Here is a 143357-nt window from a genome sequence, read left to right as displayed (position 1 = left end):
TATATAAGGCTCACACTTACAAGGTGTGGGGATACGTGCTTTTCTTAAAGCTTAAATTAGGAGCTCCCAATTTAGGAGCTGAGAATATCCATCGCTTGTTGGAGTGGGCATGATGGGCCATGTTCGCATGCCTGAATCCCACTGAGGTCTCCATGCTAAGTCAGGTACCGAGATAAGTGTCCTTGAACGTTTCTGAAGAGTAACTCAGTGGGTTTGAAGCAATGTTGTTGATGGGTAAACACCCACACTCAGCCATAGGAAATCTGAGGCAAGCAGAAATGGAAGAATTTAAGCTGTTTCCTAATTTAGGCTGTTTCCACCCTATCTGCTGTGTGCTTGGTCGCACACCGTTGTGGTGGCTCTGCTCTGTTTTCCTCCAGCTGATGCCAATGCCACCCTCTGGGTGCAACTTCTCAGTTCTTATGACTATGTTGAACTTAGTGGAAACCATATTTTATAATTTAACAAGCTACAATTAAACTTTTGACTGTCTCCATAGCTTTTTTTAAAAAAAAGAAAAAGCGAGCATCAGGGCCAGCAGGTGCTCAACTCTCATTAAAGCAAGGTGACTTTTAACAAAGTCCCAGCTCTGCATGTACTAATTTTCCCTTAGCCAGACAATTGCACTAAGAGCAGAAATCCCTTCTCCGTGGGGTCTAGGAGAGGCTGTGTGTCTCTGTTTTTCGGTGTTCTTATTGTTTTGGTTTTCTTGAAAATGTGCTTCGGAAATTATTAATCCTGTGCTAATGTCACACGGTAACTTCACATTTTCTCCATTTCTACAGCACCGACAAGAGGTACCTGCAGCTATTTTAAATTTTACCCTCAAAAGAGCTTCTCTTCCCAGTGAAGCAACTCAAACATGAGAGTCTGTAAAGAAAATGATATGGGAATGGTAAAGAAAATACATGAAATTTCAGCCCTGTTTGCCATATTTGAAATTCAGAAATCAGAGCAAGGCAAAGGTGTTTTATTATCCTGGCATCTCCAGAAACACCAGCGAGAACCTGCTGATTGTATGTCATTATACATCTATACAAAAGTGCTTTGTCTCTGTTCTGTGATTTTCATCCAGACAACCCAATGAACTTATAAAGCTGAATACCATTTCTCTTGATTTAACAGAGATGGAAACCGAGGCAAGGAGGTAAAAGATGACATGGTCCCATAGCAGGTCAGTGGCAGAGGTGGGAGCAGCAGCAGCTCTGCTGGAGGAATTGCTTCTAGCACCCAAACCTGCCTTGTAGTATTTGGCAAAGCCATCAAGGCAACATCTGCTTTCCAGGGAGTTTTCTTGTGGTCAGCATTTACACAGAGAGCCATTTCACTGTGCAAGCGCTCTTCTGCATGTGGCTATGGAAAGAATCCAAATATTACCTTCCAAAAGAGAACACCAAAACCGCGTGTTCTTTAGAGAAGAAGTCATGAGATCCCTATAATAGATTTCTTAATCAGCTGTGACTGGTTGCACAAGTCATCTTTGCTGGCACTGGTGAATGCCTGCTCTTTCCTCACTGCTTTTTTTTTTTTGTGAAAGAAGGAAAGAATCACACAGAATGATTCAGGTTGGAAGGCACCTTAAAGACCATCTAGTTCCAACTCCCCTGCCCTGGGCAGGGACACCTCCCACTAGACCAGGCTGCTCAAAGCCTCAAGAAGGGACACGCAGGGATGATTTTAAGTTGCAGCAGGAGCAATTTGAGCTTGTTCAGACCCGGGTTGGCATTTTGGGCTTGGTCCCTGCTGCTGCAGAGAGCAGATGGCTGAGGTGTTGGTAAGCAAGGATGAAAGGCATGGGAAGCCAACCTTCTGGAGTTCAGGGCTCTTAGAACCAGTCCCGTAGGAGGTGACCGCTAGAACTGCAACTACAACTTTCCACTGGGGATTTCCCAAGCATCGGGGAAATTTCTGCATCTCTAAGCAAAGTCTGGTGCATTACAGAGCTTCGTCGAGGAACAGAGAGGGAAAAGCTAGTCCCAGCGTAGGAGTTGTCTGCAGATCTGTTTAATTGATAGTCTTGTCTCCTAAATACGAAGCAAACCACGAACTAGTCAGTTTGCCCCCAAATTTATTATGCAGCTTTGTGAATATGGCAAAAGGATGGAATCTCATGCATCTTTCAACTAAATGTTTACACGAGTTCATTTATGACTGCAGATGCATGACATTTTATAGGTGTTTACGTTTCCCCGTGTATGACAGAAAGCTAAAATATCATGCATTGCCTAAAGACGGTACTACCGTTTCAGCTTCTGGTTACAATAGGTTTTTCTTATTTCTTTTGTGATTGTGTGCTGGTAGTGAAATACATGACATTTCAGATCTTTTTGTCATGTGCGGTAAAGGGAAGGCATGGCAAGCTGATGAAATATCATGTGTTTGTAACATTGGCCAACAATAAGGTAACTGTGAAAAACAGACACAAATTTTCATCGTGACTTGTCAGGAGGAACATCAGTTCTGGAAGTGGCAGGACCCATATTCTTCCCCAAAAGATGCATTTATTTAGGCCAGGAGGTTTAGCCAAGGTAGTAGTGTTTGGGTCCAGGAGGGACTGGAACGAATCCTCCTTTGCATTTTCTGTCTGCCAGTTTGGGGGACGGTAACACCTCCCTGCCAGTGCCGGAGGTGGTGGATGGGTGCTGACAAAACGCGGCTCAGTCCAGGCAAAATCCTGCTTAAAAACCCCGCTCAGAAACTCTCCAGATCCCCACCTGCCATCCTGCACCAGCTACAGCTCAGCCAGAAGCTAAAAGCCCTACCACAAATAAGCTTCTTTCCATAGACTCCATCACGGGCACATGGGTGGACACCAAGGGATTGCTTGGTGGCATTTTGGCAGCGGCTGAGACCTTTCCTACAGGCACAAGCTTCTTCTCCATGGTCCAATGCTGACCAGACAGCGCTGACACTCCATAGCGTTTTATTTCTCCTAGCTCATGTGCTTTCCACCACGCAGGGGCAGAGGTAGGAAAGGACCAGTTGCGAAACTCAGCTGCCAGCTCATTCACAGTGTTTAGTAGCAAATTTATTTGTTTGTTGTTAGTACAAAGGAATCCACTTTTCTGTGTCAGGCTTACCTAGTCCAGCTTGTGACAACCGCAATAAATATTCATGGGGAGAGTTTTCCTTTAAAAAAGAAAAAAAAAAAAAAAAGCAGCAGCTACAGCAATCTGAAAGAAAGATGAAATAATTGGTAGGTGACAGCCGGCTTCTAACTGCGTTTGAGGAATTTTTGAATCTTTATTTCCTGTGCTGAATGCCTTTAATTGGCAGTCCCTTCTACCTGGCCTTGGGTTGCTATACAGAGCTTTTCCTGTTCCTAATGCCAACAAATACACACGAATTGCAGAGTACGTACGTGATGGTCTTTAGATGATGTTAATGTTTGTAGCTCTAGTACGGCTGAGCCTTACCGAGTTGCAGAAGATCTGATTTTGTTGTTTAACTGCTCTGGAATACATAAACAAATACAGGGAAGCAAGGTTGTTTGCTCTGAATGGTTAATATAATAAGTTAGAAACTGCTGGAAAGTTGGTATAGAAGGGGCTGTTGAGGCTAGGAAGGAAACAAACCCCAAGTGCAGTGGAGGAAGACTTCTTGCATCACTGCTGAAGCTCTTCTTCACAGATGAGTTGCAATACTTTTCCTTTAATGACACGGGTTGTTTCCTATTTTAAAGCTGCTTATGTGTCTAACCATACTCTGATTTATGCCTGTACAAATCTGCAGCACTTACACCGCACTCTGAAGACTTAATGATCCGGGGCAGCGTTAAGTGATGGCACACTTTGGAGTCTGTATTAGCTTCTGAAAAAGAAATAAAGTGGGAAATTTCTTCTCTCTCTTACTCCAGGGCGTATTGGCTAGCCTGTGTTTAGCATTTCAGGAACAAAACCACCTGAGAGGGTGCTTAGGCAGCGGTGTTGGGCAAGATAAAGGGAAGAGCTGGTAGAACTGGTGTATGTATAAATTATAATCCACCTGCAGCTACGCATGTAACAGCTGGCGGTACCAACGACAAGGAAGGTCAAGCCTTAGAGGGAGAAACAGCAATTTACTCCAAACAGGCAGACTTCTAAGGGAATTCAGCTTCTAGACCAGATCCCTGCTGATAATTGCCAGCAGCGTTTTTCCGACTGTAAAACCTGGCCAGTTTTCCCATGGGATGAGTATAAGGTGCCTTCCTGGAACAAACTCAACATTTCTGCCTTGCTTAAAATACCTTTCTGCCAAAAACCCTTTCTGCCCCTACCCCCAGTTTGTTACTCTCAGTCTTAAAAAGGTCTGAGCTCATTCTCATTAAAATTTTCAAAAAATATTTCTCCACGGGACTGGGGTAGAAATTTTCAGCGAAGTAAAATTTGCCCCCAGATTTTGGCAAAGCGGATGCAATTCAAAATGTAATTTAATACTGGGAAATGCTGAGCAACCTTTGCACCGTTATCAACGGCACTATCTGGTTATCTGTACTGGCTGTTGGTAGAAAAAGAAAATAATGTCCTTGATACAGACACATCTGCAGTCGCTGTGCTTTTCGGCTGGTTTCTTTTCCATCTGGAGTATTTCTGGATGTGCGCTGCCTTATGGGGTATTTCCAGCCGCCCGCCGACTGATGTTGTCAGCTTCATGACAACAGTCTTGGCAAAATATTTGCAGACCGTACTCCCTGGAGTATTTGCTGCTCCAAGAAGGATGTTAACGATGCTGCTATTGGAGCTCCATGTTAAGAGTAAATATGTTTGAACATACGTTTTTTATATTTTTTTTTTGCAGTTTGGCTGTCCCTAAATCCATCCAGGCCAGTGTTCTCTCTCCAGAAGTGATCCATAGTGGATGTGTAGGAAGAAACATTTTTCCAATATCTTTTTTGCATCTTGTGGCAAGCCGCCGTCACAGCCAGAAGGCTGATAACACAGATTCACCCAGCCCATAATGTATATTGGATAATCTGAGGATGAGCAAAGCTGTTTGTACTTTCAAGCCAGGAGAACAATAGGGATAGACCAGTGCTCATCCCTGACACCTCTATATGTCAAAACTATGGTGTCCACCCCTAGTCCATTAGAAACTGGCCTCCCATGAGATAGCAGGTGATTCAAACAGCGTTATTTTTTTCCCTGGAGAGTGACAGGCTGTAGGACGGTCTTTGCTGTGCGACCTTCTGAAATGGCCCCTGGTGCCCAACTCCTGCTACACATCCATGGCAGAAGCAGGTAGACGAGGAGAGATGGCAGGGAGATGCCACCAAGAACCGACTCTTCCTGATGATTTAACGGAGCATCTTTAAAATTTTTAATGATCATTAATGCAGTGACTCAAAGCGAAATCGGTTCAGGTTATTCCGTCACTGCTAAAGTTATTATTTTTATGCCTCTGCTGTCATCAGCACCCAGGTTTCCCCTCTCTTTCTAAGAGCTCAGCTCTGGAAAGGGTGCTGTTAGCTGATCAGAAGCGAAGATTATTTTCTACAAATATTCAAAATTTCCATTTAAAATGTGACTTTCATTTAGGTGGTGGGATTAGCTCTTGTTAATTCCCCTTTATTAAAAAAAAAAAAAGTTATTTACTAGTGAAGATGTTTATTTTATGTACTTTTGCGTTTAAAACTGCATCATTGATAGTTTCTTGTTGTCAACGCACCAAGTAGTAGTGAAACTCTCATGGCACTGGCTCTGTTCTCTGCGCCAGTGTCCTACAGAAGAGATACACGCAGGGATGTATAAATACTATGCTCGAATATGCACCAGTTCTTGTGGTGTTTTTTAGCAACATGACTTACCCAACTAGGGGACACAGTGCTCTAAATCACTGTACATCTGTGTTACGAGCACTGCAACCTGCAGGCAATCATTCAACCGAAAGAATCTGAAAACAGCTTCACATACAAAAAAAATCTGAGAATATCATATACTAATCTTTGGTGAAGTTCCTTGGAGGTTTCTTAAAAAGCAATTGGGTAAAATACCACAACGGACTATAAAAAATAGAGCTGCCAAAGCCAATTAAAGATGTGAAATACAAAAGCTGATTCAAATCTGTTTCTGAAGTGACTCTAGCCTGATATCCCAGCTGAAAGACAGAGCTCCAAGTGAAATTCTGCTGATCTTTAGACCAAACTTATGGCTATCCATGCCCAGTCCCTGGGTCTGAATCCAGTCAAGCCTGAGCATTAGAAATTTACTGCTGCAATTTCCAAGTCAGATTTTTCCCTGCTTTATTTGTCACCGGAGCTGTGCAAGCCAGCGTGCCGCATTGTTCAGGGTAACGAGTTCCTTATGGTAATCAGGCTGTGAATTTCTTACCCCAGCCCCAGCCTGGACCAGATTCTGACAAAGCCCAGCTGTAATTTATTCATCTCTCTCTCTCTTTCTTTCTTTTTTTTTTTTGGATAAAGTTCAGTGTAGACATTCACTGTGGGATATTCCCTCACTTTCCCTGTTTCCTTGTAATTGGAGAAGCTAGAACAATGCTAGAAGGAAGGATTATATTTTTCCTTAAAACATTCCCCTTTTTTGCGCTGTCAATGCTGCATATCCACCTCAAGGGAAGAGACTCAAGTTCTTCCTACCTTTCAACAGCAAGACTTCCCCTGTTTTTGACTCCTGGACCTCAGTCACGTTTCCCAATGCTTCCCCAAGCTCTTTCAAGATGCACGAAGCATCTGCTCGACAGGCACTTTGGGATGCCCACTTGGTGCCCCTCCAACAGCAGGTTTCCTCCCCGTCTCTCTCAAACCAAACCAGCCCCGCAGAGTGGTGGGACTGCCGTAAACCAGCAGCCACTGGGACTGGTGCACAGAAAGCTTTTGGGCTAATTAGTCTCACTTAATACTTTTGTGCCATCTCCGTAGCAGTCTGCAGCACTGCATCCATCTCTGGAGCCAATGCGAGGAGAAGCTGCTGTCATTACGATGCTCTCTCAAGCCTGACAAACTAATTGCCTGGCGCTCGCTGACTGTTTTCTCTCCGACAGCCAGGTTGGGGGAGGCTGGGCTGGAGTTGTCTCTTGTCTTCACGGCAAGGTTAACCATTTTAGCCTTTTCGTATAGCGGCGATGCTCCTGGCACGACATCTGGAATGGCAGGACGCAGGGGGAGGGCTGCGCGTGCATTTGCAGAACACACAAAATAACCTTTAAACAGAGGTGCGCGCAGATCCTTCAATGGCATGGAGAAGAGAGCCGAGAAAACTGAACCCCCTTGCTCGATTATTAATATTCATTAACTTTCTGAGTACAAGCTGCTTGTCACTGGGGCTTTATGCTGCTGAAGTGCTGTGGTTTCTCGTTCACTTTAATATGACTTCTGGATTTTGCTGTGTTTAGGCATCATCACCCCCCAGGTGAAATGGGGGCCGCTCAGGGAGGGCAGGTGGGACAGGCTGTGTCTCCAGAGCAAGGATGGGTTTTGCCTTGATGTTATTCATAGCGTTTTTGTGGAAAAAACAAGCTCAAAAAGGATGGAGGTGCTTGCCAAAGATCACACTGCAGCCTAGAGCCAGAACTGGGAATTAAATTCTACGTGCCCTGACCTGGGCCAGTATTGCCTTCCACTCACACCTGTGAAATGCAAACCATACATTTAACATTTCACAAAAAAAAAATCAAACTAGTCCCTGTCCTACAGTCATTGTGCTTTGAGTGAGATACAAATCGTAGGAGAAAGCTGCAAAGGAAGTTTCAGTGATCATTAAAAAAATGTTGGAAGATGGGCATGGAGAAAAACCTTTGATACGGTTGGATGCTTTTATCTCTGGCTGAACTCTGGGCAGATCTGTGGCTCCTCAGGGAACTTGCTGGGCTATGGAGCCCCTTCGCTCCATCACCAAGGGTGGGTCCACGCAATGCCTGGGAGGTAGGATGGCAGGAGAGGGCACGTCTGGGAGCGGGAAAGGGACGAAAAGCATATTGAGGCCCTGTAAAGCAACTGAGGTGGACATGCAGGGGCCCAGATTCACCAGGGTCTTCCACAGTAGTTGGCTGGTTGATAAGGGTGAAACAAAGCTCTGACTTGACGCTACAAATGAGCACTTTCCAGCCACCCTGGAGGGAAGCAGCTGAAAACATCCCCGTGTCTTTTGCTGTTACCTCTATGTTTTAGCAACCGATGGGTGGGCTAGCAGAGTTGAGGAACCACAGATGAGGTGTTACCAAAGAGTTGGAGTTCTTCATGAAATTTTTGCTTCATTGGCGCTGCCTTGAAATATCTTAGCTGAAGATTATTTTTAGACACCACTGAAAGCCACTCGCTGATAGGAAAGTCTTACACGCTGCCCCAGCTCTTACCTCTATGGGTGATTTAGTTGAGGATTTTGAAAAACCTTTGTCATGTTTAATTCTTGGAGGCGATATGGAATGTGATCCAAGGTTTGCATCTGCTTGGGCCAGCATTGCATTTCCCCCAAAGCTTCCGTCTCAGCTTCTGGAAGGATTCTTAGACCTCAAGAAGGGAAAAAGTCTCTTAAATGTCAGTACTTAGAGCACCTGAAACTTATCACAGGAAAGTGGGCATTGAAAAATAGGTCTTTCCAGTGCTAGGAATGACATTTCTTCATCCTTCCTTAAACACTAGCGCTCTGTCAGGCCACCACGCGTGCTTGCTGACAAGGTTGCTGTTTTTTTACCATAGCTTTTGATGCGTGTGTATTACAGGAGCAGCACGGCCTTTGAGAGGAGCAAAACAGATGTGTTCCGAGTAAAAACCAACAACGTCGGACAAATAAAGAAAATCAGGTACCCGCACAATGTTACTACCACAATGTTACTACCACAACTGGCTCCGCGAGGTGCTAATCGAACGACAGGCTGTAGAGGTTTTAGCGTTGCTATGTTTTATTCATTATTCGTTAACGTGCTCTTATCAAGGTGAAGTTAAGGGGTGGTAAAAGCTTGTTTACTGACTAAGATTTGAACTGAAGCATGAAATCACCTACGGTATTGCTTATAACTATCCACATTCCCCACCAAGAATTGTATTTCTGTCACATGCAATCATGGAGTAAGGCGTTTAGGACTGTTTTTATGTTCCAATGGAGGTTTGCTATCCTCTTTTGCTAAATTAGTGTAATGTAAATGATAATTATTATGTTTAACCACCATCTGACTGACCTATATAAAATTAAAAATTAGTAAGCAGTACAAAGGAAGCTGGGAAAATGGGAAGAGGTGGATAAAAGAAAGTAAGAAGAAAAAAGAGCAGGAGGGATACAGGGCAGGAGGAGAGTCACTTATGTTTTGGATATGCAGGGTAAGGTGAATGAATGCATATGTTGTATGAACATATGTGTACATCTGTGTGCATCCCCTTGCAGACAATAGCCCACATATGCATCTATGATATCAGTGTACATATATATATATATATATGTAGGAATGTTGTTATTTACAAAATACTCTGTAAAAACCCAGAAATCCTACAAACCACTTTGGATAGCCAGGCATTTTGTGTATAGTTGCTCTAGCCTTGCCTAATATAACATATTCCACAAAATTACAGTGCTATTGGCCAGTCTTAATCAAAATATCAAGTTTAGCGTTGTTCTTCCTCTAGGATTGAGCACGATAACACCGGGCTGAACGCGGGCTGGTTCCTCGACCGCGTGATCGTGACTGACATGAACAGGCCTCACCTCCGGTTTTACTTCCCCTGCAACAACTGGCTGAGCAAGGAGGACGGGGACGGACTGTACGTCAGAGACCTCATCGGCAGCCTGAATCCCATGGACGTGCCCAAAAGTAAGGGTTTTCCAAAAAGCTCGGTTCTCTGGTGTCTGGTGCCTTGTCAGAAAGGAGAGGGTTGCTTTCAGATGACTTCAGGCACATAAAATGTAATCGCATAGTCTACGCTAATTTGAGAGGGTTTTTTTGTAGTCAGTGGAGAGGAAGATGCAAGATACCTCCAGAGGGTAATTCCTTCTTCTGGTGTTAGACCTGACATCTTAGGGTGGGATAAATTACTCTTTGGAGAAGCTCTGCTCATTGGTTGAGTACTGAAGGTTCCACGATTACTACTTAAAATTAGATTAAATGGCTACGTGTAGATGAGAGGCATCCTACCCCAGAAGATGTAGCCGGTATCGTTGTGTGCTATCCGAAGAGGCAGCGTGGTTGCAGTCCTGTGTATAAAGTGTTTCCAGCCTCTGGTGGTGACCTGCAGGAAATTTCCATAAACAAGCCAACCCTCTCGCTGTAATTCTACGCCGGTTTACTGGATGCGTATGATATCCATATTGAACCGGTGCCTATTTTTCAGAGTGGTTTTAAGCTAATGATGTTGAAACGAAGCCAGGACAGCTTGCAAACCAGACATGTACTCCCAAATTGATATCGGTGTGTAGGCCATGTGGTGATGTATAGTGCATGTAACGTGAGTGGGAAGACGATCGAGATGTGAAAGTGGAGCCAGCAAACCAGCCTCAGGTGGTATGTCTGCAGTTTATCTGCAAGTGCTAATGAGGAAACCGAATTGTGTTTTCATGATGACCTCACCAATGCACCACTCCTTTCTGGGAGCTTAATTTTGGGCAAGGAAAGTGAAGTATACCCGCCTCTAGCCACAGGCTTGAGGGAAAGGACAGGTATAGTTCGGTGCACAAGAGGGAGAACTTGTGTTTTTAATTAGTATCACATCTTTTTGAAAATAAGTAGTAGATTTCGCAGAATCGTACAATTGTAGGGGTTGGAAGGGACCTTCAGAGATCATCTAGTCCAACCCCCACTGCCACCCAGCCCCTTGAGTCTTGCACTAGGGTTGTTGATGTTAACCCTTAGGAGCAGGTTCTTTTTTTGGTAAAAACAGTTTATTGCCAGCCTTAATACAATGCTTTGAGCATTGATAGATGCTCTAGAAGGGCAAAGTATTGTTGTTTTCATTGAGATGCTGTTTGAAGTGAAACAGTACATCGTGACACTGTTTGTTCCTGAATTGTTAAATAATTATGCTCTATTGAGATGTGACGTCCTAAAACCGTTTCAGTACGTTGACGATATAAGTATTAAGGGATACTGTGTGTGAGTTAGCATGCACAAATAATAGCCATTGACAAGAAATGTGTGTGGGAGCATTTTATAAATGCAGACCTCTCCAGGGTGGATGCCACAGGGGAATGAGATAACGTCTGGAGATGCTCTGCCAAAAACCCACCCAGTTACTGCTGGGGCTGCGTGTGCCAAAGTCCTTTGCTGCTCTTTTATCTGTTCAGTTTGTAAAATGGAAGAGTTAAGGACACTTGAGGGGGCAGGAGGTGACTGAAGAAGGTAGTGGATGAGTCAAAGCAATACACAATTAACGAGAGAAAGTCAGCCATTCAATCTTAATAGATCTTTAAATGACACAACAGTTTCCCTGAATCTATTATTGCCCCTGCCTGGGAAAGCTGTTTCATAGGAATGTATGTGATTTTCTCCATCCTGTTCCACACCTGCCTCTCAGCAGGAAAAGATTTGTGGGCTAAACCTTCAGCTGGTAAAAATCAGTGCAGCTCCAATGAAATTGCTGCAGCAACTTTGCATTTCACCAGACGAAAAGCTAGTCCCGAGCGCTCGCTCTCCCGGAGAAGTGGTTTTGGGTTATAGATCAACTGCTCACCATGTGCTTGGTCCAGGACAAGTACAAATAAGGTTGTCTCCTGCCTTAAGAATATGAAAGAAGAGCTTTAACCAGGCGTTTGTCAGAAATGCATCTGCTCTCATCACCATTATCAGATAGAAAAGCCCACTTTTGAGTGGCACAGGCTGGATGCTCTGTGGCCGTCCGTATAAATGCAGGGAGCTGGGCTGAGGCCAGAAGCACGGGTGAAGGGTTGGATGCCTTCCAGGCGGCAGGTCTGAATCTGTAAGAGGAGAGGGTTAGCTCAGCTATCTCAGGTTGCAGTTCCCCTTGAACCATAATTAATGCAAGATAAACATTCCCAGGCTGCTGAGGTGAACTGTCAACTGAAAACGTAAATTTACCCGAATTCATTTGGCTCCCTCTGGATCAGTAAAGGTCTGAAACGAGATTGTGATATGATTTTCTTTGTACAAACCAGTCATTTGCCCTAAATTTGGGTGCGTTTTTTTTTTTTTCTTTCAAATGGATTAAACAGTGGGGTTTACTCTTTGAATATTAACATTTTCTAGGCTACTAGGCAAATGAATAATTATGTGGTTTGGTGATTTTATGTGCCTTGAAAGAAACATTAGTTGCTCCCTCTTAAAGTCCACGTTCCCATCATTAGCAGTGTTCAGTGCCATTCTCTTCTCCTTGTTGGTCATGTCTCTTCAATCCCTGTTCCCTTTTTTCCTTTAGTTCTTCTTTGTAAAACACCTGGGCACTGTTGTTACAGACCTTAGACTTGTGCTTTGCTTTCATGCTCCTTTTGCTGCCACAGTCAGGTATGTTTTTGGAGGTAACCAAACAAGTTTCCACCATGTTCCCTCTCCTGCAACATCTTCAGCTTTTGATCTTCTCCTGTAGAGCTTTCCCACCTTTGTCATGAGGATTCACCTTCCTCTCTTGAACTGCTGGGGCCTTCATCTTCTCTGTGATACGTGTGGTATGTGGACTGGAGAAAAATTAAATGATTTTTTGGTCATATTTTTGCTCTGTTGAAGCTCTCTAGAGGCATTTGAAGCATATCTGAAGGGGACTGTTGGTGCTTGGACCAAAACCTACCAAGTCATGGGGAGACTCAGCCTCTTTCTTGGTGCAAAGCACAGGCCAGCGAGAGAATCCCTGCAGGCCTGAGAGCTTTAAAGGGAAAAAAAACCCCTAAAGGCATTATTAAAAAATGTAGAAAAGAGTATGTTCCAAAAAATAGTCAACATATAATTGAAATGTTGGACATGCACAGAAAACAAAAGTAGAGTTCTTTTCATGATCCAAACAGAGTTTCCGAGGATGGCAGGAATACTTAGTGATTGCAGATGCCTGAGTAATTGCATTTACTTATCTGAATAAAATGGCTCCTGTCAGGTTCTCTGTTGAATGTCACACATTTCTCAAGGAGAACAGGTTACGCTTTAAGTGTTCCTGCTTGAATGATCCTCTGTTCCCTGTATTCACATCCACAGCATCATATGGCCATGACCCTTTGACAGTGATAGTGCCACAGATTCTTATTTACCCAACAGCCACTATTGGCAGCCTGGATTAATTTACATTACAGGTATTAATTACAAGGAAGGTCTATTGTTCGGTCTTACGCTGCTTCACTTGAGTTTATGAAGCCTTAGAATTGTATGACTGTGGCTGAGCCTTTATGCAAGGGACGGGCTCAAAGCTGAACTCGGGTGCTGGTTTTCCTTTGAGTGTTGTGGGTTTTGGATCACTCTGAGGGTGTCTGATGTCCTACCAACGCGGTGGAGGAGGAGACCATATCTTGTAGCTACACTAATTAGAACTACTGACTCAATGGAGATGCAAAAGTAAATGAAATTTTGGAGCTTGTTCCGAGCCCATTGTCTGATATCTACCGACTGGTAATGAATCACTCATGCCACTCTGTGGACAGGCCCTTGTGTCTTCCACCCCATGGGGACCTTCATTTAGTTGGATTTACTCCCCTTTCCCTGGGGGTTTGCAGCCCCAGAGCTGCTCTGCACCCGCCGCAGGTCCCCGGTGGCACACCAGGGCCGTGTCTTTCTCCACACCTGTGATGGGTACAGCTCTTATCACCCAGCCGGAAAGCAGGGAGTCCTGAGATTTGGTCTTCAGGTGGATTGAAGGGTGTCTCAAGACGTAATACTGGAATACTTTTTGCAAGGCTACATTTTGTCTTAATTCATAAAGGAAGCTGAAGTTCGGTAGGGTTAGATGATATATTAATTATCCATGAGTCGCCTTCTCCCTGGGGTAACAACAGGCTGTTGTCACTGTTTAGTTGGTCGAGGTTAGTCTAGGCTCTCCACAGTGTGACCTCCAGTTTTCCTAAGAACGAGGGAAACAAGTGTGGTTAGGTACCACTGACACGTATTGGCTGTTCTTGATTACTCTTGAAATCTCTCCCGAATCAAAACAATTATCTGTACTTGCTCTTTTACTGAGAGAAAGCAGGAACATTCATTTGAAAGGGGAGCATTTACTCACTTGGTCCTTAAAACCATGTTCAACAGCACATATACCCGAAAAATAATTCAGTCTTCTGTGTGATCGCAATTTATGCTAACCTGACAAATTTTGGTCAAGTCTTGCCAACCTGCCTGTTGCAAATGAGACTGAGAGCCAAGGACTGATTTCCAGCTGGCCATCAGTACTCCAAAATTGTTTAGGATTGGACACAATGGGCTCCAGATGTGGATGGGAACAGCAGCTTGTGTCACACTGTTTCAAGGTTCCATATTCATGGTAGGACAGAACTGCGTGGGTGATCTCAAACTGTAAAACTCCTCCATTCTCTGCCTTTTCTGGGTAAAGTTGAGTCTTATTTGGTCTATTAGTAATGAACGTGTTTATAATGGGTGCATTACACAGCTCAGCACTGAGGAGCAGGGCAGTCCCAACGCAAGACACACCTTGAGGATGGGAGCATCCAACAGTTGCGTTGCATTTATTTTTTCCATACATACAACTGCTGGGCATTCATCACTTATTGCTTTTTTTTATTAATATTATGTCAAAAATGGATCGCAAGACTGGATCAGGTGCAGCTGTGCTGTATCTCGGGCTAAGTCTGCATGGTCTTTTGCAGGCAGACATGAGTTTTCTGCCTCGCTGTGACAAGAATCAGCTTTGAAATGGAAGGTCAGTGGTTGTGTCAATTCTGTTGTGATTTGGGTGGTGCATCTGGGAGTTTGCATGGATACGCCCTGAAGGATAATGGCTGTGAGGTCACACTGAGTGATTGGCAACTGGATTGCTGTAAAGGCAGATGAGTGGTGAAATGTGTCCATGTGCTTGTGCATGCAGAGGGTACTCTGGCCTTTAAAAAAGGAGAGCAATATTTATTATAGTTACAAATGAGAGAAGTTCAGCCGAGCAAGTTGCAGGTCAGCCCCAATCCATTAGTCTTTCACAACTTTCTTTGAATCATTGGTCTGTCCTCGTCTGGGGCAGAGTTAATGAGGTCACCTGAGGAGACTTGGACAGTTTGTGTTCATGGTGGGTCAGAGGAGAACACTGTGGGCGGAGAGAGCTACAGAAGACTTTCCTTCGAAGGCAGGACAGGCAGTCGGTGCTGGTATTATGAAGGCAGCCTGTGCACAGGAATCATAGAATCATAGAATCTTCATGGTTGGAAAGGACCTTTGAGATCATCGAGTCCAACCATACACACACAAAAAAACCCCTACCATCTCTGTCACTAGAGCATGCCCTGAAGTGCCAAATCTAGACATTTCTTAAACACCTCTAGGGATGGTGACTCAACCCCCTCCCTGGGCAGGCTGTTCCAGGGCCCGACCACTCTTTCAGTAAAGTAATTCTTCCTGACATCTAATCTAAACCTCCCCTGCCGCAGCTTCAGACCATTTCCTCTGGTCCTGTCATTATTCACCTGGGAGAAGAGGCCAGCACCCACCTCTGTACAACCTCCTTTTAGGTAGTTGTAGAGGGCAATGAGGTCTCCCCTCGGCCTCCTCTTCTCCAAGCTAAACATGCCCAGCTCCCTCAGCCTCTCCTCATATGCCCTGGTCTCCAGACCCCTCACCAGCCTGGTAGCTCTGCTCTGGACACGCTCCAGCACCTCAATGTCCCTCTTGTACAGAGGGGCCCAGAACTGAACACAGCACTCGAGGTGAGGCCTCACCAGTGCCCAGTACAGAGGCACCATCAATTCCCTGCTCCTGCTGGCCACGCTATTCCTGATACAAGCCAGAATGCTCTTGGCCTTCTGGGCCACCTGGGCACACTGCTGGCTCATGTTAAGCTGGCCAACCACCAGCACCCCCAGGTCCTTTTCTGCTGGGCAGCTTTCCAGCCACTCTTCCCCAAGCCTGTAGCGTTGCTTGGGGCTGTTGTGACTGAAATGCAGGACCTGGCACTTGGCCTTGGTGAACCTCACGCCATTCATAGAATCATAGAATTGTTGAGGTTGGAAGGGACCTTTAAGATCATCGAGTCCAACCTTTAGCCTACCCTGACAAGAGCCACTTCTAAACCATGTCCCTCAGTGCCCCATCTACCCTTTTTTTAAACACCTCCAGGGATGGTGAATCCACCACCTCCCTGGGCAGCCTATTCCAATGTTTAATAACCCTTTCAGTGAAAAAATGTCTCCTAATATCTAATCTAAACCTCCCCTGACGTAACTTGAACCCGTTTCCCCTCGTCCTATCACTTGTCACCAGGGAGAAGAGGTCAGCCCCCATCGTTGTAGAGGGTGATAAGGTCTCCCCTCAGCCTCCTCTTCTCCAGGCTAAACAACCCCAGCTCCCTCAGTCGTTCCTCGTAAGGTTTGTCCTCCAGGCCCCTCACCAGCTTTGTAGCCCTTCTCTGGACACGCTCCAACACCTCAATGTCCCTCCTGTAGCGAGGGGCCCAAAACTGAACGCAGTACTCGAGGTGGGGCCTCACCAGTGCCGAGTACAGGGGGATGATCACTTCCCTAGTCCGGCTCACCACACTATTCCTGATACAGGCTAGGATGCTGTTGGCCTTCTTGGCCACCTGGGCACACTGCTGGCCCATTGACCCAGCCTGTCCAGGTCCCTCTGCAGAGCCTTCCTTCCCTCAAGCAGATCAACACTCCCACCTAGTTTGGCGTCGTCTGCAAACTTACTGAGGGTGCACTCAATCCCCTCATCCAAATCATTGATAAAGATATTATACAAAACTGGCCCCAAAACTGAGCCCTGAGGGACACCGCTGGTGACCAGCTGCCAAGAAGATTTCACCCCATTAATCACAAGTCTCTGGGCACGGCCATCCAGCCAGTTTTTTACCCAGAAGCACCCTGTGCTGGACTTCCCTGCCTGGTGTGCCTTTGATGGCATCTGTGCAAGTACACGTAAAGTGCCCTAGGTACTCTCTGAGGTCTTTAGATTTAAATCCGCCTGGAAGCCTTCCTGTGCAACCTGCCCTAGGGGACCCTGCTATGGCAGGGGGTTGGAGTTGATGATCTCCAGAGGTCCCTTCCAACCCTATGATTCTATGATCGATTCTATGATCCACTAGGACCTAAAACTCATATATTTGAGCTGGGAATGTAAGCTGTGTTATTTCTTTCCTCTGCGAGAGAAGCTTCTGTTAAGACTTCACAGTCCGTTGTCCAGAGTTTTAATGTTGGCTGACTTAAGGCTTATCAGGCACTGGCATGGCTGTGGCTCGAGCAAACACTTGGGGCAGCAGGTGTTGATGCACTTGCTTGGCTTTGAGTCGGTAGCTAAATTCTTCCTGTCCCAGCGGGATACGCGTGTCCCTCAGGGCTGGACTGGATCCGAACTGAAGCTGTGGCCAATATTTCTCAATAATGTACCGGCGCTGGAAGCTCTGATAAGGAGCAGCATTTTGGACGTGAGGCACCGGTCGATGATGCCCTGTGGGCTTTGCAGCCTCATTTTATAAAGCGCCAGGTCTGGAGAGTGGGACTGGTCTCTCTCCTGTCTCCCCTGGGTCATGATTCAAAAGGAGGTGTCACATTTTGGAAACTTCCATGGTCAAAAAAACTAAAAAAAAAAAAAATATTTCTGAGGATGTAGAATGGGTGGGGGAATGAAATATTAATAGATATTACCTGCTCATCAAAACTCATCTTTATTTACATTGAGAACTGGAAGTGTATAATCAGCACAGGAAAATGCAGCTAAATATATTTATGAAGTAAATATGAGTTGTTCACTTTTGAATAATGGTGAATACCCTGTATTAAGGATGAGGCCTTGCTGCATGCTGAGATATTCAATAAACAAGGTTTGTGGCAGGAGTAATATCTTTTACTACCCAGCTGATGTCACTGGAAAAAAACTGTCAGGCTATCTGGCACGCTGAATATCCAAAAATGTCTTTTTTTTTCCCAAAACACTTGAGTTGGTCTAATACAGATTTTATTCTCCCTGCAGACTTTGCCCATCTTATATCACCACGTCTAAAACAAGTCAGCTGTGGGCATTTTACTTACAGCACATTTTTTGCCTGTTGTTTTGTTTCTGAAGATGGGCAGTGAGAAACTGAAATGTAGACATAAAAAGAAACACTGGTGAATTGTAAACCACAAGGAAGACAAGATGCACAGACCTCAGAAATGGGATGGAAATAAGAGATTTGTAATTTATATAAAGGGCCTCGTGTTTCAAGAGAAAACGTTTTGGAGAGGCATGAGACATCGCTGTGTGTGGCTGGTACACAGATCTACGTACATCCAACACAAAACAGTGTAGCGTGTTTGTGAAGATGGGGGATAATTTTCACCAATTATGTCTGGGTATTTTAATTAAGTCAACAATCAGTTTTGAAATAAAAGTAACTTTATTTAAATATCTTATTTATACAAAGCGGGACTGATGTACAGTGATAAGAATATGGTTATAAACAACACTGTAAAATTATTTCACTCTTTGTTCAGAGCAGAGATGTTTTACCCAAGAGGTTATTTTCAGTTATTTCTTCAATTTTGATAATAGCAGGTCTGGGGAAAGCAGGAAGCGGATATTTCTTTTGTGAAATGTCTGCCTTTCTTTTTTTTTCTTTTTTTTTTTTTTTTTTTTTTTTTTGTGGGCTCCCACCTTGGGGCTGAACTAATGAAAAATAATGAGAAATCTTGGAGAATTAGATGAACAAGGATTTCCGTGCCGCTGTCACAAGGTGAGTTGCTCTGTGCTAAGCTCCCTGCTTCTGCAACTAAACCGCTATTGTCTCTTGGGCAAGGTCGTTTAAAGCTCACTTCAAAATGTCATCATCACTTTGAAGTCACAGTAGGAACATCAGTTTAGCATATCCTACAAGCAAAGACTCCTGCATGTGGTAGATTGCCTCTCACAGGCTTTGCAGAGGGACAATCTGGGCTGAATCCTAATATATTAACTGTTTTGATGCGTACTTTGATTTCACGTAAAACCCACCCAAAAATGGGCTGAACCTCGTGGTCCCTGGGCTGGATCCCCATCCAAGGGGTCGAGTTCATTACAGGAGGAGTGAGGCAGCAGTTGAGGATAATGCAATATTCAGCAGAGCAAACATAATTGTTTCCTTTTTCCATGCGTTATGCCTCCTTGGGCGGTAGCAATAATATCTCTTTCTTAAGCACGCACTTTTAGAGAGGTCTTCCGAGACTGACGAAATGCTGATCCGGGATCGCACCAGCCTTGCATCCTTGGTGCTGCCTCTGATGACGCACACCCCAAAGCCATGCAAAGGTTTTTCTGTGTTTTTGGCTGAAGGCAATGTGAAGTTCTTTCTTCGTCACCATCCCCTGCACTCCAAGCATGCTTATAATCTGCATTTCCAGTTTGAACCCTTGGTTTAAGGAGGTGTTCACCCCTCTGAAGGGGCAGCTGATTAAGAAAGATAGTTGTCAACTACTCTTGACAGAGATTAATCATTCTCAAGCTCTAAACCAGCCCTTTGAACTCAACCCTTTCCTGGACGGGGAGAAAAAATGTCTTCCTTAACTGTGCAGTTCTTTGTGCAAGAACAGGCCATGCTTTTGAGACAGAGCTATCTCCTGATGAACTCAGCAGGGCTCCTCCGCTTTTACAGGAGTTGCTTTAGGTTCTCATTATGTTTTGCTCTGCGTAGCTATCTCCAGGGTCCCTGATACTGCAGTAGAGAGAGGCGTAATGATTAGGGCTGGGCGAGTTTTCTTCTCTGCAGTGTTTGCAGAGACTCCAGAGATAGAATCACAGAATTACCTAGGTTGGAAGGACCTTTCAGATCATCAAGTCCAATCATCAACCTGACACTGACAAAACCACCACTAAACCATGTCCCTCAGCACCACGTCTGCCCGGCTTTTAAATCCCTCCAGGGATGGTGATTCCACCACTTCCCTGGGCAGCCTCTTCCAACGCTTGATAACCCTTTCAGTGAAGAACTTTTTCCTAATATCCATCCTAAACCTCCCCTGGTGCAACCTGAGGCTGTTTCCTCTTGTCCTATCGCCTGTTCCTTGGGAGCAGAGACCGACCCCCCCTGGCTACCCCCTCCTTTCAGGGAGCTGCAGAGAGCGAGAAGGTCTCCCCTCAGCCTCCTTTTCTCCAGGCTGAACACCCCCAGCTCCCTCAGCCGCTCCTCACCAGACTTGTGCTCCAGACCCCTCACCAGTGCTGTTGCCCTTCTCTGGACACGCTCCAGCACCTCAGTGTGTTTCTTGTCGTGAGGGGCCCAAAACTGAACACAGTATTTGAGGTAGGGCTGCGTATGAAAATGCAGTAAGGCATCTCCACCAGAAGGTCGGGAGAAGCTGATCTAGGAAGAGGTGGTAGCCTGGTGGGATGAGCTCTTTCCCAGGACAGACAAGAACTAAATTCAGACGCTTGCTCTGAATCAAGCATGTTGGGATGCCAGATCCCAGCTTCATGCCCTAACCATCGGCTGTCTGACATTTTAAGGTTGCTCTGACCAAGAAGTCTAGCTGTCACTGAGGAATATGCTTGTCAGAAGTGGCATAAAGGAGCTTCCATTTTGACAAGCCAGTGCTTTCCATCAAGAAGAGGTTTTGTCAGACAATTTCTGGTGGGCTGGAATGCCTGACTCGTTCTGACAGCGAGGAACCGAGGCATATGGACGTGGAACCACCTTCCTGAGCGCCTGCAAAAAGGCTGTGGCAGACTCGGGTTGAAACCGCACCTTGCCTGCAGATCCAGCCCTCTGCCTCCGGCAACAGTTCTTTTCACTTCTCGTGCTTACCACAAATGTATTTCTTTGCCAGCAGCGATTCAGAGACAGTAGGGTTGCCTCCACTGCTGAGCAGAACAGGATGGATCTTAAACATTGCCACCCTTGGGAGCACTGTGAAAACAGAAGGATAATTGCTAAAAGGTGCCTCATGAGAAGAATCCATCGCTGCCTACGACTTAGCTCCCTGCTTCTAACCCAGCGTGTTTTGCTTCTGAAGGCTGTGACATTTGTTAGTTGTTGGACGCTGTGCCGCTGCCCTGCACCACCACGGGTCACGCACAAGGCAGGGATGTCTAGCAGGGAATCCAAAGTGCCCTGGTAAATCTAGGTAAAGAAATAGGGTTGACTTTGTTTCTCTGCCTAAATCCGGTGCTCCTGCTGCTACGAACTCAGCAGCTTGAGCTTAAACACCCTATCCATTGCCCCAAATAATATTAGCTACAAGATTTCCTTAGGCAATTCCACCCTATGGCATTTCAGGTGACCATATTGCTAAATAAATGGCACTAACAGGTGCATATTGCATGTCTGAGCAGCCAGCTGCAGGTTGCAGGTGGAAGGATTTGGCTGGGATGTGTCCATGTGTTTTCCATGGTTGGAGGCAGGGAGAGAGGTTGCACGAGAGCACCCAGGGGTGCTGGGGCTGGATGGAAAAATGCGGGGCAAGGTGTTGGGCTAGTGCTGGCTCCTTGGGATGGAGGTGGCAGCGGGGCCAGCCTCGAAGGGCTACATGGGGGGTAGGAGGGCTCCATCCCCATGCCCACCATCCCCTGGGATCAGTGCTGGCAGTGCCCATGGCTTCACAGCCCGTCACCAAAATAAACCCCTGGGCTCTCAGTGGAAAGAGCCTGGCGCTGACGCTGCAGTATTAATCTTCCCTTTCAGCTGTTGAAAGCTCGGGCTGAGTTGACTCAGTAACAGACAAGCTGCCTGACTCTCACACCTCCGCTGAATTAATGTTGTGGGGGGGGGCAGGGTCATATCAGTTAGTGCCACCCCGCTGCTGCCCTGGGATGGCATCTTGGCAACATCTCCGAATGCCTTCCTGGGACAGCTTTGTGTGTGTCGGCGTGTTGGGTGAGGAGCTGGACCGCCTCTAACAGAGCTGTAAGGAAAAGGAAGGTGCTGTAACCGTACGTGACATTTGCACTCCTGTGTTGCAACGGGGAGAGGAAAGAAAGCAGAAAATAGTCACCGCACTTGCTACTAAATTTTTGTTCGCTCTTGGCATCGTGCAGTTCGTGCCTCTGAAGCTGCTAATTTCGCCTCTAGGAAAGCTCCCCTCTCCCTGCCTGCGCTGCTAGATGGAGTCACAGCTTTTACCAGCCGTACATTAGCATCTTGCATGTTCCCGGTGCTAGAAGCAGCATTCGGGGGGGGAAAAAAAAAAAAGGAAAAAAAAAGAAAAAAAAAGAAAAGAAAAAAAAGGAAAGGAAAAAAAAGAAAAAAGGGAAAAAAAAGAAAAAAGAAAAAAAAGAAAAAAAAGAAAAAAAAAAATCTAGGCAACATCTTGCTCTGCTTTGCAGATGAATTCAGAGCCATGTATTGAGATTAAAAAATAGCCGAGTGGGTATTTTTGAAAAGATGATGTTACTGCTTTAAATAATGCATGATTAAGGGCTTACAGAACAGGGCACAACATCCACCCATGCCTAAAATGAAGGGTGCTTGACTTCAGCCAGATCTCTGCCTGGCTGCAGTGAGAGCCTTTCCCTGCATGCTTCTCGCAGCTGAATCCTCGATGACTTTTTGAGATGCAGCCTCCCTTTCTATCTAAATTTGCACATCCCCCCATGTAATTTTGTAAGATGTGCTGATGTGTGAAGCACAGAAGGACCCCTGAGCGGAATGAAGAGCTACTCTCTCTGCTGCAGCTGAGTGTTGAATTGCTCAGAGAGGGAGAGGGCACTGGCAAAAACTCAGCGTGGGTCAGGATTGATCCCGTTTGTTCCCTGGAGATGCAGGAACTAAAATTGTCCTGTAGGCAGAGATGAGTGGGGCAGGTATAGGGACTGGCTTGGGCGCACACAGCTTCACAGTTGGGAACATACCAAAAAAATTAATGGGAAAACCTGGTGAGCACAAACTCGTCATGTGCCTGTGGTCCATGAAGCAAAGATGTGCTGTGAGCTTGAGCCAAGGACCTCTAACGTTCTTGGAGCAGCTTTGCCTGTGGAAACACATCTGCAAGGAGCACGGAGAAGGGACACGCAAGTACATACCACGCACGCCAGCTTTGCTTATATTTTAGGGGACAACATAAAAGCCTTGCCGCCAGCCCACAGCGGTTACCCCACGCACCGCTCATCTCCGCGGGCTCAGGAACCAGCTCCGTCAATGGGGTCTGACACGGCCAGCGATGGCGTGTGCGTAAAGAGCCCTTGGGAGCACTTGGCGTCCTGAGCAGGTTGTCAAATTATGTCATTATATACCTTAGATTTGAAATATAGTGATGTTGAAAAATCTTTCAAGGCGTTAGATCTGGTAAATAACGTTACCAGGGTTTTTCTTGCTGGCCAGATGTATTTCTGCAGAACTTCAACAAGATGCCCTTCCTGCCCTGTTTTTGGTCACTGCTGCTGGTTGCTCTTCATTGACTTGTTCTCTACCTGTCCTTCTCGGTGCTCTGCATGTGTTCAGGCATCCTTCTGGTCTATACCTAAGAAGCATAAAGCCTGATCCTACAAGGGTAATCTAACTTCAGCTGCTGATGCTTGTCCTTTTGTGGATCCTCTTATCCCACCAGGTCCTTCTGGCCCCTGAAAAGTGGAGTGGAAAATTAATCACTGACATCAGAATAAATGTTCTAGAGGAGGTGCAAGGAGCAAAGCTTCTTGAAAAATGTGGGCTGTGATTAAAGACGTACAATGGGTCACTTTTAGTTAGCGCAGCTTAGTGGCCAAATGGGAGCTGTAAATTGCACCACCTCCATCCTTGGCTAGTGCAAATGAAATCCTTTGGTGTCGGCATTATCGCTAGCAGGTTGCAAGTTCTCTACGAACTGAAGCAAAAGAGTTAAAGAGAGACATTAAAGCATTTTCTCCCTAGTCTGAGCCCGGTTCTGCCCTCTTTCTTGTTATTTAGTGTTTATTGCACTTTTATCATTATTATTTTATTTGTAGTGGCATGTTTTGTGACGGGGCGCCAAGACCGTCAGCCTGATTTTTAGCCTTTTCAGAGCACGTTCATTAAACCGTGACAGGTGATTTTCCCTTCTGTTTGGGCTCTGCCCTTGTAATCCTCATCCTGGGAGCTGAGCGCATCTTTATAATTCAGGGGATGGACCGACAACTGCTTCTCATACGCTTGCTCTCACATCCTCTGCCTCAGGGGGAGCATGTGCACCAAAGTGTCTGCTGTCTTTTAGAATAATTTTTAATACACCCTGATTATCGTGGAGGACGCAGGTGACCCAGGGTTTGTGACAGTCTGTAGCTCCTGAGGGAATTTATTTCTGCTGTTGGCTGGAAAGCCCAGACGAGCTTCTCCACTAACTTTGCGCCTGGCAAAGGGGAAAAAGTTGCTCACCATGGATCATGGTGCAAAAAATGTTATTTTTGCAAGGGAGGTACGTGCGATGTGGCCTGTGCAGTTGTCCCTTTTGCCTGCCCAGGAGTCAGGAATAAAGAGGTGATGTAGCACAGGGCTTGGACTATCAGGTAGCCAGGGCCCAGCGATACAGGGTATAACAGATACTTTGTTGAGCGCATATATGACATCACATACTGTTCGGTAGTAGATTTTGCATTAATCTTGATCGGTTTTGTTTTGTGTCTTGCTGTCTGTCTCCAGCACTGGTTCTGCGCAGAGGATACGGTACTAGAAGTCTGTCCTGGTTGAGTTCGCTTGGAGGTACTCAGGTAGACTTCAGCAGCAGTTTTTGAAAGTTGCTCACGTTTGCCCCAAATGTAGTCACACCGAACGCCATGGGAATTTTCTCATTGGTTTCAGAAGATGCTGAGCTCACCCTTTGCTGCCCTTTGGAGACAAGTTAGAACCACTCTGATCCCTTTGAAGAACTTGCTTCTCAAACTCACTGATACAACACACGCAAAACATCTGTGGTGTGGCTCACCCACGCGATTTTTGCATTTCTTGGTGCCACACATGATGTAGCTTCACAGTGGCACAGCTCGAGGGCTTTACTCCTGTTTCTCCATTAAATAGGAAGGACTGGATTTTATTTTTTCTTAAACTGGGCAAAGTAGCAGGGTGGTCACCTTCAAATTTTTGTGCCTGTGTAGTGTGACTGACCTTTCCTCAAAATACTTGTCACCAGCTAGGTTTAATATGAGCTAAGCTGCAAAAATAGCTCTAGGATAGCACTTGGACCCGAGGGGTCAGATCTGAGCTTGGGCGGATGGCTGGCTCTGTAACTCATGGATGTTTTGAAAAAGCAAGGCAGCTATGTAGGTCTGCGTTCATTTAATGGCCGTCTATCAACATCAAAATTTGTGCTTTCCTCTCATCTATTTCAACTTTTAATGTCAAGGCTGGGACCTGAGCGATCTGTTCCTCTTGCCCCGGGCAGTGAATGCCCAGGGTCGGAGCCCTGCCTATGGATTTTATTCCTCTTATGGAGAAGAGGGTCAGTGTACCAGGAGCCATGGTTCAGACATGCTTTCAAGGTAGCATCAGCAAAGGCTAAATTGGTTTGTACTATCATGTTTTTTGTCAAACCACTGAGTTACTAACGAATTGGGATTTCTGCCTCTCTCCTTGCAGTCAACAAATACGTGGTCCGAGTTTTTACGGGTGAAGTTAGCGGCAGTGGAACAGATGCGGATGTCTTCATTAATATCTTCGGTGAGAAAGGAGACACAGGTATTCAAATGCAAATCATTTCCTAAAATATTTCTTCCAGCTCTGCGGGCCTGCGATCTGAACAACACACAGCCGCAATCTGGCAAATGCAGGATAATTTGGCTGAGCGAAAGGCACAACAAATGGTGGCGTTAGCTCTGGGGTTTCTCGCATCCACTGCTTCTGGAAGCCACGTCTGCAGAGCAGCAGTCGTAGCTGGGCTGTGAGCGTGACCCAAGTCACCTACCACCAAAAAACCCAAACCCTGGGAAAATGCAGCATAAACCACCAGCGTAAACCAGTGCAGTAAGTGGCAGCCCGGTGAGGGATCCAACACCAATGTGTATCTGCGGGCATCATGCAGTGGGAGCTGCATGTCCCACCTTTCTGTGGCCCCGGACGGGTAATGCTGTCCTCTCAGTGTGGCACAGGTCGTGGCTGAGCCTTCCTGGCCTTTTAGAAAGATATTCTAACCAAGGTTTGTATCAGCTGGCTTTGAATTAATGGTGGTAGCTTTTTTCAATGCAGATTGTACCACAACAGTGGTCTAGCAAGTTTATTTTATTTTTTTTTAATATTTTTAATGGAATAATAATAAAAGGTGTCCCCGGACCACTATGTCACGCCACGGAGAGGAGTGGGCAGAAATTCCTGGAGACCCAAAGAGCAAATATTCTCTCTCTTCTATACTGCACCTATCCTGTCAAATTCAAGAAATAATGACATGATGTCTGCCAAGTGTCCTTGAACAGATTACGAAACCTAGTGGATGGGTCTCATCCTTGATTAATTCTCCAGACTTTTACAAGGGGATTCATCTGATCTCACTGGAGACATCTGAAAGTGGGAGTCTAAATCTAAGCTGGTTGCCCGGGCACTCTGTCATATCTGCACAGAGAAATAACACCTCTGGAAAACGATTCATCCCCTTCTCCGGTAAATGGGATGAATTGCCCTCTGAGACCTTTCCCTGCGCTGGTATCTCGGGCAGGTTCAGTCCCACCGGCACAGGAACAGCCTTGGTTGCAACCGGGGTCAGTGCTTTAATACTTTTCATAAAGGCAAGTTCCTGTGAGATCAGGAAAAGGCAATATACCCTTGGTTGGGTCCTAATTTGAAAATAAATCCTTCCTGTGTGATGCAGCAAAGAATCCTATGCCCTGAAATGTCAAAATTTGCAGTTTGTGACTGAAGGCTTTTTTTAAACAGTTTGGAGGTTTTTAAAGACATTAAAAATAAAAGGGAAATGTGGTGGTATGAAAAAAAAAAAAAGATGCAAAAGCCATCTGGATATATATTTCTGAAAACTCTGGAAGCTCTAAGTAACTGTGACATTAGAGTGAAAATCCTGGTCTTTTGTGTGCTCAAGAAAAGGTACCGGTTTTATTAGAATATAAAGTCCTCTGCCTTGACTTTGAATCCTGGTTGCAGAGAGCTGGTACCTGGAGAATATTTGATTCAGTCAGTGGTGACATTCCTAAATATTTCTTCACTTAAAAACACGCGTATGCCAGTAACCCTTTCCTCCCTGCTTTTTCTTCTCTATTTTTTTTTTCTCAGGTGTGAGGAAACTTGACAATGACAAAGACAACTTTGAAAAGGGAGCAGAGGACAAATTCACACTCGATGCTCCAAATTTGGGAAGGTTAAGGAAAATTAATATAGGGCATAATAACAAGGGTGGATCTGCTGGCTGGTTCCTCGCAAAGGTTAGTTGCTCCTGAGATGTTTAACATAAGCATGGTGCAGGATCAAAATGTCTCGCTTTTTACCCTCTCGGCGGTCTGATGCCAAGAAATGCAAAGATGTTTGCTGGTGGTACAGGTCCTGCTTACTAAGAGAGGCACAAATCAAGTTTTTGCCTTTCCAGAAGTGTCTTCTCCAGCACTTGCTTTTTCTGCGGAGCAAAGGGGGGCTGATGAAGCGCTGGCAGCCGCCCGGTGAATGCCAGTGTGGGGCATCTAAAATCAGCTGCAGCAGCTTCAGGTTGGGTGGGTAGACAATGAGGGACACTCTGGGTTTAGGTAAATTGTTGGGCATCTCAGGGAGCTTTGTGGCAGTGAGAAAATCCAGTTGTTAAGACTTGAGTTTGCCTGCTCTAACAGGATTTCTTCTGCCTCAGTCCCTGTGGTTTCTTTGACAGATGAGAGGGAATTCTCTCAGCTGGGGCTTCCAACCCCCCGCCCCAACTCGCTTGACTTAACTCATTACCAAGATGGTAAAGATACCACAGTCTAAGAAATACCTGTGGGGTCTGTTCATACTGGAAATTTGCAAAGACTTATAGCTTGGCCAAATTTAAGTGATTTATCATGGGTAGAGCAAAAGAGATATACCTGCCACAAAGATCCTTTTCTTCCACTTCCACTTTTCTCCTCGGTTTAATCTCCTGCTCTAAGGCGTGAAGGTGTTGCAGCTTTTAGTGAAATGGTTGAAGGAATATTTTAAGAGGAGAAATCCATGACTCTTTCCTCTAATCTGATTTTCTTTCCTCTGCTGGTGTAGTTTAACACAGCTGGCTTTAATCCACTGAAGAGCTGACCCCAAATTTGTAAATCCTAGATAACAGGGTGGTTTGACATATTACAAATGCAAATATTAGCACATTCCTTTCCGCCATCACCATACGCTGCACTAAAAGTTATTATGTCGGTTGTCCTTGAATAATGCAGAAGATGAAAAACAGAGCTGTTGTGCTGCCTGTAATAATTAGGGGGGGAAAAGCCCACGGAAAAGGAACATCATTCTCACACTGCAGATGTGCATGACGGGAGTTTTGATGTTGGTTGGGTTGCTTTAGTCTCAAAGCCCAAAGTAGTGACTAGTTGCATCCAACACACTAATCCCATGTTCTGCGACAGGAACCTCCGAGATGTTTGTGATTAAGTAGTAAAAGGCAACTTTTGCCTTCCAAGTTCAACTGGAAGCTTGGAGGAATAAGCTAAAACATGGCCCAGTTATCTTCTGCTGTTGGTAGATGTTTTTCTCTAATTTGCTCCAATATCTGGGGACTCTAGCATTGTCACTCCTGGATGAACTTCCTAAACATCATTAGAGGTTCTTCTTGTGTTTCCTAGTTTTCCGTGTGCCTTATACTCAGAGCTGGTTTTCTCTACCCCTAGATCTATGAATAAAGATATTAACAGGAACCCAAAGAGAATCAGCTGGTAGAGGGGAAGCTGAGTGTTGATATTTCTCCTGAACCTCATATATTTTAGTTGGACATTCCAGCACTGCTCTCTCATGGTGACAATCCCAGCCCTGGAAGACACTGCTGTCCGTGTCTACAGAGGTACAACGAGAATCGGTAATGCTGGAGGCAACAGCACAGTGTGGGATGAGTGACAGGAGAGGAAGCTCTGGTTCCCGAAGAACGGTTTCACAAATCTATCAGAAAGGACAGATTTCAGATTCTTCTTGTTTGCTGAGAAGGCAGAGAAAAGTGGCAATGCCTTTCTATCCCTAACAGTGATTTTCTTTCTCTGAGATATAAGCCATGCAGGCGAGTAGAGACTTTGATTTCTTCTCTTCTGTCCGAAACTCTTCTGTACTCTTCACTGCTTGTTTAAAACGTTGCAGTAACTCTATCGCACGCTTCAGGAACCCAGAAGAAGATGTTGGTAAAAAATGCCTCATCAGGAGGTAAAGGCAAAAGATTTATACGATCTGAAGAGAAACCAGAGAAACCACCTGCTTTAGGTGACCCTGCTCTGGCAGGGGGGTTGGACTAGATGATCTCCACAGGTCCCTTCCAACCCCGACCATTCTGTGATTCTGTGAGGTGCAAGAAACTCCAAGTGGGTAACATTGGCTTAATCTACTATTAAAGGCAAGACTGTTCCCTGGCTTGTTTCAGTAAAAGATGTATGTAATAGGTCCAAGAGTCAAATCCTTCCAAATTAGAAATTATTCATACCACATGGTTTCATGGCTGTATTTGCAACGGTTCCATCCTGGAGTAACTGAGTGGGATAACACGATATTACTAGGTCGCACAAGCTGATGCGATGGTCTTGATTTGTCCTGAAACTCCTTAGTATTATTTTATAAAAAGGCTCTAAAACTGAGAGAGAAAGAAGACAGCCTGTTCCCAGAGCAGAACAAAGAGCTGCCATTCAGCTGATGGAGAAGAGTAGCCAGCAGAGGGGCTCTGGAGAGAAGGAAGACAGGCCAGCCAGCTGGTCTTGCTAGCAGAGACATCTGGTCTCATACGCGGCGAGAGATGCAGATTGAGTTCACTGGAGAAAAAAAGAAAAGAAAAAAGCCTGGGTTTTTACTCACTGATTGTCTGAGATTCTATCAGTACTAATTAGGGAGCGGAGAGGGATCTGCTCGAGTATTGAATGTATTAAATACCAGGTGAGAGTGTGTACATTAAGCTTCTGGTCCTCTGTCACCCCCTGTGTAACACCTTTGCTTTTTCCACATTATTTTGCAAAGTGCCGTTTCTTTTCTCTTAGGTGATCATTGAAGACATTGGCAATAAATGTGTGTACCAATTCCCAGTTGGACGCTGGTTTGCTTTAGATGAAGATGATGGAAAAATCCAGAGGGACATTCTTGTTGGGGGCACTGAAGCCACAGGTAAAGTCATGGGCTGAATCCATGGTGGGAAATGTGATGATACAAAGGCCTAATTAATGCTTCTAGCTGTGTTTTCTTTAAAGATTGAACACCTTATGCTTAGGGAGACCTGCAGTGGAGCATCTGCTGGTCAGAGGCTGTTTTGTGTGAGGGTCCCTCAACAACCATTGCATTTCCTACCTCCATATCTCACTGGCGAAGCTGCGCTGGACCTACGTGCTCATTTATCACCTGATGCACCTGGATGAGGGGCTGAGGATGAAAGATCCAGCTTGTACTTCAGCAAGTCCCTCACCAGCTTTCTGAAAGTGGTTTGCAATTTCCACAGTGCATATTGTACTTCAGGTTCTTGCCTAGGGAACTACACATCCTTTTACAAAACAAGAAAGGCAGTGCCGAGCCCTAAAACTGTTTTGTTTTCCTTTTTTTTTTTTTTTTTTATTTATTATCCAGCATGGCTAGAGACAAAAATGAAAGGTTTTTTTTAACAATCGAAAGTTATGCCTCTGTCAAAAGAAAGGTGGATAAAAGAACTTACCAAGAGGCAGAAGATTATTTGGATCGCGTTCTGCCTGTATTTATTTGTTAGCATAAAGGCAACACTTTGACTATGCACATAACAGCTGGTCTTCACTTCATTGTATGGTTTTCAACATCTGCAGTCCTTGTACGCCCCCCTGCATGTGCAGGAGGAGAGTGGTCTGCATGCAGAGTCCTGACTGCAGGAAATCTGGAAAAAAATCAATTCATTTACTAAAAGGTTCCTTTATTTTTTACCATTCATGACTGTGCATTTTTTCCCCTTCTCTCATGAGTTTTTTTTAAAGACGTACGCACAGTCAACCATGCTTGAATACCATTTTTAACATAAACTTCAAAGAGAGGATTGTTTAAAGAGAGCAAGTCCTGATGTTTCTACTTCATCCAAAGTCCCTATTGAAATTTTGTGGGTGATTTAAGCAAAGGAAGAACTTAGCTTGGGCTCCAATTGTTTTATTCAGGCTCCCCAAAACACTGTTATAGTTATAGAAGTGTCTCTTTATTTGGTGCCATGACACAGGTCTGAGAGATGCAAGTGAGCAAGAAGGGCTTGCAGAAAGAAGTGTTATCTTTCTTAGACCAACAGTCGGAGCTTGGAAAAAAAAAATATATATGTAAACTTTCATGCATATTGACTTCTTTTCAGAAATATTTTCCTTTCTTCCAGCTGGGCTAATACCTCTCCCAAGCCTTATTTCACTGAGATCTTTGGGATCTCACAGTTACAGTGAAGGTCCTGCTGGCTTCAGCAGCATTAGAAGCTGCTGATCCCGAGTTTTCAGAGTTCTGTGGTGCCACAGATCTTGCCGCCACAGCTTAAAGTGACACTTCTCCATCCTCTCAGCATCCTCGGACGTGTTTAGTGCTTGGTACCTCTCAAAACCAAGCAACTTAGTTGCCAATTCAATATTTTTGCTTTTCTTCACGTAATTATCACCACATGGTGATAAAAACCCCATTGGGCCATGCGACAGGAAGTTTGTCGTCACAAAATTCCGACAGTCTGAAGGTAGCTGTGCATTTCTCAGAGGTATGTGTGGGACAAAAACAAATGAAGCATTGCACTGTGTAAGTCGAAAGCTTAAAAAGGCCGGTGGGAAACCAGTAGAGCCCAATGTACATCCAATCAAAAATATTACTCTCAGCCTTTTTTCCTCCCTTCTTTTCTTTCTAACCAAATTCCTGATTCCTTCAGGTATTGTGTACAACGTTGCTGTAGTGACAGGCGACATCAGAGGGGCTGGCACAAACTCCAAGATCCACGTAATTCTCCACGGCTCCAAAGGCTTAAAGAACAGTGGGAAGATTTTTTTGGAAGGAGGTGAATTTGAGCGTGCCAGGACAGATCTCTTTAACGTGGAGATAGCGGCTCTTCTCAGCCCTCTCAGCAGGGTCACCATTGGGCATGATAACTGCGGTGTCAGCTCTGGCTGGTTTTGTGAGAAGGTGAGACCAAGTTGTTTGTCTGTAGGTAGCTCTCAGACTGTTTCCCTATTCATAATCTGACCCCAACAACCAAATGCAGTTTAAAAAAAATAATAAACCCCCCCTGCTTTTATTTGGATGACAATATCTCCGGTTTAACAAGTCAATATTATACATAATGCATGGTAGTAGCTGATTGCCTCAAAGGCACATTAGATGCATAAGTCAATCACTCGCTAATTGGGTTGATTGCCCCTTTGCAGTCACAAAGATAGAGATTATTTTTTGCTCAGCGCCAAAAGCACCTTCAGATATTCGCCCAAGGGGCCGGACAGAAATAGTCTCGGTTTGTGCTGAGCATTTTGAAGTTATCATCTACAAAGTGGCTGACCACCGCTGTCACTGGGAGGTAGTGGAGAAATATGTGATGTGAGATCATGTACAAGATCAGCAGGAGCTAATGGGAGGGTGGAGGAGGCAGCAGCTGCCTAACCTGAAACTGGGAGGAAATGCAGTTTTCCTGGAAAGTAAAATCAGCTTAGGATGTGTTTGAGGGCTTTTTGTATCTTGTGTTTCTTGCAAAACCCTACTGTGCCCTGGTGTGTGGTGCAGGACATGTGGGCTACATCCCCAGCAGCGTGGGCAGCAGGGCGAGAGGGGGGATTCTGCCCCTCTGCTCCGCTCGGGGGAGACCCCCCTGCAGCACTGCCTCCAGCTCTGGGGCCACCAACAGCAGAAGGACACGGAGCTGTTGGAGCGGGGCCAGAGGAGGCCCCGGAGATGCTGGGAGGGCTGGAGCCCCTCTGCTGGGAGGACAGGCTGAGAGAGCTGGGGGGGTTCAGCCTGGAGAAGAGAAGGCTCCGCGGAGACCTTATACCAGCCTTTCAGTCCTTAAAGGGGGCGTACAGGAAAGATGGGAGAAAAGTTTTTAGTAGGGCCTGTAGTGATAGGACAAAGGGTAATGGCTTTAAAGTAAAAGAGGGGAGATTTAGATGAGGTGTAACGAAGAAATTGTTTACATTGAGGGTGGTGAGCCCCTGGCGCAGGCTGCCCAGAGAGGTGGCAGATGCCCCATCCCTGGAGGGGTTCAAGGCCAGGTTGGACGAGGCTCTGAGCAACCTGATCTAGTGGGAGGTGTCCCTGCCCAGGGCAGGGGGGTTGGACTAGATGACCTTTAAAGGTCCCTTCCAACCCAAACCATCCTATGGTTCTACAATTCTATTATGTGCCACACACTGACACAACGCTGACTCCTGCAGCCACACTGCCTGTTCCCATTCCCTTGCCCTGATGGTGTTTTATCTCCTCTTGGTTGACTCATTTTGATGTACTTCTGGAAAAGTGGGAATAAAAGGACAGAAGGGTCCTAGGTATACTCCAAAATGGGAATTGTGCGACCCATCCCATTCATGTTGGTCCAGAAAACCTGCTTTTGAGAGCAGTACTAAGATCTCCAGCTCTGTCTTTGCTTCAGCTACTTAAGTTTTCAGTATCAAGGCCCTGTGGGCTTGCAGTAACAGAATATTCGAACTCACCTTCCCAGTCTCTTTTCCTAGGTGGTGGTTTACTGCCCATTCACTGGTATTGAGCAAACCTTCCCGTGTGGGAAATGGCTGGATGAAGATGAAGGAGATGGTCTCATAGAGAGGGAGCTCTACGAAATGGTTTCCCTGCGCCAGAGAAGACTGAAAAGTAGGTACAAGTGTCCAGGAGCCTCCTGTGACCCCCCCACCCCACCCCGCTATGCAACAGCACCCTGAGTGTCACCCATGCAATACAACATGGGTAGGCCCATAGAACGGTTTGGGTGGGAAGGGGCCTTAAAGACCATCCAGTTCCAACCGCCTGCCCTGGGCAGGGACACCTCCCACCAGCCCAGGTTGCTCAAAGCCCTGTCCAACCTGGCCTTGAACACCTCCAGGGATGGGGCATGGTCGGGTAGAGGCTCAAGTGAATTGAGTCCTGCATGAGTTTCAGCTTTGAACATCCTGGTTTGGGGAGTTTAAAATGAAACTTTTAAAATACCCTTGAAGAATTGCACTCATTTTCTTAAGGGAAGGAACTGGACCTGGCAGCCTTCCTCGGTCCACCGGACTTTAGGGCTGTCTCAGCCACCACTTCTTTGCAGAAAAGTGAGGCTATGTTTCTTATCACTACAAAAGCAAAGTTTTCTGGTTCCAGATGGAAAGAAAACCTAAATAAAATAAAAAGAAAAACCTGGGGAAAAGCAGGAAGAAAACCCAAACTCTTCCTACTAAGTTCATCTTTTTTATTCTTGGCCTTAAAGAAAAAACAGCTCTTAGTCGTGTCCAGCCGCCGAACGTGCCTGAGGAGGCACACGAGCGCTGCTTTTGAAGCCTCTTCTCTAGAGGGAGGCAATGGCAGAGGTTTGCTGGGAGATGCTGCTCCGTGCGCTGCGGGGGCGTTCATCCATCCGCCCATGGCTCCAGCACCCGGCCTCGCTGGCTGCTTTCCTACTGAGCCGAACGGATCGCTGCCGTCTCGCCTGCGCCAGTGTGTATGTGTAAGCAGAATGTTTTAATTAGGATAATAAGATACAGTCTAATCCGAATGCTTCGGGTGGGCTCCTGCTTAAACAGCAGTTCATTTAAATAAGCTTTATCTAAATGTTAGTCGGTGCTGTAACCACCTCTGCGCCTCTGACTCGGACCGTTTAGCTAAAGCATCTGCAACCTTTAACCCTCTATTATCAGCTCTGATTGTTATTGACGGGCTAATTCCCCTGCTGCCGCAGTGCAGGAGATAGACAGAGAGCATTAGCCTTGAGAAATCTGTGACCTTTAGCTGCCAGATTATAGAAGCGTAAGACTTGGAGTTAGAAAAGACCTATTGTGTCATCTCGCCTCTCTCCCCCTGCACGCAGGACTGTCCCTTTCTCTAGAGCTGATCAAAGCTTGGTTCAACCTCACTTTGGGTATCCATGGTGAAATGGCTCCCTGCGCAGCGTTTGCAAGCTGTTCCCGCAGCGGATTGCAGCTCGACGTGTAGCTTGTATTAATTCTCAGTCTTTTTATTTATTTTTTTAAACTTATTTCCACCACCACCCTTATCTCGAACGTTATCCCGGAAAGTGATGTGTCAGGTCTAGCCCTCCCTGGTGTTCGTGCCCCGGGGAATAGTTGCTCTGGCTCTGAGAATTCCCAAACTGCCTGGATCCCTTGATGTGAAGGGGTAGGAAGCAGGGGAGTGTGCCCAGCGAGCCCCGGGAGGAGGATGATGATGATGATGATGGGTATTTGGGGAAATGCCTGGTCTCCTCCGGCAGCTGCAGACCCATCTCACCCACGTTTCTCCCTGGGTGGTTTCTCCCTGAGAGCCTTCTGTCAGCATTTAATCCTGGTACAAGTTCCCTTTCCCCCCTCCCTGCGTGCATCGCTCCTCCTTTCCTTCAGCAAGAGGTCGGGGAGGCCGAGCCAGACCGATGAGGGAAGTCTCTGGCGGCTGAATCGCCCTTGCCCTTTTCCCTGGGGAGAGCGGGGCTGCTGCATCGCATGCCGTACGCAAACTTGCCTTTGCTTCATTTCTGCTCAGATAAGACTTGCTGGTGCTTTTCAGAAGGGAGTGGCCATCAACGTTTTGCATATTATTAAAATAAGGGCAGAACTTTTTCTACAAGAGAGTCCCCTCTCCCCACCCCCCCTCATTTTTTGAGTAGCTGTCACCTCTTTTTGACAGTCAAATGCTGAGGAGATCAGTAAAAATCTAATTTATATGCATGTCATTGTATTTTTGTATTCCGGTCTGGGCTCTGAAGGTCGAGCCGTACTCATGTGGGCTCAAGCGTACCGAAAGGGTTAGCAATTCTTCCGTTAGGATTTGTTAATAATTCAGCTGATGTCTGAGTCCAGGAAAGAAACCTGTTCCCTCTCCTGCAGGTGCTGCAAGGCCTGCAGAAGTGAAACACATTATTATGAATAAAGAATGCAGATGAGGGGCTCTCTAGAGGGAATAACGTCACCATTATATACGCAACTGTCCTCTGGTATGAAAACCGCTGTGAAGTTGCTGCAGGTGGACTGCTCTTACAGTTAAAATGTTGGGTGAAGACTTAAGAGATAAAAATTTTGTAGCTTTGCCATGATCTTTGGGCACGCCACTTAGAGTAACACAGGTGCAAACTGAAGTTGGGTGGGATTTAGGCGTCTCAATAATTTTAAACACTTTTGAAAAATACCTTTACGTAGCTCTGAGCATGTTTGCCCCACGTGGTGCAGCCTGGCTAGAGACACCTGAACGGGCTTCGAGCCAGCCTGTCCTGCAAAAGGCATATCTGGGGTAACTGGGGTAATTCCAACCTCAGGAAGGCTCATTAGCTCAGGATGAAGTGATACGTGGTTGTATCCATTCTCCCTGTTCCAGACACAGATCACCTGCAGCAAGTTTTAGGAGCTACCTGGGGCTGCATTGCACCATACACGAGTAACTGGGCACTTTCTCATTAACAAAAAGAAAGCTGACAGTGTTTGCCTGGCTTTCAAATGGTCTTCGAAGCTAGAGTTGTGGGTGTTGGAGAAGTATATTGAAACTGCATGGAGCACATCCCTGGATTACCCTGTCTGTATGTGTGTTCTTACGTATATATTACCTTCTATGCATGACATAGAAGAATATGGTTCACCTGGAAAGTGGTGATTTATGTTTTTTATCATTTTATTTTAAATGAAAACACAGAGCTATATTTCCAGGCAATCTCATTCTTGTATGTCCTGAAGCAGCTGATTATGTTTGTGCAGAAAAGGATAAAATGTCCTGGTCTTCTTTTGTACCATCCTGCCCTCTCTACCACCCAGGGCAAAGAATTATTATGTTTTTTACCAGGACACCTTTAAAACTTACTTTTTAAACAAAACCCCTCAAACCTTTCTTTGTAGAAAACCCCTGGTCTTTATGGATCTGGACAAGCGACATTAAGAATGCGGGGACAGATGCCACCATCTTCTTCCAGATTTATGGAGACAAGGGGAAGTCAGACGAGATGAAACTGGACAACAATTCAGACAACTTTGAAACTGGACAGACTGACAAGTTCATGGTATGGCTCTTGTGGAAGTGGTAAATTTGGCTTGGTATCGCTTTCCAACGCATTAGCTTCAGCTCTGCATAGAAAATCATCAGCATGAGGTCTTGACCTCAGTAGATCCTTCTGAAGTGGAGGTGAAGCCATTCAGTTTGCTGGTGACGCAAATGATTTCCCCACCTAGTAATATGGCTTGTCTTCTCCAAACTGGGCTTAGGCTGGTGTTCCTGGGTGCTCAGGTGGTGATGACTTCAAGTCATATTCCTCTGTGGCTCCTGAAGCAGATATTCTTCCCATGAGGCACAGCCCCACTCATGTTATAGACCCATTTAGACCATGCTTCTCCAAAGCTATTAATTTATGTATTTTTCCCCCAGTGCCTAAGTGGTCATTGGCTATTTGCAGGAGAATTAGCAGTGGTGTTTCCTCTCCTTGGTGATCTGGTCTTTCAGCCTCCTAGACGTGAGCCTCCGTGAATGTTCAGGACTGAGCTCAATAGCATGTTGAGTTTGGAGAATCATAGAATCATAGAATCATTTAGGTTGGAAAAGACCCTTGGGATCATCGAGTCCAACCACCAACTCCACTCTACAAAGTTCTCCCTTACACCATATCCCTTAACACCACATCTAAATGAGTCTTAAACACATCCAGGGATGGTGACTCCACCACCTCCCTGGGCAGCCTATTCCAGTGTCTAACCACTCTTTCTGTGGGGGGTCTTCTGTTTAGGAACAAATATTTTTAAACGTTAACTGGGGACTGGTCAGAACAAAATTGAGAAACAAAATCATCTTAATGCATGGCTGTAGCCAAAACATTTACCCCCTTTACATCAACAGCTGTAGATGCCTTCTGAAGGAAGCGTGGCTGTGCTTTGCAGGCCCTGTTTGAGAAAAAGCTGAAGCTAGAGAACTTCTAGCTAAGGCTAAGAGGCCTTAGGTCCTACTGGGAAGAGTGGTTTCAAGGAAATCTCATGATCAAAAGTGTATGGATTCAACTTATATGTTCTCCTCTCCTGAAAAGAGAGGCATCAAGCTATGAAGATAGGCTGAGAGAGTTCGGGGTGTTCAGCCTGGAGAAGCGAAGGCACCAGGGAGACCTTAGAGCCCCTTCCAGTACTTACAGGGTGCCTACAGGAAAGATGGGGAGGGACTTTTTCCAAGGGCATGTCATGATAGGACGAGCAGTGACAGAAGAGGGTGGATTTAGATTAGATATCAGGAAGAAATTTTTCACTCTGAGGGTGGTGAGACACCGGCCCAGGTTGCCCAGAGAAGCTGTGGCTGCCCCATCCCTGGAAGTGTTCAAGACCAGGTTGGATGGGGCTCTGAGCAACCTGATCTAGTGGGAGATGTCCCTGCCCAGGGCAGGGGAGTTGGAACTGGATGATCTTTAAGGTCCGTTCCAACCTAAACCATTCTATGAATTCTATGAATCTTTGCAGAGTAGGGTTTACTTTTAAAGGACACAATATTTTTTTTACTTTAGCTTTTGACTTCTCTCTGATTTGGCTCTTAAAAGATGTTCAGAGATGTCCTTTGTGGGCATGCTTTGCTGACTTACAGAAATGGCTAATGGACTTTTTTTCCCCACTATAGATCGAACTCCCTGATCTGGGCACGTTTTATAAGCTTCGGATATGGCACGAGAAAAGAAATCCCTTTGCTGGCTGGCATCTGAATAAGGTGAGGGGACAGCAAGGGAATGTAGACCTGAAAAGCCAGATTGGTCACAAAGGTCTGCACTGTCGGTCCTGGGTCACTGTGTTCCCCAGCTGGCAGCTGAGTGTGAGCTGCTGTGGCCAGAGGTGCCGCCCTTTGCTGGCCGAGGGGTGGAAGTGGAAATCCTACATGAAAATGGGATGTGAAGAGAGCACATCGTAACTTTTGCAAAAATATGCGGGGAGAGAAGGATTCATTGCCTATTTTTTTGGAGGAAATTCCTTCTCCTTTCTGTCCCTCTCAGTTCAGGCAAGCTATGCATGGGAAATGAGAGCGATGGGAAATGGCAGCTACCAACAGCCCAGATCAATGGTGAAAATCACGTTTCCCCGTCCTTACAGTGTCACACCACTGTAGTTCCCCCTCAATGCTGCTGGTGGGGGGGTTCCTTATTTCCTTATTCTTCATAAAGCTTCCTACTCTTAGACAGAGAGGTAAACCCACTCCTTCTACGGCCTATTTAGGCTGGTCATAACAAAAAAAAACTGATTATGGTAGAGACCTGTTGTACAATGGAGCATAACCTGCCCTGAAGTGCTGACAGCCCATTGCAGGAGGTTGACATTTGCAGACTGGAGGCTGTGCAGAAGAGAACAGCACTGTGCTGTATGAGAAATAAAAAGGGTGATCTTCTTGATCTTCAGTCACACGTCCTTTGTTCCACCAGCAATGATTACCGTGCTGTCAGCTCTCACCTGGGTCTGCAAGGCAGCAAGTTCATCCCTAAGCTTCACCCATACTCCTGCAGAGCTTGGAAGAGGTTCTCTGCGCTTAACAAAACATACACTTTGCTCTGCAGCCATAAATAGCTGCGATGATAAATCACAATTTACCGCTAAGCGATTTTTCTTGCGTGCCTCTAATGTGCTTTGACAGATCCTGCCCTCCTGCACTGTTGGGGAGCTGTGAAAGCATACGTGGCCAAACACCTCTCCAGTGGGGAGAGGGCGTCAAGTACTGCTGTGTTCACCATATGGTGGGAGAAGGTGGTCTTTATCAAAAAGAAGGAGCTGGTCAGACTTTGGGGCCACTGCAATTGTCTTTATTGGTTTGTTCACAGATGATGAGCAAGAATGCTTGGACCTTCTATAGCCATACATTTCCCTGGGGTATCCTCTTTCCCATCCCAGAAACTGTGTTCAGGGAGGATAAGAGGGATCTGATAGGATGTCTAGGATTCACTTTGGGCCAAACTGTCTAAGCAAACCCAGTGAAGTGAAATAAATCTGCCCATATACAGCCAGTCTGAAGTTTTCTGGATGCATCAGGGTCACGGTACATGAATCCCATCACTTGTGCATCCATTTAAGCACCTAGGAACTTAAGATGAATCCTTAATGATGCTTTGTTCCAGTCCTCACACATTTCATGCGAGGCTTGCTTCATGTCGGGGCAGGCTTCCATTTTCTACTAGAAGAACGCAAGAACAGCCATAGTGGTCCGGCCAAAAGTCCATCTAGCCCAACATCCTCTCTCTTGTGTCACATAAGTGCATGATTAGAGAGCTGTAAGAAAAGGATAAGTATTTATGATACTTACCTCTAACATTCTTCTAGTTTTTCTTATTTCCAGTTGGAGACTTACTTCTTGAACAGATCTACTAATCATGGAGCACTGAGCAGGTTTCTCTTCCTTTTATTTGCTCAAAGGCTCCAGTCTCCCCTCAAACACTTACACTTTTAGCAACCATAATAGCTTTTGGCAAGAACTTCACAGGTTGATTGTGTCCTTTTGTTTGCTTTGAACTTCGCTCTACAAGCATCATTTGATGCCCTGTATTTCTTGTAGCAAAAGAGTGAATAGGTGACCCCCCTCTGCCTTCTCCATGCCACCTGTGATTTTGTAGACCTTCATCATACCCTCCCTTCACCTGCTTCAACAGTCATCTGCAGAGCTTATTTGCTCATTACCCCTTTGGAAGGTACTGCAGAATCTTTGATCATTCTTGCTGCCGTTTTCTGGGTGTTTTCTCAATGTGCCATGCACTGACTTTAAGCTGCGAGAACCAGCAGTGCAAGCGCCATCCAGGATTTGCTCTTGGGATTTGTACAGTGGCATATGAAAAGCAACTACTAAGAGCCATGGTGTCCATCAAAATTTTCACAACATCATGGAGCGACTGGAGAAAGGAGGAATGAAAAGCCATCAGCTATGACAGAATTTTCTCCATGCATCAGTGCGGTGCACGAGTCGGAATGACGATCTCGTTATTAATGTGTGTTATTTCTCTACTGCTACCTACTCTTCCTTCCCAGGCACAAAAAAAAAACCCCAAACCAAAACCAAACCAAAAAACCCCCAAAAACCTGTCAGGAGCCTGTTGCTTTTTTGTCTTTAAGACTCTGAACTCACGCAGTGTTTTGATTTAATGAAGGTAACTCTGCTGAAAACGCTGACGAAAGAAAAATACTCATTCAACTGTGGCCGTTGGCTAGATATAAATGAAGACGACAATGAGATCGTGCGGGAGCTCCCTGCGGAGGGATCTCTAGTGACTGAAGTCATGCCAGGTGAGAGCCACGGGCTCCGTGCAGGGGCTTGCTTAGGACCTGAATGGAAAGAAACCCTCTTTGTATAAGGGATGTACAGGCAGACCGAGGCAATTCAATTGGCTTCTCTTTCTGGCACTTTCTCTCTGCAGTCTTTTCTGTGTGCATCATTAGCTGCATGAAGCCTCAGAAATCCCAGGCTCTTATTCTGAGCAGATTTCTCTGTGGTGGGAGATGGGAGAGATCTGGCCACAGCACAATTGTTTCCAGAGCTATATCTATATTTTATTTTTTTTTCAAACTTGTATTTTTTCCAGTCTCCCTTAAAATGTGAAATGCCAGGTTTGAAGGGATGTTCACGGAAAGCAAGCTTAGCTGGAATGCAATCTAAAATTTAATGATCATTTTTGAGCTTTAATGTTTTATATAATTATACGCACATTTATGCAGCTATATGTATAAATGTATAGGAAGTTGCACAGGACAGTTGTCCAAGAGTATAGGCACCTTTCAGTATGTGTGAGCAATACGAACCGTTTATTGGGTTTACTATGCTTTAACTGGTGATTTAATTAAGGAAAGCCACAGACCTTTGCGTTGGCTTCCTGGAGTGGTTACTCCTGTCTTGACCTTGTGTGGCAAGAATCAAGTGTCCTTGGAGGGGGAATTTTGGAAAGCAGAATACCTCAAGGTGGCCATTGGGATTTCTCTAATTTCCACCGAAGCACTCAATGGGGCTCCGCACTCTGTAGACCACGAGTGCGCTGTTTTGTGAAACTTCTGATGAACTCAGTGATCTGCATGCAGCTGAGCAGTTCCTCAGAAGAGGAAGAGTAATTGTAATTGCAGATGTTATTAAAATGTAAATAAACCTGGTTTTGAAATGTATTTTTAATCAACTGTGGAGAGAGCTGCTTGAGTTCAAATGCAGGCACTTTCCCGTGCGGAGCAGTTGTGCCGAGCAGAGGCAAGACACAGCATCCGTGTGTTGGGCTTGCAGGGGGTTTTGGGAAGGGAGGGTGGGATCATTGCTTCTTGTCCCTTCCCGATGCTGGAGAAGACAGGTCTCTCTCTCTCGAAGGTTGGCCTGTGGGCTGGTTCTTCCTTGAGAAATTTCTTCTGGAAGTCCTTCACTCAATGGGATGGGAGGGCAGAGATGAGGGCAGGGTAGGGGGAGGAGGTGGCAGCTCAAAATCCATATGACAAAATCCTAAATAAAGATCTCAAAGGTGACAAGGAGACAAGACACCACCCAACCTCCTGCACTGTAAGGGTCCCAGGGCGATGGACCAAGTGGGCTTGTCCTGCCCCAGAAAGCCAACACGAAGAGCCCGTTCCTCAGGTCCCTGAGCGCTCAGCCCCTTTTAACTCTTTTTGTCTGCCTGCCATGCCCCTGGATGCTGAAAATGATGTCTTCCCCAAACACATCGTTACAAGGTCCCCCATCACCAGGACACTCTCAGGAAGGCAGGAAGGGAGGTAGGAGGGCTGGGGCCCCGTGGAGGCTATACACTCCAATTCATAAGGTTTTACCTGAAGGGAATAGCATTTTTGTCTCCTTCTTTGGAGGGATTTTTTTTTGTTCTGTTTTGTTTTGTTTTTTATCTTTTTTTTTTTCCTAAGTGTAAAAGTCAATACATCAGCCGCAGTACCAACTGGAAGTACGAGCACTTAAAATTAATTGCAAGTCTGTGGAAAATGCAGTAAATTTAAATGACAATTAATCGTGTTGCTGAAATTTTTTTATTAATTTATGTCTCCACAGTGATAAAATACCGGGTGACGGTTTGCACTGGGACGGTAAGTGGGAGCGGCACGGATGCCAACGTCTTTGTCTGCCTCATTGGCGACCAGGGAGACACGGGAGACCGCGTTCTCTACAACTGCATCAACACTGTCAATAAATTTGAAAAAGGCAATGTAAGTTCACACAGCAGCTCCTTAAGATGGGTTTTAAAGCGTGTGACAGTTTGTAGGTTGGTCTGAGGTTTTTTTGAGATGTATATTTGTAAACTGGGCTGATTTCCTTGCCTGTTTGGGCAAGGGCATTAGGGAGAAATAAATCATGTCCACAGAGCATCATAAGAGGTTGCAGTTGGAGGGAGGTTTAGGTCAGGGTCAGTGTGGTCTTGCTTGACATTGGTCTGTTCGTAGAAGAGTCTCCTGGTTTGCTCCCCAGCTACGTCCTGACTGTTGAAATTGCATCTTCAGATTGGGCCAGGCTTCCAGAAAATCTGTCCATCTTCCAATAACAAGAGGAAACCTTTCCCCCTCCATGTAATCTGGCAAAAATTTGGCTTCTGAGGCAAAGGAAGAAAAAGCGTCTTATTTAATGTGAAAATCAGAACCGAAAGCCTAACGTGTTTCCTTTCTGTTTCATCCAGTCTCCCCTCAACCATGCTGCACTCAATTTTTGTGTCTTATTTTCAATATGTTTTTTGCATGCTCGTGTCCTGAATGGAGCGGGGTGGAAATGGCCTGAACTGAAGACAGAGCTTGTTCCCTGGAAAGCTGGAGATAACGAAGAGGTCAAACTGTAGTTAAAGCCCCTGCAGCATTAACAAGCAAATAGTGTGCTGATCTGATCTATGGGGTCAACCTACTTAATATGTATTCAATTATGAGGCACATTTTGGATCTCTGGGGTCCAGCTTAGACTGGTAAAATGTAATCAGTATCTCCTGGAGGAGATTTTGAGAATCTGATCACAGAACTCTGCAGATTTCCCCTCTTTTGTGCCATTATTTGATTGAAGAGTTGGAATGGAAAGAAAATGATAAAAGGAAGTCACGTTTTCAAAACTGACCATTGAATTGAGGCTTCTGAAATATGCATTAACAAGTTTCATTTGCCTTTGAGTCTCCACAATTTCCAATTCTTCACTGAAATCATTGAGGTTGTTAGACTTTAAAAGAACTTTCATCAAGGTTTTCTTGTGCCTGTAAGACCCATCCGTGGAAACGTGTGATTTACACAGTGTGAAAGTTTGTTCTACTTCTAAATGATATAAATGTTTGCAGACATGGACATTGCAAGCATCATCCTTTTGCCTATGCACTTATACATTACATTATAGATTTTTTTTTTATTTTTAAAAGTTAGGTCCAAACAGTAAAGGATAGCATTTTGTCATTTGGCGAAGTCTAGTTTTGCCAAAATGGTAGCAAAATGAGTTATGTCTTGGTGGTGGTTTGAAGACTATTTCAATGGAGTTCCAAAGAAAGATGCTTGGTTCACAGAAGATACCAATATTTTGAATACAGACGATGGCTATTTTATTGTTACACCCAAAAATGAGTTATAGGGTAACTTGCATGACTGGGGGCGGGGGGAAGAAGAAATAATTTTGGAAACCAATTCATGTGATTAATAGTGTCCAGATGACATAAACCAAACTAGAACCTGTTAATGGAAAACTGCTGTCTGGGCATGAGGAGCTGAAAGCTGGTGAATGAATTGGAAGCTGTTTAAGGACTGATCCTGACGAACTTAGACCTCATATATCCAAGTGACTGAATGAGTGTATCTACACTGATTAACTCAGACACCTTGTTAAAAAGAAATGTAGCAAAGTCAGTGCGGTCTCTGATCTACAGCCACTTAAACCAGTAGTACTTTGATTACCAATTTAACTTGAAAAGTTTGCTCACAGATGCAAACTAACAGCCTGTAGAGAGGGTAACATTTAAAGATGCCTCTAAATTAGGTGTTTGCCCTGCTGTGGTTCCAGTTAGTTACTTACTCATTAATTTACATCAGCCTTTAATACATAAGATGAACATCAGGCCTAATGAATTAGACTTCATTGACTTAGACTGACTCAGTGAGGTTTTGATACCTTAAAACCCCAATTCGGCAGTTTTGAGTATGTAAGTAACGCTTGTTCATGTGTGTAAAGCCATCATTAACACTTCAATCAGTGGTAATATGTTCAGTTGTCTTTATTTTAAAGGTCAGTTTGGAGTCCTGAATGCTGGAAAAAATTAAGATTGTTTTAATAAACTTAAATATTTAAGTAAATATTGCCTTGCCACCACGATTTCTGGGAGCTAGCTGGATATATGCTACCACCATATGTATTTCACAGGCTTTTGGGAGATGAAGAATGAGCTTGCTCTTACCTAGAGAGGTATCTCGGCCTGATGGTAACCGCAGCAGTCATGTCTGTTTGGTGGGCTATACGCTTCAGATATGCTGCGTGTTTACACACGGTATTTACCATACACGTGTGTGTAGCTTTACATGTACCATAGATACTTGTCTGGTATCTGGTATTACTTCCCAGAGGGGTAATTTGCTCTTTTAATACATCTCTCTTCCTTCAGCCATCAGGAACTGCTGTTCCCATTAGCTCTTGGGTAACAGAGCTCTGCTCCTGAGGGGCCATCACTTGGGCTAATCTGTAGGTTGGCGATTTGAGCCTTTTTCCAGACTCTAAAAAAGAGAAAAGACCTAAAATTCATGTCTCTTGTAGGGTATTAAGGGTATTTAGCTGCTGGGTTGGGTACACACCAACCTCTGAACACAACTCATGGAGCAGCTGGGAACGCCCTTGTGCAACCATGCCTGATGTTTGCATGCCAGGAGATGGCCGGGGTCAAATTGTGCTCAGTAGTCCATGTTGTCTGAATTTAACGTGCAGTAATGTCTTTGAACTGTAACTCTAAATTCTTCTGTGGACGTGGTGTGAAGTGACCTGCCCCAGGTTTCCCAGAAAGCTGATATTTGAGCAGGGGTTTGAACTTGGATTTCCTGCGTCTCTGTATGAACTTCTTGATAATCAAATTACTTTTCTTTTTTTACAGCTGCGGAGGGCATGCAATGACATGGGAGATTTAAAATGCTGGCAGATCATATATTTCTAAATCTAATGTTATACATCTAGCACAAATATTCAAGCTTTCATTCCTTGGTAAATTAATTCGTACTTTCTCCTTCATCTTGTGAAGAATTATCTTGCAGCACGCTGATGATGTTGGTTTGATTGCCACAATAAATTTGGTTGGTCTGTTTGTTTTTAGGGAGAATTATTGCCTTACCTTTTTCCTTTTCCTTCTCAAAGGCTGATGAATTCTTCGTGGAAGCAGTAACGCTGAAGCAGGTGAGGAGGGTGAGGATAGGGCATGATGGCAAAGGAGGAAGCAGTGGCTGGTACCTTGCCAAAGTGATAGTGAGGGAAGAAGGACAGCCAGAAAGTGAGGCTGTGGAATTCCCCTGCTACAGGTACTGGAAAAAATGCTTGCAAATGATGCCTCCATCTATGTGTTTGCCAAACTTTGAAGAGCCTAGCTGTTCTTCCAAGATTGGAATTTTCTGAGCGCAGCTTAATCTTTTTTTTTTTTTTTCTTTTTTTTTTCTTTTTGCTAAGCCGGAAAGCAAAGAGTGTGGATTGGGAGGTTTAAGACTTCTAACTCCCCTTACCAAATGAACAGCCATATGAATTGTGAACTTCCCCGTAATTAGCTCAGTAATACAGACAATTTCCAAAAGGCTAAAATGCAACCTTCCAGTACCACATCCAGTGCCGCTGCAATTGCCTGCTGCAGGAACACGCTCTGCAATCTGCTAGTTTTATTGCATGTGTGGGATGGGGTTCTGGTCCCTCACATGCACATCCCATCTTTCCAGGAGCAATGGGATGCTATTTTTGTGTTGGGAGAATGCAAAATTGCTACGTTGCCATCTTGAGAGCTCCTTGCATGCAGGGAAACGCACATCATGCAGCAGAGACAGCGGTAGAGCAGAGGGCTGTAGCTCACCCCTATGGGCGAGTTATAAATGTATTCTTCTCTTTCCTAGACACTCAAGTGGCCCAAAGAAATGTGCTGTACTAAGGCTGCCCCATTCCCATGGGGAATAAGATGCCCCATCTGTCCTGGCACTAATTAGGGCCTGCCTCAGCATCGCAGCACAAACCAGAGAGAACTGGGTGAAAACATAAAGAGACAAACTTCAGCGTAGCTCAGTGTCCTCTAAAGCCCCACTTGCCCTCTCAAGGTGTCCACCCTGTAAGATGGAAGTCCACCGAGCTCCACTTAACACCAAGTACCTGTTCTAAAAACTCATCTCCCGGGGAACAAGTGGAATTGTAAAATGCAGACACAATTATTTTAAAACTGCAAACAAAGGTAAAAGCACTAGAGCCGGTTATTTGTCTCCTGTCACTGCAAATCGGGAAGAATTCCGCTGTAAAGAGGGGAGTCAGCCAAGTACATGCCAGGAGCCAGCCCCAGCCTCTCTGCCTTGCTAAAGCCCCGTCACATCAGAGAGCAAACCCACCGGGGAGACAGCTCGGAGCGGCAGATGCAATGTCATCCTGGCTGCGAGAAGCAAGCCAGTCTCTCCCTTCTCAAAGAACAAACCACCGTGTTGTCGTTGCTGCCTTTTGATACATATTTAACGACCATATGCTTTACTGAGTTAGGCAGGCAAGCGAGATGGGTTTTTACTTGGACATGGAGTGTCCACGTGAAGAGCTGTTTTGCTCAGACTCCTCAGAGACACTTCTGTGTCTGACTGCACCATGCAGCTGGCTCATGGAAAAGATTTCTTTTTGAATTGTCTCTTTGCTTGACTGTATAACTGGGTGTCTTCCCTCAGCTGGGAGTGATGACCCCCTGCCCCTGAGGTTCGCACTCTGGGTCAGAAGCATCAGAGTCCTTTGGGCATTTCCCCTCAGGCCAGGGACTGAAAAAGGAAGGAGAAAAAAACCCCGAAGCCTCTTATGCCCAAAATATTAATGGGGTGCATTCAGGCTTCAAGACACAAGTGATGGAATTCCACTCTTCTTGCCTTTCTTAATGTCTCTTTTTCCGAGTGAAATCAGTGTTGCTCGTGCAGCTTTGTTTGCTGTCCTTGTGCCAGCATTATCTCTTCCTCTCAGATTGAGAAGGTAACATGACTGATCACCTCCAAACACAGGGACAGCTGCTCCCTCTCACTATCTTTGGTGCCTGTGTCTCTTGAGAGACGGGGGCATCATCGCAGTATACGGGTGTCGTCATGGAGTCTGGAGATATCTGAGGGCGAAGGTGCTCACCCACTGCATCCTCCGTGTGAGGGATAAACGTTTCCATGACCTGCAGCGTTTGGATGTTCCCCTCCAGTCCTGTAGGCCAAGGACAGCTTATGTCCTCTCTGCATGGGCGGGCGCTCAGAGAGGCCTGCTTCACCTGTTTCTTCAGAGTCAAGATGTTGAAGAAGACTTGGCCAAGAAGAGAGGCCTTCTTTTTGTGAGCCAATGCAAGCGAGGGTAGTTATAGACTCCATCTGGGGGACAACAGGGAAGCTTCTGTTTCTGCTTGGCCAATCTGTGGCCAGCCAGTGGCCGTGCTGATGTTCTCGTTGCCTTCATCTCCAAGACCTGATTAACTTCCACTCTTCTACACAGCACAATTGCATGGTCTGGAGAAAAAAACTTCTGCTGCTGTGTCCTTACTGAAAGCTACTCCATTGACTTTCTGCTGCTTATCTTCTACTGTGAGACAGCTAGAGGACAAAATGCCTTCCCGCAGAAACACATCTCACCCATGCAGGAAGCTTCACAGGCGTCTTCCCTCTGTAAAAACCAGGCTGTGCCACCATGTGGAGGTCAGATATTACAGCAAAGAGCTGGCTAACCATCATCCACTGTAACTAAGCTCTGTAGGATACCCTTATAGATCTTCATTGCATATAACTCCTTGAAGTCTCTGTTGTTTACATACTCATACACATGGCTGTGTTTTGTCTTTTAACTTGAAAGCCTTTTTATGACTCTACAGGAACATCTATTACCTAATAGTCATGAGAGCTCAATGAGAAGGACTGTCTTTGTTGTGCAAGGGAGCCAGCAGAGATAAAGAGAAGCTAAGTGGATTAATTGTGAGTTGGTGTCAGATTCAGGAAAAGCATCGAGGAATAATGAGTCCCAGGCCTGTGCTTTCAACTCTTAAAGCAGTTGGCTGTAAAGGGAATGGCTTGTAGCTCTTCCTAGAGTCAGTGGTTTTTAAAGCGGTCATTTGATCTGTGCTTGCAAGAAGTAAATACGAGTAACTTCTCAGAGCATTATTTGCAGAATTACTAGTAGGTCACTCGGATGCACTGCAGTGTTATTCCTCCCTTATGACCACAGGACATTAGAACATCCGTGCTTTTAGGGACTGAACACCGAATCATTCAGTGGCACAACTGAACAATTGATACTTTATAACACCTGATGTGGTTTACGTACGTGATTATGAATACTGCTAGAAAGTTCAAAATGAAGGAGTTCACCTTTCGCCCCAGAACTGGAGCTGAACCTTTCTGAAGCTCAGAACTGAGTTCTTCAGATTCCATTTTCTCCTCAAGGCTCAGTGGAAGTCCAGGCGTAGACTAGCTGACATTCTCTAAAATAGTCTATTTTTAATAATATTTATATCCCAGACAGAAATGAATTTTCAATCAGGCAAAGTCGTGAGTTCGTGACAGGATAGAATTCTATATGCTATAAATCATTATAGCTCCACTGAAATCTTCAATGATACTTCGTTACATTTTTTTCTAAGCATATGGACTGCACCATCCTAATTTTTCTCCAGCACAAGCATAAGGGAATATCGGTAATTCTCTGAAGAACAACAGACAGAACATGAATGGGATGATGCACCAGGAGGTTCCTGTGAAAGAACATTTATTCAACCAAATGCCAAAAGTGTTCATCATACAAAGGATCCAGAGAAACCTCCTTTTGCTGCCTAAAAATAGACTGAAATGCCTATCTGTTTTACACATATTTATATATATAGGTTGTATTTAAAGACACACAAATACATATGTATCTGAATCTAACGGATGGGCTAATCATTCTAATTGCACACAGGCTATCATCTGCAGGATTTCAAATGCTAAATATGATGTCATACCATATTTTTTTACACTGTTTCCCTGACACTCTGATCTTCTAGAAATTCTCTCTGAAGTGGCTTTCATGTCATATTTATGACCATTTTGGGTTATTGGACGTACGGTATCTCTTTAGAATTAAGTATCTGATACAGGACATGATGACACCCCTGAAACCCCACAGTGGCACATGAATTACATGCACTGAAATTGCGTGGAAGCCCTGGTAAAAAAAAAGATTTTGACAGGTCTTTTGTGCTAGGAATATGATGGCATTATGCTGAAAATTTCTGTTTTCCGCAGCCTGATGTGTTTATAATGTGTCGATCCATTTGCGTTCAGTGTAAGACTATAAACCCCTGGTTGCAATCTGCTGCTCAGTGATACGCGATTGGAATTACATTGAAGTAAAATTAGGATATTGCAGCATATGTGCTGAAGGGAAGGAATGCAATGGCATCGCTCATCCAAATACTTCCTCTGTCACTAGTTAAAGTCATCTTCTTGAGAAAATAGTGCTTCTGCCACTTCTAGATATTTTCTTGGCTGAAACAAAGTAAGGAGCCTTAAGCCACTTCTGCTGATAAACCTCCCTCCTCCTTTTCCAGTCCAAGACACACTCCCTTCCTTGCTATCAGTAGCTACCAACATTGATAGAGGGAATTCCTTTATACAGGGGTGCGTCCTCCTTTTTGGATTAATTTTTCTTGTCCATCCTCACTGCCGAAGCAGTTAGCATTTGCCGCGCCGCACGCAGAGATCTGTTTCTTGTGGGACATATTTTCATCCTGACACCTTGACACAGAAGCGGTTCACCCAGATAAACTCCACATTTCTCTAAAACATCAGTAATGGTGAAGGTGACAGAAAACAACAGCATGTGCACTGGCAACAGAAGCAGCAGGAAAAAAAAAACCCAGCAGCAGAGCAGAGGTGTATCTACTTTGTGGGCTTCTGCCTTCCTGCATTCAGTGGTCCCGGGGTGGTGGAATTCAGGCTGGAATTTTGTGGGTCCTCCCAGTTAACATCCATGTATGCAGAAGCATCTTGACTTTTGGGATGGTGTGATCCCTTAGCCATTGGATACCTGTCCAAGGACGTGAATCCTGAGCCAACATCAAGAACTACAAGATACAAAGGTATTAAGGACCAGTTCTAACAGGTAAAAAAAAAAAATAATCCCCCAACCCCAAAACATCAATAAATGCTTTCTTTCTTAAGACAACGCGATGTCTTGGCATGCTCCTCTTCTGCCCTTCTTGCACTTCCCCCTTGCTCAATTCTTGACACCAATTTCACGGTCTTCCCCACAGATTTTTCTTCTCCTTTATCCCCTCTACACCGCTCAGCCTCCACTGAGACACAACACCGCACCTGATGCCCTCACATGGTGTTTGTGTGGTCATCACATGTCCGCGTGTTCACCACCTTCATGCTGACCCCCTTAGCTTTTAGCCCTTCTCAAGCCACCTGCACATGGCCACCTGCTTTACAGAGTGAAAGGGAAGAATACGGGGTAGACTGCATACCCGACAACCCGCCAAAGCTTAGAGGGGACCTGGGAGTGAAGATGTGTGTCTGTGTGGTGGGGCTGCATGCACCTCTTTTGCATGGGGACTTTGCTGCTAAGTGCTTCTGGGACCAGCTGGCTCTAGCTCACGTTTGGATTCCTTTCCACGTGCTGTTTTTTTGCATGGTTTCTTTGTGCTTATTGTTTTCCTCTGGGTGGGAAGGGAGAGGAGGATACTAAAAAGATAACGTTCCTTCAGATGGATGAAATGGAGACCTGTTGTCCTTGGTGTTCCAAAATGCCTGGTTACCTCTTGGTCACCATGGCGAGTCCAACTGGTCATGACTGTAAACTGTGCTGGCTTATTACCAGTGAGACACCATCGGTTTGATCCTGCTGTCAGTGGGCACTTATTCATGTCCCAAAGACCCTGTTGTGAGGGTCGTTTGCTGGTTGCCGTGTGTGCCGGCTCCTCAGCAAAATCAAAGGTGAAAGTTTAACTGGGAAGTGAGCTCCCCTCCTTTTTTTGGGTTGAGGGTTGGCCAAGGAGGACACACGTGGCATGGTGACGTTGCAGGAAGCTTGCCGTACATCTGCGCTGCATGTGTTTGTGCAGAAGCAGGTCTTCTGCGGCCTGGTGTCATTCACATAGCTGTGTGGCCTTCTTTAAGAAGAAACAGTTTCTGGGGGTTTGTTTTTCTCTTTCTAGTTCTGGGATTAATTATAGCAATTTAAATACCCTGCATGACCTGCCAGAGCTTGCTCACTTGTCCTTTGTTCAGCCCCGCTGGTTTCAAGCAGTATTTTTAACTGCAAAAGATGCTCCTGCAGGTTGCTGCGTACCTGGGAACAAGGGGCTTTCTAGGAACCTGCTCTTACGACACGATGTTCAGGGACTGAAGTGCTCGGCTGTGGGAAACCTGACCCTAAGCAGATGCTTACAGGAATGTCCTGAATGATGCAGCAGCTGGGGTTTGAAGTAGAAAGTGCGAAACCTCTGCCAGGGCCCTTGCTGTTGTCATACGACGATTGCTGTACAGCGTATGGTGGGCTTGGGGTTGTAATTCCTTCATCCCTGAGGCTCAAGGAGCAGCTGTGAAGGCTACCAGATTAGCAATTTGTTCCCCTCCATTTTCCTTTCAGATTCTTTTTCCCTTGAGATCACGCTACATTTTGCTTTGTGACTGGCAAATTAGTCTAGTTGGATCATTAGATTAATGTTGAGAAACAATGGAAATCCTTCCTTTTGCTGGTGCCAGCTGCCTCCATGTATACCCAGCCCTGAAATGGGGAACAACATCATTCAGCCCTTCCTTGGTGGAGGCAAAAAGGTTACACACTCATTTGTGTAGGAGGAAAAGAGAGGAAAAGAGATGATGAACCAGTGTAAGAAACACACACAAAAAAGGGAGTTTTAGTAACTTCAGTGTCCTGAAGTTTGTAATCAAGGTGGTTAGTAATAAAGGCTACAAGCATCTCTGGTCAATGAAGGTCAATGCTTTCAAGAGACTGAGATCACCTCTTTCCAGGAATAACTTGTGCCTATGGAGCCTGTGCTTTCCGGACAGATGGACATCACAGCAGATGCTTACCTGCTGTGCTACACACAAGGCTCTCGTGGTCTCTCTTCTTGCAAAACTGGAGGTTTAAAGTGTGACTGTCGTAGGGTCTGGTCAAGCTCCTGCAAGCATAACAGAGACACAGAACCATGTAAAAATATCTTTATGACTGTGGTGGGAATTATTACTATGTGTGGAGCCAGCCTAGATTTTGAAAGGTCTAATAGGTCCTAATTATTCAAAGATAACTTACTTCTCTTTGTAAACCAGATGGCTTGACAAAAATGAGGACGATGGTCAGATTGTCCGAGAATTAGTGCCTGCTGGGGAGTCACCAATGCTAAAAAGTGAGTTTAGCTTGGAAAAAAATAAAGTCTGGGTTTGAGCTGTTACGCACGTATTTACTCGCTTTATTCTACTTACAAATTCAGGCAGTTCACAGTAAATCTACCAGGCTTTTTCTTGCCATTGTTATGCAAGAAGCTGCAGTAGGTCACTTGGGGGAGAAAAGCCTCTGACCCTTAAATCCTAGTTTATGTAAGGGATTAATTTGCATAAAAGAGAATAATTGCAACATTATATATGTAGAAAGAAACTTTGATTTTTAACGTCATTGTTTAAGAATTGCTTTCTTGTATAGCTTTCTCTGAGGGATCTTGAATTGCCACTGCTTTAATAGAGTAGATTCTGGTGAATAACTTTGTGTTGCCAGAAGAAAATCACCAAAAAGGTTACACTGTCCTTTTCTGGAGAACCGGGGTTCCAATACTACAATTTTCTTTAGAAAACAGCACAGGTTGAGATGCTTTTTGTTTTGTTTTAGCAAAAAAAGTCAAAAGCTATTGAATTAAATTGTAAGTATAAAAAAAGTGAAATCACCTCACTTGCCTAAGCTCATTTTTATGGTGCGAGGGAGGAGTACAGGACATTATCTGCTTATTAGTGTAACTGTTGCATCTCTTATGTTTTGGTAAATAATTCCAAGGTGTGACAATGTGGTCCTAAGATCTGGATGGATGAACGGAGGAGCAAAGTTCTTTCTGTGCCTGTTGCTGGAGTCACCCTCCTCGATATCTGTTTGAAGGCAATAGCCTGGCTGAGCACTGGAAATGCCACTCACGTCTCTGCATTTTGTATGTTGATCTCACTTCAGATGTCAGTTATCACATCAGTGTGAAGACAGGAGATATCCCAGGTGCCAGCTCAGACTCCAAAGTTTTCATCAAACTCTACGGTGAAAAAGCAGACTCCAGCAAAGAGCCTCTCTTAGTCTCTGATAATGATCTAGGCAATTATTTTGAACGTGGTCGAGTGGATGAGTTTACCCTAGATACGATGGATATTGGGAAGGTAAGAATTAATTGCAGGTGGCTCTGTGCGTCGTGCAAGCAGATGAATTCAGAATCAATACATAGCTAAGGATTAAATGTGGTGTGAGAATCTTTGACCTTTGCATTGGAGATTAAGGAATACATTTTATACAGGCTATTACGTCGGCAGTCTAGCGTGCATGCTGGCATGTGAAGAATGTGTTTTAAGTTTGTAGTTAAATACGTATATGCATGATTTACATGAACATGGTCTAAGAACAGGGTGCCGGGGGAAGGAGATTTTTATACATTGAGTAAATTCTGTTGTGTTGGGGTTTTTTTTTCCTGCCCTCTCGGTTTTTGTTTGCTTTTTTAAAGATCAACCGAATACTGATCGGACACGATAACGTGGGTCTCCGGTCTGGCTGGTTCCTGGCCAGTGTCCAGATCACGGTTCCGGTCCAGGGAAGGCAGTACATGTTCCCCTGCAACCGATGGCTCGACAAAGATGAGGCTGATGGCAGGGTGGAGGTGGAGGTCTACCCAAGTGAGATTGTGCCTATTGAGAAATGTGAGATAAAACACATTGAGAAACTTGTGCTTTTCTTATAGCTAGGACTAAATTTGTATTACCAGCATTCTTAAAGGACCAGGACACCACTGTGTTAGACAACAAAACAAAAAATTCCCTGTCCCAAAGAGCTTATGTTGGTGAGGAAAGTAGATTATTCTGCTGTTTGTTGGGGGGGTTTTTTTGTTTGTTTGTTTGTTTTTTTAAAACAACTGGAAAAACATTACTGAGTTCTCCATTTAAGTTTCCTGAAATTGTATGAAAAATTGACGTCCTGGGCAGTGTAACACAGCACAAGGTGCTTCTTCATATCAGTGGGTTCTGCTTTTTTCACATTTACCTGCCCCAGTCCTGCACAAGCATGTCCCATCCTGCTTGTATTACCCCATTATCTGGAAGAGAGAGGCTGTTTGATAAATAAGGACCAAATCCCTACTGTCTATTTGACTTTTATCAGTAGATTAATTTTCTTTTAAGGCTACAGTTAAAATTTGCCTTGGGATCCTGAGAAAGGATGCTGTGGTTTTCCCCTGCTCTGTGTAACTCCCTCCCTTCTATTACATTAAGGAGATCACTTAACCACTCTATGGTTAATATTGAAATGAAATTCCCTTTTAAGGCTCTATGTTGCACCCCTCTGACACTGGCTTAATACTTGTAAAAGGGAAAACTGTTAGGTTATTCCTCAGTGAAGTGCTGTGTTATCTCAGATTTGGGTTGGATAAGAGCAAATGGTCGGCTACATGGTCATTTGTTAAGACAAGGTAATTAAATTTTGAACCTGAGCCCTCGGGAATGTTGTTATCTGAGCTCGTCTGCTGATTTAATGCCTTTATTTTTGGACTAGTGATAAACTACGAGGTGTCTGTAGTCACCGGAGACGTGCGGGCCGCAGGCACCAATGCCAAAGTCTTCATGCAGATTTATGGCGAGACGGGCAAAACCGAATTGATCATCTTAGAAAACAGATCGAACAACTTTGAACGGGGAGCCACAGACGTCTTCAAGGTATGATGAGGGCAGTCGTTTCTGCTTCTATGAAGGGAAAGAAAAGACCAGCCAAAACTGAGACCTCAATAGGCTAATTGGCCCAATCACAAAAAAACAATTCATGTCTTAACAAAATTGCCAGGTCTGTTGGTGTCTGCTGTCCTCTCTCTGTATTTTTGGGAGGTGTTGCATTTCTTTTGGGAGGTTCTGTGTTTTGCAGAGTGACTTTCATCTTCTGAGGTACTGGTAGCAAAAGTGTCATGGAAGAATATGGTCTAATAGCAGCATTTGTTTACCTTTATTTTCAAAAGGAGGTACTTGTGTTAGATCTCAAGAGACCTTAAACTTATATTTTGGGCCTGACCACATGTTATTGTCCCTTTTCTTTATCCAGTTGGGGAAAAAGAAACCCCCTACAGAACATAAGGAATCCTGGCTTAGCCTGTGGTCACACATACCTTTTGCCACGGGTACATGTTGTCAGCCCAACCCTGCAGAGGTTTGCCGCTGTAATTTCTGTGAATGTGTGAGTGCCCCATGGATTTTTTACTGCCTGTAGCACTAGTCTGGTGAGCACTTCACAATCACGGTGCATGTCAGATCCACATACTTGTGTATGGAAGTAACCTCAGGAGACACCAGCATCTGGACGGTAAAGCACAGAGTCCAGATGGAAGCAGGATTTACGGCACATCTGTAGTATGGGCTCACAGCACAAGGCTCAGCACGGTGGTGTCTAGGTTTCCTTGTGAATTTGCAGTCCCACAGAGGTGGGATCCATCTCATCATAGTTAAGCACCTACTTGGACCTAGCTGTGGAAGCTCCCCTGAATCATCAAGACTGGGGAATCATAAAGATTGGGGAATCCTTCCCGGTGTCACTGGCCAAACGGAGGTGCCTTTATCCACAGCTTTACTGCAGTTTTGTAACATGTATTTTTGAGATCAGTTCACCTCCTCCTGCCTCAGTTTCTTGCTTTACAGAATGGAGTTAGTGATGTTTATCCGTTTTTAATGAGTTCCTTGGGATTTAAGATGACAAGCACTTTATAAATGCTTGCTTTTTTAAGACTTCGTAATTTTAAGATTAGGTTTCTCTGATTTTAAATGAAATAACTTTTCCAAAATTTACGAGTAAAAGCCATTAGCCAATATCAGATTTATGATAAAGTCATATGTACAGTGTTCTGTTTACATAGCCATGTTTATGCCCTCTCTCAGATGTTTATTGCTGGGCTTTAAAGTTCTGCCCATTTTCTGTGATTTTTTTTCATAAACACACAAGGCAGAAGCTGTGAAGCATGAACAGGCAGATCCTCTATCTCTTTCATGATATTAATATTTACAGAAAGATATGGGCGAGAATAAGATTCTGTGAGCTACATACTAATAGGAAATGCCATCAGATATAGACAGGGCATGCAGGATGATTATAGCAAATCTAAGGATAAAGCGGTGTAAGGAAAGACACATTCTTTATGCCAGGGCAGCTGGATCAATTTTAGTTTTCTGATAAGCATCTTGTGTGCAATTGATTTTGTTCTAATCTACTATAGAAAAAAATGCTTCTAGACTGAAACCTTACACGCCAAGTTGCCAGATTTCAGCCTGAAGCAAATGTTTGCAAGTTTTATAACATAAACACTGCCTAATAGCATAAGCAATCATCAGAAACATGTCATTGGTTGTTGAAGGGTTGCATCGAGTAAAACCTTCTATCCTACTTCATTAGGTAGTAATCCAGACAAATAATCTCAACCAACAAGGTTTCGTATTTGCTGTATTGACTAGAGAGATGGAAATCTTCCTGATACAGCCTTCTGCCACTGATGCATCGTAATCACTAGTGATTGTATCCTCTCTGCTCACTAGCAAAGTGAGAAGATACTCTTCTAATTTTCCAGATGAGAAGTAAGGAGAATGGCAGTCCAATCCCATGGTCCCCGTCAGAGATCAGGTTATCTGAGTCCAAGTTTACTGCCTTTTTGCCATACCATTATTGATTCTTCCTTGGTTCATATCTCATGCTAAGCATTAAATGTATCTTATTACTCATTTAGAATCATAGAATTGTTTAGATTGGAAAAGACCGTTAAGATCATCGAGTCCAACCGTTAATGTAACACTGCCAAAACCACCACTAAACCATGTCCCTCAGCACCATGTCTACCCGGCTTTTAAATACCTCCAGGGATGGTGATTCCACCACTTCCCTGGGCAGCCTCTTCCAATGTTTGACAATTTTTGCTTGAAGAAATTTTTCCTGATATCCATCCTAAACCTCCCCTGGCGCACCTTGAGGCTGTTTCCTCTTGTCCTGTCGCCTGTTACTTGTGAGAAGAGACCCAGCCCCGCTTCTCTATAACCTCCTTTCAGGGAGCTGTAGAGAGCGAGAAGGTCTCCCCTCAGCCTCCTCTTCTCCAGGCTGAACACCCCCAGCTCCCTCAGCCGCTCCTCACCAGACCTGTGCTCCAGACCCCTCACCAGCTCCGTTGCCCTTCTCTGGACACGCTCCAGCCCCTCAAGGTCTTTCTTGTGGTGAGGGGCCCAAAACTGGACACAGCACTCGAGGTGGGGCCTCACCAGTGCCGAGTACAGGGGGATGGTCACTGGCCCAGTCCTGCTGGCCACACACACCCATCCTGCTGATACAGGCCAGGATGCTGGTGGCCTCCTTGGCCACCTGGGCACACTGCTGGCTCATATTCAGCTGCTGTCGACCAACACCCCCAGGGTCCTTGTCCGCCAGGCAGCTCTCCAGCTGCTCTGCCCCAGGCCTGTAGCATCCATGGAGCTGGTGTGACCCAAGTGCAGGACCTGGCACTTGGCCTTGGTGAACCTCACGCCATTGGCCTCAGCCCATTGCCCCAGGCTGTCCAGATCCCTCTGCAAAGCCTTCCTACCCTCAAGCAGATCAACACTTCTGCCCAACTTGGTGTTGTCTGCAAACTTACTGAGGGTGCACTCGATCCCCTCATCCAGGTCATTGATAAAGATATTAAATAGAACTGGCACCAGTACTGAGCCCTGGGGAACACCACTTGTGACCAGCCACCGACTGGAATTTAACTCTATTCACTGCAATTCTTTGGGCCTGGCCATCCAGCCAGTTTTTTACCCAGGCAAGAGTACTCTTGTCCAAGCCATAAGCAGCCACTTTCTCCAGGAGAATGCTTTTGGAAATGGTGTCAAAGGCTTTACTAAAGTCAATGTAGGCAACATCCACAACCTTTACCTCATCCACTAAGACGGTCACCTAGTCATAGAAGGAGATTAAGTTAGTCAAGCAGGACCTGCCTTTCATAAACCCATGCTGACTGGGCCCGATCATCTGGTTCTCCTGTATGTACGGCGTGATGGGTCTCAAGATGATCTGCTCCATAACCTTCCCTGACATGAGGTCAGACTGACAGGCCTGTAGTTCCCCAGATCCTCCTTCTGTCCCTTCTTGTAGATCTGCGTCACATTTGCTAGACACCACTCAACTGGGATCTCCCCAGTTAGCCAGGACTGCTGATAAATTATGGAAAGCGGCTCGGTGAGCACTTCCACCAACTCCCTCAGTACCCTTGGTGGTGGGTACCCAGTGGATGCCATCCAGACACACAGACTTGTGTGTGTCTAAGTGGTGTAGCAGGTTGCTAGCCATTTCCCCTTGGATTATGGGGGCTTCATTCTGCTCCCTGTCCATGTTGTCCAGCTCAGGGGGCTGGGTACCCAGAGAAAAACTGGTCTTACTATTAAAGGCTGAGGCAAAGATGGCATTAAGTACCTCGGCTTTTTCCTCAGCCTTTGTCACTATGTTTCCCCCCATATCCAATAAAGGATGAAGATTCTCTTGGCTCTCCTTTTGTTGCTAATGTACTTATAGAAACATTCTTTATTGTCTTTTACTGCAGTAGCCAGATTAAGTTTTGGGCCCTAGTTCATTTTGGGCCTTCTCATTTTCTCCCTGCATAATCTCACAACATCCTTGTAGTCCTATTCATTTAAAAAAGAACTCGGGCACTGAGAATCTCATAAACTAGTATGATATTTTGGCATATTCACCTTTAATGCCAACATAGAGACAATACTAGTGAGGAGAGCAATGGAGAAGTAGAGAGCACAGTAAATACGAATTCAGCTCCTGTCCTTGCCATGGTTGTTCTGAATGTCTTCGGCTCAGTCTGTTCAGATGAGATTTGGTGATGGGAGTTATGAAAAAATAAAGCAAGAAAGAAAAAGTGAAGGTAAACTTGCATAAAAAATTGATCTTATCCTTGCTTAGATGATTTTGGGTGATAGAGGTGATGCTCCTCATTTTTAAGAATGTACTTTATGAAGTTAAGATGTCTTATAACCTCCTGGGTGCTGACTTTCCCTTGGTGATAGAGAGAGGCTGCAGATGTTGGCAAGATTTATAAGATTCGGATAGGCCACGATGGGACAGGCATTGGGGATGGCTGGTTCCTGGAGAGTGTCACACTGAAGCGACTTGCCACAAAGACGAAGGAGTCCGATAAGAAGAAGAAGAAGAAAAAGAAGAAGTCTGATGAGGAGGAAGAAGAGGAGACCAAGGAGGAAGAAGGAATGGATGTCTATACATTTGTGGCACACCGCTGGTTGGCTAAAGATGAAGGAGATAAGGAGATTGTGGTGGAGCTGGTGCCTGATGAAGAGTCTGCCCTGGAGGGTAAATATCAGAAAGAATATGTGTGTGTTTGTGTGTGTGTGTATACTGCAGTTGTGTGAAGGATGATAACCATGCTGTGGTGCTTTGCAGGACCATTTATGGCCCCCCCCAGCCATCCCATTGCCCCAGGCCTGTGATGTGGCTCACACTGTGGTTTGGTTGATCAGCTGTGGGGAGGAAGAGGACAATGGTTAAACTAAGTCAGAGGGTGGAGGAAGCAGCCTGAAATGGGAGTACCTTAAAGGACTTCGGTAGGATTCTCCAAGGCTTGTCTGGGGCACTTGTGTCATGAGTCCCACAGGTTACTACTGTGCCTGGGAGTTTAGCAAGCTCTAACTATTTATATGGTTAATGACAAAAGCTAGAGAAAGGTGGAGCTGCTCAGGTTTTAAGATAGATGCAAACAAGGTCCAGACAAAATCTTTCTTAAAGCTGACCATTCCGGCATTTTTGGGCTACGTGCTTTCATGGTGAGCCATGGATCTGATGAAATATGGCTATTTCTGGGCTCCTCCTGATCTGCCTTTGCAATTTTATTTGCAGAGAATACGTACGAAGTCCATGTTCTCACTGGGAATGTGTGGGGGGCTGGGACAGATGCTAATGTCTTCTTGAGCATCTATGGCATAGAAAGAGGAGACACGGGTGAGCGCCAGCTGAAAAGGTCGAATAACCTCAACAAGTTTGAAAAGGGCCAGGTAATGCATGAACTCAACTCACTCACGCGAGCAGAAGGCTGGCAGAGCTCTCTCGGTTATCATGCCGGCCATTCATTACAAGTCTCTTCTCTGCGAGGCTCGGATGCTTCTTTCAACTTAAAGCTCAAATGTGTTTTATTTCTTAAATATATTATTTAAAGCAAAACGCCCCAGAACGTTTTCCAAGGGAAATTCATTTGAATAATAAGCTGAACACCAATCCTACATCGGAGCCACCTCCTGCATCGGCTTCCTGTAAGCATTCTGGTAACAGCATTCCCTTCCAGGAATACTTGAAAACCACAAACTTTAAATTAATATTGGAGAGTATTTGTGAGGCAGCTCAAGTATGTCAGCATTTAGATTGCAAATACAATTTTAAATGTTCCACTGAACCAGTCAGGGAATAAAAGCAATATTACACAGTGTGCTATAATTACATTATAATCCAATCCAATTAAACAGCATCTCTTGTAGATTGAATATTTGCCATAAAAATGTTTATGAACAATTAGCAAGCTACTATTACAGCCAGGAATTATTCAAGGCATGATTTTGAATAACGAAAAATTGAGGAAACAATAAGCAGCTGTTGAAAACTCGCAATCACAAAAAAAGAGCTTCAGGTTGTTAAATAAGCTGTTAGCTGTGATTTATGAGCTTGGCACCGGTGAAACTGCAACCTGCACATGGTTCTTCATTCAGTGGGAAGAGCTCCAAGATGCAAATGTAACAGTCTCTGCTCTTGGGAGTAGAAACCCAAAGTCTACCAACAAGTTAATCACATTAAGACGTTTAAAGTGTTATGACAACAAGGTCCGTCCTGTCACACTAATAGAGCTAATAAATGAACCTCATGGTTGTAGTAAATGACAACAGGAAAAAATCCTCTGGTTTGAAATAAAGCACATGGAGGTGCACAGGAGAGTTTCCGTGGAGTTCGCGTCCAGTTCCAGATAGGAAAATGCTAAGCGTGAAGCGAAAGAGATTTAGGAGAGATGAGTTAAACCTAGAGGAAGCTGAAATGCGGATGAGGTAAAGAAAGGAGTGAAGGATTGAGCAGCTCCATGGCTGATACTGCCTTGTAGGAGCCAAGCATGACTGTTAATGGGAGAGCTCACAGCTCTGTAGTTATTTTAGTACATCCACCCAAAGAATGCAAGGGGGACGTACAAACACCTTTTGTTTTAATGGGAAAAAAAGGCTACCCTTGGCCATTTACTGCCTGCCTGTCCCCCTTTGTGGGAAACACAGTCATTTGCCTGTTGCCTCCTGTGCAGGTGGATGTGTTCACCATCAAAGCCGTTGACCTGGGTGAGCTGAAGAAGCTGCGGATCCGCCACGATAACTCTGGTGCTAGCCCAAGCTGGTTCCTGGAGAGGGTAGAGATTGTTGACCTGAAGGAGAGCACCACGTGAGCAGCCTGTCGCACCCTTTTCACACGGTCAGAAAAGGGGACCACGTTCTCAGGAGCCTGCAGAACCGTGGGAAGGCAGAGGAGATGCAGAAGGGCATCGTCGCAGCTCCTCACCAACTCACAGGCATCCTTTGGGAGCCTTGTGATGGTTGTGGCGTTATACTGAGTGTGGGGCCATTCTGGGGTACCTCTGTGGGGGGTTTTGCTGTCCCAGCATCTCTGCAGTTCGGGGACCAGCGGTGTTTGGAAGGCAACCTCAGCTTTTCTCTGTTTCTCCAGGGAGGGAGAGGGACTCCTTCCTGAAGAGGTCTCCTTGCAGAGCCTGCACTTAGGCATTTCTTTGCAAGGCTCCACTCTGGAAGTCCCTGACCTCACATTTCCTTTGTCTTTTGCACCTAATGTAAAGATCTGGGCCAAAAGCAGGTCCTGATCTAAGCAGACTGCCCTGATTTTCACAGGCAGCTGGATGAGCAAAGCCTAGGCTGTTAGAAACCTGAAACGCAGGCTTGCCTTTGAGCTGGAACATGCTGGACGTCACATGCCTAAAAGTTGTGCACTGCTCTGGTGGGTGGGACTGCTCATAAGGATCCCAAGATGGGTCCACTCTTCATGACCATAAAATGCCTGAGGGACTGGAGGTTCCCTCGAGTTATTTAACTTTTTCTGGGAGTGAAAACTAAAAGGAATCAATCATATCGGTCTGACAGCTCAGAAACAGCACTTTTCAGTAAGTGCTCACTCCCCTATTTATGAATTTAGTTCCCACAAACAATACCAGCACTTGAGGATGAAAACCGGTGTATTGTTCAGCTTTGAGTAATCTTGTTTGGTTTTTTTTAAGTAACCTCTGATCTGTGCTTGTTTATGTTATTAAAGCTTGCGAAGTCCTGTGTAAGCACCGGGTGCTGCTGTCATTCTTGTAGGTATTATTTTCCATGCCAGCGGTGGTTAGCGGTTGAGGAAGATGACGGTCAGATTGTCAGGGAGCTGGTCCCAGTGGACGAAGCGTTTGTAAAGAAAGATTCGGAAAATGATGGCCAGTCTCTTGCAACGCTGGGCCTGGAACAGAAAGGTTTATGTTAGCCTTGTATTTCTTCCAGTGTGGGGTTGAAAAGGAACCAAGTTATTAGCGCTGCTGAGGGCATTAGCAGTTAGCGTCCACTGGGCTGGAATTCTGCCCCAACCATCAAGTTTTCAGGTGTGAATGAAGTGTGAAGTGCGTGTCAGCCAGAGAGGAGCGCACACTCATTTTTAGGTGATTTAATCGTCTTGCAAGATTGGACCCAAAGTGAGAAAGCTAGGAAGACGGATAACGTGTTCAGTCACCACCTCTCAACTGAAATGCACATTCATTGCTAATACCTAAGGCATAAATCCCAGCCATTTCACATTGTGGACTGGAATGGTTGAACATTTCAATGTGAAACCAAGCAGAGAGCAAACATGACCAGAGAAAGGGAAGGGACCTAAATTTGTCTCTCTTTCCATCTTGCTGCTTGTGTCCGTTGTCCTCCGAAATAACTTTGTCTGCCTTGTAGATAATTTTGCGTGGTAACGGCAGAGCAATGACAGACTCCTGGGTCTGATGCTGAAGTGCCCAGCATTGGCTTCACTGCCAGTGAAAGGTCTTAAACTCCCCCCTCAGATGCTTTTGGATACATGAACAATTTCCACAAATTGTACAGCCAACAAATTTCCGCATATTGGATAGCCCTTCAGTTCAGGAGGACCTTCTGGCTGAGCAGCGTCTTGGAAACATATGTCTAACTATGGAAGAAAGGTGCCGGCTTGGAAATCTTGAGTAGGTTTTTGCAGCGCAGTGAAGACTATATTTGTCTTTAGCACAATTTTTACGAGTTTACTGCGCTTGCTAGACGATGGTGCAATAGAAACCTCCCTAATGACACCATTGTGAAGGGTGTGTTCATGAATATGAATGGTATATGTCAATGTGCACATACTTTCTGGTATATGTTATATGCACATATGTTATTTGGTGCCATTAGAATAAAGGGCGGGGGGGGGGAGTGTTGCGGGTTGTTTTTTTTTAAATGAAATAGCATAATAGGCAGAAACAGATTTGAAGAGCCTTACAGATTCCCAGGAAGCAAATGGGAAGGCTTGAGCGCATTTCTTATCTGTAGATATGCAGAGAATGTACTGAATGACTGGAGCAGTAGAAGACTCTGCAACCAGATAGCCCAGCTCGCCCCAGGAGCTACCACAGCATACAACAGGAATTAGAGATTACAGCATGGCTGTAATCGGTCAAAACAAAACCCAAACCAAACACACATATGCAATGAAAAGTAGCGTTAATTCCTGCTCAGACTTCACACTCTTAAATTAAGATATTTTATCTGACAGCTAAATCAACAACATACACCGTGAAAGTGAAAACCGGGGACAAGAAGAACGCTGGGACAGATGCCAACGTCTTCATCACTCTCTATGGAAGTAAAGACGATACAGGTATGGCTTCACATGGTGGAACAGGATAGCACCTCACTGCTGGATACTTGAGAAGACAGGTCATGGTTTCCTTTTGTTTCCTTAGTACTCCTTTTTAGTACAACTTCACATTCTCCCTGTCTCTGCATACCTCGTGATGACTGGGAGCATACCACCAGCTGCTGTAAATCACTGTCGAACTTTGCGATGCTGATTTGCACCAGCTGCCGATCCAAAGGCTTTAATTTCAATTATAGAAACAGCACAGTTGACTGGGACTACATTACCGGGTAGTGAATGCGGTGAATGATTTGCTTTCCTCAGCAATGAATCAGCACGCTCCTGAAACCCGGCTCTCCTCTGCCTCTTTGAGTGGCCCACAAGTATTTAATCAGCTGATGAGCAAATCCTCTTGGAAGCAGCGGAGCTGTGTGTGCCGTGACTCAGATGCCTGTGAGAGTGACAGGGAAGTGAGGGGTAGGACCAATTTCTTCAGCTGTGAACACAGCACAACGGCATCGTCCCTGTGGCACTGCCAGAGGATCACTCAAGAAAGGAATTCTGTATCTTTTGGGTGTTGATACAGATTTGGGTGCAGGGGGGAGGGAGGGAGGTAGGGAGAGAGAAAGCTCAGATCTTGAAATGAAAAGCCATTTTTCGCGTTTTAGCCACTTCCCCTGTTCCACTGTTGACATTCCCAGAGGATTTGTTTCACATGCTGAACAATGTCCTTTTGCATCGCCACAACAGGGATAGTCAGCCTAAAGGCCTCAAAGATTAACAAGAACAAATTTGAGCGTGGGAAGGTAGATGAGTTTACAGTGGAGTCTGTGGACATTGGAGACCTGAAAAAAATCAAGATAGGCCATGACAATAAAGGTAAGATAGCCTGCTTTGTAATGTAGTATTTCTAATGCATTAGGCACGTTGCTGGATAAAATGACCTGCCTCCGATACCCCAAACGTAATTTACCTTTTGGTGACGGATCCTTACTGTCACTTTGGCTGTTGCTGCTCCTGTCTTTGCTGCAAATACCCTTCCCATGGCTGTGGCAATAAGAGCACAGTGGTGGCAACTTGCAGGTAGCTTTGCAAGCGCTCTCTCTGTAAGAGGCTCTTTAGTTTTGCAGCCACGTCTTTAGAGAGATTTCTCATACATCACCAGACCTTGGATTTTTTTTCTCATCACGCATGGGACCTATAGACTTGTCTCATTTCTCTATCACTATTTTTGTTGTTTTGTTCATCAAGTCTTGGCTGCTTTTTAGACATGGCTGTGTCTCTACTACTAACAAGGGAAGCAGTGGAAGGACACATGGATTCCTTCCCTATGGGGCACCAAGAGACGTAGCTGTTGATAACTCCTCTGTCTTATTACAAAGGCAAATTAATCCAAGTGATCGAGTAATTATCACTTCTACGTGCACACCTTTAACCCGACACATATAGAAATGTAAAGCACATTAGCTCAAACCTGAAGAGTCGCTTGCAATCATCTTTATGGTGTCTATTCTGTTTTTCCATTGGCAAAAGAGAGGATGATTTATTTCTCAGCAGTCTGGAATGCAATGATTCATTTGCTGTTTTCTGTAAAGGCTTTGTGGGTTATTCACTGTTATCTCTCCAACCACAGGTAATTCAACTGGCTGGTTTCTGGAATGGGTGGAGATTGATGCCCCGTCGCTGGGACAGTGCCTCAAGTTCCCTTGTGGCCGTTGGCTGGATAAATCGGAGGACGATGGAGCCATTGAGAGAATTATCTTCCCTGCAGAACTGCAGACAACAGAATATATCCCATGTGAGCAGAATGCCGTTTCCCCAGGATACACCCATCATTACAGAAGATAAAATCTCACTAGGTCATGCAGCTTTATAGGCTTGGCCTCTCCCTTGAACGGGCTTTGGAATATTTATAAACAATCACATGCCAGCTATTCCAATTACTACAAAAGGTTCCTCAGGGTGCTCTAGACTAACGTTTCCTGTATTTGCCAAATCAAAGCGTCACTAGAAGCCATGTGGCTGTGTATGATCGTCTTTTTGCTGCCTCTCACCCTGTCATCTCCGAGTCCTCAGCCCATTCCAAGATGTCTTCCTTGTCTCCAGTTTCCCTTTGATCTTGCTCCACTCTAATGTTGCTGTTTCTGTTGTCGAAGCAGACACTTTGGTCTTGCTTCCAAGCCTTGGTTCCCCCAGTGCCTTTGGCGTTGCACACCCCTCTCTTGCTGAAAGTCTCTCTTCCAGAGTGTCTTCAGGGTGGTATTTTTCTGCTAGTGTTGCTCGAGATTGCCTCTTTTAGCGTTCTCCAATTTTTTCTTACTCTTCACTTCACACCCTCTAAATAAATGTTTGGGGTAAACTCAGTGTCTTTCGGGAGCTCCTGCTGAGTATTAAGTTTATAATTTTCAAGTCTGCTATGACACATCAAACTCTGCTATTCAGGCAACTTCTTTTCCCGTCTCCAGAATATCGAGAATCAGATAACACTGCTTTCCTGAAATAAATGACTGGAAACGTTATTTTGCTTATCTTGCAGCCCTCTCTTTCCCTTTTCACATGTGCATCCTTGACTGTGTGCAGGGAACTCACAGCCCTGGGACTTTGTATGACTTGTCCCTCCCTGACCTGCTTCATTTCAAGTTGTCGACAAATAGTTCCTGGCCCACCTTCAGGAGACTTATCAAAATTGCCTTTTCCCTTCATTAGCTTGGATGCCACAATGATGAGGGATGAGGTCTGGAACCTGAGAATTGATTCTATGATTCTGTGATTTCCACCCCATGCCCTGCCAGATGCTTCCTAGGTCGCTCTGAACAAGTGATGAGTTGTTCGCACCAAAGCTGCCTCCTGTCTCATTGCATCCCTCATTGTATGCATCGATGGTATCAACAGCCTTATCTCCTGCAGTTCCTTATTTAGACATCAAAAGTTAGAGCTGCCCAATCTCTCTTCTTCTGCCTCAGTTTCCTTCTCTGTAAGTAGTTGTGAGTATAACCACGCAGAAGACGATCAGCTCCTTTTTTACTGTCAACACTGTGGTTCCTGTTGAAGGTCTCCTTCACACTGGCTGGCTGACCCCGCAACGTCCAGATCCTCATATCCTGCAGTCTGTAAGCTAAAATCATCTTTCTTCTCTCAGGATCTGCCAAGGTCATCTTTTTGTGCCTCCCTCTTGGCTTTGACCAAACTATTTTTTATTTCTCCTGTCTTACTTTCTTTACCTTAACTGTCCAGAGCAGAAGAACAGTTACTCTTTGCTCCCTTCCTCGCTTTTGTCAGTCAACTGGAAGAAGTAATAGTCCTTGTGTCTGAAAAAATATATTGGTAGATAGATATAGCGAATCTGTTCATAGGAGTGAATATAACCCAGAGACCTTGTACGTGCTTCTCATCAGGTTTTTCCACGTTATCCCAGTCAATATATATTTTGGTGCAGATGTTGACTATATAATTTATTAATGTCCCTGTATATTACAATGATGTAAGAGTTCCTGGCATACTGTGCCTTTGAGTACATAGTTTGTGTAGACCTGAGTTTCATCATCAGTCTACCTTCAGCCTTGGAAAATAGTTCAGGCCTCCCTGGCAAAAAGGTTGCACCAGGCTCGGTGTCAGCTTAGGCTCTTTCACCGTTTAAACCATTCCCGCTGTGCTATTTACTGCGTTCTGGCTTCCTAACTGCTAACCTGGGGGTTTCGGTTTGCCAGAGGTAACTAAAGCGGTTTGATTTGTTTTATGATGACTCGTGCCAGAATTGTTTCACGCCGAACAAACGATGATAACATGTCATCATCAGTCCAATTAAAATCATCCCTGTAGGGACACAACTTTAAAAGTGCCGTGTACATGAAATGGGCGTCTGACAGCTGAAAGTTGGGCTGCCGGTGACCTTGTCACGGTGCCGCTTTGCTGATTCAGTTCTAAGCTGACGTTAATATTCAAGTAACAAAAGCAAGCGCCGCGGACCTCAGCAGAGAAGATAATTTTTAATTCAAAATGCGTAGCGTGTGATTTTTGGTCTCCGGGATTTTTTCACCCCCCTCTTACATACTGGAGAAGCTATTCCAGTTTACTTGCAGCACAGCAGAGCAGATTTCATTGGGTTGGGCAGAAGGAATATTAAGTACCTCCAGGCTGACTCTCTGTAGAAGAAAACTTCTTCATCTCTGTTCTCCTGAGAACTGTATTTAGAGAGCCTGGGTTTTTAATGAATGATTAGTCTCCGATACGCATAATCAGAGTTACTCCAGATATGGTGCCAGAAAGTTTCTCTCTACCCTAGCAGAGATGTTGAATCTGAAATACAGCACAAAGTGCTGTAGTGTAAATAGCAAAGATGACTGAAGTCGCTGCAGTGTAGGAGGAAGCAGATGACAAGCGGCTGAGAAGATTGTGGCAAGGGATGGGAAACGATGGAAGTTGGGTGGGTGGTGTTTGGGAGAGGGATGGCCAGGAGCAGATCCCGGTGACAGCGCTGGGTGACAAAGGCTGTGCTTACAGGTCGCGGGGTGCACTACAGGGATTGTGTCTGCTTGCGGCAGCAGAAGTCCCTGCAGCTAATTAGGGGTGCCCAAGCCTTACCCAGTATTTTTCATCTATAGGTTTCAGAAAGGATTTAAAGGAGGTAGGGACAGGATTTGGTTTACCAAATGGCCCCGCCTGAATTTACGTGTCCTCATGACAGTGGCGTGTCTGAATTCCCATTATCACAGAATCATAGAATGGTTTGGGTTGGAAGGGACCTTAAAGATCATCTAGTTCCAACCCCCTGCCCTGGGCAGGGACACCTCCCACTAGACCAGGTTGCTCCGAGCCCTGTTCCCATCCCTGGCCTTGATTCTATGATTCTGTGATTCTATGATGATCAATAAATATTTGGTCATTCACAGAGGGTGGATTTGGAGAATGATTCAGCTAACCCTGAGGAAGATGCCCGCATTCGCTTGTCTGACTCTTTCTTCAAGCTGCATTGACTGTAGTCATTACATCTGGAGATGTACACACACCTATTTGACGTGCAGACATCTGAACATAGGTTTTTCACTCTGTGAGCTAAACACCGTCTCACCTTGGAAACAGGATATTCCGCAAATCTGTGGCAGAGCCAGGAACAGAGCCCCAGTCTTGTTCCTGGGTCAGTCTTATTCCGAGTCATGCTCCACCATCAGGACTCAGGACTGGGAATCTGTGAGGGCAGAAAAGAACAAAAGATGGCATCAGATTCTGGGGTCGTAGGACATTCTAGAGAAACCAAGGAAATAGAATAAGAAAGTATCTGGGGGTGTGATCCTTACTGTTCTGCATTCACTGTTGATCTGGTAGTAATTATCCTGTTTGCCTTGGTGTTACGGAGAAGGTGGTACTAAGAGAAAACTAGATCAGAGTGGACAGCAGAGGGTTTTATTTCTTTTCCTAACTGTTGATTTTTGTCACTTGTTTAGTAATGAAAATAATAGGAGATTTTTTTATCAGTTAGACTATCTTGAATCTTTATATACTGCTTCCAGTTGGCTTAATGTCATCCATCTGCCTAGTTGCTCAAAAAATTGTCAATTCATGTTTTCCTTTAAGACATGAGCTGCTGAAGTAAATCCTGTTTCAATAACTTTAGATGGCAGGTATAAATATACCGAGTGCTTTCTGACCATGTGATTAACCCCAAAATCTCAGTAAACGAACACGCATCGAGGTCAATTGGCCTTATAGGGTTAAAGGCAATTCCTCTCGATTCTCATAGTACTGACTGGGTTGATATATAAATGACCACAAGTGTGTGCTTCCTACCCTGTCCTCTTTAACCGTTGAGTTTTCTAATACAAATTTTGCTTCATTAAAATTTTCTCAGGAGCATTGGTATGCTGCTTACTAGCTTCTGTTGGTTTGTTTTAATTTTCTGCTGTTTCCCAAATCAGTTGTTCCTTACGAGATCACGGTCTACACCAGCGATATCTTTGGAGCTGGCACAGATGCAGATGTCTTCATTGTTCTCTATGGAAGTGATGGGATCTGCACTCAGCAGAAATCCCTGTGCCTCAACAAGAGAGAGCAAAGGATGTATTTTGAAAGGAACTCGGTGAATCAGTTCATTGTGGAGGTAAGATCAAAGACGCTTGCTGTCATCTTAGGTTGCCCTACGGGGATTAAGAAGAGAAAATGGAGTGAAGTGGGAACTTTTCCTCTTTTAGGGAAAGCTATTCAGCTCTTTTACTTGAAGAATGTGGGTTCAGAGCTCTGTTCTGCAACAGACTTACTGTGGACTGGATCAAATCTTTTCTCTCTGACCTCCACTTAGTAGCAGCTCAAAGGTATCAACATGCAGTGTCCCTGTGGCCCATGTTGAGCCTTGTAAAGGCTGATGCAATTTCGTCATGGAGCTGAGATGTACCAATACGTGCATATGGAACCTTGCCCTTCTAGGTAAAGTTGAGAGACACTTTGGAAGGTCTTTACATTTTCCATTTCCTAGACCATACTTGGTAAATGGCTTGAGAGCAGCCCTGAGGAGAAGGACTTGGGGGTGCTGGTGGACGAGAAGCTCAACACGAGCCGGCAATGTGCACTGGCAGCCCAGAAAGCCAACCACATCCTGGGCTGCATCAAAAGAAGTGTGGGCAGCAGGTCGAGGAAGGTGATTCTGCCCCTGTACTCCAGTCTGGTGAGACCTCACCTGGAGCACTGCATCCAGCTTTGGAGTCCTCGACACAAGAAGGACATGGACCTGTTGGAGTGGGTGCAGCGGAGGGCCATGAAGATGATCAGAGGGCTGGAGCCCCTCTGCTGTGAGGACAGGCTGAGAGAGTTGGGATTGTTCAGCCTGGAGAAGAGAAGGCTCTGGGGAGACCTTATAGCAGCCTTTCAGTACCTAAAGGGGGCCTACAGGAAGGATGGGGAGGGACTCTTTGTCAGGGAGTGTAATGATAGGACATAGGGTAACGGCCTCAAACTGCAAGAGGGGAGATTTAGATGAGATATTGGGAAGAAATTCTTTGCTGTGAGGGTGGTGAGCCCCTGGCCCAGGTTGCCCAGAGAAGCTGTGGCTGCCCCATCCCTGGAGGGGTTCAAGGCCAGGCTGGATGGGGCTTGGAGCAACCTGGTGTGGTGGGAGGTGTCCCTGCCCAGGGCAGGGGGGTGGCACTGGATGACCTTTAAGGTCCCTCCCAACCCAAGCCATTCTATGATTCTATGAAAGAGAAGCTATCAGTGTCCATGCATGCTGGATCCAATATGTGCACCTCCCCTCATCTTATTTATTTGCTTATTTGCTTTCTCTTGCAGTTTGCAATACTTTGAAAGGTAACAGGATCCAAAGGCTTGCAGTACTGCTGAAACTAGTTGCCTTGAGTTTCAAGTCCCTTTGCATCATTTCATGTTCCTACTTGAGCAGATTATGTTGAAGGGGCTGGTCCATGGTGCTCATTACTAACATAGCACTTTTGGGGTGAAAAGTCTCTTCATTTATTCTAACTTTATGGCAACCTAAGCATCGTGTTCTCTTTCTCTGTATCCTGGAACAGAGAGACCATTATTTTGCTGCAGACTCCATGATTTTTGAATACCCAAGGCTAACTATTTGAAAGATCTTATGAAGTATTTCCTGAAGTGTTTGCCAACTATATGCAAATAGTAAACCAGTGCACATCAACGAGTGAGCTCATTTACATCTACGGTATTCAGCAGTTCCTATTCATAATATATTCTTATTGCTGAGAATTTGTGAGAGGCAAAAAATATATAGGCAGTACCTTTTGGAACTGCCTCATGTCCTCAGCTTCCCTCCCTGGATGCAACAGCAACACTGACTTTGTAGAGGACCACAGAACCACTCTGTGTTTTGAGTTTGGTTTGGTTTTGTAAAATAATTGAAGGCAAATCTTAAACCAAACTTTTAAAGAAGTTAAAATGCTCCCAGCCCACATTGTTGTTATATGGCATGAATCATAAAATAAATCCCCAGCGTGATTCCTTAAAAACAAAGAATAAGATTTATTTTGGGGGAGTTTCCACACAGTTCTTCATAACAGAGGTTCCATTAATCCATAGGTATAAATCTTAAACTGAGTGTTATTGTTATTTCTCTATTCCGTAAGATTTATTTTAGGTTTGGTAGAATCTGAAGCATCAGTGCTTTTCCTAAAGGAAGTGAGTGAAAATGCAGTTTGTTCTCCAGATTTACATCATATTAATCTGTCCCCAAACTTCATTCTCTCTTCACCAGTTCCTCTTGCTGCAGGAGGCGGGGATGAAGCAAAATATATTCTTCTTTCACCTGCTTGTGTAGAGCCATAATTTGGACTTCAGCAGACCTTAAAAAACATTTGGGGATCTCAGGAAACACCAACTGAGAATTGCCCGTTTGTTTTAGTGTTTTTAAGTGCCCTTACCATTTTGTATTTTACAAAAGAGACAAAAAAGATTAGAGACTGGTCTCAGCTATGGTCCCAAGTGATGATTTACTGGAGATGCCTACAGCAGGGTACGGACCACTTCTTTAACACGGATCTTTACTGGTCCAGCGACACTTTATTGCTATGTATTGACTAAAAGCCTCATTGAAAGATGAGTATTTGGACAGGACAAAAGAGGAGAAAATAATTTCCCCCTGGTGTATACTTGTGTGCATGCATGAGCTTTAGAAATGAGCTTGGATCGTTTTATTATTTCGCAATGACGCTTATGCTGTCTAAAGTCAGGACAGGGCTGGTGAAGTCAAACCCCATTTGTTCGGAGTGTGAACTCCTTGAATAGTGCAGTCAGTCTTACTGAGTTGGGGAGTCTCCTAAAATTGTGAATGTCTTTGCTTCGGTATGGGGCAATCCTGTCAGCTGGGAAGAGAAGAAGGGAGTAGTCTCCAGTGGTGCAAATTGAGATGTTCAGTTTCCTCATGTTTCCAGGAAAAAAAGACTCCAAGACCCTGTGGACAGAGAGACAGCTCAGTGTGCTTCTCCTGATGAAACGGAGGTTTGCAGCCAACCTTGTTTTTTTAAAGGCCAACTATATGAACTCTTGCACTGAAATAACCAAAAGCTATCGGGAACTTAGGAGCAAATATCATTTTTCCTGTCCAAGCCTTTGGAAGAAAGGTGACTTAAGAGTAATGAACTAGTAACAAATCACTCAAATAGTAAGGTGAGGCATAAAAACCCAGTAACTACTTCGTAAGATAGTGATCCTGTTGACTTGCTCAGAATAGCATTGGGATGCTGTAGAGGAACAGGAGAGAAATAATATAAAAAGCCATGCAGTTAATACTGTATTTTGACCTCAAAGCTATTCTTGCAGCGTTATAAGAATGCACATAAGTGTTTAAAAAGGAAAGGGATATCAAAAGAACAATTTAAGATGCAGCAGCATTGCAATTTCTAAAAAATTACCTTCATTCCCACTCATACAGAGAAGCCTGAGATGCAGGATTGCTGCTGCGCAACCAAATCTATCTCATATGGTGGGTAATTTGTGTAGAGCCAGATTCTTTCAATTTTTGGAACAGAAGTTCAGGGAAACCCTTTAGCCAAAATGCAAGTTAGGGCGTAATTGGCATCAACACTAATAGTTGCTCCTGTGGGACTTCATACAGACTGGAAAAATAGGGAAGAAGCTAAAGAGGTGGTGTCTCAAAAGCCACCTGTTGTTCATGCTATTTTTTTTGGTCGTTTTTCTGTAGCTGGAGGATGTTGGTGACATTATTGAAAAGATTCGCATAGGACACAAGGGTGGAGGACTGAACTCGGGATGGCATCTGGACCGTGTGGCCATTCGGAGACTGTTGCCAAATGGAAAGGTATGCTACGAATCCCAGCACTCTGCAATATGTTTCCATTAGCAGCCGCTTCCATTTCCCAAAGCGCATCTTCTGTATACAAATTGTGATTAACAGTGAAGAATTACTCCCTAAAGAACAATGCACACTAATGAACTTGCTAGAGCTTGGGGACCTGGGGACAACAGACATGTATTACCATGTTTTATTCTTCAAATGTTGACTATAAGACTCTGCAATCAATGCTTTTTAAAAAATGCTGTTCTCGTTGTACCTTTTGACTAGAATAGAGTTATTTCCTCCTGGCAGTGGAGGGGAGCAAAGCAGTGGTGTTGCTCCTCAACCTTTTGGAGGCCTTTGCAACCCTTTATCTTTTGCATGAAGGAGGAATCTGCCTGCTGGGTTTGGAGGCAACATTGTCATGACTTGCTTGCTGGACTGAGAGGGGAAATTCCGGAGTTTGTACCCATTTCTAAGAATTACAGGGCTGAGCAGATGTCCCTGTGCTGCACTGCACCAGAGTGCCCAAGGCTAACTTAGATAATGGTGGGTTTGGGTGACATGAGAGGCCAAAGTTTCGTATTTTCATGTGTAGTTTTGTTTTGAACAATCACAGGGAAGGAAGTGGGTGTACCATTTTAAAATAAAATGGATTGTTGCTAAACATGGACAAGAAATCACTTCATCAGTCTCTTAATTCTGGAAGAATAAATGCAGGGAGCCAGTACAATTAAGACATGAAAAATGCCTGTCAGTGCCAGTCTCTCTCATATAAAAACCATCAAGTAGGTCCTAGGACTTTTGGTTGCTCATGTCAACAGGATTAAGGCACTGCAGCCAGCTTGGTCATCTTGATCTTGTCCACATAAGAAACTGTTCCTCAGCCATGCTGGTTGTAGGAACAGGAATGAGTGTGGCTGCAGGGAAGATCAGAAGAAGATTACCTCTTCAGGATCAGTTCAGAATTGGAGCAGTAGCTCTTGTCCTTTCTCCACTTATTCTGAAGGGATGTCAGCTTTCATCTCCACCTCAGTGCTCAGGTCTTCCCCCTCCTGAATTGACTTCTAATATCAAGTGTTGGTGTAAACACAGCTTGCTCAGTCATGGTGAACCTACTTCTCATCTTGCTTCCTCCTTCAAAATTTCCAGGATATGTTTTCGTCTCTTTGCCTCATGATAAATCAAAGGCCTGCCTTGAACCTTCCTCATCATGCTCAAGCCTGTACCCTCCTCTACAAGCCTCTTCACAAGCCTTTTTCTTGTTTCTCGTTATCGTCTTTTTGCCAGTCTCTTATTTTCAGACCCTCTATCTGTGTATTGACCAACCCTTGCCTCATACAGCTTCATTAAGTTAATGAACAAGATGACGTTGTTTTGAGAGATATTGTTATTGGTCATAGACTAGGGAAGATGAAGAGAGGGATGCACAAAGGTATGGAAACCAAGGGAAAAGAGATTCCTGAGCTGCCTCTTTCTACATCTACCCTTAACTTTGGGAGCACTTTGGGGAGCTCCCGAGAGCTCCATGTTGGGTACTCTTCCATTAGCCTAGAAAGGGTCTCGGGGCTGCGCCCCCTGCAGTCATTACAGCAGCTTTGAAGGACAGGCAGCGAGAAACCCAGGAAGGTGGAGGAAGGGAGGAAAACCATGAACAACTTAAAAACGGAGAGATTTACAATTCTGCTGATCTTTTGATTATGGCATGGGAAAAAAGAAGAAAGTAGAGCACTGCATGATGCCGCTGATCAGCCGCAGGATATTATGACCTGCCACAGGATAGCAATATGCTGCCAACGCTTCTAAAAGCTGTGCTACCTGATCAGACTGCTAAGATGTGTCTAGATGTAACTGTAATGCTGCAAAAGAAAAATGAGGTCAGTAACTTTTCAGATTAAATTGAAAGCACTTGGGTAGGCAACTAGGATTGTTGCATGCCAATAAAGCTCTGTCTTGGCACGCCAATTATATCTGATAATTATATTTCATTTGTTACAACTCGGAGAAGGGCAAAGCACTGACTTTTAGCACACTGTCTTCCCCTGCTTCAGCTTAGGGCCAGACTCAGACTCTAATGAAACAAATTCTGTTCGGAGCTGCAAGAGGATTTTGCCATGGGTAACATAAAATAGTGCACTTTACGTCACTTAATGCAATCACTAACAAGGAAACTCCAATAAAAACTGTGGCAATGACATGGTGATTAACAATAATGATACAATTAACTCTTGCGGTAACTGCATATTATGCCCCGCTGTGCAGGCACTCAAGTCCCTAGACATCCTATTACCAAATAAACACTGTTCATATCAATGACACGCACAGACAACATTATGAATGTTTAGGAGCAGTTAAAAGCTTCAGCGAGAGACATGATTGAAGTGGGATCTCTGCCGGGAGGAGAGAGTTTCAGCACGGAAGCGTCGTTCTGGAGAGCCCTCTCTTCCCAGAACGTAGGTGGGGTTGATAAGCACTATTAATCGGCTCAGCTACAGTGAGATTATACAGGTTACGTGGTCAGACAGCCCGGGCAGAAGTGAGGAGGCAGAAATAGGCATGTGGCCAATCATTAGGTGCTGTGTTTTGCTTGTACAGCACAAATAACACTTGAAAGTAAAATACTTGAAATCATCTGGAGAGGGACTTTTTGCAAGGGCATGTAGTGATAGGATGAGGGGTAATGGCTTCAAACTGGGACAAAGGAGGTTTAGCTTAGATATTAGGAAGAAATTTTTCACTCTGAGGGTGGTGAGCCCCTGGCCCAGGTTGTCCAGAGAAGCTGTGGCTGCCCCATCCCTGGAGGGGTTCAAGGCCAGGTTGGACGGGGCTTGAAGCAACCTGGTCTGGTGGGAGGTCTCCCTGCCCAGGGCAGGGGGGTTGGAACGAGGTGGTCTTTAAGGTCCCTTCCAACCCAAACCATTCTGTGATTCTATGATTCTGTGATCTAAAGTGCTGCAGGTTTTGTTTCACACTGTGTTGTACAAGTCATGCTCCAAACCGCCTTATGAAGTTAAGTGTTGCAAGCCTGGGGTAAAACAGCAGCACCGCAGGGAGCAGCGAAGAGGAGGAGAAATGGTGTTTTATTGACAGCAGAAGGTTTGTGCTATGTGGGTTCGAAGGATGGTTCTGCTGCAGACCGAAGACACTGGATCACACAAGATCCTTGGAGGGCTTTGGCTCCTGCAGATCAGCTTGTCTGTGATCTGTGCACGGTGGGACGATGACCTGTTCGTTCCAGGTTAGCCGTGACTGGAGTGCACCTCTGATGGTAGGTGCAGAACCTGTTCCTCCCCGGTGACGGCGTCAGGGAGGGCAGGATCCGGCAGCTTAGGGCAGAACAGTGCCGCAGTACACAGCGATAACTATATTCAATATTGCTACAGTGAGAGCAATTTCCTTCTTTCACTATGTATTAGTATTTTGCCATTTAAGTAGTAAAAATCATGAAGAAAGGACACCGTATTGCTTTGGTAAATAATTAAATGAGAATAATTAAGGTGGACAATATTAATGTCTAAGTTATACATGAAAGTGGTGGCACACAGAGTACTGGAAGCAGCAGAAAGAAAGCCCCTGTGATACTTGGGAGAGAAATGATGAAGCTGACATTAAGGACAGTGCCGTCTTTTTCTTCCTTTATTTAGTTACTGTGAGATTAAAACTAACTTTTTTTTTTTTTCTTCAGTTCATCTGTGGGCTCTGCAAGTTGCATGATGGCTCATGCCCCTTTCTTTATGGAGACATAGCCTGGGGTGCCCAGGACTCAGAAAGCCGCCTGCCTCTTACCATCTTGGAGGCCTCACAGGAGTCTGTTCTTAATGAGTAGTCTGGGATTGATTTTGTTTACCAAGTGGAAAACACATGTTCTATTGTTTTTGTTTGTTTGATGATAGAAATCATTTTTGTTTCCACCAAAGTGAAATAAAAACAAAAGATCAAAAATTAAATCACTGTTTTTCTCCTCTTAATGCACGTATGGGAATTGCCTGGAAACCGGCCTGAGTCACAGAATTATAGGGCAAAATCCTGAAGTATTGACTCAGGAAAAAAAACCCCTACTGACTTCAAAGGGAATGCTGCCTGGATAAGGATTGAAGAGGGATTGTGGAGTCTCAGTAAAACACGGCTTCGGCGGGAATGGTGCGGTCCTGATTAGGAATTTGCAAGATCGAAAACTGGGAAGGGCAGAGATCTACTGGATCTTGCAGCCAGTCTCACGCAGCCAGTGGGAATACTGTTCTCTTCTACACTTTCAGCGCTTCTTCTCAGAGTCCTCAGATGTCCTCTTTCTGGAGGAAATATATTTCTGTACAGTATTTCAGCTCTGCATCTACATACACATGCATACATACATGAGTTGAAAAATCCTCGCCTGTAAGTCAGAGTATTTTCAAAGGAGAAATGCTGACATGTGTTCACATTGTCTTGAAGAGATTATCTCTGTCCTGTTTACTTCAGGGCTCAGAAACCATCACATTTCCATGTGAAAGATGGCTTGCAAAGTCTGAAGACGACGGCGAGATTATCAGAGAACTGGTACCATCTGATATTTTTACTGAAAAACTCATGAAGGACGGGACACTCAAGCAGATAGAGGAAGAAGTTGAAGACCCATTAGAAGGTAACATAGTCCTAGGAGTAGGTAGGGACCTATTAATCTGATTTTTTCAAATAAAACATGTGGATGTGTGGTTCAGGCAAATGCAATGCTGATACGACTGTTCACATTTCTTTCCCTTCTTGTTCTCTGGCCTCTTTTATACCTGAAGCACTTCTGTGCAATAATGCCATTATTTTCCCATAGGGCATTTACAAAACTGTCACAGCCACCCTTTCACACAGATATAGTTTGCATGTCTCCGCTGATGCCTAACAAAATTCTTCCATCTTGTCTTCCAGGCTCTGCAAACATCTACAAACTTCTTTGCCCAACTTCACCTTCCCTTCCTACCCTACCAGTCTGATTTATGCTCCTCTTTACTGTCAAAGTTTTTTTTCCTGCTGCTCTTCAGGTACATATGGACATCCTCTAAAAATTTGGTTGTAGGCAGCCACCGTCACCTCATTAAAGTGTCTCTGGGGAGGAGAATAAATACTTATGCAGCTCTAAGCCCATCTTATAAAGCGTTCACATTCAGTGCTTGGCCCTCCTGGTGACCGAAGCAACTGAACAAGAACCTGGAGAAAGGGAGGCTGAGAGGAGACCTCCTCGCTCTCTACAACTCCCTGAAAGGAGGATGTAGCCAGGGGGGGTCGGTCTCTGCTCCCAAGGAACAGGAGATAGGACAAGAGGAAAAGGCCTCAAATTGTGCCAGGAGAGGTTTAGGATGGATATTAGGAAAAATTTCTTCAACAAAAGGGTTCTCAAACATTGGAACAGGCTGCCCAGGGCAGTGGTTGAGTCACCATCCCTGGAGGTATTTAAAAGATATGTGGACTTGGTGCTGAGCGACACGGTTTGGTGGTGGTTTTGTCAGTGTTAGGCTGATGGTTGGACTCGATGATCTGAAAGGTCCCTTCCAACCTAAACAATTCTATGATTCTGTGGTTCTAAGAACGGAAGTTTCATCCTAAACTCGTTGATTCTTTGTATACCCAGCTGTTCCTAACTCTTTTTCCTCTAGGACTCCTTTTCCCACCCAAGCTCCTTCTGCCCTTGAGAGAAGTCGTGAACCTCCCTACCTCCTCAGCAGAGCAAACTGAATTCAGATGCCATTTTCATCCTTGGTTTTTACATCTGGCAACAAGATGATTCAACAGAGAAAATAATTTCTCTCCCTGTTTCTTTTCTCTCAGAGTCTGATTTGCATTTACAGTGCACCATTATCAGGGTGGGATTTATATCTATTGTGTTTTCCATCGCCAAGGGAAGAGGTGCCTTGCTGTAAGGAAGGCTGGAGCCTTTGCACTGTGCCCTTAGAGGAGAGAGTTGTGCTCTTTCCTCCTGTTAGGAACTACATGGTAGCTCATGGGAGATTTTTTTCCCGCAGAGGCAAAGAGAGTTTTAATACCAATTAGTCAGTGGCATGGCTGCTAGATGCCTGCATGACATTTTCTTTAACTTACTAACTTCTGTTGCTTTGCCTTGCATTAGTTACCATGTGTTAACTAACCTGGATGACTCATTTTTTCCTTCTAACGGAAAAGCCTTAAAACAAGTTTTACAATCTATGGAACAGGATTTTTGGATAACTGAAGGTTTCTTTTGGCTGGGAGCTAGGGCCAGAGTTTGGGAACTTCTGCTTTAGATATAAAATATCTGGGATGGGAATTTTATCTTCTGCATCTCCATGAGTCCTCATATATCTTGGGCAGTGACACAGCGTAAGTGACAGCAATGGAAAATCAGGTTGTGGTGTTCTGAGGATCGTCTTTCAAGTAGTAAACTACATTTCAGTCCTGAAGGTCTCTAGAACCGGCAGGCAAAAACCAAAGAGGGATTCATTGACTAATTAGACTATATGCATTGCCTCCTTCATTATTAATGTAGCAGTTTTCTCTCAAATATGAAGCTGTAACACTGCAGGACATAATGTGGAGAGGTAAACCAGAAAACCCGGTATTGCACCTAGACTGGTGAATGGTCTCAGGTGATGATCCTGATCCATTTCTTAGGGAAATCAATGGAAATCTGTCATGGACGATGAAGCGGAATAGGCCCTGTTTTACTGGGAAAGATAGGTACAGAAGAAAAAGACAATATAGACATTTTCTTTGATGCTGTTAACATACAAAGAAGAATCCTAACTAAGACTTTGTGCCTCTTCCTCATTTGCATTGCCCTGGTATTTGCAAGGAGGCATTCTCCAAGGCTCCTATGCCACCAGGGTAATCAGCCCCTAATTGTTTTCCTGGTGAGGATGCTTTCAGTAACTGTTTGTTTTCCTTATGTAATTGGGAAAAGAGCAGCAAAATAGGAGTATTTAACAGGTTTAGTAAAGCACATTACTAAAGATTTGATGAGGTTTTATTGGATCGTCATTGAGCAAGCTAAAGAGAAAGGGTACTTAAACAGTACAGCTCCAAAACTTCCTTAATTAAATACTGTCTCAGCAAAAGGACCCACAAACCTGTTCTCTTTCTGTTTGGGGAATTTATAGAGATACATGCCATTAACTCCGGTAGTAATTGCGTATCTGAATCCCTGGAGTTTGTTTATGGAAAGTGGAGTATTAAGAATTCACAACACTGAATCACTTGTTCTCAGATGTAGGTCCCTTGAGCCTCTGTATGAAAAGGTGCCGAGTTCCCTCACCTCTATCGACTTTGCATCCAGTAATCACCATAATGGTTCCTTGCATTTTTAACTGTGAACTATGTGATCAAAGCAGTACACAGGCATTGATTAGATGGAGAAAAGGATGGTCAGCAAGTTTCATCCCGGTGATTCTCCAATCTGTGGATCCTTACCAGAAACCTGGGAGGATAAAGCATATGGGATTTTAGACCTACAAGAACTGAGTGACGAGCAGAAAGTTTGGGGACCATTTTCTTAGGTAAATTCAGTATACAAGATAGACCTTGATAATTCACCTGGTGGGAAATCGCGTCTCCGTTTCTTTCTGCAGTTCACACGTACAAGATCAGCGTGTTCACCGGAGATATCTACGGTGCTGGAACAGATGCTAGTGTTTTCCTAAATATCTACGGAGACCTGGGAGACACAGGAGAGAGAAAACTCAGCAAATCTGAAACAAACTTCAACAAGTTTGAAAGAGGAAAGGTACAGATGCAATGGGTTAATAACACTTTCCATTTCGCAGTCTTTAACCTAACAAGTCCATGACTGTCTTTATAGGCTGAGTTTTCCTATGAGGGATGAATTGATTGATTCCATTTACCACGTTCATTACCTCTTAAAGTGCTTTGTATGGATTGTCAACTGGGTATTACAACCGACCGGCACTGCAACAAATGGGGTAGATGTTTCTGTGAAGTCACTGATAGACAAATTATGAGCTTGCTCCATATAAACTGGCTTGAATTGTTAGCTGCAGATTTGAGAGTGCACAAAACCTGAGGTTTCTCATTCCCGTAGCTTCTGTGCAACTGATTTGCACGTACATAGTATATACCACAATTCACTGCAGAGCATGATAAACTGATGTGACCTAAACTATGGCTGTGTTTGGAAAAATAACTCCGAAAGTTGTAATCTGTACTCAGTCCATGAGTCATATTCACAGCTCCATATGGACATACTCAGATATAATGATGGCAAAAATTGTTTTATCTGCGTTGTCCGTGCAAATCTAACTGGATTAGTGTCATGGTTTAACCCCAGCTAGCAACTAAGCACCACACAGCCACTCACTCACTGCCCCCCAGTGGGATGGGGAGAGAATCAGAAGAGTAAAAGTTATAAAAATTGTGGGATGAGATAAAAACAGTTTAATAAGTAAAGCAAAATCTGTGGGTGCAAGTAAATCAAAGCAAGGAATTCATTCGCTGCTTCCCATGGGCAGGCAGGCGTTCAGCCATCTCCAGGAAAGCAGGGCTCCATCACACGTAATAGTGACTTGGGAAGCCAAATGCTGTGTCTCCAAATGTCCCCCCCTTCCTTCTTCTTCCCCACCTTTATATGCTGAGCATGATGCCATATGGTATGCAATATCCCTTTGGTCAGCTGGGGTCAGCTGTCCCAGCTGTGTCCCCTCCCAACTCCTTGTGCACCCCCAGCCTGCTCACTGGTGGGGTGGTGTGAGGAGCAGAAAAGGCCTTGGCTCTGTGTAAGCACCGCTCAGCAACAGCTAAACCACCCCTGTGTTATCAACACTATTTCCAGCACAAATCCAAAACATAGCCCCACACTAGCTACTATGAAGAAAACTCACTCTACCCCAGCCAAAACCAGCACAATTAGAAAGAGAAATCTTACTTAGACTTAAAAAACAGGATGTAAAATTCCGGGCATTCAATATTGTAATCGGTTGTGAAAGTGACATTTTGTGCAGCTCCCCTCATAGCAGAATCAGGCTTCAAAACACTTCCCTGCAGAACAGTTTCAGTGTACCAAACACCATCACGTGAGACGGAATTTAAACACATATTGTGCTCTGTAGTCTCCGTTTGCTTTTGTCTGGTAGATGATCTGTTGCGAGCTCGTTAACAGAAGCTACTGCTATTGAACACTCTGCAGGAGGACACATTTACTATACAGGCTGTGGACCTTGGCATTTTGTACAAGATCAAGATTCGTCACGACAATAGCATGTTCAGCCCTGACTGGTTCCTGGAAAAAGTAGAGATCCTGGATGAGACCACGGAGGAGTCGTTTGTTTTCCTGTGTGAGCGCTGGCTCTCTAAAAAGAAAGAGGACAAAAAGATAGAGCGTACACTTTATGAACAGGTACGGTTACGGGTCAAACCCACTGTGATCCCAATCCCCTGCTAGTAATAAACATAAAATGATTGAATATCTGCTTGAAGTCCAAGACACATCATTAGGGACTTAAACTTTTTCGCTTGTCCAAAATGAATTTGTGATTTTCAGACAAGCGCCGAAGGTATGGCCACTCTTAGCCCAGTATCACTAGCTCTCTAATATGCAATTTCAACAGGAAAATCTAGGAGCCTAAGAGAAACTCTTCAGCTGAGAGTCAAATACCTTGCTGATGCATAGTAGATTCTATTTCCCTGCTGCTGTCCTCGCAGTGCCCACAAAGTAGGTTAGATATGGGTCCCACTATTCAAAGTCCTCAGGTCAAAATATTGGGTCCTTTGACTTCATCCTTGCTGGGCTGGATGGGTTTATCTTTCAGCAACTTCTTCTACCAATGCCAAACATAAAAAGTCTAGTTTCCTTGCTACCACTCGAAGCACCAAATGTTTTTTAGTGAAATGCGCTTTCTGCTTGCACATTTGCTGTGGCTTTATCAGGCTAATATAGCTAATTGGAATTCAAGGTACATACACTAATTAAAATTATCAAACAAGGTTAATAGACCCCTCTTGCTTCTATACAGTGAGGCATAATAAAGCAGCTGATTATAAGTCCATTTTATTTAAGGAGTCCACTTTGCAAAATGCAGTGACATTTTAATTGACAGTTACCACTAAAATTATCATCAATGAACTTGGGCCAGACTCATCCTGAATACAACAGAATGGACGTAACAAGAGTTACACCATGGATGAGTATTACCATATGCTCCCTCATAAAATTGCAGCAGACAATGCTAGGAATTCTTGCGGTCACACTTACCCCGTTGCTCGTATTAATTCAAAATGAGGAAAACCTAATCACTTTTCTTCTTTTTTTAATTACGTGGCTGTATGGTAAGAGCCTCACATTTATTGGACAATGACACCGAATGCATCTGCACTAACTCCTCAAATATAATAGATGTTCTGTATCATTCACCTTTGCAGTACTCTCCCTCTTACGCGCTTTGACCTGTAATAGGTTATTAGTCTGACACCGCAGTCTGTGCCTTGATAAGCAAATCCGGCACTGTCCCACCCATCTGAATTTTCTGTGGCTATTGCTCACACAGGTAGTAGAGGAAAGTTACAACACACTATTAAAGTCCATTAGGTCCACTATATTTTCTTTTATTATAACACGCATCCAAAATGGCCTGTCAAGGTTACCAATGAAGTAAATGAATGACCTGCAGTAAATCACAAGCCACATTTATTTGAGCTACACTGAACAAAAAGCTACCTGGGGAACTACAGGGATTTCTTCTCATGTTGTTCTTGGAGGCACTTAGGAAGAGCTGACGACACTTGAGCACCCAACCTCATTACCTTCCCATACGTGCCTTCCAACTAGAGCTATGATGGTGAGCGAAACAGCCTGGATGGCTCGTCTCTCAGCCTGTCGAGTCAGGATAGCAATGCAAACCTAAAGGAGAAGAAAAAATCCAGCTTGGTCAAGGCAGCAGAAGAAGGATCACGTGAGCGAGCGCCGTGTTTGGTTGCATGCATGCATGTGCTCTTGGCTTTCAGTGCTTGAGAGGTTGCATTCGTCCTGGTGAAGAGCAAGGAGAGGCAGAACAGCAAATTGCTTCTCTTCGCCTTGTGTTGTGACCGCTTTGGGAAAGGCTGGAACGGTGCTTGTGTTTCTGTGTTTGTTGCTTTTCTTGTACCTCTCCGACCCTAACAGTGAAATAAGCCATGAAGTTCATATCAACTTCAGTGTTTCCAACCCTCTTCTTTCTCTCCTGTGGAAATTGGTGATGCTGTAGCTTGTCAGAATTAACTTCTCCATTGTCAGCAGACGTACGTTCTCCAGGCAGTGTGGTGCTTTGGACAATGTGACAATATCGTTAGGTGGGTGGGTATTCAAGGGGACGCTCTTTTCTATTGTGGTGAGGTGAAAGGCACAGGGGCCTCCCAGCCAGCTGCAATACCCAAATCATGTTGCCTAAAGTCAGATGAGTGTATCCACACCACCCAATGTGGAAAAGGAGCTGGTCAACATCATACACAGGGGTTCCCCAGAAAGAAACCCACGGACCTGAAGAATCATACTCCCTCTTCCTCCACCAGCTTCATTGCAAACAGCACTTCAGAGTGGGGAGAAGTGACAGTACCCTCTGAGCGCGGGGGTATGATAGAGTTAAGGGAAGAATTTATGCAAGTTTTGTATAATTTTGTCTGAAATGTCCTTCAAAGGATCCAAAGCCCTTTGCAGTGAGAAGGACCGTAGTCAGACACGCTATCACCAAAAGAGCCTCCCTTGGATTGTCAGAGGTTCTTTTCCACATGATTCCTTAAAGTAACTTTTGTTGCTGATATCAGTTGTGTTTTTGCTCCTATATCTCTTTGACCTACTCAAGATGATGTTTCATGTAGCGTATTGGATCTGAATTACTAAAGAAAGCTTTGAATTTCCTGAGACTTTATTTGTCATGCTTAAGCCATCTCCCTTTTTCAGGATCAAGCTAGTAGTGCCTCATCACCAAGGATATTTGTTTAATATGAATTTAAATGGTTTATTTTAGAACCCTCCAGGTTTTTTTTCCTTACAACATGTAGCTGCATCACAGCAGCTGTTGGGTTGGGAGGAGAGTGGGATACGGGGGGCTGAGCAAGAGCACAGATAGGTCTCTCGGCTCTCAGAAAACAAACTTCGACTGAGAGGGCTCAGGTGAGTTTGTTCTTTTCTAGAAAGTGGTCTGTCTTATAACTGGGCAGGGGAGGAGGGTCTGCGAGCGCTGTTGCTGAAAGATAGGGAGCCCATAAACTCTGGACTGAGTTTTCCGCTCAAATAACGGATGGAAACAGTTGGTGGCTCCAGTGCAGAGCTTCATCTTTAGGCTCTGGTTCCTGAGACAGCTGTTTCTGGATTGCATCTTATAAAAAGTGAAACATGCCGGACTGTGTCTGAAAGGCCAGCTTTCCTGCAGAGAGGCTAGTCATGCTCAGCTGCTGCTGATATGAAGTGGGAACGTTGTGCAGGTTTTATTTCTGTCCTGGATGTGAAGGAAGCCTGGAAGATCAATGTCCGTCAGCTGAAGTAACCTTTGTGGAAAACGTTCCCAGTCCGTCGATATTTTCTTATAATTCCATTACCACACAGGCTTTTTTTGCTGTATTTATATGCCTTTTGATTAACCACCCTTGTGTTCTAGGACAATCTTATCATCTAAATTGCATCTACAGTTTGTTGTCATCCTACATGGGGTCTTTTAGCTTTAGATTAAGATTTTGGATGTATGGTTAAGATACTGTGTTGTAACAAGTAACTGGGCAGCAGCTGAGTCACAGTCACTGTCTGTATACGTGCGCTTAGTCCACAGCAAGTGCAAAATAATTACACTTAAACCTCCGTGGTAAGCCAAGTGTAAAATGATGTAATTTGGCTTAGGAGTTTTAGATAGCTTTCACTGACATGGTCCAAGGGAACTCACAAATGATTACTGCAGCTCAGCTGAGGCCCAGTAGCTTGTTGCGATGTGATACCTGGGTTGCGTGTCCCACGCCTTTAAGTTGTGAAGTAGACATTTCTTAACCTGCTCTGCAACCCATGTGTCTTGGGGCAACCCTTCTTTTGTAATCCCATATTGTCCTCAAATGAGAAATAAGTGATTCCCATGTTCCTTCTGATATTACTTCTGTGGTGAGACAATGGATAACATCTGCCACGTTGGCATTCCATGTAGTTTCACAAATAATGGGTAAAACATCAGCATCTCCCATGAGAACCCCTCTCCAGCAGAGCTAGGATAGTTCCCATCATCCCCATTGTGCCAGGGTGGTCTTTCTGCTCTGAGTCCTGGAGCTTGTCATCACCACTATCTCTGTTGCAGTGACATGGCCTCATTAAGGAAACTGCCTCTTGAAGGAATGTCAGATAAGATGGGCTCTGTGAGCCAGACAGCCACCTCCTGAGATGGATAAAAGGCCATCTGTTAATTACTTGATTAAGGGAAGTGGTATTGGGAGGTGCCTGGGAAAGGGAGCGACAGTTCGAGCAGCCCAGTTCTGACTCTGCCATGCTCAGATGGTGAATACCTTTGAGGGACAGGAGGTGGTGTGAGGATGGAGCACAGAGGAAGGTCCTGTTGACTAGGTACCTGCATGGATCTGAACTGGCAACCCTGCTCCATGCTGGAAGGCAGTGCCGGAGATGATGTGGTCTACATCCCAACGAAACCCAACCCCCTGTCAGGGGGACACATGCCCTCAAACAGCCTGAACTCTGAGCAGGGACTCCAGGAAGCAGGGGGCAAAGGGACGTGGCCTGGAGGACCTGTGGTGTCCTGCTGTGGCCACCTACCCCGGGTTTTGCATTCTCCCATGTTTGAAGAAGTAGAACTATGGAGTCCCAGAGAAAGAGGGAGACAATGAAGAGGTGAGATAAACACACTAAAGGATCATTTTTCTAGTTTTTAAAGGAAAGAACAGCAAACAGTGTTTCCTGCCGCCTGGCAGCAAGCTACTCTATGTCTCTGTATCCATTATTTAAAGTGGGAAATGATAACAATTTCTCATAGTTCTCATTTTTCATGTAGGTGTTTCAAGTACTTTGCTTGAGGATGCAACATCGGTTGAAAATGCTGGTACTTCTGTGAACTTAGTCTGTCACAGGAGAACAGGGTAAAAACCGTATGAAAGAAAATTTTGCCCCCATTCAAAATATATTTTATTTAAAAGAGGAGTCTGGAGCTGTTCTAAGCATGACCCCTCAACATATTTTTATAAAATCTGTCTTGCCTACAGCTAAACCCTTTCTCCTGCTAATAGCAGCAGCTCCAATGGTTATTTTGTGAAGAATGCACTGCATATCATTATGCTGATGTGCACACTGAAATGTAAATGATATCAGAAAGGGGAGAAAAAGTCTTGCCTAATCTTCAGTTCGTGTTGTGCTGGTACACAAAATCCTCAGACTGCGGCTCAATGAATCTCTTTGGGTTCTGCTCTGTCTCCAGAGGTAAGAACAGATTTGGCCCGCACGAATTCATGCCTTCCCTGATATTGCACACACATTCTGAGCTTGATATGAGCTCCTAGTACAACCCCCACCCCAAAAATGTTGTTAGTTATCATAAAGCAAAAATAGATGTCAATTCCGGATGATTTGAAAGCCAACCGTTTTTTGTCAAGGTTTATAAACTTTTTTTTTTTTTTTTTTTAAATTAAAAGAGCGATGATGAAGCCACGCTGAGTTTCAGGTCTGTGACGAGGCAAGTTTCAGAGCTCCGAGTCTTGTCAGAACGGTTTGAACAGCTCTGCACAAATGTTCTGAGAAATCAAACGAGTATTCAGCGTCTAATTCTGCACCACCCGCTCGGCTTACCCAAATGAGCTTTTGGAAAGCACTTGAAAAGCAGTCTGGCACTTCCTCCCTTTTAACAGCTGAACTGAAATTTCTGAAAACCACAGAAAAACCTGCTAAGTCCCAAGCCTTGGCCTGAAGGGTTTTCTCTGAATTGCTATTACTATGCAATATATAAAAATATTGTGTGACCTACCTTTATTCCTAGTTTGCCTGGATTTGCAAAGGGATGCTGAAACCCTGAGCAGCCCCATCGATCACAGCAATCCTTTAATGACACACAAAGAACATTTGCAGTTGTGCTGGGACATTCAGTCAGCGGTGGTTTACCTTGGAGTCAGCATAGATTTATTTGCCTTTATTGAACAGTGAGCGTAAGATCGCTCTGGTCTTACAGTCTATTTAAGATTTAGGTGCTCGGTCTCATCTTCAGGAAGGTCTCCTGGTGTAAATAAAGATCCAAGCCCTTTGCTGTTCTGTTCTCTATGAGGGAGAAATGTGGACTGGCAGCCAGCAGGGTTGTCCAGGGAAGTTAACCCTTGATGAATTCAGTCCCAAGCGTGCACGGGAAGGTAGTCTCCCATGCACATTTGTGGCCCAATGCAGCATGGTGTTATCCCTTCTCCGAATGAGTCCAATGGGATGTGGACCTATTTAGCATACGCAACTGCTCCCTCTGATGGGATGAGTCCCTGGTTTTCTGAAGTCTCGTGTGAATGCGTGCGTGTGTGGGTTTTCTGATGATTAAACCCCTGTTTGTTGCAGTGATCCCGTACCACATCACCGTCACGACGGGCACAGAGTTTGACTCCAGCACCGACAGCCGAGTGTTCATCATCATCATGGGTCCTCAGAAAGTGCAGACGGAGAGGCTGTGGCTGGATCTCCCAGAAGAAAAAGACGAGTTTGCAGATGGCTCCGTAGAGAAATTCTCTGTTTGGGGCCTAGACGTTGGAGAGATCAAAAAAGTGGAGGTACTTCGTGAATGCAGCGCAAGCACTGTGTTCATAACTATATATGAAATACGTGGACGAAGAAAACACATGTTCCTGTTATTCTTAGCAGTGAAGGAAAGGCACTTGGGTCTAAAAGGAATGTAATGAGGGGTGTGCTAATGAGATTTCACATGTGTCTGAACCTGAAAATAAGTACGCTTTACAGCTCACAAAACCCTTAGGAGGCAGAAGATAATTTTTAATTATAAGGAAGTTGTAATATATCCCGGTTTTGTCCCATCTCTGGCACTGGTTTTTCTTAGTCAAGCCCTGTTATTGACAGATGCAGTGAAGCTTCCCAGGACGCAGTCCTCTCTCAGTCTTTTTCCTAGTTGATTTTTACACTGCTTCCAGTTGGCTTTCATAAATTGTGTCTGCAGTGAGAAACACATCTTGTATAATTTTCTAGTTAAACATGAAAATTGTTTTTACAGCTTGGAGGACCCAGGCTTAGAGAAGAAAATTAATCATCGTTCATAAGTAACGTACACAAATAAATTTCAGTACAGGAGCCATTTTTCCTGCTATGGCTTGGGGAGACGGAATTTGCATAGACTTTCCATCACTGAGCTTAAACTCCACATGAATCTTCCAGTGAATTTGTGTACATCATTTCATATGGCAGTTTCAACTCCAAAAAGCCTGCTCCAGCCCCCAAGAGCTGAAACCCACAGCATCTAAGGACTTCAAGAGCCTATTTAATTTTATTTTCACCCCATGCCCTGAGTTGCAGTAAACCTACCTGTCGGTGTGCATGCTTGTGTATTCAGAAGGAGATGAGTCAAAGAAATATAAAGAGAGAAATCATAACTAATTAAAAAATCTTTGCAGTTGTATGTCCTGTTGTAGCAGCTGATAGACCGAGGCACTGCCATTAGCTTTTGTTCAAGCAACGGATTCTGGCACCTTGAGAAGTCTCCATACTAGATTTGAGTTTATTATCAAGCCATTTCCTTAATGCACTCCAAGTGCCTGGATATTATGAGTATTAGCGGCATGTTCTATCTAGCCATCTCGAGGTCAAACTTTGAAAGTGAAGCAAGTACATAAATCCTTCTCTTCCAGACGGTGTGCACATGGGAACAGCCATGGGCTGGGATAGAGAGGGAGGAAAAAGTCAGTATGTCCCCTCAGTGTCAGAGAGACAGAAGGGGCTGGATGAAGAAAGAAATAGAGACGGTCGCTGGAAAAGTGACAGTAGGTAGGGTGAGGGCTGGGCAGAGAATAGCAGAAAATAGAAGAAAATGCTTGGAAATAGACAGCAGCAAGGACAACAAATAATTTGAAAAGTATTGTAAATGGGAAAGAAGAGAAAAGGTTGCAAATGAAATGCAGAGAGTTAGAAAAAGAAATAACATACAGCTTTCAAGCTGGGTGGTGATCTTCAGCCCTCTTTCACCCCTATCCTCAGTGATCTCACCAGTCTGCCGCCTCACCTTGTGCTCATCTTTCCCTTTTAGTTTGTAACCCCCCAGCTCGTGGCTGGAGGAGCCATCTGCTCCTGGCCTTCTGCCTTCCTTCATGCAGTGCCCTCTGCTTGGAAGGTCTCTTCTGGCTGATGCACGTCCCAGCGATGACATCGATGCGCCAGTCTGCTGCAGTTGCCATGGAATCAGTCCATATTTTCCTTGTAGAAAATTGCAGTGTTCAGGGACATTGCTGAAAATTGCTAGCTATCTACTTGGGAGAAGCAAGGAACAGTTCGTGCTCAGATTTGGCATTTGGCTGCTTCTGGAAGAAGGCAAGAAGTTGTGAATATGAGTTACCATGTGAAAACAGCACAGCATGGGGATTAAGTTTCCAGAAGCCCTCTGTATAACCCAGGCAGCAGACTGCAGGATTTGGTGGGATTGTAAGATTTGCAGCGTGATGCCACTTTTAGTTTGGTGTTATTCTCCTGCTGCAAATATGCTATAGTGAAGGCAGAAACAGTGGAACGTGAAGTAAATTGAAAGGGGCCCATTTATACCTGTCTTGTAAGCCCACAGATATAATATTTACTACTGTACTGGTGTACTTTAATAGACACGCTGACATGAAAATAAATAATAAAAGTTGTTGGGTGTAGGCACTTTATACTGTGTTCTGAAAGCAAGTTTTAATATTTCTTCTCCTAATTAGTGAGAGCATGTCTGTTCCTAGACTGCTGTTGCTGCAGAGGGACACGGGTGTGATCAGAAGAGTCCTGCATTGGTCTGCATTTCTAAACCACCTCTGGTTCAGAGCCTTCCTCCATAGCAAGCACAAAGCGTGATGGATTGCAAAGCGTTGCAAGTCCAGTCCCTCACTGACTAGGGATCTGATCCTGGAAGACCCTTGGGTCTCTCTAATGTTCTCCGCACCTTCCAGAATAAGCAAGAAACCCCATTTTTTGGCATCTTTTCCTTCTGTCTACCACTCAAATTCTCTCCCATTTTCCCCTGTTGTTGTGTTCGGTTTCAACGTGTTTGTGAGTTGCGCAGTGCAAATTGTGTTTCTTAGTCTTGGGGATGTGAAGTACTCAACAGTCCCTCAGGGCCATGGGAACGAATTTCAAAGATTTTCAAACAGCCCAAGAATCTAGCTGCCTTGGGAATTTTGTCATTCTAACCCAGTTTGAAAATCTCAGCCCAAACAACTTGTTGTGATAGTGGTATGAACATCCAGGCTGCACTGCTGGTGTGGCCACGGCTTTGGGTCGTTCACTGTATCGGCATGCTCTATCTAAAGATTTGCTTGGAATTGTAAGACAAATCCCAGTGCTCTGCTCTAAAAGACCAGCCACAAGGAAGACTCAGCACTGGTGAGTTTATCCCAGGCTTTACAACATTGTTCTTGGAGCCCTTGGAAATCTGCTTGTGTGCAGGTTCCCCAAGGCAACTGCATGTGCAGGATACGTTCTCCCGGCCAGTGACTGATATCAATGGAGTTAAAGGTTGCTGTGAAAATCAGGTACCTAGCAAAGTCTTGGAATGATGCCTTAGGAGGTGGCTGTAACAAACCCAAAAGAGCAGCAGACTTCAATGGGCTCATCAGGATTTCTCCTCCGGCTGCTCTGTCCCTGCTTCACTGCAGAGCCGTCGCCCTGAACTTTCCCCACCGCCTCGTCTGCACCATCCTGCAACAGGTCTCTGAGGCGCTTTGGGTTGGGAGAAGGGCAGCCAAACTGGCAGAGAGGGAATGGGAAGGCAAGTGTTATATTCCCATTCACCTCACAGCCCAGGAATCCGAGAATTAATGCATCCATTGTAGACTTGAATTTCTCCAGCGGTTAACTCTAATTATCTGCAGCTGCACAGACATTAGTATAGCAATAATACTCCTAATAGCAGTGATGTCTGAGACAGTCAGATGAAAAAGATCACTTGTTTTGGGGGGGAAAAAAAGATACCACAGATATATTGCCCTCAATGAACCTGTTATTAAAAATTATTTTCTGAGCAACGCTAAATATACTAATATTTTAAAAACAAAACCAGTGAGAGCTAAGGACCTCATTTTCCTAGTGATGACACAAACAACACTTGCTCTGAAAGTAATGAACTGTAGGTAGCTCTCTTATTCAACCTTTTATGTACAGATCGCTCATTGGCGTGACTAGCTGACTGAGTTTCGTACAGCAGCTGGGATACATAATTATGCTTATAAGTCTGCCCCAGGATGAATTACCCATGTTCTTTTAGAGGGATGTATGCAGTTTCTTGGAGAAGTTTGCACCATTGGCGTCCACTTGCCGCTGATATACCTGTAGGACCATCACTTGTTGCTCTTCATGGCCCTTGCCAGGTTCAGCTCCAGGTGGGCTTTGGCTTTCCTAACCTCATCTCTGCAAGCTTGGGCAGTGTTTCTCTATTTCTCCAGGTCCCCTCTCCCTGCTGCCACGTCTAGTATTCTTCCTTTTTCCATTAAAGTTTTGTCAGGAGGCCCTTGTTCATCCATGCAGGCTTCCTACCACCCTTGTGTGACTTTCTGCTCTCCAGGATGGACCATTCTTGAGTTTGGAGGACGTTGTTCTTGAAAATCAACCAGCTACAGATGTAAGCTTCACCTGTTGGCTCCTATGCAAACCTGGAGCTTTTGCAGTTTAAGGAGATGGGAAGCAGAGAAACAGCCTGATACATATAGTTGACTTGGGCGTGGATTTGTGAGGCAAGGAGTACTTGAATAATACATGTGGGTGTTTGTCCAGCTGCATCGTTCATCTTGGCTATGAAGCTTTGGATAGACACTTCTAAGTGTTGCAACAGCAGTGGAAGGGGTTGGAGAGATGTGCCTACAGAGATCAGCAATCTAGAAGATAGAAGTCAATGGAGCAGAAGTAGAGTGGTAAGAGACTGGACTTGTTTTCACGTAGGTCAGTCCAGTCTACCTTGCTTATTTTGGGGACTTCCCTCATGCTCAGCAGCCGATGACCTGAGCTTCCCTGCCCACGTCAGCTGCCACGTACACTGATGTCTTGCCTGTTGGGCAGCAATGGCACAAACTATTTCACAGCTTGCTCCATTCCACCGTGCAAGTGTTTTATGTGAGCGCGTGCGTAGTCAACACCCTTAGTCACAGAATCACAGAATGGTTTGGGTTGGAAGGGACCCTAAAGATCTTCTAGTTCCAACCCCTGCCATGGACAGGGACACCTCCCACTAGACCAGGCTGCTGAAAGCCCCATCCAACTTGGCCTTGAACCCCTCCAGGGATGGGGCATTGACAACTTCCCTGGGCAACCTGTTCCAGTGCCTCACTACCCTTACAGTAAAGAATTTTTTCCTGATATCCAATCTAAATCTACCCTCTCTCAACTTGAGGCCGTTACCCTGTGTCCTATCATAACACTCCCTGATAAAGAGTCCCTCCCCATCCTTCCTGTAAGCCCCGTTTAGGTACTGGAAGGCTGCTATAAGGTCTCCCCGGAGCCTTCTCTTCTCCAGGCTGAACAACCCCAGCTCTATCAGCCTGTCCTCATAGCATAGGTGCTCCAGCCCTCTGATCATCTTCGTGGCCCTGTCATTCATCACTGTCATAGTCATTCATCACTGGTTAAAACCCCCATCTGGGGTCTCTCCTCCGAAGAAATCCTCTTTCACCAGCAGGCGTTTTCTCACTGACTTTCACAGGTGGGGCATGATGGCGCTACCCCTGAGAGCTGCTGGCTGCTGGAAGAACTCACCATCGTCGTGCCCACCAAAGGCGTCATGTATAACTTTGTCTGTAAGTGCTGGCTGGCCAGAGACAAAGGTGATGGGCTCACCTCACGAATCCTCAACATCCTGGATGCTGACTGTGTTAACATTGGCCTCAAGGTAGGCTCTGGGCTCATCCTGTATCTTTAGCTGTTGCACGGACCTGTGCTGATATAGGTTGTGTGTCAACAGTTCTCCTACTTTGACTTCTGCGTGTGGTTTAAGCCTTTTACTTGCAGAGGGTTTCTTTGTTATTTCTTTAGCAAAATCTTTAGGACTTGGTTTAGTGTCATTATCACTTAGAGCACTGGCTGGATGCAGCCATGGCCCAGGCAGAAGGACAGGGTAGGGCAGAGCAGGTGGGACACAGTTCAGCATGTCCTCATTTTGTCACCACACCGGGAGCACCCACTGTGTCACCCCATAGAGTGGGAGCAGCTGCTGGGTGAACACCTTGGTGCGATCTAACTCCGTCATGTTTTGTTTGAGGAGATACTTCTAACTCATTAAATTAGAGTGGAGATATTTTAATCTCGGCATAGAGTAGCTACATATCATCTTCTCTAATGCAGGAGAGGGAAACTGAATTCAGTTAGAAACTAATAATAACTGGAAGTTGTTGAAACATGGAGACGTTTGTAAGCTCGATCTTTGAAATGAATAAGTGATTAAAGTTGAATAAGCAATGAAAAAAACTGTATAGTCTATTCATCCTTATATATGAAATTTGAAGTAATGTGTGCTATGCCATATTTCAACCAAGTACAAATTGGAAAGCTGAGCTATGCTGATTTTGGAAGTAAGATTTATAACAGAAATAACAGTCTGGATGAATGGGACAATAATACTGTGTTTAATACCTGTATGGCAATTTAAAATCTCTATAGATGTGTTTCTATTTACAGTGAGTTTATACTTTCGTAGTACATTAATTTTTCTTTATGCCGCTCTTGATTCCCAAGCTAAAGATGTTCTGCTGAAATCTTTCTTGTTTCCCAGACACACAGAAATGTGATAACATCTTTAGCATCTGTGAAGGCTTCAACAACTCAACGCAGGTTTCAGTGGTAGAATTGACCTAAGAGGGGAAAAAAACTCCCTCAGACTGAATACCAAGGTTAAAACCTAATCTCTTAAAAACTTCCCGTCAGTTGTTTAGCCTCCTGGATAAGGCTTCCAAACTCCTATCGGTGAGCTGATGGCTTGCCCATAGATTGAAGTGGATGTTAATGAAGACTTATGTTCAGTCTTCCTTTAAAAGCCCAGTCCTGAATATTTATTCTCATAAGTATGCCAAAAATAGACACATCTAACTAATTGTTTTTCCTATGATGTTGGGCCAGAAACTTGCTGAAAGGTTTGAAGGAAATCAGGGGAGATGCTTGAGACATGAAATCAGAAGTGCGCATTTGACTTTCTGATCAGTCTCCCAGTTGAGGGAATTTGGGACTGTTCCCTCATAAATAGCTATAGTCAGAAACCGCATTTATTTTTTTTTTTCTTAGAGTTCAAAGAAGACTAACCTGTTTAATGTCTTTGGGAAAGTTAATGCTTTTTTGTTTTGCTTTTGCTTGACTCTTGCACAGCCATATATACCTATTTCAATTTAATTTTCTTCTTGGTTTTATATTCCCTCTTTGTGCTTTAAATTGAGTATTTGCCTCCCCATACATAGAGAAACTAGTTAATGTCCACCACGGTCATTAAAAACATTTAATGCATTGGTAAAAGGGTTTTTCTTCTCCTACCTATAGCAAATATGATGCTTTGCTATGATTTAAAATGTGTGTGGATGAATATGTGACGGACAGGTTAGTCAGGATGGAACAAGCTTGGAAAATAATTTTTCTATGACTTTATTCTTTTCCACTCTTTATTTATGTGGCAGTCACAATTCAGGCCAATAAAACTTGCCTAGCAGTGCGCTATCTGAAATATGTTTTGCTGGGGCTGTTTCTTGGTATTCTTCCACCTCTTACATCCAGGGGTCTTGTTACCATAGGTACGATCTTGAAAGCATCTCAGTGGCCTAAAAGTCTTAATGCCGCTGACAGCCGCTGGGACTTGCACGCTTTTGAAATGTTTCATTCTGAATCTTATTATTCACATGTCAGGAGAAAAGAACAAAGTTAGGCTAATAAGGTGAAAATGATGCAAAACATCTTGTCACAAATTGGCATACCTTTAATGTGCGAGATGTGGGAACACTCCGCGTTCGATGCTGCGGGGTGTGTCCCGCTGGGAAATAGGAAAGCTGCATTCTTCTGCTGTAGGGAGCGTTCAGATGTATAGACTTTAAAACTGTTACTATTGTTGGACAACATGCTGCCCAGATGGACACCGAACACTTGGGGGAAATATTTTGAAGTCAAGGGAAAGAAAAACTTGTGTCTTTGGGAGCAGTTTGTTAAAAAAGGCAAAAGTTTGGTGCAGTATGGAGGTCTGCAGTGCTGGGAGGTGGCTGGGAGGAGATGGCAGTAGCAGAGGGTTGGTGATCCGCACATTGACGTGAGGGTTTTGACTCCATGGAGAAGCAGTTCAACTGGTCTTCATCGCTCCCCAAGCATAAGGTTGTCAAAATGAACATGTCTCACTCTGAGTCTCTCTAGGCTGAGAAAATCTGCAGAAAAGGTCATAGATCATGCAAAGAGGAAGGTCCTGTAGCAAGTTTCAACCTCCAGCTTTGGCTATGAGAACCACAGTGTGGCGAGCAACCAAGAAGCTGTGTTGTAACCATTTCTGGCAAAGAAGCAGATCTCCTGCAAAGCCTGTCTAGCCCTTTACCCAGGCTTTTGCATAGGTTAAGGACAGCTTATGAGACCTTCTGATTGTTTCAAATCCTCACCAGATCCTCTATGAAGTCACGGTTGTGACTGGTGACATCGAAAGCGGTGGTACCGACGCCAGTATTTTCATGACTGTCTTTGGATCCAACGGGAACACTGAGGAGATGCAACTGGAAAAAAATGGAGACAGGTATAGTAACTTTGTCATTTTTGTTGGTCAGAAGTGGAGCAATAACAGATTCTAGCGTCAAGTCAAGAAGCACTTGGGGCCTTGATCGTGCTCCCACTGAAACACAAAGACAAGCTCCCATTGTGTTTATAGATTCAGAACTGGGCCTTTGTAAGTGTTATTGTAATGTATTTAGCAGAGCAGAGGACGGGAGAGCACTGTGTAGCCAGGGAAACCATCCTTTGTCATTTGTAGAAGTTTTGTTTAACCTATTCCTCAGTGGCTATGGAGATAAGCATTGCGAACAAAAATACGGATTGTGGAGTCCTGCATCCACTCCAAGAGGAACTGTGGACATTGTGTGAAACCACAGGTGCAATTTCTGCAATTGTGGAAAAATAAGTAATTTAATTTAAACATTATTTAATGGGAATGCATGAGTAACTGCATAATGAGAGACAGACAAACCAACTTGCACACACCTGCCTTGGGAAGTGGCTGTGATGGGAAGGTGCTGACTCTCCTCCCATTTGCTTTGCTGGCCAGATGTCATCTAGCTTGGTCCAGAAGCCATGGGAGGGATGATGCCAGGGCCTGAGCGGGTATCTGAGGGCCCTGCTGAGAAGTGGGCTTCTTAGGTCAGGCTCTGTGCCGTGTTAATGTAACCGTGCGGTTTTGTATCTGGAGCTGGCTTGTCTGCAGCTGGCACAAAAAGGACACAAGGTGACATCTGTCTGCCCAGATGTGCTACCTGAAAGGAGGGTGTAGAGAGGTGGGTGTTGGCCTCTTCTCCCAAGTAAATAATGACAGGACCAGAGGAAATGGTCTGAAGTTGCAGCAGGGGAGGTTTAGATTAGTTATTAGGAAGAATTACTTTACGGAAAGAGTGGTCAGGCACTGGGACGGCCTGTCCAGGGAGGGGGTTGAGTCACCATCCCTGGAGGTGTTTAAGAAACGTCTAGATTTGGCACTTCAGGGCATGCTCTAGTGGCAGAGATTGTAGGTGGTTTGGTTGGACTCGATGATCTTAAGGGTCCTTTCCAACCACGAAGATTCTGTGATTCTGTGATGTGGCCTTACCATGCAGAGAGATGTGGGGAGTGCTGCCCTGCATGCTCTGGTTTTACTAAAAAGGTGAAATCTCATGTTTTCTTCAGCAGAGACAGCTGAAAACACTGTAATCCTAGTCTGACGCCAGCACTTCTGTAAACCAAAAAAACCCACACACCACTGATCCGTTTCCTCAAGCTTTCCTGTTCCTTTCTAGCACCTCCCTTGGTACTGAAAGCTTTGGCGAGAATGAACATGGCAGTAACCAGCTTTTAGAGATGGGCTTCATCAGCTTTAAATGTAAATAATTGACTACCTCTGATCTTATTCAGCAAAGCATCTATGGAGTGTCAGGAGGGCTGGAGCACTTGGCCATGTGGTTCCACCTCAGCTTGCTGAGGTGATGCTGGGCTCTTCCCCCAGCCTCCTGGCGATGCAGTTCCTCCGCTGCGGCTTTGTATATCACGTGTGGGCTGGATAATTGAAGATAAGGCTCCCTGGGTAGAGGCGTTTGCTCAGGGGATGTTTTACTTGCAGCTGTCATAGCAGAGCGGATGTCTGGGTAAGCGTGTTCAGCTAAGCTTGAAACCTTCATGTGTTTAGTTAGTAACAAGCACGAGCCTTGTTTGCTCTGAAAAAAAGAAATGTTAGCAGAGGTGCTGCTGACTAAACTCTCCATGAGAAACACCCCTGACTCATGCAGAAAGAAGTAGCTCTAGGCCCTGCTCCACATCAGAGAGACATCCAATGTGCAGGGCAATGCACTTGGGTTGCCACCGTGTCTGGCTATCCGTGACATCCTCCTTCCAAGACCCCAGGCAATCCTGAACTGATCTGTCTACCACTGTTTTAAGCCCAACAGTTAATTCTAGTAGGTGGGAAAATGGACCACGACTGTTTGTATTTAAAATTAAAGCAAAATTCACACTAGGGTACATCAACAAAAAATCTCTAAAGGGGACCAAGACATCTCCAACCCCTCGTGAGAGGGACTGCAGTTTCGCTCCAGCTGGCCAGGCAAGTGATATCCCTGAACTATGTGGCCTATAAAAAACCATCACATTTGTCTGTATGGGTGGGATGGATAACCTCTGCTACAAGGATATGGAAACACAATAAAGGAAGGCCACATTGTATGTTATTAGTTGCTTGGGCTGTCTTCGGCCTTTAGAAGATCTGCAAAAGGTGATGAAAACTCATTGGGGCTGTATAAAGAAGAAGGACACGTAATAAACAGCTATTAATATTTTAATATCGCCAGGATGCTGTGCTATTCTTTGGGGATGTACTGGCACATCTCTGCTAGCTGGAGACGCTCTGTGTCAGACCTCCAACTGTACAGAGCTCTCGTCCTGTCGTTAGCACCCTCTGCAGAGGACAGGCACGTCCCCACGTACACACGTTGCCTGTTTCCACGCCACTCCCACCAGCCTTCATCCAGCTCCTAACAACAGGGGCTGCCCCGGGCTCTTGTTTCGCACGGAAATCTCGCCAGCCTTTGGGCCAACAGCGAGGGATGGGTGAGAGCCACTGCAACCAAATGGTAAAAAGCGCTTCGTCTTTATTGGGGCCATCCAGCGCCAATTCACTCACAGCATCTTAGTGCATTACGAAGAACCGTCTGTCTAACCTGCTGCAGATTTAAGGCAATTTTAGCTACATTACTGTTATTGCCAAGACCTCTGGGCAATAGAAATATTTCTAAGTGCAGGCATGGGTAGGAAAGCTTAATGAAATCCCTTAGATAAATGCTTCAGTGTCCTGGAAAAGGAATAGCAGCAGTCAGCTTGTCTGGGTACTTCTTCCCTTATCAATTTTTTTCAGACTTATGTTCATGTTCATATAAATTAAGAATAGAAAAGAGCTCTTGGGTCACCCAGCTTGTCACTTTAGCAATTGTTTCCTTCTAGTACAACGAATTCTCGGAAGTAGCAGGTGAGTATCAGCCTTACAAACTGTAAACAGGGCTTTTACTGAAGATAAATAATGGTTTATTTTGCTGACTGAGTGTTTAGCTTAGAGCTGCTCAGTCTGGAAAGGAGCAGAGTGCGAGATTTCTATGAAGCTTTGTAAGTAATAGTGATTGTAATGAAAACTGATCATAGGATCATGGGATAATTCAAGCTGGAAGGGTCACACCTTTTTCTTAAATAGAAGTGGAAATCAATCCAGCCCAGGCACAAAAGCACATTCTCTTTCTCACAGCGAGACAGGCTGTCTTGGTATCCGGTACCACAGAAAGACAAATAACAAGAGAGGGCAGTTTTTCAAAGAGCAAACATAACCCTTAATAACTAGAAATGGACTGAGACCAAAACGCCCCATCCAAATGCCTCTGGGAGTGCAGGGAAAGCAATGCCTGGATGAAAACTGAGAGGCTCGAGCCAATCCCTATTGCTAACATCTGCAGCTATGCGGGCTCAGATAATGGTGTGAGGATAATCACATTCATGCTGCGGGGTGTAATCTGAGCAGAGGTTGGTAAAGAAATGGTGGTTTTTTTTTTTTCTCCAGATCCTGGCACTGCACAGCTGTAGGAGGCTAAGTAGTACATTGCCAGGAATGCGATATCATCATTATGGATTGTCTATATTATGGTAGTGCCCGCAGTTTGCAGAGCTCTCTCCAAACCTCTCAGCAGACTCAGGTAACTCACACAAAGAAGTTTGCACGAAGGAGGAACCTCAGCAGCAGAATGGTCACGGTGGTGCTTTGTAGACCCCCTGGATTTGGCTGCAAGGGTTGGCTTTCCATCTCCAAGCCCACAGCAGGTCTGCCAGAGTATTTTGGGGATGAATCTAGAAGATGCGCTTGCTCTAAACAGAGTAATATTGAGCCTGAGGAAGCACTGAAGCAAGGCTTTCTTCCTAGCACCATTGATGCTGAGAAGGAGGCAAGGTAGCTCCGGTCCTAGCCGGTGTAATGTCTTCTTCAAGGTCAGGTTGGACGGGGCTTTGAGCAGCCAAGTCTTGTGGGAGGTGTCCCTGCCCAGGGCATGGGGTTGGAAATAGGTGGTCTTTAAGGTCCCTTCCAACCTAAACCATTCTATGATTCTATGATAAGCATATGTTAGTTTTTCCCTTTTTCCTGCTTTCTGCTGATTGCTATGGATGAGCAGTTCCAACATATCCTTGTGCCTATATACAACAACCAAGCATAGGGTGAGATCTTTCATGTGACGTTACACAAACCTATCCTGCTTCTTGCGAATAATGGAGCTAATTTGCAAATCCAAATTCCCCAAATTCAGGAGGGGAGTGCGGGACAGTCAGTTTTAGGCCCTTTCTAAGACAATTTGCCTGCACTTACTAAACTCAGGCGTTGGGCTCCGACTTCCAGTCAGGTTGCCGTATGTAGCTGAGCTGCAGCAACTGTCTGCCACCGCAGCAAATGCAAAGTTACGTGCTGCGTCTTAGCGAAAGAAGATTAAGCGAAATTGCTTTGGCTTTTAGATGGGATGGGCTAAGGGCAGGCATGTGGGCAGATGCCAGGAGGAAGGCGATGTGCAGAAACCTGACTGTGAGCCTCTATTGTTCTGGTCACAAACAGAGTGATAATGGATGCTACGGGCTGCCTGGAACAACTCCAGGGGCCTCGTATGGGCTTGATTTTCCAGGGGAGGAGGAATCCCTGTCAAACCTGCACTGAGGTGTCTTGCCAAAAACACAGTAGCTAGTGATTGCAGGAGAGAAAAGCTCAAGTCCAATAACGTGCGCTCATAAACTTTTAATCTGAGGCTGTTGGCAAGGTGCGAGTTGCAGCGTGGACAGAGGATCGAGACACAACGATGTTGTAAAGCCGCAGGAAACCTCCTCAATCTTTCAATCCCTGCAGGTTTGAGCGAGGCCAGGAGGACAGTTTCATTATGGAGATCGCCGATATCGCACCCCTCAGGAAGATGAGGATCCGGACAGACGGGAAGGGGTCTCGCCCGCACTGGTTCCTGGAAAGGGTAACTTCACATTGCATGTCTCTCTGCAACCTGCTTGTGTTGAAGCCTCTCAGCCCTTGAGGAAGAGGAGGAAGGCAGCTCGCTGGGCCTGTTGTGATAGGACAAGGGGGAATGGCTTTGAACTACAAAAGGGTAGGTTTAGAATAGATATAAGGAAGACATTTTTTACACTGAGGATGATGAGACACTGGCTCAGGTTGCCCAGAGAGGTGGGAGATGCCCCATCCCTGGAAACATTCCAGGTCAGGTTGGACGGGGCTCTGAGAAACCTGATCTAGTTGAAGATGTCCCCTGCTCATGGCAGACAGCCTTTAAAGATCCCTTCCAACCCAAATCACTCTATGGTTCTATTCTATGATTGTATGACTCGCTTTTATTCATTTCTTGCCTCTTTCCAAGGGCAAAAGCTGTGCTGTAAAGCTTTACTGTTGGATCTCACTCTACCTCCCTGCAAAAGAGCCTTGGCTTGCCACCCAGGACACCTGCAGTATTTTCTGGTCCCCAGGATGCAGCCTCAGCTCCTTCAGACCCCTGCCATGCTCTGACCCTATGGGAGAGTGGACCCCCCCTCCTCTGCCAGGCAGGGACAGCTAGCGTGGGCCTGGGCTGGGTGGGACATTTCCAAATAATCCATCCTTTCAGGTGAAGCATCACATCTTCCCCCCTTCCCTTCTCCCTCTAGCACGCAGCCAGATTTCTTTCTTTTCTTCTTCCTACAAGTAAAGTGGTGTTTTCTTCTTCCATTTTGAATAGAGTATGCAGAATGACTCCTACCGTTTCTGTTGATTGTATTTTTCCCTGGCGTCCTCTCTCAGAAAAAGCACAGTGCTTGTCTTTATTATTTCTACCAAACCACCAGCCCCATGTAAACGTCAGTTATATTTGGGCAGTAAAATGTAGTTTGCCTGTTGCGGGTCCCTATATTTTTATTTCTAAGATAGAGGTGGAGTGATGTGCTGATTCCACGCCAGCAGATGTCATTAAAGGAGGAACACATCTCTGCCATGTTTATTTAGCACGCTTTTTCTGGAGTAGATATCCTGCTGGATTTCTGTATCTTGACATTTTTATGAGAATAGGTTAAGACCCAGTAGCTTAACCCACGGTCAAAAAGAACAGTGTAGGATTTTTTTATTGCGTCCTTTATCCTTTTTGACTAGTCTGAAGCTGTCCTTCATTTTGCCATAAATAATGTGTTTCTAAACACTTGTCCAAGGTGGACACCGGTTTCCAGTGAAGTGATGATCTGCTCTTCACCTTCATTAGCATGGTCTAAAAAGTGTTTCTCTGGTGCAATATCTTTTTGTGCTTGAGCATTGTCACTTCTAAGTTTTTTCTCAGCAACTTTTGTGCAGCTTTCCAAAGCATTAGACCTCCAGCATATATCTTCTGAATATATGCCACAGACACACAATTTTTCCCTCTGTGCCTAAGGAATAACTCAATCTGTTCTCTGATTTGATTCAGTTATCTTGGTCAAACTCCCTTTGCCAGTTCCCCGATACTTTTTACGACTTTTATAAATCACATTCATATAAAATGAAATCAAATAAAGCTTATTCATCCAGAGACGTTCCAGATCTTGCAGTCGTGAATTAGCAATAGGTTTAAGGCAAGGGACAGTGACATCTTTATTGGCAGGTAGCACCTTCCCATGCTCCTGTTGCCAGCTCTGTCCAGTCCAGCCTGGTGGACTGTCCCACACAAAGCAAGGCCTTCCCAGAGAAGGAGACAAAAAGGACTCTCATGTGGACCCATCTGATGAGCTCATAGCCCTTTTGTGCTTCTACAGAAGCAACAGGCAGACTATGAACACAACTCTGAGAGCAGGATTTTAGGAGCTTTTGGATAATGTACCCATAGTTTCTATTTTTCTTAGGGAAACAGAGCATGGAGGATTTTCTAGCTCCAGTGATACGCAGAGAACTTTATTTATTACTTTTCTTTCCCACCTTCCCTGCAAAGGTAAACATAGCATTTGCATTCCCAGGCAGAGAGGGAGGACAGGAGTGCTCCGGAAGAGGGGAGGAAGGATTTGCGTTCTCTGATTTGTATTCCAGCCTTGAAAACTTATGTAGCCTGGTGTGACATGAAAACTGATCTGAGCCCATTTCCATTTCTGTCAAAAGTGCATATTAAAACTGCATAATGAAATACTTGTGGGGGTAGTGCTAAACTCTCAGACAGATGGTTCACAGTTAGTGCTAACTAGCACAGTGAAATGAGAAGCTAGATTAAGCCATCAACCCCGTAATTAACCATTTGTTGCTCCATTTATCTACAGGATATTCTCAGTTTTCTTGTTCTATTAAAATAACAATAAATGATCTTTTTAATTCTCTTTTGGTCTTTTTGTAAAACGTTGCTGGTCATAATTTATACTGCTTTTAGTTTACCAGAAATAGAAGCGCATAAATACCAATTAAAATGCATGAATTATCAATGATGTTGTACACAGCCAGCAGATTCAATTTACAAGGAGGGAAGTAGTCTTTTTTTTTTTTTCTGACTAGATAAAATACATTGAAATTTCATTCAGAATCTCGGTGAAGTAATGGACTTGGAGCCAAAGATTCAAACTGCACTGAAAGTGGCAATAAGTTTTAAACCCTGATACTTAAGCCTCTAGAGGGGATGAAATTTGATTAGTGATGTGATGAGCCAGAATGAATATTATTGATTATTGCTGAGCACAGAAAGACATACCAAAAGCTCTCTAAAGCTGAGCAACTCTCGCTGATCTCATGGCTGCTGGGAGAGGCACAGAGTTTGGATATTTTCCGCTGACCTGATGCTGAATCTCGTGTTCTTCCATGTCGAGCTACCACGACACTGCTCTGTGTTTCTGAAAAATTGAAAAATCGAATCATAGAATAGCTTGGGTTGGAAGGGACCTTTGAAGGCCACCTAGTCCAACCCAATGAGCAGGGACATCTTCAACTAGATCAGGTTGCTCAGAGCCCCGTCCAGCCTGACCTGGAATGTCTCCAGGGAAGGGGCATCTCCCACCTCTCTGGGCAACCTGGGCTCAGGTCTCACCACCCTCAGTGTAAAAAAATTGTGACTTCTAATTAGGAAACTTATCTAAATGCCTGCTTTGGAAACCTCCTCCTGGGATGGCCAGTTCCTCAGTCCGCACAATGATTTCACCCACTGCCCAGTGTCTCAGATACAAAGTTGAAAAGCTGGAAATAAGAAGGGATGAGGGCTCTCTGAGTGAAATAACAGGAATGGTAAAGCTGTTGAATTCTGCAGAGTTGCTTCCCTCAGAATTTTAATGTTACTTTGTGCTGTCAAAGCCAGGCAGATAAGAAGCTCTCTTAATGAAGCACTAATTGCATTGCATTCAAACGTCACAAGTAATCCCAAATGTGGGACTTGGTCTTTATTTGCTTCTTTTTTCTTTATATAAAGGAGATTAAGAGAATTTGAGACAATTCATTATAGCTGAAGCTGACTGTTGTTCTTTACAATGGGGAAAAGTCTTTATGTTTTACAATCAGAGGACCCTGGTTTTAAGACTAATGACATGCAACAGAGTTATAAAAACCTGCGGCTGAGTCTTTAAAGACACAATCCAGGACCTATGTATTTTCGTGTTAGTGGGGTGTGAGCCCCTGCAGAGTGTGTTTTACACTGCAGCTGGGAGAAGGCTGGGTTGAGGTAAATCAAATGATCGGACGTGTCAAACCTTTCTGTTACCGCGTACAGCACACAATTAATTTCAAGTTGCTGGTTTGAAGTTCCTGTCAGCTACGATGTTTGCTCAGCTAAAAAGCAAATTACCAACATTTTATTCATAGGTACCACTCCCGCTTCCTTTTCATTTCTACATGTGTTCTACAGCCCAGTTAAAACCTATGTGTAATTAGTGATAATGTTTGAGCTTAAAAGTGCACAGGACGTCCACAGCAAGTTCTAGGTATCCTAAAAGATAGTTTAGAAGCAATGTAAAGCAGCAGTCTCATTGACAAGCAGTAGATAATTTTCCTGAGGGGAACAGAGAAAAAATAAAAATATCCTCAACTCAGCTCCCTGAGGTGACTTTCTTGACCCTCATGATCCAAATCAAAATCGTGCATCATCCTGTGTGTGCGCAACACCCACAAACATCTCCTTGTAGGATGGGATTCATTTTGTGCTATTTTAGTCAGCAAAAAAAGATGCGTTCGGCTTTCACCTCTTCTACCAAACTCTTTGGGCCTCCTCTGTAGTCAGCAGAGAGATAGATCCGAGGGAGGGAGCGATGCCTCGAATGGCCCCCAGCTTGGGTGGGATGCGTCGCTTGCCTGGTGGTAGCCAGCTCTGACCACTGACCGTGGGAGGGCCAACACGATGTGCTGGGGCTGGATGCCCAGCGTTTCAGGCTAGGTAAGGTAGGCAACGTCCCCAACTTGTGTTTGCCACAGGTTCCCTGCTCCCTTGCTGCGATCTCCCCCGAGCAAACAAAGCTCCTAAAAGGAATGTCTTGCTCCTGTCTGCTGCTCTCTGGAGCACCACCCCAGAACGAGATGGCCGAGGCTGCTCGCTCTGCCTGTGTAAACTGCTTACACGAAGCCATATGCGCGTGAAATCACCCATCCTGGGTGAGGGGCTGGGGATGGAAAGAGAGGGCATTTTGCTCCGGTGGTTTTAGTAGCCAGACAGTTTTTCCCAGACAGCATCTGGAGCGTTGGGCAAGGGCTGGCTATTTGTGAGAGGTCTGATCTCTCCGTCTGCGAGTGCACTCCAGCTGGCAACTCTAATCTGCTCCTACCCCCTGCTGCTTTCCTGACATTTCCCTGCAAGCTTTGCTCAGGCCTTTTTGCTGCTAACAGTGTCGCTGTCATCCCCGAGCAGGGCAAGAGGTAGAGCTGGCTGAACCTTTTCCAGCAAAGAGTTTATGCACCAAAGGGAAAGAAAAAAAAAAGGGCATTTTCAGTCGACCTGAGATGATTCACAATTCAAATTGGCAATTTTTAGCCAAAGTTTCTGGGTTGGACTCCTGCGAGGACGTAGACATTGTTCACGTATCCTTGAGCGAGGAGACTTCCCTCTGGTCTGTGCCCCAGCACAGAGGGCACCAGCTGGGGTGGTGGAGACCTGATTTCTGCTCGGTTCAAAGGAAGGATTTGATTCAACATGTCTTGACTCACAGAGCAGTTTTCTGACCACAAAGTAATAGCGTCACCGGCTGTGAATAAGCAGCTTTTTAGAAAAGTGGGACAGCTTCAACAGCCCAAAATGTCCTGTACCTCTGGGATGAAGGTGCTGTGTTACAGATCCCTGTTTAGCATCAGGCAGAGAGAAAACCCCAGATGAGCGTCCTACCCAAGGAACAGTACAATGCATGAATAGCGCAGCTCCTGCTTCAGCTTCGGTGTAGCTGCTGCCCTCTTTAAAATCATTTTTTATAACCTGGAGCAATGTTCTTCTTTTGAACTGCTAAAGGCTCCAGCAAAGCTTGGTTGGGGTCAACAGAAGTGCATGGACTGGGACACATGCAGTTTGAGGACAGGATTTGAGCGCATTTTATCTCAAGATAAGTTTTATAAGTTTCTGAGGCTGATATACGAGAGTGCAGCGGAAGGTCACTAAGATAGTCAAGGGGCTGAAGCAAATGGCATACTAGGAAAGGCTAAAGTAAATGGAGTTTTTAAGCCTTGAGAAGAAAAGGCTAAGGGGGAATCTAATTGCAGTCTTCTACTGCTTAAAGGGAGGTTACGGAGACCATCGATACAGTCTCTTCTCAGAAATGAACAGTGAAAGGGTATGAGGCAATGGACACAAGTTGCAACAAGGGAAGTCCTGATCGAATATAAGGAAAAAAATCTTCCCAATGAGAGTGATGCAGCACTAAGATAGAGGCCCACAGTGCCGGGGGAATGTCCACCCTTAAGGATTTTCAAAATTCAATTGGACATGGCCTTGCAGTTAGCCCTGCTTGGAGCAGGAGGTGGGACTAGACACCTCCAGGTATCCCTTTTAACTTAACATTTCCCAGGAGTCCATGATTCATTTCTTCCTAACACCATGTCACACTCCTCTGACGCCTCTGGGCTCGTGTTTCCATGGCCTTTGCAGAGAGGTACCTTGCAAGGCACTGTTTCTTGATGCACCGCTTCCTTCACTCAGGTACGGTCTCCATTTCTGTTAGATGGTAACAGAAATGGTAATTTGCAGCCCTGTCTCCTCCCTTCCCTCCAACTTCCCCAGCTTAGTGAGAACTTACTGCTAGGTTTTTGCTGTAGGCAAGTGTAATGCCTTTCTCCCAGTAGGCTGATGCTCCACAGAGCCCACATTCAACAAGACATATAAGGATGGGTGTTTTATTAGGTGTTTGTTGGAGGAACTCACTGGCTTGTTCTAAATAGGTTCCTATTCTGTTCTTATCACCACAGCATCTGAGCTCCTTCCCGTGACACATTAGACAGTGTGACTAATATCTGTTGCATACTGTTTGTTCTGTCACCTTTTCCCAGACAGAGAAGAGTGTGAAGAATTAAGTTTTGCTGGCCTAATTTTATCTTGTGCGTTGCTTTAACTTGTTTGGGGTTGGTTTGCCTATCTCTACAATGATAGCTGTGAGTTTGCACACAGGAGGCAGGCAAAAGAACGATACTGTGTACTTCAAGGAGAAGTAGTGTGGTTTTCAATAACTCTCTTTAGACTTAATTCCGTACTGTCTTCCAGGAAAGGTCTGACTCTCTGAGAGATGAGCTTTATCCATAACTTGTGTGAGAGGAGCAAGTTTCCTCTTATGCTTTGCCCTATGAGTGAAAAGGCCCAGTATTATGAAGACCATTTCTCAGGATAAGTCACCACAGCAAATATTGTCCATATCAGAGAGCTCTGTTTAGCCCAGAAAGACTCAGTACAGGTTTTGAAGCTATGACCAAGCTCTACCCACGTCCTACCACACTCTGCGCTTTATAGGTTTGATCTTTGCCCTCGTTCAAATGGTAGTTCAAGTTTAGCTGAAGTTTTTTTCCCTTATTTTGGCTCTTCACAGATCATCCTGAAGAACCTGACTAATCAAGAAGTGGCCACATTTACCTATGGTGAATGGCTGTCAAAGCTGAAAAATGCCAAGGGAAGTCTTGTGTGTGAGATGCCAGCTGTGATAAATGATGAGCAGATGATGGAGGACACAACATACACTCTTCAGGTTAAAACCAGTGATGTTGGAGGCAAGTGCATGGTGGATATTTTATGACTTTTCTAGTATGAAGTTTGATTTTTAACAATGGAAAATATCTCCTGCTTAATTTGAAATTACATTTTAAAAAGAATAATTTATCCCTACTATGCTGGAAGACCTTCAGTTTGGCTGGCTGTTCATCATGCCTGTTATGCTGTGGGATTTATCCTCATCTGAGCACTGGGCATAAAGTACTTAGACAAAAAGCCTAGATTTGCCTGCTTGTTGCTCCCTCTGAAGACACCTTAACAGAAGTTATTGCTAGACCATGTTGCAATGGTCAGGAACCCCCTTTTTCTTTTTGGTCAGGTCAGGTTCATCCACACAGGGTGGAAAAAGAGGCTACGGTCAAAGCAGGTGGACTCCAGGTTTTCAGTCAGCACTATCTACTTTGGCCCAAGAGAGGAGCAATACCTCACCCTCCTTTTCAAAGCGGTTTGAGACCATTTATCTCAGGCCATGAAAAACCATCCCTAAATGCACACCAGATAGAAGAGGTGGAACAGAGTATAAAGAAAGCTGCAGAGCTTCAAGAGCCAAGAAATGGGATTTCTATGTCATTTCCTGGGATCGCTGCCTCTTTTCATGAGAACTTCTGTCAGGCTGCTGAATGAAAGCTGCAACTGCATACAGGCTGCCTGGTGCCAAAATGGGGCAAGTTAGACATTATCTTGCAGACACCTTGTTTGAAAGGTTGACCCTCAAAGGGGATTCTGCCACACCAATGCACATAATCACCTCCTGATCCCTACCTCTCCTCCTCTCTTTCTTTTTTCTTTTTTTCATTTTTCTTTTTTCTTTTTTCTTTTTTTTTCTGGATTCGCCAGTGATAATTTATGCAGCTTGTGAGGTTTGATCCGAGAATATCAAAATTCCCCTGGCAGAGTGTCTTCGTGCCACCTCGCCATTTTTTATCTATCTATCTGCTCTGCCTGCTGCTCATCTGAAAAACATGTAGTGAAATACAAAAAAAAAAAAAAAAAAAGGAAGAGGAAGATTTGTTTATATATCTGGCAATCCATCTGGTATAATGGTAGATCTTTCTGTGACCTTTTTGTGAAATCCAGCCCTAACTCACAAAAGCAATGGAAATAGAAACGAGAGGAGAATAGAAGATGACAGCAACAGCGGACAGATCTGCCCTTCCCATTGAATGAAGGATGACGAGTATTAATGACGAAACATTTTATTTCATTATGAGCAGCGACAACCAGTAGGAAAGAGCCGATTACGGAGAGGTTTCAGAGAGTCTGTTGATGATTAGATCACACAGCACACTGACATAATGCTGAACTTTATCCAGCTTATCTAAAGAGGGTACAAGTCATGAACCATCTCCCCTCTTTGATCATTATGTATTCCACGATTACTCCTGGTTGGACCAATTCACGAAAAGAGACATTTTATCCTTGATGGTAAGTTTAAACATGTTATATCATCTCCTGCCACCCTGACATTGTCTCGGGACAACAATGCTCCACAGTGAATAGGATCAGATGTGTTTGTTTCTAGGTATAAAGTTTTTCTCTGCAATAGCTTTCAACTTTCCAGTGCACCAGAGGCATTGAAACAAACAAAAAGAAAATGTAGGGTAGGATTCATCTCACCTACTTGTCACGCTCAAAAGAATTATACTTGTGGTATTAACTCCTTCTAGTCTAGTCTAGACTCTCCCTGGTCAATTCATCTGGGAGAGGAGTCAATCGGTGGTCTGGGTGATCCTCTGGAGGGTCTCTGTCACTCTGTCTTCATCAGATTCAGACAGAGCTAGCACAATTAACTTAGCTTAGATGGCTAAAGTTAGGCAAAATGAGTCCCAAAAATGTCCTGCAGCAGACTAGAAAGCATCAGTCATTTCCTCCCCACCATACACATATATTTAACAACAGTCCTGTTTCACTTGTTCATCAAAGAAACCTTTGAGTTACAGTTTGGCTTTCCAGAAGTCATTCAACTGGAACGATCACGTAACGTACAGAGGCTGCATGAGGGAAGGACTCCTCTCTTGCAAAGCTCAAACCTTTTCTCTTTCAAAGGTCAAATCCAGAGGCCACCAAAAATATGTCAGATGGCAGGTCTCAGAGTGCACACAGATAAGGGAAGAAGAGGTCGTTATGGCAGACACATGCCAAGCCAGATGGGTAATCTTTGGTTAAAACCAAAATCTTGATTTACTTTCGATCTTATAAGAGAAATAACTCACAATCCCATTTTCTTCAAGGTATGACCCACAGACACACCTGCAATAGAGACAGACCACCTGCTGACTCTTTCTGTTGTACAAAAATGTCCTCGCCATTAATTTTGACTTACACAGACTTTCTCTATTCTGTATGCAGGCATCATATACATGCTAATGCAAGAAAGATGGGGAAATAATAAATACTGCTTTCTCATTTTTCAAGCATTAACGAAGCAGGAGGTTTTTATCTCTGCTGTTATAAGATTAATTAATATGTTGTCAGCTCAGCTACAGCCTACAAATTACATAATTTAGGACAGTTGATGTCAGTTCCTAGTGCTTTATCCAAGTCTCTGTTAAGTCAAAAGAAGGACATTCTTTGGCCTCAGAAGGCTGTGACTCAAGCCTACAGCTTGTTTAAAAATGATGCAGCTGCTCAATAAGGATCATAAAGTCATAGACACTTTTGTTGGAAGGGACCTCTGGAGGTTATTTCATCCATCTTCCTGCCCAAAGGACTGTTGCCAGCCAAGACTCTGCCCAGCCGAGTCCTGGACACCTCCAGGGATGGTGATGCCACCATCTCCCCAGGCACCTGATCCAGACCTGTACCATATTCCTAAGAAATATTTTTTTCCTGATGCCCAACCTGAACCTCACCAGAAATTTGTGCCTGTGGGTCATTGGGGTATGGTCTAACATCTCCACAGCGCATCACCCTGTCATTGCTATCACTGCCCCTCCATGTGGTCAAGGGACCCTTCTTCACCTGCCCCAGCTCATCTCCCTTGGCATCTCCTCACAGTTACATGCCCCAGCTCCTGTCCATCTTGGCAACCATCTCCTGAACCCTCCTCAGCGTCTTGACATGACCCAGGGACTCAAACTGGCAACATGATCAAAGTATGAGCTTCTCAGTGCTGAGCACAGGGAATAAGAGCTTCCCTTCAGCTGCTGGCCACGCTCCTCCTGATGTAGCCAAATACGTGATTTGTGTTGAACACAGAACTTGCTGTTAGCTCAGATTCAACCTGAATGTGAATGTTACTGCTACGACCTCTGGGTCTTTGTCAACTCCCCAGCAGGGAGTTGTTCCACCCCAGACGCAGAACTTTGCATTTCTCCTTACTGAACTTCATGGGATTTCTGCTTGCCCGGTCCTCAAGTTTCTCAAGGTCCATCTGGGTTGGAATTCTGCCATTCAGCATGTCAGTTACTCCCCCAAATTTGATGTTATCGGGAAATCCGCTGAGGATGCACTCTGTCGTTGTTCAGCGTGTTGGTGATGAAGTTCAGTGCTGCAGACCCCAGTATCGACCCGTGAGCTATTGCACTCATTGCCAGTTAAGACTTGTGCAACCACAGTACCTTCATCTCTTCGTTTGTCAAATTTGTTACAGTTCCTAAATGTGCCTGACAGTTTCCTGGAATTAACAACAACAACAACAAAAAAATCAGAGACCCAAATAGGTGAAATGTACATTGATTTGGCAATTTCTATTCTTTTCTTTCCCATCTCCTGCTAATTGCTTGTGAGGGAAATGACGCGGCATGAGGCCCTCATAAGCTTCTTCCTGCAGGGAAGGTTTTGCTAAGAAGCAGTTGGTTCTGTGCTTTTTTGAGACCTTGCATTAATTGCGAGCCTGCTCCTTGTAAGGAAATGGACTTCAGTTTGCTTTGTTCCTCACCTCAGCAAGCTTTAGGGTCATAAAAGGTACTGCCAGATGAACTGCCTGAATCCCTGATGCTTTCTCTTCCTGCTTAAGTCCTTCCCAGGGAACTGCTGAAAATTAGCCCCAATTTAACATAGGCAATTTTTTCACGTGGACACCAAATGTTGCTTTGCCTTTTCTCTGTATGACTCTTTTTCTCCTCTTTTTTTTTTCCTTTTAACATTTTTTCTTCTGTAAGAAGAGTTGTGATTTATTCCTAATTACTGTGTTCAAATAATTATCCCAGAGAAGTGGTAGCTTTCTCAAAAAGTTTTCATTCCCCGCAACTTTGTCTCTGCGTTTTATGGCGAATGGAGCTGTGGGAAGTACTGTCCGTGTGGCACAAAGTGGATTTACGGTACTCTTGTGTAAGAAACGGCTTGGCAGGCAGTTAGAGTTTTCAAAGCTGGGCTATCTAACCGAGGGCAGCAGATGCTGAGGTTTTTTGTAAGACAGATTTGAGTTTGATGATCTCATTTTCATTTTCCAAAATTTAAGGGCTTTTGTTCTGACAAAGCAATGAATGAGTCAAATTTCTTTCTATGAATCTGCTTTTTTATTATGGCATCAAAAATAAAAAGCAATAATTTTGGTCAGATTATAAATAGTGCCAGGTAAAAATGTTGTAATGCTTTCAGCTAAAATGTTTGTAAGGTCACTGCAGGTGATGGTTTGGCCTTGAACTCTCCAAAAGTCAGGAAAATAGAGAGCATCTGCAGCAAAATATGGACGGTAATGGACATGCAGAATTCAGTGTCAGGTAATAAAGATCATCTTAGAAATTATTCTTTTCCTAACATACACATGAGAAGAGGTGGGAGTTGGTGGGGCAAACTGTTGTATGAGAAACTAGGACTTTTTCCATTAAATGCAGCATGGACAGTATTTTGAGAAACAGGAATACAGAAGGAAGACCTGTGGGAGGGGAAAGTGGGCCACAAGGTGCCGTAGTGGTTTGGTGGATGATCTGCATTTGGCTTTCAAATCCCTGTGCCATACAACACAGGGAGAGCAGCACGAGACAAGCCCCAGCTGAAGTGTCCTGGGTGCCACAGGACAGCTTGGAGGAGGTTGTGGGACTGCAGGAGAAGACCACAGTGTGGAAAAGGGACTGTGGCCCCAATTGGAAGCCCAGGACAACGCGTATTAATACTTTATAGCTAGAAAAATTAAAATATATTCTTTAACGCTCTTTCATAGATTGCTGGATGTTGCTGAGTAAGTCACTTTGCTTCCCAAACCACCTTAGAAAAATGGGAGTCACAACACTGATACCCTCTTCAAAGCGATGCGACGCACAGTGGTCCATCAGGAGCAGATGTTCCTGCTGCCCATTAGTACTGCTATCACCATGGTCACCATACCTCGAATGCAAGGGCGAAGCGTTCCAGCTGTATTTGGGGAACAGGCTGGAAGTGTGGCTTGTTAGCTAGCATGGGGCATTCTCCTTGCAGGATCCTGAACAAATTCACTGAAATGCTTTGGCTGTGCCCGGGGAACCCTGAGCATCACTACAGCCTTTTCCAGCCTGTCTTTGCTGCTTCCATTTCATTGCAATTTGGGGCTGGGTGTCAACTCGTGATGATGTGCCTTTCTCTCTCCTTCCAGGAGCAGGCACCGATGCCAACGTGTCCTTGATCCTGTTTGGGGAGAACGGGGACAGCGGGACCTTGGCTCTGAAGGAGTCCAACAAATCTAACAAGTTTGAGAGGAACCAGATGGACGAATTCAGCTTCTCGGACATGCTGAGCCTCGGAGATCTCTGCAAAGTGCGGATCTGGCACGACAACAAAGGTCAGGGTGGTGACTTGAGGGGGTGGGAGAGGTTGGGACAATGTTTTCACTCAGGGAGAGCCAGCCTTCTTGCCTGTCTAGACATACCCCCTTCACGCAGGAGACCTTTTTCCCCCCGTGCTAATGTAATATCTCCTCTAATGGGTCCCCAGCTTCAGCCTGACCTTACAGCCACGGCTGCAGCACGGATAATGATAGCTCCTCCAAAGCAGAGCCATCCAGCCTGTTATCCCAACACACTGACTCTATTAATGCAGTACCTTTTTCACAGGACAGTACGGCACTTTCCTCGCAATTTAATGCTAGCAGCCTGACACTGACACATGGGGTAATGCAGCCTGGCATAACACAGTGAGCTTCAGAAGATAGAAATAAAGATCTGTGTCTGTCTTTATTTAAATCACCACATCAGCCGGTGAGCGTGCAGTGCCCTGCTGAGAGAGACTCTGACAGTTTCCTGCTGCTGGACACCCTGACTGGTTTCACAAACAGCCGGGCAGCGCTCGGTACCACCGTCGTAGTCATTTGTGTTATTCAGGCACCGTGCAGCACCTTGTAACAAATGCATCGCTCACACTGGCATCCCATCGTGTCTTCGTCTAAAAGAGAGGACCTTGCATTAACGATGAGTTGCTTGCTAACGGCAGGCCCTTGCTGCAGCCTGAAGGTGAAGCTTGATGGTTCCCACCAAACCAGGTGGTTTGGGCAGTAGTATTTCATAAACCCATGCTGACTAGGCCTGATCAGCAGGGATCAGGCCTAGTCAGCATGGGTTTATGAAAGGCAGATCCTGCCTGACAAACCTGATCTCCTTCTATGACAAGATGACCCAATTATTGGATGAGGGAAAGGCTGTGGACATTGTCTACCTAGACTTTCGAAAAGCATTTGACACTGCCCCCCGTAGAATTCTCATGGAAAAACTGGCTGCTCATGGCCTGGATGAGCATACAATCTGCTGGATCAAGCACTGGCTGGATGGGCGGTCCCAACGAGTGGTGGTCAATGGAGTTAAATCCAGCTGGCAGCCGGTCACAAGCGGTGTCCCTCGGGGCTCGGTGTCGGGACCATTTCTGTTTAACATCTTTATTGATGACCTTGATAAGGACATAGAGTGTATCATCAGCAAGTTTGCAGATGACATGAAGCTAAGCGGGAGTGTTGATCTGCATGAGGAGAGGGAGGCTCTACAGAGAGACTTGGATAGATTGGATCGATGGGCCAATGCTAACGGTATGAGCTTCAACAAGGCCAAGTGCCAGGTCCTGCACTTGGGCCACAGCAACCCCATGCATTGCTACAGGCTTGGGGAAGTGTGGCTGGAGAGCTGCCTGGCAGAAAAGGACCTGGGGGTTCTAATTGACAAGCGGCTGAACATGAGCCAGCAGTGTGCCCAGGTGGCCAAGAGGGCCAATGGCATGCTGGTGTATTAGAAATAGTGTGACCAGCAGAAGGAGGGAGGTGATTGTCCCCGTGTACTCAGCACTGGTGAGGCCACACCTTGAGTATTGTGTCCAGTTCTGGGCACCTCAATATGAGAGAGATCTCGAGGTGCTGGAGCGAGTGCAGAGGAGGGCAACGAAGCTGGTGAAGGGCCTGGAGAATAAATCTGATGAGGAGTGATTGAAGGAGCTGGGACTCTTTAGTTTGAGGAAGAGGAGGCTGAGGGGAGCCTCCTCAGCTCATCACTCTCTACAACTACTTGAAAGGACATTGTAGAGAGGTTGATGCTGGTCTCTTCTCACAGGTAATTAGTGATAGAACAAGAGGGAATGGGTTCAAGCTGCAGCAGGGTAGGTTTAGGCTGGACATTAGGAAAAAATTCTTCACAGAAAGAGTAGTCAGACACTGGAATAGGCTGCCCAGGGAGGTGGTGGAGTCACCATCCCTGGATGTGTTTAAGACTCGTTTAGATGTGGTGTTAAGGGATATGATGTAAGGGAGAACTTTGTAGAGTGGAGTTGATGGTTGGACTCGATGACCCCAAGGGTCTTTTCCAACCTAAATGATTCTATGATTCTATGATTCTATTGAAGTCCTGGGAGGAATGGCAACAGGACTACCCAGTGGTCACCTGGTTGTACTGAGTTTATGGCTGAGCTGGCGTTATATGTCAGCGTGGACACGTCCTGGCCTTCGTCATCTTGATTTCTCCCAGTTGTGGCAGCTGGGGAAGGCTGCATCTCATGCAATATTAATGAAAGACTCTACCTCTGGGTCAGACTCTCCCACTGGAAGTTGGCCTTCTTATTTTTATTTTTAAAGAAAACAAAAGAAATCTTACTGTAGCCTCTGCCTGTTGTGAAATATGGGAAATGCAACCATCCACCTAACATGATTGTTTATTCCCAGCCACTGCAAGCTTTGGGCTTGTATTTATCGCTTGTACAACACAGGACAATTTAGTTGATTAACCTCTGTAATATCGTGTTATATAGCCAGTGCTGAATGCGGTAAGGGAGCTGCTTTTACCTGATTTTAGTTGCCAAAACACTTATTCTTTGAATCTGCCGTGTAGATGCCGAAATGGAAAGGGCTATCAAAATACCCACTAGAGCTTTAGCTCAGCAAACAGGCATCTCTGCAGTTAGAAGGGTGGTTCAGGTGTCCTTCTGAGAGCAGCAAGAAATCAACGTGGACTTGCAGATTTGTTTTCAAATATATTACCAGCTAAAACCTCTACGAAAAGAACATTTTCCTCAAGGGGCATTGTGGCTCCCCGGTCATGCTAACAGAACGAAAACCACCCACCAGATCGGAGCTGATCCTTAGGGTTCAGGCACGTGAACAGGCTGGGATGTAGGATGATGAGAACTGGGTCAGACCGAGGGTCTGTCCAGCCCAGCAGCTGTTTCCAACAGCAGCATCATTGGGTGCCCGAGGGAGAGGAGGAACTGAGCAGGCGTGTGTAATCCTTCCCCAATCCTCTGCATCTTGCTATGGGTATCTTGCTCGGGGCATCTCCTGAACTGGGTATAATTTTTGCCCGTTAAGTAATTCGCAGTGAATTTTCTCATTCAAGTGCTGGTCCAAACTCTCCAGGAGACGTTTAGCACCCACGGCATCCCGTGGCAATGAGTCCCATGGGTCTGCTCATTGGTGCATGGCAAGCGAACCCTGTTAATCTAGGTGGTTTTGCGGCCTTTTCCTTCTTGCACAAGTGATCCTGGTTCACCTTCTCCGTGCCACTGATGATGTTGTTGATACAGGTTGGGGAGTTACCGCGTTGCAACTGAGTTATGGTAATTGCTGTCTGCATGCTGTTGGTTAGTGGCAAAGGGAAGGAACAGAGTTTAGCCTTAGGCTAAGCAGTAAAAAAGGCTCAATTAGTTTAAATTTGCTGGGGGCTAAGAGCATGTACACAGATAGCTACCACAAGTCATCTAAAATAGTAAACCATGTGCCCAGAACCTGAAAAAGTACTTCCTATTTATGAATATACATACACATTGCAACCTCATATTCTCTTTCCTTATTTCCTGAATATCACTGGTTTCCATGTATAAATAATAGGGCTTTTGCCAGACCTAGCTGACTGCAGGGTTAAGCCTTGGACACACAACGTGCTCAGGTTTTGTTCAGCAAAAATGTACTTGGTTTTCCCCCCAGGAGGAAGGACAACTGCAGTTTAAATCATAACATATGTTGTCTTCATTGTTCTTGCATTAGTCATGTGAAAGGCATATCCTATCTCAAACTTCACACAATGCAGCCTGACAGTTTGTTGGGTGGGTAGAGTATTTATTACTGCTGGGATCCCAGGCTATAGCTAGCCTTTGCATATATGCCTGCGCTCTCTATATAATTTATATAAATTGGCTGTGCCACTGGTTAGAAATTCCTGGCTCTATTTTTTGGAAAGGAGTAGTGGGGTCAGGGGTCAAGGGTCGTGCATGGTTTTTGTCAGATGCTTGGGGGACTTTGGGTATTAAATAAAAATGTGCTTGTATTTACCGTTACTTTGGGGCACCAGATGTTGATCGTTCTTTCCTTAGTTTTTTTTTCTTTTTTGGACTAAATGGTTCTCTGCCAATGGTCTGTGGAAGACTCTACCTCACACTGGCCTACCCCATTGCTCCTCACTTGAATTCTTGGAACATGGTTGATGTTCTTTTCCTAATTTTCTTAATAAGTAGCCTCAATGACGGCATCAGCCTGTTTTGACTCGCATTAGGTGCTTTTAGCACCTATGGGCTAGTTAAGGGAACTACTAGCCATCGCAGGGCTTCCTTTCCATTCAGACATCACCTGGTCCTAGCAAGAAGTCAACAAACCCACCCCTGTTTCAGGATAAAATGCATTTAAATGGCTTGCCCCAGGTGGCAACTTGCCGTGAAGCCCAACTCAGCATCCATCCCCGTCGGTGAAGTTTTGCTGCTGGTGGATCGCTCCCAGTTCACATCCCACTTTTGTTTATCCTTTCACTGAAATGTGACTGCAGTGGGGTGTTCAGAGTTGAAGAGGCAGTAATTGCAATGGCAAAGACTGTCAGAAGGTCTTTAAATTGCAAACACACAGCATTTGCCTCCTCTGGAAAAGCATGTCAGTTTTATAGTCCCACTTTAGTGCTTTTAAATGACATTTTCCCCACAAAAATTGCTGAGTGGCATCTCTGTATGAGGTATAAAGGAGGAATGAAGCCCCCATTTAATTCCTCTGACTTCAGTAAAATTGATTATGGAGGAAGTCGGTGCTCATTTGAAAACAGGCAGTTTAAAGACTACGCAACTGCGATTTCAAGGAATTTGTTCATGATATTTCAGATGTTTAGAGCTCACCAGCAAGAGTCTGGTAACAATGAATTGCTGTGAATGAAATTTAGTTTTAAGTTTTGCCGCATGCCTTTTTATCTTGTCCCTGTTTACTTTAAGATACTGATCTTCGACCTAATATATTTAGACTCCCTGAGCAAATTTAATCGTTTCCAGACTCCCCAGGTCCTCATCTAAGATAGGCACTATGTATTTTCTCATATCTCAGTTCATTTACTTCTACATTTATGCAAGATCAGTATCTGTAGGTCTGTAGAAATGCTGGCTTTCTAAATATAGGCCTCAATTTTTTTCTCTGGTTTAAGGACTAAATCACCATTCTGGAAGAATGGCTTAAAGTTTCTCAGTATCTCAGTAATGGAATTATTTACCTAGAGAAAGCTTTTTTTTCCTTTTTTTTTTTTTAATTGTAGTTGCCTTTTTCTCCTTGCAACAAGGAGATATGGGAAATCTGGATTTAGCTCCCTCGTCTGCCTGAGTAGATTTGAACCCGGATGATAAGCAATCTTTCTAAAGTCATTAATTTCAGATTCTTGATTATCTCAGTTGCCATCAGCCAAAGGGAGCCAGGAAGAGTCTAATTATGGATAAACTAGACTTCTCTGTGTTATTATAGGAGCAAAGACAGAAGTAAATAACAAGGTTATTCAGCCCAACTTCTTCGTTGCCTCATTAGGGCCCTTCTCTCAATTACACCAACTGCTATGACATTGTCTAATTGAGTTTTAAGTAGCCTAACTGCCCCACTGACTCCTTATGGGTGGCTCTTCCAGTGGAGAAAGTATTTTATTCCTCTTTCTTGATCCGGACCCAAGTCAAAAACTTTACTATACCCTTGTTTTTCCTTTCCTTTCTCTGAATGAACTACCTTTTTAAGGAGCAATATCTTAGATCAGATCTTAAATTGCGCAAGCCTTGAACTTGCAGCACACAGCTTTTCCAGAGATATGTTTCTGCAAGTCGCAGGCATGATTCCAGCCTTTTGGGCACTTGTAGGCCATAAATTGTTAAAAAACCCTAAAGATCTGCCATTTTAGCCCTTTGTAAGGATTTGTTCACCTATCAGACTTGAGAAGGGCTTTTCTAAGCCCTCTTCTCTGCACTTGACTGTTGCCTCATAAACTCTGTTGATCCGTGGGGCAGATTTGTTGAATAGTTTCTGCTTTAAATAAAAAGTGAGAGAAAGAGAAATAGATGTGTAAAACTGACCAAGGAGAGGAGAGTCCATCATCCCCCCTGTTTTTGTTGGTGGCTCAGTACAGAGGAAGACAACGTCAACTCCTGCATCTTTCTGGGTGGACTGAAGTCAACACCTTAGATAAAGCACAAATGGGCATGCAAGCTGCAGACCGGTGTAGCATGCCAGCAACTGCACCGTGGCTCCTTAGTCCTTCAGATTGCCCAAATCTGGCTTCAGGCCCTCAGGAGATCCCAGCACCAGCCTGCAGAGCCCTCCTCACATGCCATGCATTTTCCTCTCTCTTCAATGGCAGGTTTCTTCCTTATGCTCAACAGTTACAGAGTCATAGAATCACAGAATATCTTGAGTTGGAAGGAACCCATAAGGATCATTGAGTCCAACTCCCTTGCACCTCTCAGGACTACATAAAACTAAACCATACAACTAAGAGCATTGTCCAGATGCCTCTTGAACTCTGACAGGCTTGGTGCCATGACCGCTTCCCTGGGGAAGCTTGTTCCAGTGACTGACCACCTTCTCAGTGAAGAACCTTTTCCTAATGTCCAATATGTACTTTCCCGTAACGCAGCTTCATTCCGTTTCCTCATGTCCTACAGCTGGTCACCAGAGAGAGGAGATCAGCACCCTCCCCTCCGCTGCCCCTGGTGAGGAAGTTGTAGACTGCGATGAGGGCACCTTCTCTTCTCTAAACTGAACAAGCCAAGCGACCCCAGTCTGAGCAGTTGACTTATGGGGTCTGCTGCGGGTGATAAGCATCACAATCTGTTCCAAGTATCTTCACTTTGTGTAAAGCACTAAATACAGCATTAAAAGAGCCAACATGGGTAACAACCCTCCAGGATGAGCAATAGAAGCCAACTATTGGTTTTGGAAAACAACTCCATAATGAGAATAGCAGAAGAGCCAGGAAGAAACACTTACGCTACCTTCACAGATTTATGATAAAAAACAAATTAGTATCCATGGTATCATCCTGTTTCACGCGTCCTATCACAAAGATGAGCTACAGGCATTACAGCACAAGCAGAAGACGCAGCAAAGATCTCACAGTCCAGAGCTGACATAAAGTAGAAAAAAGAAAAGATGTAAGCAAACAAAACATCAGACTTGGAGAGAAGGTGAAGACTTGAGTGTTTACGTTGCGCAGGTCATTCATTTCCTCCCAATCTCCTGTAACTGCAGACCCTTCATTACAGAGTAGAAAGAGCCCAAAAGGCCAGATGTAGCTGTATAATTATTGATTCCGTAAAAGCTTCTCTTTTCTACAAGCCTCCTTTGCTCCTCTTGGGGACAAATTATCCTGCACCCTTGTTAAATGCTTTTGCATGAAGTGTGCCTCACTAAAACATAAAATGTGCTTCAATCGCAAGAATATCATCTGAGAAACTGCTATATCTTCACTCTGAGCTGTGAAGTGGTTTTGCACAGGAGTAGTATATCTGTAAGATATGGGAGTGGGATTTTTCGTCTGAGAGTAATTTAGGGGTGGTTTTGATCCGAGTCAAATCCTGGGCTGAGCAAGTTGCATAGCCAACGGAGGGGGGTGGGGGGGGGGGCAGGAGACCCATTTTCTAAAACTGTCCCAAGTGCTAAGCTTTTCCTTTGTCAAAGGTTGTGAGAGGTTTTGCATTGCCTGTCTGCTCTGATGAGAAAGGTTGCGGTGTGAACTAACATGATCCTAAAGGAGAGATATACAAAATGGATCTATTTTTATTCTGCCACTGGCTTGCTGAATGACCTTGCGTAAATCACATCCCCGTACCTCATTTTCAATTATGTAAATTAGGGATAAAAATTATTCACCTTCTTAAAGTGTTTTGAGATGTACTGATGCAAAGCTAGATGCTACAATTTTAACACCTCACAATTAACGCTCCGTTTCTAGCAATCTGAAGCTGCTATCAAAACTCCCACCACTTTCTGGGTGATGTCTCATGCGGTGGGGTTTAGGGATGGATGATAGTCTAACCAGGCAGGGGATAAGTAATGTCAGAAGACACAAGGCTGATGAACTGTCTTTGCAATGGTCATTACTTTATGTTTCAGAAAACGTGATAAGAAAAAAAATAAATATGCAATTAGGGTGCTGATCAGCGCTGGGTGATGGTTGTGAATGGCTGGGCAGCAGCAATTCTTCACTGGCCCCTCAGCAGTCAATGGCCTGAGCGGGATTCTTCTTTTATTCCCGTGGGAACATAAGCACCAGTAATGACCACTGTTATCCCTGATCAGGCATCAACCGTTTTCAAAACCAAACCAAAGAAGATCTGCTGCAGATAGACAAGGGGTAGAAAGGAAAATCGATTAATATGGCTGGAGAGTGGAGACGGTTTAAACTTCCATGGACGTGTGCTCATCCAAGCCTGGGTGTGGTTCTGCCAGCAGGGATTGGATCCCACCAGCTCTCGCTTTGCAAGGAACAGCTAATATTCACTAGACCAAGGTCAGTGACCAGGTGCCCGGTGGGTGAGTTGAGAACCCACCAGACTCGGTTCGTTCTCGTTCTTTTTCTCCCATCCTCCCACGTTTCCACATGCGTCAGAACAGCTTAATATTTTAGGGGTGAATATAGGCTGGGGCAAGCGGTGGCTGTTCCCAAGAGGGGCTAAGGGAAATTTTTGTGCTGCAGATTGGGGTTTTAGTTAAATGAAGCAGTAACTTCATTATCTGTGTCACATCTACCGCTTCTGAAGTCAGACTCGATTGTGCTAATCACTGCAGAGATACATGACAAGGAGCTTACACTCCAACCTGTCTGTCCAATGTCAGGAAAGCACAGACTTTTAGCATCGCCTGGGAAAAGGGGAAAATGATCCTATGAAGACCTTGCAGACAGACATAGAGGGTCCTCGCCCAGCATCACCCAGTTGTCAGCTTCAGCCCTTTTGGAAAAGAGGATAAATGGGATAAATAACTGCTCTTTTGGATAAGGACACTTGGGGAAGAGAATACATTTCCCTACACGACACTAAATTATACAACTGCCAGAGTCAAGCAAGCAAAGTGATTCTGTTTTCCCCAAAGCTCTTCTCCTCTAATTACATTTGAAATGTTTTGCACGCTATTGAAAATGTCACTTCCAGCTGCGGACCATTAAGGAGCCTACATGGCACAGCCACGGGTTTTATTAGGGCAGGTTTGCTGATGGGGATTTCAGCGGCAGCAAACCAGGCTCGGAGCGAAGTACCTTTTGTTACAAACGTTGAACACTTGTTATGGTGATAAGGGATCTTCCACAAAGGCACAGTGGCGGGCAAACCATTTTGAAGACCGAGACCTGCATAATCAAGCAAGGACGGCTCAGATATCCTGCCCATGGCAGGGGGGTTGGAACGAGATGATCTTTAAGGTCCTTTCCAACCCGAACCTTTCTATGATTCTATGATATGCGCTATTTCTTCCCTTCTGCCCCAAAAGAGTAACGGAGACAAATGTAGTGGTCCTGGTTTGTACACTACACTGCAGGAAAGCCCATGATGCCCTCCAAGGCATTTGTGTAGCTGATTTGTGCCTAAGCCCTTGTTCTCCTGGTGCTGTTGGTCAGGGTGCCAGAGATACAGACAGATCTGCTCTGGCTCTTCGGCAGGCAATGAAAGTTAAATGATGGAGCAGCTGTGGCTTTCACAGTGGACCAGGGTCCACCATCCAACAGCATCCAGGGAAAAGGCTGGTGAGCCATCCCTGCAGAGATCCTCCAGCATGGCCAGGTTCCGTGAGCAGTGGACAGGACCTAGGAAAGTCCTTCCACCCTGCTACATCCCCACCACTTCTGTGATTCCTCTTCCTTCACTGATGTCCACTCCATAAACCGGCTTGTGCTGAGGATTTGATGACTCTGGTGTTACATCTGTATGGGATGTAGTTTCCTTTCCTGATGTTTCTTAGGTGCTGTAACATCTCTGAGACCATTGCTCTGAAAAAGCTGCACAGGAACAGAAGGTGGAAACAGGGTAATATCCCGAAACCAGGATTTCATGACCTGAAAAGGGATTCTGCAAACACAGTTTCTTCTTTCTCCATCCGCTGATGGGCCCCCATGGCACACAAAGCCAGCTCAGTGGAGGGAAAGTCTCATATTTAGGCTCTGTGCATAACTGGGCTTTGTGCTTTTGTCTAGATCAATGCAAAAAGATATTAAATATATCTTTTCCCAAACTGAAACAAGAGAAAACCAATACTTTGTCTTTCTTCAGCCCCAAACCAATCCTTCCATGCCATCCATCCATCCATCCATCCATCCATCATCCATTTCATCCATCAATCATTCCATATCAGCTTTTACAGAGAGTTTAATGCTGTGGCAGTGAAAGCCTTGGTGTGACACCACTCCTGGCACTGGGGGGCATGGACAGGGCAGGAAGATGTGCTGCTCTGCACATAACCGTTCACCTGGGGTGAATCATTTATCTCGAGAAATGAAAAGCAATAGAGGATACTCCTACAGCTTCCAGGGTTCCCAGTCTAGTTTAAATTGCTAATCATCATGAAGAAAAACAGGAAAAAGGATAGACCGATTCTAGTGAGGGGGAGGAGAACTATTTTTTTCCTTAAAGCAGGCAGGAGGATGCTTTGAGGCTGTAGCAATGCTTTTTTAAGAGCGACCAGCCATCTCCTTGATTTCAGGTACCCTTGTGCTGTAAAGGGACACCCTGTTGGTATTTGCTTTCCCGCGTTGAGCCCCTGACAGAGCCCAGAGCTTGGTCTTTAAATAGCCCAGAGCTGATAAATGCACCTTTTGCAGGAAACACCAGGAAAAGCTGCAATTTGTGCTTGCTTGGCCTTCAACTCCAACACGTGCTGGAAAATCAGCCCTGGCCCATCTCTCCCTGTAATGAAAAAGCAGATTTTTTGCAGCAGCTCTCCTGGTGAGCGGCTGGTGGGACCAGGCCAGAAAAGAGGGAGGAGAAGAGGGAGTGAGGCTGCGTCTCACTCAGTTTCTCTCCTCATACCACCGCTTAGCTCTGATCCTGTCCCAGTCATGCTGTTCACTGCTGTCAACAGGACTAAGATCACCAGTTTATTCTATCCTGTCTGCACACATTGGTCACTCTCACTGGAGAAGGATGGGAAGTTTTCTTTCTTTCATCCTGTACTTTTTTAACTAAAGTTTTGATGGAAGCGGAGCAGCCCCCTGAATATGCTGCAGAGACGTTCATTGAACTTAAATGGAAATGAGCCTGCCAAAAAGATTAACGGCTGACACTGCCAACATGTTTAGAATAAATTTCCAAACAGCACCGAAGAGCGAGTTGCCCCAGTTAGAGAGCGGTGGGAGCCTGAGGAACTTGATAAGATCTGCCCAGGAGGCAATAAACTGGTGAGGATCTATGAGGGCATGGCACACCAGCTCATGCCCAAAACCCCTTCATACCCTTCTTATGCTGCTGGAGCCTGGAGAAGGTCTTACATGTTTGGGTGGTGCATCCAACTCCCCTGCCTGGGTCCTGCACAGGTCTTGTCACTGACACATGGCACTGTCCTCCCAGTTCAAGAGAGACACGAACGTACTGGAGAAGGGCCTCAAAGATGGCTAATGAATTGGAGCATCTGTTGTATGAGGAGTGGCTGAGAGAGCTGTGACTGTTCACCTTGGAGAAGACAACGCTCAGGGGGATTTTCTTGATGTGTACAAGTATCTGATGGGGGGAATAAAGAAGATGGAGCCAGACTCTCCTCAGCAGTGCCCAGTGATAAGACAAGAGGCAATGGGCACAAATTGAAATACAGGAAATTACATTTAAACCCAAGAAATAAGCTTTTTTCTCTGCACAGATAATCAAACACTGGCACAGGTTACCAAGAGAAGTCGTGGAGTGTCCATCCTTGGACATAATCAAAACCTGAGTGGTCACAGCCCTGAGAAACCTGCTTTAGCTGACCTTGTTCTAAGCAGGGGGTTGGACTAGGAGGTCTCCAGAGGTGTCTTTCAGCCACAACGATTTTGCAGTTCTGTGACTCCTAAATTGGAATTTAAGGGGCAAGTGGTGTCTTTGGTTGAGGTCTGTGCTTTGTAGCAGGTGATTTCCTAGCCTGAAGAAGGTTCAGGAAGCCAAAGTACAAAACAAGAATGGCTGTGAGGCTGTTAGAGAGCTACCAACACATGGTGTGGAGGGATCGCAGTCCACAGGAGCAGGGTGACTTGTTGACATAACTCGAAAAGGTGCCATCATTTTCTTTTCAGGGCTAAAGAAGATTAATATTTGCAAACTAAGGAAGTAAGCACATGGCAGTGAATTCTTGGAAGCGCAAGAGCTGTTTAGTGTCTCTGGGATGTAAATAAGTCAGCAGAGATCTCTCATCATGAACACAACCTTTCTCTGTTTGACTAATAAGAGCACTTGTAAGTAGAACTGCCAGAACCTTCTGTCCACCCAAGCTCAACAAGGGCTTCTTCTATTTCAACAGAGATCAGGAAAATGTTCCCAAATGCCCCTTTCTTCATTTTCAAGTTGTTTTTCCACTGGGGAAAATAAAAAAAATGAAAGGAAGTAGAAAACTATAAGGAAGCTATGACTCCTCAGAAGGGTCAAAGACATAAGTTAGGTGATTTGGTGGTCCCTGACAGAGCATCCATCCTTTAGTCTGTCCTGCGTTCATGGCCAGTTGCAGCATTAGTGAATTCACTGTGGTTGCTTGGCAAGATCAGGCTAACATAGGTAATTTCCTTGCTGGCAGGGTCAAAAGAGCAAGTTGCAATGTACCTTCTGACCTTCAAATCCAAATATGAAGGGTTTGGGGGGCCATAGAGAAAGACATTAAACCCCACAGCTGGTCGTCCACTAGCACTCCCAAGATGGACACCCACAAACCATGCATACACGGCTGTGTCTTGTTTAATAACAAGGGTTTGTTGTCCCTAAGCCCAGTGCTTCTCTGGGACAGTCCCTGCGTTGGTGTGTTGAGAGGGGGCACTCCAGACCCATCTCTCCCTGCGCACTGCTGCTGTTACTGGTATTGCAGCAGCCCCATTTTGCGTGAAGTGCTGGGCAAGGACAAGAGGTGGCCCCTTGCCCAGAGAGCTTGAAATCTGGCTTATCTGGGACCACGCTCCAACTTCCTTATATCTGGTCAAAAGCCAGCGAGTCCCTGAAAAGCATGGCCTGACTCTAGAAGAGGGATCAGATTATGGTCTTTAGCAGGTCATCATTGCTTTTGGTATCAGAACAACATCGTGTTCACTGGTGACATTATCTGAAGCATATATTTTCTAGCACCAGCCGGGTGCTCCCGAGGGGAGGTGTCTCACCTTCTTACCCAAGCTATGTGTAAATATCAAAATATTTTTTGTTTGGTTGTTTTACTAGGAATCGCACCAGGTTGGCACTTGGAATATATTGACGTTACAGACTCCGCCATGGACAAGACATTTCGTTTCCAGTGCGATCGCTGGTTGGCTAAAGGTGAAGACGATGGGCAGCTCATAAGGGAACTGGCTTGTGCCAATAATGACATCCTGGAACTGAAGGAACGGACTGGTAAGTTTAGAGTTGACTAAGAGTTTAGAGTTTAGAGTTGACACACTGCTCCACTAAGGGTTCCCCAGCAATTGGTGTTTGTATTTGCAGGCTTTAAGGGTTGAATTACTTAAGATTCTCCTTAGTTCAAAAGTGCAATGCTGTGATAAGAAAGAAACAAATCAGGATTTATGAGGAAGCAAAAAATCTCATTTGGGGTTGAAACTTAAGAGGGGCCCATCTGCAGCGGTTCAATCCAACAGTGAGCCATAAGGACACGTGGTTATGGTCTCATTAGAAATAATGGGCTTGAGTCTTTGAGGTGGAAAATAAGTTCAGTCCTTAAAGCTTTCAAAGTAATGTTGCTCCAGCTTCCTCCTTAACATGTTCTGGGCTACTAGCTCAAGTATCCCAGCTGACCACGACGGCCAAGCTTAACACCCCATAGCCCTGGGCCTGCTCTGGGTAATTCCACCGAGTCCAAGGTAATTACACTGGTGTCTAATGAGGTGAGCAGGAGTTATTTAACTGCACTGATGATATGCAAAGCGCATCTCCAGAATTCCTGCACCATGGTGAACTTCTTCAGGAGAGTCCTGGAGAGTCAATAATCACAATACTTCAGTGTGATTTCACTCTGCCCCTGCAAAAAAACAGCCTTTCGGTTAACATTTTATGTACTTACATGCCACCATAGCATCCGAGCACATCCTGAGGGGTACATGGATACCCTCACTATTCCTGTTAGGAATGGTGGCACAAAAACTGTGGGATTTGGGCTGTGTTAAAAAGGGGATGCCTAGCACAGCAGGGAGCTGGACACTGCTTGTTCAAGAGCAGCTCCATCTACTCCTGCTAGCTGATTGAGCAGGACTCATATTTTTCATGTACTCTGCCCCTGCGTGAAATCCACAGCACGTAGAAATCAAAAGTCCCACAGATTTCAGTGTGGTTCCGTCCTTATTTTGCAAATGCTTTCTTGTGTGCTGTGATAAATATTAGGAGGAGAGTTTTTAAGCAAAGTGACAGCCAAATTAAGAAATTTTTCTGGCCATCTGCTCTTCCTTTTCTGTTTAACGTGTGTGTTAATTATGCTTTAAAGCCTATGAGATTGTCACAGTAACAAGCGACAGAGAGGATGCAGAAACAAAGGAAAACATCTGGATCATCTTAGAAGGAAAGATGGGCCGCTCGAAAGAATTCCTTATGGAAAACTCCTCCAAGAAAAGGAGATTTGAAAGGTAGTGGGACTGCATGGTGGGCTAGAGGGACTCCCCACCAGTGGTGTGTCTTCCACAAACGCCACCTCTTCTTCAGGATGGTCTACAGAGTTGCGTAATGGCTTCTCACCTGGAGTAAAAGAATCATAGAATCATAGAATTGTCAGGGTTGGAAGGGACCTTAAAGATCATCTAGTTCCAACCCCCCTGCCATGGCCAGGGACACCTCCCCCTAGATCAGGTTGCTCAAAGCCCCATCCAGCCTGGCCTTAAAAACTTCCAGGGATGGGGCTTCCACCACCTCTCTGGGCATCCTGTTCCAGTGTCTCACCACCCTCATGGGGAAGAACTTCTTCCTAACGTCCAGTCTGAATCGACCCGTCTCTAGTTTTGATCCATTCCCTCTAGTTCTACCATTACCCAACATCCTAAAAAGTCTCTTACCATCTTTTTTGTAGGCCCCCTTAAGATCCTCGTAGGCCACTAGAAGGTGTCCTTGGAGCCTTCTTTTCTCCAGACTGAACAACCCCAACTCTCTCAGTCTGTCCTCATAGGAGAGGTGCTCCAGCCCTCTGATCATCCTCGTGGCCCTTCTCTGGACACATTCCAGCACGTCCATATCTCTCTTGTAGTAGGGGCTCCAGAACTGGAGGCAGTACTCCAGGTGGTGTCTCACGAGAGTGGAGTAGAGGGGGAGAATCACCTCCCTCGACCTGCTGGCCACGCTTCTCCTGATGCAGCCGAGGATACAATTGGCTTTCTGGGCTGCTAGTGCACACTGAGGGCTCATGTTGAGCCTCTCGTCCACCAGCACCCCCAAGTCCTTTTCTTCAGGGCTGCTCTCAAGCCAGTCACTGCCCAGCCCATATCGGTGCTTGGGATTGCCCCTCCCAGATGGAGGACCTTGCACTTGGTCGTGTTGAACTTTGTGAGGTCTTGTTGAACTTCAAAAGGAAGATGTAAAATTAGTTTCTGCTGGGCAGACACAAAGCAGGTTTAAAAATTATAAGAAAAAGGCATTTGGTAAAAGGAAATGTAGATGATGCATGTGTATGTGTGTTTGTGTCCTTTTCTATTAGTAAATACAAATGGGCTCCTGGCGAGCCCCTGGGGAGGCTGTGTATTTTTGAGCTGGGAGGAGCAGAAGGAAGCTGGAGGTGTTTTTAGTTCCTTTTACAGCATCTCACTGGCAGTGGGAATCAGAGAGAAAGTAAAAATAGTTGGAGGCTAAATGTTGTCAGAGCTGCTCAGATTTGACTTTCTAGATGAATCTTGGCGGGGGGTAAGGCTGAAAGATCACTGTCGCGTGAGGGAAAAGCTGAATATCAGCCTCGTGCGCAGACGAGCTGGAGGCGCATCCATGTAATGTGGGGGTGATTCCTTCTCTCATGCGGGACCAAAGTGCTCCGGATGTGAGATGGGTTTTCCACTTTGTTTAAGGACACAGCACATCCTTAGGAGACGGGAACCTCTTCAAAGTCGTGGACACTGCTGATGTTCTGCTGCTTTGCAGGGAGGAAAGGTTTTTCTTGCGGCGCTGTAAAGGAAGGTGAAATGACAGCTGATGTAGACTCTAGTATGAATGGCTGAGATTTCATGAGAGATCGGGGGGAGCTTCCTCCTGACCTTCAGCTGATGGTGTCTACAGTGGAGTTAAAGACACCACTCCCCAAAGCATCACTCACAGCCCATCCTTGGAGGCAGGTTGGAACAAGGACCAGTCCGAGGAGACAAACCTAACAGATACGCGGGGGACATGACAGGGAGTCAGACAAGGGTTTGGCAGAGGCCTATTGTTTCTCTAAACTGTTTCCAAGCTGAGCTTCAGGAAGGGTGGCTGAACTAGCAAATTTAAAACAGCTATGGTGGGTAGATGTGTAACAGATACAGTATCTGTCAAGGATGAATGAGTAAGTGCCAGAGGGGAAATTAGTCATTCTTTAGCTTTATCTATAATGAGGCAAATTGATTTTGTGTGTGGAACAGCTCAAGTTTATCCTGGAAAGTCCTAGTGGCAACAATTTAATGTCACCCTTAATCAGAGAAAATACTAAATTTAAATATGGAAATTATACTTTGTGTTGAATGGTTGTAGGTTAAATCAAATGACTTTAAATGAAGGCTTATCTTCTATCTTCCGTGGCTATGTGCAAGTTAGTTAATGTCGGTAGGAGACAAGTCACTGCCAGCCTTCAAGGTACTAACTGAAACTGCTCCCTCTTTCCTGTAGGGGAGCAACAGACACATTTCAGTTTTCTTCAAAGAACGTTGGTGATATTGCAGCCATCTGTGTTGGTCACTGCCCAAAAGATGGGAAGAAGTCATCTGCAAAAGCTGATGTCTTCTGGCACGTCCAAGAGATTATTGTGACGGAGATGGAGCTTTGCAACAAGTAAGTGCCTTCACATCTGCAAGGAGCCGCTCCAGGAGGGCATGGGGAAGCTGAGCAGCTCTGCACGCGTCCTCCTGAAGCACTTCAGACTTAAGCAATAGTGGAAAGGCTTACCAAATCTTATTCCCTTTCTGAAAGCTAAGGCCAAGCTGTGTGTTGGGTACAGAACACCCCAGCCTGACCCGCCTGTGCGATTTCTGAGTTGTTAGAGAGGGAATTTGCATGTGCCAATAAGTTTATAAACAAGTTGGCTTGGGTCAGTCTTGCAGCTATGACAAATTAATGCCTCCGCTTGTGGAAAATACTTAGACTGACTGAAATTTAAGGGGTTTGTAAGATGCTCTGCACACACTGGCCTTTAGGTAAGTCTTGTAAAAAGAGCTCTGAGAAAAAAGCTGAGAGTAAGACAAAACCTGAACCTCCACTTCACACCAGTTTGGATGAGAGATCCTTCTGGTGTGGTCCAAAAGGCCCACTGGAAAGGTCATGCAGCTCAGCTACTCTGGTTTGAATACGACTGAAATCTGCCATGGTTGAAGAATGAACATGTCTGAAAAGCCCCGAGAACGTCAGATCCTACAGGCTTTGGTCTGAGCCCCGTCTTTTGAAGGGGTGACGTTCACAACTCAGGGGGCAGATAGCTCAGGGACTAGGCAGGAGCCGCAGAAGATCATCCATTTGCAAAATAAACTCCTCTTGAGAGAAAATATCTACCACTTCATTGCGGATTTCTTTTCTTCCCTCTGATATTTCCATTGCTGCTAAAGAATTTAACTATAAGGAGTTTGTTCCAACTGAGACAATTGAGTGTTTAAGAAGAAATCCTTGAAGTGGTTGGGTTTTTTTAGAAGCTAAGAGTCTCTCCTAGCAAATTAATCAGACAGCAGAAGAGCCACAATAATATTTGCTGAATGAAAACTCAGTCAATTACATACTAAAACATGTTCTTTTCCCCTGGTGGGGAAAAGCCTGGAACCCTTAAAAGTCCAGCTGTGCAATCAAATCCATGCACTAAACTCATTGGGAGCACGCTGAAACTGCTCAAGTAGTATGTTTTGAAGGGGCCAGAGGTCTTCTCATAAACCCCCAGCTTTTTTAAAGCTGTATTAAATTAAAGAGGGCAGCCAGGAGATCCGGGTAAAGCCTGTCATTGCACTGAAGCGGGGATCCGGCTCTGCAGATGCAGCACTTCTCAGCGGTGTTTGCTCTGCAAACCATCAACTGGAGCGGACTGCGCCGTGAGAGCAAGCGCTTGCTCCAGGTATTCCCCATCCCAAACATTCCAAAAAACCCCACCCAGTCTAGCCGAGGACCAAATTAAAAGAGTTATGAGACTGCTACAGCAGTAGTTGTGAATTATACTGGGCTGTTTGCCTTTTAATAGTTTATCTTAGTATGTGAAAGGGCCGCTTTTAGGAGCTTTTTCTTGCAAATCCCAGGGCCAGAAAGGTCATCTTTTTTCTTCTTGCCCCTTTTCTTTTTTATTCTTTCCCCTCTTGAAAACTGGCACGCTCCATTATAACTCCAGACCATGAGATATTACGTAGCCCAGGAAATAAAACTGCAGTGTCGGGCAACCCCTCCACCCCACCCTCATGCAGTTTTTCTGTCCCTGAGACTAAAATTTTGCTCCCACCAGCATTTCTCATTTACAAAGCTTCTTCCCAGGGGAAGAAGTGCTTTCCTTTGGCTGCGGAAAACGTCAAAAGTGTTGGAAACACTGCTGGAGCTGCAGTAAACCCTTCCTCCAGGTGTTTATTTTACGCACACGCGCTGCAATCCAGCTACCCTCCCTCCAGGAAAACCTGCTGCAGCTTGGCGAAGGGGGAAGGGAGGGAGGGAGGGAGGGAGGGAGGAGGGGGGAAAAAAAAACCTCGCTTGGAAATGATCTGCATCATTGGAAATGAAATACATCATTAAAAGCAGAGTGCTCCAGCCTCTGGCCGGCTGCCAGGTACGTGGTAATTTATGGACGTGCTGTGTGCTCCCTGCGCATCCCCACAGGCAGCACTGCCGAGCCAAGGGCTTGCAGCATCTGGTACCTATCAGTTCTGTGCTTCATGCCTTTTTTTTTTTTTTTTGCCTGCTAAGGATGGGCTGGCTGATCTAGACGAGGAAAGGGGGAAATTTAAACCTCCTCCTCCCATCTTTCCTATTCCCTATTTCCTAGCCCAACCTTTACTGTGCTGTCGGTGAGGATAATTGGCTGAGCTCCCTTCGAGAGCTGCAGGGATGAGACCCTGCTCTCAGATCAGTTAAACTCAGCGGCGCTGGGCTGCGTTGGCTGCAGGATTGATTGCTGGTCCTGCCTCGGTGGGTGTGTAAATGGAGATGCCATTGCGCAGGCAAAAGAGGTGACAAGTGGCCCACACCATCCCTCCCATGAGCAGGGTGTCTGGGGCTGTCTAGAGAGACGTCGGGTTTTCCCGTTGCAGTTGCAATGTTCAATCAGGGCTGTCTTTCTAGAGAGAAAATCTAGTGCTAGCACATACGTGGAAAAGGACTGAAGCATTTATATATGGCAATTTAGAAGCAATGTCCATAACATTTAGAATCATAGAATCACAGGGTGGTTTGGGTTGGAAGGGACCTTAAAGACCATCCAGTGCCACCCTCTGCCCTGGGCAGGAACACCTCCCACTAGACCGGGTTCCTCCAAGCCCCGTCCAACCTGGCCTTGAACACCTTGATCACACCCAATAACACGGCCGTCCACACCATTAACATGCTGCTAATTTTCCTTTGGCAGATATTATTTCAGGTGCAACGTGAAAATCCCTCTGCGTTACAAGAGGCGGGACTACAAAGTCTTCGAGTGTGCCAAGGTCACCGAGAGCTTTGCCAGCAAAGCCCGGAGCTTGGTGCCAGTCAAATACGAGACCATCGTGGTCACAGGCTTTGAAAAGGGCGCAGGGACCGATGCCAACGTGTTCATCACCATCTTCGGGTTGAACGGGGACTCGGGAAAGCGGGCACTGAAGCAGAAGTTCAGGAACCTCTTTGAGCGGGGCAAAACCAACAGGTTTTACCTGGAAACGCTGGACATGGGCGAGCTAAAAAAAGTCCGGATTGAGCATGACAACAGCGGTCTGGCGCCGGGTTGGCTGGTGGAGCGGGTGGAGATCACCAACTTGGCGACCGGCGTGACCACCATATTTCCCTGTGGGAAGTGGCTGGATGAAAACCGGGGCGATGGGTTAATCTGGAGGGAGCTTTTTCCTAGATACTGAGGAGGGCAGGGCTGCAGGAGAGCTTCCATCTGTTCTGTATGCGCGTTTTTGTCATTATACTGTTTTATATTGCATTTTACTTTTTAAAATGCTGCCTTTTATATTGAGAGATTTTTCGTAGCAAGGTGTGCTTCCTGGGTTAACATTTTGTAAAAGCAATGCTGCTTTTTTTAAAGCACATATAAAATTGTGAATGAAATAAATAAATACCTTTCTCGCTTATTTATGATTAAAAGCCGCAACCAGCAGATTCATAAAACATCCTTTAGCAGCTCAGATGTTGTCTTCTGCTTTCAGCACCTTTTTTCGCCAGGGCTGGGAAAGCCCGCTGGCCTCCACCACTGACGGGCTCCCCTTTTAGATGAGTAAAGATGACAAGGGAATTGAGCCAATATATTTAGGAAAATTGAGCTTGGAGATCCCAGTTTTTCCCACTTCTGGCGACTGTAAACACTGCATGTCCGTGCAGAGACGTGCCCACCTCCAGAAGGCACCACGTTGAAAGCTGTGGGCGCAGCAGGGCTTTCTGCAGGGAGGCTGGGAAGGACCTGTTATCCACCCAGACGGGTCTCCCGCGGTGGGATCTGGGGGGCTGTTTTCCAACCATGGGTTTTCCCTCCCCAAGCCAGACCCAGCTCTTGGGCTGAATTCATCCAAGTCTGCCCAGAGCTGAGATCTACAGTTACAGCAGCCAGAGCAAAAGACCTACCAGATAATTCCACTGCATGGAAGCCGTGCTAATGATACTCAGCGCTGTCGCCGGATAACCTTACCCTATATGGCCTGAACACCAACTCTGTTTCAGAGCAGCTGCCATTCATTTTAATTTTTTTCTTTTAGTATGGATTGCTGTTTTGATTGTGGTGGAGAAGGGATTTCCCGGCCACAGTAAAGGCCAGTGCTCCTGTAGGTGAGCTCTTCCCAGCTACTCACAACTCTACAGGTACCAACAAGAAAACTTGTTTACAAATCATTACTTCTGGAGCCCCATCTCCCTCCTCACGGAGCAAAGCAGCAGGAGGAGAAAGGGGGGTGTCTGAGCCACCATGAGAAGAAGACCTTCCTCCTGTCCCACTTGTGTCCTAGGAGAGGTCGTTCCCCTTCCAGAAGCTGGTTTTAAACAAGCACTTTGTGTGAATGTCAATCAAACAGGTCAAGACTGCATTAAACCCGCTGAGCCCGCCCACCGCATCAGCCCCTGGGCTGGGGACAATGCTTCTGCTGGGACATGACAAAGACAGCTTTTGAGCAACCTGGTCTAGTGGGAGGTGTCCCTGCCCATGGCAGGGGGTTGGAATTAGATGGTCTTTAAAGCCCCTTCCAACCCGAACCATTCTATGATTCTGTGACCTGGAAGTGCCTGGCCATAAGGCAGGACTGTCCCACTGCTGAGTCCCTGCCTGGCCATGGGCAAAGGAGGCCCCTGCAAAGGCTAGTGATGCTGAGACAGGAGTTAGGGGTGTATTGCAGGTGCTGTTGGTTGCTCCTAGATATCTGAAAGCTGCTGCATCCCACCAAAGCCCCGCGAGGGAAGTACTGCATCTTTATTTTCCACAGCAAGCACCAGGGAAGCGAGTTGAGCTTATTCAGGGCTGTCTGTGCCAGCTCGCAAATGGTAGTTCAGACTAATTCATTTTAGAAATCTTTATGGTTTTGGAGCAGAGCAAGTTACTTAAATGAGCCCAGTAATCAACCTCATCAATGATCAACTACTCACGGATGGGAAGAATAATAGCAGCCTTTACTGGCTGTATTCTCCCTCCTCGCCGCGGACAGGTGCTACCAAGCTCTGAGTGAGGACTGAGCTAGGGCTGGGAGCTCACAGGAGGAGCAGAACGTGCCTCGGGAGGGCTGAAGGTGGGTGCTGGGGTCAGCAGGCACGTTCCGTCCCTGGGACCCTGCCGGCATGGGGCTCAGGCTGCCTGGACAGCCAAGGGGTTCCCATCAGCAGAGTCTGGAGCATTGGCTTTTGGTGCGCTTGTGCAGCGATATTGCAAAGCAGCAGTTCCCCAGCTGGTGTTGTGAAACGAAAAAAGGGTCAGGCTTTCGATCTCTCCGCTTTCCTTCCCACCCTGGTCTACCAGGGCCATGAAAAAACCCTCTCTGTCAATAGATTTGTCCCATTTTTAGACAAACGTGCACAGCAGTGAAATAAGAGTTTTTCCCACTAAAATGTTCTAATGCCAGAGTTTCCAGTTGGCTCCAGCCAGCACCCACTTGGTTCGGAGACGCCAGAGATGCTGGTTTTACAGCATTGCCGTATGGCAGCAGTTTAACCCCTGCCAGCCCTTGAGCAAATGCACTGTGATGCATGTGGGACCTGTACTGCTCCGTGCATCCAGCCCTTGAGCAGTGGGGCAGCTCCGGATCCACGCACCATTCCTGTGTGGGGCAAGGAGGAAAGAGAAATCCTTAGCTTGCTTGATGAGATGGGCTCACATCTGGGAGTAATCACATATAGCAAGTAGCTGCAGCTGTGGATTGAGGTCCTGTTGAAGCGGGAGTGAACATCTTCGGAGTCACCAAGTCACTGCATAAGTGAGAGATGGGATTGCAGATTCCTGATTTGCCATCAAATCCACCTGCCATCCCTGGATGGGCATGTTTAACCCAAGAGCTGTGCTGAACTCCAGGCATTGCTGCCCTAAAAAGGACCAAGGGGGAGTTTGCCGATACGGGGTCAGCAACCTCGCTGCCTCCCAGGAAGGCAACTTTGGCAAAGCATGAAAAAAACTCTGCTTTTTTTCTTCTATAGACTTCAAAAATGCCCCTTGTTTGTGCAAAACTCAACCCCACCCTGGCTCTGGGGAGTCGTTCTGTTGCTACAACAACTAATGCTACAGAAGTAATAAGGCAAGAGTGGAGTTTTTCCAAGGGCTGGATTCGCATTAAGCTGCTAAAACCAACACGTTCTTGGCTAAGTGGAGAACTGGGGAGAAGAAAAGCCAAAATTATCTTAGCGCTGTGCCTTTTGCAGGGCTCAGGCAATGGGGCAGAGCATCCCAAAGCTGTACGTTAGGCAGATGCACGGCTCCTGCTACCCCCACCGCCCTCTACCATTTTTTGCTCTTTATTTCTTAATTGGTGGGGTTTTAAGGCACATGCCTTCATCCAAAAAACTTTAACATAGATGAGAAGAAGGAGCAAAGGACAAGGATGGTAGCACTTGGGCGGAGTCTGCAAAACCAGGCTACCCCATCGTCCCTGTGGTCCCCATCGTTTTGGGAGCCCAATGAAGTGCCGTGTTTACAAAAGCGCTTGGGTGCTGCCAGTGAAAACAAGTCTAACCAAGGAGTCCTTTGCAGTGTGGGGTGCTAAGAGGGAACGGTTGTCTCTTGCTGCAGGACACAGAGAATTATTTGCAAATCTCTATGAAACTGTTGTGAAACATTTTTGATGGCATCATACACCTACCCCAACCTTACGTGCAGGAAGGCAGAATAACACAGGGCAGTAAGTATCCCACTTACAATCTCCCTTACCCCATCGTTATGTGTAGAGGTCCATTTTGACTTAGAAAAAAGCTCTATTTAAAACAAACAAACAAACAAACCAAGCAAAAAGATACTCACTGATGGGGTTGTACAGCTCTGAGCTGCAGCCTGTGGGCCAGCTGAGGATTTAGATACTACAGAACATAAATAAGGGCTAAGCTTCCCAACCCCAGGGCAGATGCTGCGAGAGCAGATGCTCGAAGCGAGTAAAGACTTGAATAAAGACGCGTTGGCCCGCGCTGTTGTACCTTTCTGGGCACAGCCCCTCTCCTCTGGCTGTGCTCGGCAGGGCTGTTATCAGATCACGCAGCTTTGAAGCAACACCGATTGCCATCTCAAAGCAACTCTTCTCAGAGCTGTTAACCCTCTCGAAGGACATCAGCAAGATCTCAGCGAGCAACTGAGATTTTTCCCCAGCTGGTCCAGCGGGTCATTTTTAACCTGTTTTCTGAATTTTTTAAAGCTTGCTATAATGGGAGCTTCATACTCCCCGAATATGGAGCATCCCTTACGCAGCCTTTGCTGGATGCTGGAGGAGCCAGTGATTCCCCTCGCCTACAGGAGCCAAATCTGTACGACCAGCAGCCGCCTGTCTCCAAGGCTTATTTAGTCTAATCACGCAGTCAAAGCTGGGGACTGGACTCAGCCTTTCTACACGGAATGCATGTGGAGGAAGAGCCGACTCGAGAGTCGGTAGGAGGAGAGTCTGGCACCATTCAAAAATGTGAGAAAAAATAAAAGTGCAAGAGGACCTACGAAACGAGCTGTGCAGCATGCAAAGTTGGGTATATGGCCCATTGGATTCAGGTAGCAAAAGGATTGAAAATACCCTCAAATACATCTGTATTACTTTGGAGGATTTTTTTGTTTTTCTTCCAGTAAGTTTCTCTTTCCTTAGTTATTAAACAGGAGACCCACGGGGAGGGAGATGCTTCTCCACCGGGAGGTTGGAGGACCTGTTGGTATCTCCGCAGGATTCTCTGGAGAGATCCTACGGGCACCGCGGGCTGTGTTTAGAGGAGAAACCTCTCTTTAACAGGTGATTTCCAGCCTGGTTCTAGAAGGCGATTTTGGTACCAAATCACAAAACTGGTGCCACAGGAGAACACGCACGGTGGTGTGCGTGGTGTGGAGAACCTCACCTTGCTGCTGCCATGGAGCTCGGGCACCAACAGCCTCTGCAAACCAGCTGGGCAGAGGATTTTATACCCCAGCAGCATCTCTTTTGCACATCGAAGGCCAAATGCGTAAGCAGTGAAAAGAGAATTGATTCCGACCCAAAGAAACAAGGAACGAGCGGTAAATAAAGACCAGGAGACTGCCCTGCCAGGTGACTTCTGCGTGGCACAGGTTTATAGTTAGCAATGCAGTTTGTTTTATTAGTTATAAATAAAGTACAAAAAATCCACCAAAAGTGAATCTAAGCATTTACACAATTTCTAATGTCTTTTCATTTCTTCAATGCACTATTGCTTTAATATTAATAATAAATATTTTTCTAGCTTTCTTCTATAAAATAGTCTATGTAGCAAAATGTTGCACAGCACAACAGAACAGCAGTAGGAGTACAAAAATGTGGGTGATCCTTTCACCAGCCCGGGTCATTAAAGGAGAGGACTTTTTTTCTCGCTCACCCCTTGTTTTACTGATCCCTTTTGCAGTGTCTTTGTTGGCGGGAGGTGGGGGGCAGGAGGGCAACAACCGACCCCTGTCCCTGCATGGCTTAAAACCACAGCTCCGGGCTACCGGGGAGGAGTGTTACAGAGCAGCAAGGAAAAAAACAACACAGGCTGGTTTTCAACCTAGGGTAAGGCAAAGTCAACAAAGCAGAGCAGCACCCTGAAGGGACAGAGAGAAACATGTTAAGATACAGCCTTTTTGTGCCTTTCTAACCCAAAAGAGACATTCACCCAAAGCCTTTTTGGCGGGATAGAGGGAGGGGGACTGGCTGGGCATGTGCATCGAACCCCACTTTCTGTCCATACACGGCCGAGGATCTGCGCTGACCAAGAGTGGTTATGGCTTAAAGCTTAAAATACCATCAAGGGTGCTCTGACCCTCTTGAGAGGCTCGAGCGCTTGATATTCAAGAGCCTTTTGGGAAAGGGCAGCGCGTTGCGAGAGCGGCGCGGCCGTGGCTGGGGATGGGGATGGAGATGCTTGGCCACCTCTGCAGGAGCGGGACGTCAGCTCGGGGCTGGTCCCCTCCTTGGGGACAGGAGGGCTCTGGTGCAGGTCCCAGCTCTACAGAGGATTAAAAAGCTCCAAGTTGAGGTTTCCCCCTTAACAGGGGGGGGATGAAACCCATCAGTCAAGAAGATCAGCGCTGAAGGGCTTCTGCTGCAGGCACGTTTCACGGCTGGGGTATGAAAAAGATCATGGCCAGGCATTACAAAGGATGCCGAATCGCTCCCGCATCCATCCCAGCCCCTCTCAGCTGGACCAGGGCTCAACCCTTAAAAATTGCAATAAACTCCTCAGTTCTGTTGCCTTCAAGCTCAGGCTCAATCGATCCCTTCATCCTCCCCATGGCGCCCAGCTGGGTGCACGCGCAGAGGATGAGAAGAGCCAGACGGAGCACCGACCGGCACCAAAAATCGGACAGAACCACCATGCCTGGGGCTTCTTTCCATGCCTTTTGAAGCAAACGTGCAGAGCCTTGCGCTAAATGCGTGCACTGTCCCCAAGCACAGCCGTGTGGCGGGGGGGGCCCGCCGGGTGTTATCGCAGGGT

The 143357-nt window shown here is 45.2% G+C and overlaps 2 protein-coding genes across 6 annotated transcripts; both read left to right on the top strand.

Moving 5' to 3' along the window:
• Positions 1-53471: 53471 nt before the first annotated feature.
• Positions 53472-62980, top strand: LOC134508883 (lipoxygenase homology domain-containing protein 1-like). Its single transcript, XM_063321033.1, has 7 exons — positions 53472-53636; positions 54443-54639; positions 54978-55170; positions 56018-56178; positions 60535-60835; positions 61379-61533; positions 62814-62980. Exons 1-7 carry the CDS (start codon positions 53627-53629, stop codon positions 62949-62951), a joined length of 1155 nt encoding a protein of 384 aa, XP_063177103.1. The 5' UTR covers positions 53472-53626; the 3' UTR covers positions 62952-62980.
• An 812-nt stretch (positions 62981-63792) lies between these two features.
• On the top strand, positions 63793-137257 carry LOC134508882 (lipoxygenase homology domain-containing protein 1-like). 5 transcript variants are annotated; one of them, XM_063321028.1, is made up of 20 exons: positions 63793-64022; positions 65318-65422; positions 66152-66280; positions 67035-67199; positions 71314-71495; positions 75063-75179; positions 79614-79776; positions 82724-82878; positions 84295-84504; positions 85933-86056; positions 90652-90860; positions 95972-96157; positions 98886-99013; positions 103877-103994; positions 110986-111163; positions 116677-116862; positions 130140-130310; positions 131392-131530; positions 133740-133901; positions 136651-137257. In XM_063321028.1, the coding sequence occupies exons 1-20, from the start codon at positions 63815-63817 to the stop codon at positions 137129-137131; spliced, it is 3516 nt and encodes a 1171-aa protein (XP_063177098.1). In that variant the 5' UTR covers positions 63793-63814; the 3' UTR covers positions 137132-137257. The 5 variants fall into 5 exon arrangements, with proteins under 5 accessions (XP_063177098.1, XP_063177100.1, XP_063177099.1 ...); XM_063321030.1 differs by lacking the exons at positions 63793-64022; positions 65318-65422; positions 66152-66280; positions 67035-67199; positions 79614-79776 and having other exon boundaries at positions 71361-71495; XM_063321029.1 differs by lacking the exons at positions 63793-64022; positions 65318-65422; positions 66152-66280; ... (1 more) ...; positions 71314-71495; positions 79614-79776 and adding an exon at positions 74114-74359.
• Positions 137258-143357: the final 6100 nt, after the last annotated feature.

The sequence above is a fragment of the Chroicocephalus ridibundus genome, chromosome Z (genome assembly GCF_963924245.1).
Source record: "Chroicocephalus ridibundus chromosome Z, bChrRid1.1, whole genome shotgun sequence".
Lineage (NCBI taxonomy): Eukaryota > Metazoa > Chordata > Aves > Charadriiformes > Laridae > Chroicocephalus > Chroicocephalus ridibundus.
This window is presented reverse-complemented; position numbering and strand designations above follow the sequence as displayed.

What these genes read in the sequence shown, in the direction of transcription:
- LOC134508883 (XM_063321033.1), top strand. An exon ending in ATACGATGGATATTGGGAAG is followed by an intron (nt 54,640 to 54,977) that starts GTAAGAATTAAT and finishes GCTTTTTTAAAG; the next exon opens with ATCAACCGAATACTGATCGG. An exon ending in GATTGTGCCTATTGAGAAAT is followed by an intron (nt 55,171 to 56,017) that starts GTGAGATAAAAC and finishes TTTTTGGACTAG; the next exon opens with TGATAAACTACGAGGTGTCT.
- LOC134508882 (XM_063321028.1), top strand. Translation starts at nt 63,815, where the DNA reads ATGTTATTAAAGCTTGCGAAGTCCTGTGTAAGCACCGGGTGCTGCTGT. An exon ending in AGTTGAAGACCCATTAGAAG is followed by an intron (nt 79,777 to 82,723) that starts GTAACATAGTCC and finishes TTCTTTCTGCAG; the next exon opens with TTCACACGTACAAGATCAGC. An exon ending in AAGAAAAGGAGATTTGAAAG is followed by an intron (nt 131,531 to 133,739) that starts GTAGTGGGACTG and finishes TCTTTCCTGTAG; the next exon opens with GGGAGCAACAGACACATTTC.